This window comes from Ammospiza caudacuta, chromosome 3, assembly GCF_027887145.1.
Source record: "Ammospiza caudacuta isolate bAmmCau1 chromosome 3, bAmmCau1.pri, whole genome shotgun sequence".
NCBI lineage: Eukaryota > Metazoa > Chordata > Aves > Passeriformes > Passerellidae > Ammospiza > Ammospiza caudacuta.
The window spans coordinates 87,321,478-87,465,656 of NC_080595.1; the positions used below are offsets into that span (position 1 = coordinate 87,321,478).

Here is a 144,179-nt window from a genome sequence, read left to right on the forward strand (position 1 = left end):
ATTCACTTTAGAAGCCTCAGGAGTCAAACTGAGGGTGGATAGAAGGCTTGGGGATTGTAGTTTTGACAATATTTATGCAGAGCAGGAGTTTGGTAGTGTATAGGCAGTTAACATCTAGATGGCTAGCTTAGATGGAGCCCTAAGAAAATATACTTAATAAAATATAACCTGTTGGAATATTAAATTGCCATCCTAAACCTTTCAGTGGGAATTTTAATTTAGTTCTATTGAAGTCATGGGAGCTATTATATCCTTGTATAATTCAATGTAAACAAATCAGAATAGACCCTTGCCTCAGAGTCTGTATGCAGAAAGACAACAAACTCTTCATCTACCTCATATCTCAGCTAATGCTAATGTACTTTGAGTCTATGTTTATATTAGTAAATTTAAAAGGAGTATTCCTGAGCATTGGAATTCAATTGTTTATGACATTAACTTCTCCTTACTGTGTCTTAGGGCAGTTCAAGCTATCCCATTCTCAGAGTTATGGTAGAGTTATCTCATAAAATGAATTAATGCAGTTTCTGCTAATGTCCACTGTCTTTTCAAAAGGAAGACAGCTACATAAACCATATTATTCAATAATTTGCTGGTTGTTCCTTGACAGCTGGTCTCCATGCCAGACATAACAGGCATGTCTGGGTACATCTAAGATAGTAGAAAAAAATGCAGCAAAAGATTCCTGACTTGAATTGGTGTGTACTCAAAACATGGGCTGCTCCTTCCTTACACAATGGTGACCAACACTGGCATGGAAATTGCAGGTGTGAGGAAGGGGAGTCTCCGTCCATGTGTTGAGCTGAAATTCTCTTTCAGTTCTGCAGTTGTATCTACCTTTTTCCAAAGAGATTATTTTGGGTGAAGGAATACTTGCAATGTAATCTTGGGAACAGAACACCAGGCTCTATTCTGCCTGCCTCGTTTTCCATCTTCTCTGTCTCCAATTGGTGACCTCAATGTGTCAATATTTGGAATGACTAACATGTAAATACAGCCATACCAAGTTATGTCATGCAAAGGGACATTCTTTCTCACTGTGGAACTGATTGTTCAATTTCTTTTTCCCCCTGAGTCTTAAGGTGACTGGAAACAAACCATGAAGCCAGGAGGAGGAAGCCTGGAAACCTGACAAAGCAGTCTTGCTCAGTCTTGCCTCTGCGTCTCTTTCTTCATCGTGTGGTGTGTATTTTTTTAAATGTTTTTGTACCTTCACTGTAACAGCACAGGCTGAGATTTTTGTACTTAGGGACATGTGTCATTCATGTATTGGTTTTGAAGACAAATCGATTAAAATGATGAGTTACTCGTGGAGCCCGGCAGTACGGAGCTCCGGGACGTGAATCAGTGCCTCTGTGGGCCGGGCCGCCCTCACGGCTGCGGGGCGCGGGGCGCTCAGCGCCGCCTGGCGGCGGGTGGCGGCAGCGCCGGGCGCGCGCGGGACGGCGGCCGCCGGGGGTCGCTGTTCCGGCTGCGCGCGGCCCCGGAGAGGCGCCCGCGGGGGTAGGGGAGCGCGCCCGGCACGGAGGGAGCTCCGCGTCCGCGGCTGCCGAGGGCAGGTTCATCCACACGGAGAGTAAACACCCGGAGTTCCGCCGGATCGGGTTTCAGCCTCCCCCTGCCGCGCCCCGAGGGGCTACGCGAGGAGGGCGGCAGTCTGTGTGTGCTTTAAGGAAGGGCGCTCGTTGGAGGGGGTCGGCGCTCTCCGCAGCCTGCCCCGCGCTTCCAGTGCCCTTCGCTGACGCTGTCACCTCTGCCGGGGGCAGCTGAGGGAGCGGACAGGGCACTGCCTTCGTCGTCGTCCTTCTCTTCCTCCTCCTGCTCTCCCGGCCCCGCTGGGAGCGCTTCCAGGCAGCGGCGCGCCGGGAACCCAGGAAGCCGCCTCGCTACCCGGGTCCGCCCGTGCCAAGAATCGGCGAAAGAGGCGGCACGCCCGCGCCCTCCCTCTCCCCAGACCCACTCCAGCCGCCTCTCCGCGGGCTTCCCGGCCGGCGGGAGCAGAAATAGCCTTCCCCTTCCCCGGCAGCTCGCCCCGCCGCCCCAACACCTCCTCTTCCCCGCCGCAGCCGGGCCCGGAGTTCCCGGTAAACAGGCGGCTTCCCCGCCCGCCCCCCGCGGGGCTGCGGCCGCGGGCCGGGGACCCGCCTGACGAGAGCTGCGCCAGGGACATCAATATTTCAGTGGCTCCTCAGCGCGGTTCTAATTAAAGGCTCGGGCGATGCGCGCCCCCCCCGTCCCCATCTTCCCGCCGCCCCCTCCCACTCCAAACACACACACTTGGGACCGTCTCCTTACGTCGGAGAGCAGAGAAGGAGTGACTGAGACCAGCCCGGGAGAACCGAGCAGGGGGAGGGACGGGGGGGACCGGGGCGGGAGGGGAGAGAGGGCGGGAAGGGGGGGCTTGTGCAAGCAGCGACGCTCCCGAGGTTGCCAAGTGGACTTTTATTGTTTTCCACCCACTTCCAAGTCGATACTATCTGCCGTCTCATGTCCATCCTATAGCCTATATAAGCGGCTGCGCTGGGGCTAGCGGCGATGGAGTAGTTTGTGGATACGGCGGGAGCGCAGGGACGGGAGGGGGGCGGGCGGGCCAGCCGCGGAATACTCGGACTCCCTGCCGTTCGCTGGCTGCTGCCGTCCGGGGAGCGGCTCCCGGGGGAAGACACCTCGGCGTCTGGGACAGAGACACAGGTAAAGCGGCCAGCGAGCGCCAGCAGCCTTCTTCCCCTCTTGCTTCCCTCCCCACGCCCCCATCCCTCCCGCCCCGCCGGGCCGAAGCGCTGCGTGCGGCGGGACCGGTGACAGCCGGACCCCGCCAGGGCTGGCAGGGCAGAGCCGCCGCACGGACCGGCCGTGTGTGAGGGGCGCTCAGTTGTCCTAAGGCGAGCGGCTCTGGGCATGATGCTGGCCGCTACTCCTGCAGGGTAGGGGAGCGGGGAAAGAGAAAATGGGGAGACTGGCAGTGCTGTCCCCTGCCCCGGCCGGCTGCCCCCCAGCCGCGCACCTCCCGTCCCGCCGCTCCTGCCCGCAGTCCGGCCGCGGAGGCCCGCAGCGAGAGTGGGGACAGCTGTCGCGGGTGTCCGGCGGAAACTTCGGGGAAAGTTGTCGCCCCTCGCCCGTGCTCCTCCGCTCCGCGGCGGGGCGGGGAGAGGCGGGGTGGAACGCCCGTCCCGAAGGGGATCGGCTCCGCCGGGGCACCCCCAGCCTGGCCCCGCTCCGGGGCTGCGCCCCCCGCCCGCCCGCGGGGCCCGGCGCCGGCTGCGGGGAGGCCGAGCCGCGCTGCCCGCGGCGGTGGGGGCTCTGCCCGCGGGCCGGGCGCTGAGGGGCGCGGGGGCAGCGGCCGAGCCCCGCGGACCCCCCGCCCCGACCCGCCCCGCCAGCCCCCGCAGCCCCGAGCGGTCTGTGCCCCGCCTTGTGTAACCTGCCAAGCGGCCGCCGCTCTTTCCTTCGCTAGTGTTTCCGATTTCACCCCTACGAGTCTCCCCACTTTCGACCCACCCCAATTTTCTCTTCCAGTGAAACAGGAGACCTCGCATAGCAGCGGATCCTTCCTCTTCATCCCCTCATGCACTCTTCAGGTCGGACTGCAATGAGTGGACTGAGGTCTTCTGGGCTGCTGGGGCTTGTACTCTTAATGCTCTCAGCAGGATACTGCAAAGAAAAAACAGACTCCACAGATTTGAAGGACAAGCAAAGTCTCTTAAATCTCATCATGGAGATCATTCAGGAACTGAAAAGGTACCACCTGGAGAAGGACAGTGGGATGCAGTACTTCTCCAAGCATGACTATAACTTGGATCGAAGGGAAGTGGCCGACTATGGAGGGTACCAGGATGAGCAGAGAGTTGGTAAGTCACAATCCATTTTTTTCCCTAAGGTGCATCGGTGAATGAGATAGTGCATCAGGTTACTAATTTTGTATTAAGTATTCACCACTTGAAATACGTGCAGATTCCATTTGGTATCAGAAACAGACACAGATGGCAAATTTGGAATAGAAAACCTCCATTCACATCTCAGAGCCTTTTACTCTCTGGATAATGAACTCAACTGAAAGTCCAACTTCCTGTGGCTTTGAACAAAACCTAATAATATGGGAAAAGACTTAAATGGGGTGAGATCAAAGAAACAAGGGATGAAAACGCTTTTTTCCTGGAAGGTTACCACTTATTATCATGTGCTTGGTTTAAGTGTTTCTTGGAAATGACCCTGGCAAGAATTCTCCTGCACGACTGTAGTATATCCTTAAAGACCTTACACATAGAAGTCTTCCCCACAGCTCAGCTTCACTGAACTGAGTTGTTCACCCTGCTTGTTAGTTCCTTTTGTACTCCAGAGGTAGCACCTTTGAAATACCAGGGAACTGAGACAGTGCTCCTCTGTCACTGTGCAGGCTGTGACCAGTTTGGGACACTCCTGCAGCCATCCTTCTGCTCGTTTGATTGGCTCTTATCTAACCTGCTTAGTTTGGTGATGTACTTCTGTGCACGCAGTTGAAACATGATTTAGTTCCTCCTGCTGCCATGTTTAGTGTTCCCTGTCACTCCCAAGCATCTGCAGTGTTACTGCTGCTCATCTGATCCCTCCAACTGAAAGTGACTTTCTGAATATTTTCCAGCAAATATCTACTCAAGTTTTCCCAAGCTGGCTTTCATTTTGATAGTATGCTGCTTATTTTGTCTTTATTGATCTTTTAAAGCTTCATTGTACCTTTTTGCCATTCTCATTCATAATTTGCATTTATTGGTGGCTGTCATGAAGATGTTGTTTCTCTATTGGGATGATTAATGAATGCACAGAGGAAGAGAGTTCTGTTCTCCATAAGGTCAACACAGGAGAGAAAATTTTGTTTTACAAATGTTGAAGAGTCAAAGAGACCAGATTAAGCAGGGAACTGTGATGTGCACAACTCTAAATCTCATCTTGGAACATGGGCATAGTTTTGGTCACCCTGTGGGTGCAAAACATCTGGCTTGTGTAGAACACTTATCTACAAAATTAATAATTATGCTTCAGAGCGGATTAGTTGGTAGTGTTGTTACTGATTTCGAAGCAGGATTTTTCATTCTGTTATTGTGATGGAGTTTTTCCCAGCAACTCTGAAAAGGAACTACTAGTTAGAGTCTTTCATTTCAGTTTTGGCATCACTTTCCTAGTGAGCTTGTCCCATGGGAAGTTTCTGAGTGAAGCATGTGTGTTTTTAATGCTCTTCATGACATAATTAGGTCAAATAGGATAAGGTCAATTTTACTTACACCGACTAAAGTTAGAAGTAAACGAAGAATGACTTTCGAGAAGTGTCTAAATTCACAAGTGAATCAGATCTGGATGGAAATGCTCTCTGCTTTATATCTGATAAGAGGTGCCAGGGGAATGAAAAAGGCTGCTCAGGCATTCATGGTCAAGTAAATAAAGCACCATATAGTGTATCATACACAATCAGCACTAAGCCATCAGCACAGAGTTTGTAACAGAAAGCAATCAAAGATAGCTGTAAATCAGGAAGTCACAAGCAGGGGTTAGGGCTAAAATGGATTTCAGTAAACTAGTTTCATTTTGCCATCTGCTGAACACAAAACACAAGGCGGTAAACCACAAACATAGGGAGCCAGAAGAGAGCAATTTGCTTGGAATAATTTCCTGTGAATTTTATTTACTGCTGGGGGAGGGAGGGAAGATTCCTGTAAGTAGATCAATCCAGTTTCATGATTACAGTAGAGCAGTGCTTCTACAGACATACCTGGGACAGAGTAGTGGTTACATTTGTATAAGAGAATTAGAAGACACAACCCCAGACTGGAATATATCGTTGAGTCTTCAACACTCGTGTAATATGAAAGAATTTAAATCTAGGTAAACTTCACAATGAAGTTCATAGAGAACTAAAATCTGACTCTTAGTTAATAACCATCGTCATTAATGATTTCTCACCTATCAGACATTGTTTCATCAGTACTGTGTTTCACAAAGCATTTTACAAGGTCTCCCTATGTGAAGTGACTGCTTGCAATTTGGCCTACTGTATGCAAAGGACTTCTGCCCTCCATGCACCTGTCAAGACATACTGCTGATGTTGCTGGACAGAGTATTCCTTGTCTTCACACTATGCTTGGCAAGCATAGGTCCAGTGCAGCAGCAGAGTAACACTATTCTTTTTTCTGTCCCACAGAAATAGTTCCCAGAGATCTGAGGATGAAAGACAAGTTCTTGAAGCATTTAACAGGTATGTTTCAAGTTTGCATTGGTATCCCTATTTCACATACATACCATAAGCTACACTGCTCTACTTTGAGCTGTGCTGATTGATAACTTATTTTTTCTTTATCTTTCAGGTCCACTCTACTTTAGTCCAAAATGTAGCAAACACTTTCATCGGCTTTATCACAATACAAGAGATTGTACCATCCCAGCATGTAAGTAACAAAAGCAGGCACTTCCCTAAAATGAGAGGAAACTCTAAAATTTATCAGTTCTATCAAGTATCAGTAGTGATACAATGTCAGAATGCATTCCCTGCAAAGAAAAATTTGGACTGCTCTAAAATGTACGGAGTATTCTTTACAGCATTGCTAGAACAGCATCAGCATTGCAGAGAGGAAAATGGAAATAAAACTTTCTCATTGCAAATACACTGTGTAGAATGGCTGTGAACACTGCATCCTTAGGTACTGATATATTTGCCTCCTGGGTTCCAAACCATGTGTTTGCTTTTCCTCTCACAAATATCTCATATTTAATTTTTCGTGCTGTAAATTCAAGACAAGATCACAAATCCAGGTGGGGTTATTTTACTTTTCATTGATTATATATGTAAAACACATTTTATAGACATTTTCTATTTTGACTGTTAAGCTACCAGTCTCCCAGTGATGTTGACAATGAATCTTTGCAACACTTGTCTTCAGTGAATTATAAAAGTATAACTTGTTAGCTTAGGAAAAAAAAAATAGTGCTGATGGACACAAGTAAGCAAAAGCCGCTTATGATGCCTCATCACTGTTGGCAGCACAGAGAATTAAATAAAAATCAAACACTGACATTTATCAGTCAGTAGATGTGACTCCAGATTCATACTGAGGTGGACCTGTTGAGTAAGCAGATGCTATTTTAGTACAGCCTTTTCAGAATGGAAGCACACTTTATTTTACTTGTCTGAGGTCAACCAGTTGGGTCAGTAGCAGAGCTGGGAATAGAAACAAGAGTTACAGATTCCAAGTTTCTAGTATTAATAAATATTTCAGCCCAGTGCATTTTAAAGGCATATTTGGTAAGAATTGTGCACATTTTCTCTATTTGTAAGGCTGCAGATCAGGAATTCCTTGGAAACACAAGGATTTCTAGATGACAGGTAACCAGATCACCCTCTGTTTACATGGGTGGAGATGTGAGTTGTTCATAACTTCTCTGTTCTGAACAAGCAATGGTCATTACCTTTTTCATAAGGATCTCAACACAAATGTCATTTGGCTCAGCACTAATGAGTACTCCAAGCTGTGAAGCTAAAAACTAGTTGGCCTTAAAGGCTCTAAATTAGGCTTTTCCTCCTGACAGGTGACATACCCACCAACATAATGTCTGGATAATGGAGGATCATTTGTATGAGTGGAAATTATACCATAACTATGCTGTGAGTTGGGATTGTTAACATTTCATCTCCAGATGAAACATTAGATGTAGTTACCCATTACTGAAATAAAGCCTAAAAGAAGTGAACATCACCTACTGGGCTGGACTGACTAGCATATCTTTAAAGTAACTTTCTTCTAGGAAAATGAGACAAACAGCCTGCCTTAATTCTTCATGCACAGAACAATGTAACTTTTTGATAATATCCTGACTTCAGATTATACTGTTCCTTGTGTATAGAGATCTGAAGGCCAAACAGCAAAGAAGCAAAAAGTGTCTCTGATGCTGCAGTGTGGTGGTAGCTAGTACAAAACTTTGTGTTGGCATACTTTCTAGTACTTTGTACAGTGTAGTAGCATTGGTACCTGAAATATAATTTACTTTTCTGTCTGTCCATAACCAACTTTCAGAATATTTTCTTTCAGTTTTTTATGGAAATTAAAAAAAAAAAACCTTTTGAGTAATTTCTTTAGTTTTGCATTGGTTCCGTGTCTTACTATGAATGCATGAAAAAGGTGAAGATACCTAAAATATGAATGACTAACAATAGGACTTCAGTGCAAAAACATTTTTACTAGTTTTAAGATGAAACTTCATGTTCCTCTGAATGTGCATCATATGGTCATCTACTTGGGCTGGACTTAAGATTTGCATGAATAGAAGATGTTATTTGTCTAATTTAAGTGTTCCCAGGAAGAGAATCTGTTGGAGAGTGGCATTACTTAATATTAAGTTGACAGACTTGCTCATTGAAGGCTGGATTTAAAGGTGGATGAGCACTATTTATTCTTTCTCTAATATGGAAATACTAGAGTCACATGTTTAGATCCTGCATGGAAGCACAGGCACAGATGTATAAATTTTAATACATACATACATACACTTGGAGAGCCTCCAAGCACTTTCATGCTGTTTGTTTACAGATAGAACATGTGCAGAAGTCAGTTGCATAGGTGGACGTGCCATTAGACATGGCTTTTAGTTATTACCCAGTTTTTATACATTCCTCTTTTAAGTCAAAAGAGTTGATTTTTATTCTGTTGCAAACGAAGGTATTCATTGAACTTTGCAATGACACTAATTTGCACACTGAAAGCGATTTTGATTTTTAAAGGCAAATTTGATTACTTTGGTAATCTAGTAATGCTTTTTTGTTCATACAGACTATAAAAGATGTGCCAGGCTTCTTACTCGACTGGCAGTAAGCCCTATGTGCATGGAAGGATAAAGGTAAGCTTTTTCTTAGCAGAAATGACATTCCACTGCATAGCAAAGCAGCAGATGTTGTATTTCATACATGAAAATTCATGGGAGTATAATAACAACTGTCCTTTAGATAAGGTATTCCCCTCCCAGAGGACTTGAAGTAACTGGCTTAATCTGGCAAATTTTGGCATTAAGGAAAGGGTACCCCCTACTGGAAGTCATTACATAAATGTCCATGTGCATTATCTGTGAATTATTTATAGCAGCATACAGTTAGCAGATAGTGAATTTGTTGTTGCAGAACAAAACACAGCAGCTGTGGCTTATTTTTCAAGAGTTTACTCAGTACACAACTGCCTGTATCGACAGCAGCAGCCACCCTTTTATGTGTGCAGCTGTAGATCTGTGCTGTACTCAGTAGTATGAGTTAATATATACATAGCTGTACACATCAAAGCTTCATGAATGCAGATAGGTCACAGGTGCTTTTACAGTAATTCAGTTAAAATGTACTGCTAGTAGCATTGATAAACTATCTTCAAGCTATTTGGATTTTTTGGGATTTCCTTGTGTACACCTCTCATGTCTAGAGGTTAATTCCCTCCTTCTTTGCCTAGATGGGCCTATATTTCCCAAAAATACTTGGGAAGTTTCATCATGCACCAATATAAAAACAAAAGCCAGTCAACCAAACCAAAAATTACTCCCAAACTATGTGCAGAGAACTGTAACATAAGAATACAGAAGGACTAATTTACATTCTGTTTTCAACCTTTACCTGAGACAAAATGTGATCTTGGACAAAGGGATAAATAATAGCCATGTGGATTTGTCAGTAACAAATGCTGTCAAACCAAGATGCTTTTAACTCTGTGACAAAATACACATCTTGTGGAAGGAATCTGTGAGAAAAGTAATAAATATTAAGCATTTTATTTTCTTTTAAGCATTGACACTGTTTTGCACTTCCCTCTCACAATCAAGCTGGGGAAATATGATCAAGATAAATGTAAAAAGGAATGGGAAAAATACATAAGTTGTTTGTGCTTCACTGTCAAAACTGGAAAAATGTACTGACCAATGTCACACAGCTTCATTATGGGTTTGATATTATTCAGTATTTTCATTAATAACTTGGGCAGTAGAATACTGTATTAATGTATTTCAGTACTATAGGACAAGCAACCATGATACAGTTCAACCTTGAAATTAAAAATAATCTTGGAAAATAAGCCAAATAGTCTAAAACCAGGATGACAGATAAAGAGCAGAATTATGAAGTCCTGTAGGATTATTCAGCCGCAGAAATACATGGAATTTGGTGAATAGTTAGACAGTGCTGTTGAAAACAGAGGTGGTTGTGGACTGCAAACTAAGCGAGACAGCAGTGTTACACTTGAAGAATGTCAAACTATACTGGAATGTATAAGTAGAATCATAGTTTATGAAACTCCTGACACAATTACTGTTACTGGAATATTATATTTAATTTAAGGCACCACACTTGAAGACATACAGGTTCTTCTTGTATGAGTCCGAAGAAGAGCAACATGGATGACCAAAGGATTAGAAAACTCAGTATACAAGAACAGTTACAGGAATTAGGATTATTTAATCTAAAGAAAACATGATTGCAGGAAAACCTGATGGAGCTATTCAATCTCATGAAGGGTTTCTACAAGTCATTCTCTCTATCCAGTCTGGATAAATGAGACTTAATTTGTTTAACTTTGCAAATAGGTGAATAATATTATTACCAATACTAATAAGCAGATACATCAGAGTGTGAAATTCTTTTCTCCCTTTCTTTAGAAAATTTTATCTCTATCTTAACAACCTGCCATGTAAACATGTAATTGTAATATGAAGGAATAGCAACTAAAGTAGTTCACATCTCAAACTGGAAGTCTATTTAAAAATATCCTTTTCTCAAACAACCTTTGCACAACATATTTCAATGTCAGCAACTGTCCACTTCTTTTATTCACACAGACACAAATCAGTGGTGGTAGACTCCTTAAGCAGCCTCACTTAGCAGAAAGGAAGACTATCCTCTACCACATACATCTGGAGATGCACAGGTGTCCATAGGATTGAGCCTCTTTTCTCCTCAAGGCTTCTCCACTGCACCAGTTAAATTTGTGTTAAACAAATTACATTTCCTGTTTTGTTCAGTATCTGATTTTGGTTTCATTGCAGGTTTATAAGTGTGCTGAGCTATAGTTGGACTATTACTTTGACAAACTAGTAGTTTTGTGGGATTTTTCAGATCTGTGGACATCTATCTATGTTTAGAGATCAATTTGAAGAGAAGAAAAAATACAAATTTATTTTTATTTGTAGTGCATTTTGGACTGGCACAGCTTTAAAGCACACAAGACATTGAAACCCAGAGCTCAGATCAAACAAGAAAATAACATGTGAAAACAACATGTGAAAACAGGAGTTAGACATGTTACTGTCACAACACATTCCTATGTGGCACATGTGTGTTTACGGTGTGACATGTCTTGTGGAGCCTTAACTTTTTCTCATGTGTCCTATACATATGTAACTGAGCTCCATCTTCTCTTTTTTTAGAGTGTATATTCCCTTTCTGCCTGTCCTACAGACATGAGCAATGCAGGGACCCAGTAACAGCCCTTCAACTTGTTGAGATTGCATGAGTGAAGCCAGAGCAAAAGATTTGTATTACCACATCTCCCAGTTGTCCTTTTTTTTTTTTCCAGTCAGCCTCCCAGGCTGTATTCCCTGGCTGCCACCAGCACCATCACTAATTAATTTTATTCTGTAACCCCTTCTCATGGTCAACACAGCTATGCTAGAGTCCTGTCCTTGATGCTTCTTTTTTTTTTGTTCTGTTCTTCAGCCTCTTTCTTGTGCCAGCTTCCTAATAGTTCCCTTGTCCCATGCTTGCTTTGTTCCACTCCATGCAGATACATCCCACAACTGTTAAGTTGTCCATATCTGCAGTAGGTTAGAGATGCCAGGAACACAATTCTCAAAGTCTTCACCTAAATAAAGTTCACAGTTCAGATCATGAGAAGTTCTGGTGACAGTCGGTGATGAATCTGAAAACTCCTTTGACAGCATTTGTCAAAGCCACTTGGCCACAGTCATACAGATTTTATTACTTCTGTTTGAAAACATCAGGTGCTACTGTTGGTGCTCCATCCCTTTTCCATAACCTGTCCTGTACATGTTTGCTAGAGACCAATACTGATCTCATAACTTACTTTGAAAACTTCTTGCACTGTGAGGAGGAGTTCAGGGTCTATGGACTGCATTATCACATCTTATTACATGCTTCTGTTTTGAATATTTCTTCTAATTTCTGTATTGACAAATATTAATGTGGTTTTAAGAACTTATAAAGCATCTACAGTTATTTCAAATAAACAAAGTAAAGCTAATGACCCACTTTAACACTAATAAATAGAAGACTGGTGCAAGTAGTTGGAGTCTCAGGCTATGCAGAGAAAATGAGGTTTATACATTATAAAAAGTGTGTTAAAGAAATCTACCAGTTGCTTGTTCCTTTAAGATGAAGATGCAAATAATTAATATTTGAACATACAGGTCAAATACCTGTTGCAAAATTCATAACAAGCTTAAAACTGAAATTTCTTTTGGAACTCCAAAAAATCTCTGTAAACCCCTCAAGATGTATTGACCATACTAGTAATATATGAAACAAATGCTGAAAATACAAGATAAAGCTGGAAACTTAAAATACTCCACTAAATATTACATTCCTATACACCATATTATATATCCATTTTTTCAAATTATTCTTAAACCAAGATATTTGGGCGCTTGAATTTTGCTTCAAATATGTTGTAACAATGGAAACAACAGCCCTCAATTACATTCTCCTTTAGACTGCTGCTTTCTCAGAGTAACATTGAGTATATTGAAATGTCAGACACTTGAATTCCATAAAAGTGAAGGTGAAATTTATATGAGAGGATTGTGTATTATTCAGTGAAAGCCTGTTTTTTTTCTAGAAAGTATACCTTGGTCTGTTTTATACAGCTGCTCAGGGCATGTCCAATCACCTCTTCATGATGCCAGGAATTGGTTCCCAAGTTAACTAATTTAAGACTTTTCTCAGAACTACTGCTTTGAGTTAAAAAGGCAGCCAGTGTGCATGGTTACTAGTGTGGCATCATCCAGGTTTATTAAATGGTAGCTCACAGTTTTCCTTCCTGTGAGATGTCTGTGGCTAGCACCAGATGGAACATTTAGAGCTTCATAATCTTCAGTGCATGGATCTCTGTGATCACATTACAGCAGAATTCCACCTGGGTGTGCACACTTAGGAAAAGAATTTTTTTATATATAAGTATGAGGAGGTTCTGCTACAAAATCCTACTGGCACAGTATTTTAAAGTTTATATTGATATTTAAACCACTAAATTCTTCTCATATAGATTAGCTTTTTCTTACAGAGTTTATCATCATGCACAGGTAATAACCAGAATCAAATCTGGAAAGCTGCAATATGCCTTTATAATAGCTTTCATATGTGCTTTTAAAAATTAGCACAATTGGCTGGGGAGTTGTATAGCTACCTATGTTTCCAACAGAGGCAGTAGTCAGATTGCACTCAGGATCTCCACTAAGGCTATCCATCATCCTTCAGCTAAGTTCCAGCCTAATATCTCTAGACTGATGCATATAACAGACTATATGAAATTTAAAAAAAAAAAAAGAAGTAGAACAAATTTATCAATGCTAAAAACCTGTGGTTTCTGAAAACACCAGGGGTTTAGAAAACTGTGATTAGCTGATACAAAACTGTCAAATTCCCCTACAAAAGCAAGTGGAGGTGAGATGACAAATGAGCATCCTAACCACTGTTTTTCACCCCCAGTGAGCTGCATATTCCCATTAGTAATGAAAAAAGTTTTTATTACATTTATTACAGTGTTTAACTTGTAGATTGTACTACACACTGATCAAACCAAAAGCATGTTAATTTCTTCTAAACATCACTTTTTAACATCATAGCTTAAATAGGGTAAAGTAGGAGCATACATACAGAAAATAAGCTAGATGAAAATGAAAGACAATGAAAATTTACATCAGTTTCCCCCTCTAAGGAAGGATATTAAAAAAAAAAATAGAAGTAATTGTCCTATCTGCAAAGCCAGAAAAAAATCCTAGATTACATTAAGATTTTCTGTAACATTATTACATTTCCTAAATAGCTTTTAAAAATTGCAAAACTAAATGTTTAAATAGTACTAACAAGTATTTCTGTATGCACCAATAGCTTGATTTTCAATGGATTATGTCAAGTCCAACTGACTTCGCATACAAATGATTCCATTACAAATTATACTTAAGCAGTAGAAAATGTAGAGAAGCTCAGAGTATCAGAGAATTCACACTGATCATTGGGAGGACAGTTACCTATGTTCAGACAGACAATATGAAAGTTTTAACTGTGAAAAATATCATCAGCAGAATTCTAGTATCAGATTATCACTGGTTTTTACCTCCGCCACAGATTTTTGATGGCTGTAAAACACCAAAGCTTCATCTGGGTCTGTTTGCATGTAAGAGTCTTTCAGCTGTGTAGTTCCTGCTGACTGAAAAAACACTGTACATTATTTATTTCTAAATAAGAACAACAACAGGCATAGAAACATTTGAAACTGGGTGGACAGACTTGCAACATTCAGTGCTCACCTGTCTAGAAGAGGATAGACTTCTAGATATGTCTATGTGTAGGTACACTACATTTTCTTACAAGCTTTAGAGGTGTGGGGGCATAAGGTTGTGAAAATCTTCACTGCTCAGCTTCTGAATCAACATTTCTAGAATATAGACAAAATACATAAGGAGTGTGGAAACCTGTAATTTTGTATTGGTGACTGTGATATCAGTGTCAAAGGCATGACAGTGATCTCATTCCAAGACACTCTTCTAGAAGACTTCAGGCAGCAAATTGAACCACTGCAGCTCCTGCTTAGTTTGTGGTGGCTCAGTGTTGGCATGTTCCAGGGGGTATAGTCATACAAGCAACTCTTAAAAAGTTACTTCTATTTGTTTCTTGTTTATATGAGTCCAAGTTTCTTCACAAAAGGGCCCAATGAAATATCAAATCCTTTAGATCCTTCAAACTGGGCACACCATGAACAGCTCCTGACACCAAGGCATTTAGAAAGCACTTTGCAATCTGTTAATGCTATTCCTGAGGTTTATTCACTTCTTGACTTCACAGATGCAGTCATTGGAACAGATTAACTATGAGTACATTTTTAATAGGTAGAAGGGAATTTCCCCAGTGTCTATCAAAAATGAACCATCAGAGAAAATGATGCTTTCCAGAATTTCAGCCTTGATTAACAAAGCATTAATGTTACAGTTCAGTCAGGCTGGTATGAACTGAGGTAAATCTAAAATTCACTACTGAACTTTCCAAAGTTATTAGTGAATTCTCCAGTTTTATTTGCTACTTTCACGATGATAAACACATTGTCAAGCACATGTATGTGAGTATAAAAATAATGAAAGTCAATTTCTTCTTTCTTTTAATCCACCAGATCTTACTACCACGACAAGGAACACCAAGAACCAAGAGAAGTGCCTTGGAAACCAACAGGGAAACAGAACTTACTACCTTTTAGTGAATTCCATTGTGAACAAGAGATTTATTTTTGCAGATTGACAGACTACTTCCCATAATTCTTTTAACATGCATTTTGTATGTCATCGACAGTTTGCAGATTGACATTCTTTACAGTAGCATAACTGCCAGTAGTACTTAATGCTCCATACTTAAAAACACACTACAATTGATGTGTAATGCTGCCAAAAATTATGTAAACACAAATATTTCACCAAGAAAATTCATGTTCCGTTGCTTAATTCTACAGTTTTAAGGAATGTTTGTTTGTATATCTAGAACGACTAAAGATCTGCTCCACAGTAGTTGTGGTCACTCGATATCCTTCATGCTTATGCAATTTTTAAAAAGTTTGGTTAAAACAGACTTGCATTGGGGTCACATTGTACCCTGGAGTACAAACTGCATGACAAACAGGAATGTTATTCCAAGTAGACATACTTTTTGGGACAGTGGAGCATGGATTTTGTACACAAACACGAGCTGCCATTAATTTACTTTATATAATAAATGTATAAAACATTCCAGTGAACGTGCAATATGTAAATACTGTAAATAACAAGCATAAGTAATAAAGTGTTTGGTATTAAGTTGTTCTCAGTTTGCTCTCTGATCACTGAATCCAGGTAAACAAATTGCCTTCTGGCAGCTACTATCATTTATCCACACTTCCATCTCTTTCCACGGAGTTCCAGTGTAAGAAGGAAAGGTGTACTCACTTCAGAGTTCAGTAACCTGGACACCTTGGATTTATGAGGATGGATAGATCTGTGTGTTTCAAACCCACAGAATGCCCAGACTACCAAGGCTGCTACAATTCTCTACAGCATTATAAAATGGAATATTTTTTAAGACTAACAGATGCTCTGAGGTTTTTGTTTGGGTTTTGGCTTTGGTTTGGGGAGGGGCTCTCTGTTTGTTTTTTAATAATGTGCAGTCTGTTCATGATACTGCAAGACAATCTAATCAGAAGATATCCAGGAAATCCTAGTCTTGTAGAATTTCTAAGGAGTAAGTGTTACGCCAAAAACTTCAGCATACATTTCCCTTTCTTCCTTAAATCAGATATTAAATCCAGTTGTCACAGTAAAATGACTCAAACAGGAAGAAAAAATTTATGTGCAACCTATAAATCCATGTATTGGGTTTGCATGGCCAGGTTTTGGTAGTGGAGGGGCTACAGGGGTGGCTTCTGGGACCATCTACCAGAAGCTTCTCCATGTCCAGCAGAACCAATGCCAGACAGCTCCAGGATGGATGTGCTGGGCCAATCAGAAATGGTGACATCTATGGGATAACACAGCTGAGAAGGGAAAAGTCACTGCACAGTTGTAACTGCAGCCAGAGAAGAGCAGGGTGAGAACATGAGAGGAGCAGCCCTGCAGACAGCAAGCAGGCTCAGTGCAGAAGGAGGGGCAGGAGGTGCTCCAGGCTCCAGAGCTGAGATTCCCCTGCAGCCCCTGGGGCAGCCCATGGTGAGGCAGCTGTGCCCCTGCAGCCCATGGGGATGCACAGGGATGCAGAGATCCACCCACAGCCCATGCAGGAGACCCACACTGGAGCAGGGGGTGCCTGAGAGGAGGCTGTGACCCCGTGGGAGGCCCGTGCTGGAGCAGGGTCCTGGCAGGGACCTGCAGGGCTGTGGAGAGAGGAGCCCACCCTGGAGCAGGTTTGCTGGTGGCACTTGTGACCCTGTGGGGGACCCAGGCTGGAGCAGCCTGTGCCTGAGGGACTGCTCCCTGTGCAAGTGATCCACCCTGCAGCAGTTTGGGGGGAATTGGTGCCTGTGGGATGGACTCACACTGGAGAAGCTCATAGAGAACTATTTCCAGTGGGGAGAACCCCATGTCAGAGTAGGGGAAGGACTCCTCTCCCTGAGCAGCAGCAACAACCTGGGATTGACTGACCATAACCCCCATTCCCATCTCCCTGCACAGCTGGGGGAGGAGGAAGAGGTGGAAGGAGGAGTGGGGGAAAGGTATTTTTAAGGTCTTATTTTACTTCTCATCACCCTGCTCTGAATTTGTTAGTAATAATTTCAGTTAAAATCCCCAGCATGAGTCTGTGTTGCCCATGACACTATTTGGTGAGTGACCTCTCCCAGTTCTTATTTCAACCCATGAACCTTTCATCTTATTTTCTGTCCCCTGTCCAGTTGGAGAGGGGAGCAAGGGAGAGGCTCTGGTGGGTGCCTGGCATCCAGCCAGGGCCAACCTACTACAAACAAACCACTTTTATCTTAATCCTGGCATTTAAAGTTTCCATTCTATCCTCAGTTTGAATCACAAAATGTAAAACCAAAACCAAACATGACCCTCCCCAGCCTGAGAACAATAGGAGCTGAGAGTCTAGAAACTGCTTTCAGTGATGACTACATGGTAAGTTCCATGTCTCAGTGGATGCAATACATGCCTGCAGAAAACATGGCTGTTGAAGAAATCAACTTCTATGGGATTCACTAAAGCTGCTCATCTGCAGTAAACGTGGGTGGAACTCTGAGCTTTGCTGTGGGTTCCACTGACAAGACCACAGACTAATACTTAACATGGGAGTTTAAAATATTGAAGCTTGCTTTTTCTAGGAGGATACCCAAAATCTGGCTAAAGAAAACCCTACAAGAAAATCTCCTTATAAAAGGGAAATAACAACTTATTAATTATTTCATCAATTCATATAAATAAATTAACCCCCTAGAAGTTCGCTCTATATTTAGCAGAAATCATCATGCTCTGACAGAAAACACACCTATACTAGACTACTTTTTTTTAGTCTTAACTTTAGCACTTTTTTTTAGTCTTAACTTTACCACTTATAACAAGCTGTGGGGGCAGGGAGGGAGAAACAGGAGTCAGTTCTGTATTTTTTCATTCAAAATTACATTTTTCATGAGTGGTATTTTGGATGTGTGAGCGCTTAGTCATCTGCATGATACATGATTTGTGTCTTAATCCTGTTTTCACTGTTTCTTCTTGAACCCAAATAATGGTTCTGTGCAACTGTCCTTCCTGAAGGGAATCCCTGTTCTGTATTCTGGGCTTTTACAAATTTACATAAAATACCATTGTCCACCTTCCCCTCTTCCATAAAAAAAACCTACTAATTGTAAAAGAAATCAACCAGCTTTTTCTTCCTCGTAGAGGTGGTGAATTATTAAGTCACTAGATTGCTTGCTGAAAGTCTGTCTCAAGACTGAAACTTTTAAAATGTGAATTGAATTTAACACGAGTTTCAACTAAGTATCACTTTTCAGGAAGATTTCTAAGCCCAGTGAAGGTAAACAACCATATCCTCTTATTTCCTTTGTTACCCCAGCAGCTCAAAGATAAAGATTTAAGACCTTTCAATCTCAGCTTTAATATACAGGAAACTATGGGCTGAATTCCTATGTAGCCATGAATGGGAAAGCACAAACCATCATGTTCTCAATCTTATGAGTTATTTTACCTCCACTGGAATATTTGAAATGATCATTCTGGCAGGGAATAACACCGGGTTATGTCTAAATACTCCCACCTTTGAGGTTAGTGCATCAAACCACATTTAGGATGTTTTGTTCCTAACTGCCCATCATTTTCACCTATTTACTTTGTCAAAACATTAATAAACAAATAAAAAGTATTTTTCCAGAGGCAGTACTTAATTGGATCTGAAATAGTGTATAACTCTTTGCCCCTGAAAAGTGAAACAGCTATTAGCTTCCAATTCCTAGCTTATTTTTAGAAGTCAAAACTGATGATAATACAATAATGTGCAAAGATTCTGATTTCTGTATTTAAGTATTCCTTCTACCATCTGCCTTTTCTAAGCAAGTTCTGAAGTTTTATGTCTGATTGAAATTTTAGCACAAAACAGAAATCTCGTTAACACAAACACATCTATTCTACAGAAAAAATCCCAAGAAACTTAATCCCCATTTTGAAGTCTGCAACAAACAGAGTGGCACCAGCCACCAACCTCCCCAAGAATAACACAATCTTCTGTTGAAATCCATCTCTCTCCCAAAAGGCTGAGCAGGTGACAAGTACATAGACTACAAGTTTGGAAGGCAGCAAGAGACAAAAACAAGGCCAAATAAGAAAACAAATTTTATAGATCCAGTTTTACAGATAATGTGGTAATGCTAGTTCATACCAATGCTGAGAATATTCAAAACAGGAAAATCATCATGGTATCATTTATATTACTGATCTCAGTACATTTACATGTCTAAGGCAGACAGGAAGGGTGATACTCAGAAAAACAGGTATAGACTTTTACAAAGCATTCAAATTTTGTCCAAGAGCAGAACTGTCTACTTTACTGGCCTTCTGCTGACTTAGAATTTTATTACAGATGGATTGTCTTTACACTGAACTATACTCTCAAAGAACACTTTTGACAGGCTGTACATCCTCCTGAGTAAATCTGGAAATACTGTCTGACCCTCACGTAGGAACTGGGATTACAGCAAATTTCTCATCCACTGTATTGCATGGACTTGACTATTTTACTACTGTGAGATAGAGTATGTGATTTCACATTTCAGCTTTAAAGCAGGTATGTTTTCTCCTCAAAGTAAATGCTGTGTTACTTGTGCTTGTGTCAGACTAAAGGAAGACATAGCCAGTTCTATCAGGCAGCAGACCTTTTAGTCTAGCAGGCTCCATGTGAAACAGCTTCCATCCAAAGGCTGCCTAATGATACTGGGATGACACACCTAAGTTACACATCAATTATTATCTCACAGACTACCATTGAAAGTTGACTGAAATCAACTCACTGAGGACAAGATCTCAGTTCAGTTAGCATTACATATAAAGAAGCAAGGTGTTACTTTTGCAGTGCTTATGAGAAAGCACTTGAAGAGTTTACAGAAAAATTTATACTGAATTATATACTTTATAACTACATTGATGTGTGACAAAATGGTTGATCATGTAATCAGATTAAAACCTTTCTATATTTTTTCATTAGATGACAGAACAGCTAAAATACAAAATTAAACTGAGTACTGAATGTAGAGGCATAATTTTACAATTTAAATACATCAATCAAGTAAACTTTACATATTTCAGAAGAAGCTAATTATTTTCTTTTAGAAATTATATGATGAAGCATTAACGATACTTCTCCAAAAATGCTTTACAGCATCTAAGACATTGCTCGTAAACAGTTTCAAAGTCCTTTTCACTCCCCTAGAAAAGAAAAGAGGAAAAAGACTTTAAGAAAAACAATAGTGGCTGAAGAGCAAATACAAATTGCAGACTGGTTTTTCTGCTGTCAGTAATGGCAAACAAGAGACATTAGGAAAAAATAAAAACTGTGCAAATACTTGGTGATAGCTTTGGCATATTTCTCTCTAATTTGAGCTCAGATATTTCTACAGACGAACTCTGTGACTTTGTATTCAACAGTTCTGCATGACTTTCCTTCAAGTACTTCTTCCACTCACTCTTGAGTCTTTTAAGTCTTTTCCTTTTTTAGGTTCACACTAACCACTCATGTTGAATTTCACAGTTTAATGAAGCACTGTGTGGAAACAAAATGCCCAAAACAAACCCCTTTTTGTTTTGAACCTGCTTCCCACTAATACCATTTGCTTACCACTATACCTTATTCTCTACTTCCTGGGTCATGGATAGCAATTTCTTATTCAGCCTTCCCCATGATATCAAGATTTTATAGAACCCTCCTGCATCTTCATCCACTTCTGTTTCCTAAACTGAAGAATGTTAGTCGAATTGTTTGCTTTTGGCTGGCATTATCCAGCTCTTTTGACCACCTGTGTCAATGGCTATGTCTCTAACTTTCCTGATCATATCCTCTTTGTAACAAGGCTGATCAAACAGGGATTCACCCAACACTGAAAATATAGGTGCAGGTGCACTGCATTATTTTAATTTAAATAAATGTTATAAGCATAGTAACATTTTCCTTTCCTATCCCAGTAATACATGGTTTCCTTAAGTCACAAAAAAACCCCACTTTACACTTTTAGTGTAACATCAGATAATATATCATATGCCAACTGGGGATCTGGGAAGATTATACTGCACACACACAATTTTTAATCAAGCCACCCAAAGAATTTCTTACACTTACATAGTATGGATCTTCAATGATAAGCTGTTTCTGTGGATCGTAAGTTCCAAGTAGCTCAATTTTGGCCTTGCAGTCCTTAACTTGGTTGCTTTTCCTGTTCAAATCTCTGTAGAAGAGAAAATAAAATTTTTCCTTGAATTTTCCTTCAGAATTTTGGCATCAATGTTCATGACCATTTCTAGACAACACAGGAAAACGATGTCTCTGGACTCCATCATTCCTGCGGACTTTATGCTGCTCCTTGTTCTTGTTTTTCTTGTTATGTGGGGTCTTTTTTAATTGAGTATGGAAGACATAAACTGAATTCAGAGCATAAATAAGCAGTCAAGCACTTTATCCATAGCTTAAAAAAAAAACTTTTTAACAGTTTTAACTTTTTAAGTTCATCAAGTTCATTCTCAAATCAATGATTAGTACTTTCAACACTCACCTTTAGCTTGTACTGAACAAAAAAAAATGGAAATTATCCAGGTATTTTTCCAGAAGTATGAGTAAGACTCTCCTGTCTGCTCAAAGCCACTGTTTTAGACTGCTATGCTCTAGCTCTTGTGAAATCCTACCACATCCCGTTAGCAGAAAATGGTAAATCAGGGAGCTACACCTGTTTTCCTTTTGATATCCTGTAGCATTTTACCAACTGTCACATCCTCTTCCTTCTACATTGCTTCACGTTGATAAAGCATTCTAGTTTTGAGATGGCATTTTCTCTTTTTGCTTAAAAATGGCCATTTCTTATCCCAAAAATGATCTGTTTGTTATCCATACTTAAAATGGACCTCTCATCATCTTCAGATTAAAGGCAGCTCAGTACTATCATCTTCACAACGAACTCCCAAAACATACTAAATTATTTCAATATTACACATCTCCATACCAAATCATCATTTTACTTACTCACCATAACAAAAGGCAAAGAAATCCCTTGTGAATACTTAGTCATAACCATATCAGCTTTAAGAAATTAAAATTATTAATTCTGATTAAGAAATTAATTTCAGATAGTTTAGAAATAGCAGTGAGACCACAGTACTGGTTTTGCTTGAAGAAAAATCAGACATCCTCTATCAACCTATTGCTTGAATTTACAGATTTTTCAATAAATTTTCTAGCCTTCTATTATTAAAAAAATGTCAGACCATCTTCTTAAAGGTTTTTGGCATACCACTTAATGAAGAGGACAGGGTCAGATGGCTCTGGTACTAAAGAAAAGACACGTCCCAAATATTCCTTTTCTGACAGGCATTCCATCAACACCTGGAATCAGCTTGCCCTCCTAGAGCTACAAATAAGCATTCCTAGGCAAAACAGTTGAACTCAGTGCAACCTAAAGGCAAAACTTTAGCACAGCAGAAGCAATATCCCTGTTATAGTTCTGATATTTCTTCTGCTCTAAAGATCATATCATATAAATTGTTAATTCAAATTTCTGTTTAAGAATTCAAGTGAAAATAGAAGGAAGCCTTGTCACGTCATTGCCTGAGACACTGCAATCAAGCCAAGTGTTACATACCCTTCATTCATGAAGGCTGTGAAAGAGAGCTTATTCAAGACATTCCAGAAAATTCAACAAAATCACACTTATTTCAATTAAGTGGTGCTGCTCTAGAAGACTTTATGTGCTACTAATAGGGTCTTTATTTAGATTTTGTTGTTGGTTCTGGTGGTTTGGTTTGGGACTTTTTAAAATAACTTGACAATAGCCTTTACAAGCACGTTGACACTTGTAGTTTATTAAATTCAGCTCCTTAACTCTCATTATACATGTAATTGAGTAGAAATTTTGCTAGTGATATCCTAAATTTTACACTAGGCAGCTACTTTACCAGATCTTCTTAAGGACACTCAGCTAGAGCACAGCTAACAATAAAACAAGATTTCCCCAAGCTAACAACCTTGCTAATTTCAGAGTTCCCTCTCTTTTTCTACATAAAAAAGTAAAAAAAAAAAAGCCCACATCATATTTAATCCTTCCAAGTTCCCAGTTTGTCTTTTAATTGCCATGCAATTAGAAAAACTGATCACTTCAATCAAGACAGTAAGTACGTCCTCATTCTTAATTACACAGGCATCAGCTGTATATAGCACAAAGTAACTAAATTTCCATTTCCTTCATCCTTGAGTGGCACGTATCACACAAATAAACCATTGAGTTCTGGCTCAATAAACTTATTAGAAGTGAAGAATCCATCCATTAGGACATCATTCACATACATGTAAAAAAAAAAACCCAAACAAAGAAACCCCAACATAAGCTAAGCAGTAAAATGTGACATCTGTGTTCAAAGTGACTTATGAGACATCACTACAAGTAATCCATATGAATTCATTCCATTTCTTCATACATTACCTTAGATTGCTCTCATCCATACAAAGTATATGATCAAAGGTCTGGAAATCCTCTTTAGTAATCTAGAAGTAAAAATAGGTGCTTTAGCCTACAAACTGCATTTGATTAATGAAAGGGGAGAAAAAAGTGTTTTCAAATTCTGTAGCTATGATTTATTTAAAAAAGACACAGGTGGAAAGTATAGAACTGCGCCTTTATGCAATTTTACAATAACTTAAACATTTTAAATATATTTTACCATGATTATGTATCCATTTCTGCAAACCTTCCACAAAAACACAAACCCAAGTCAGTTATTTAACCAACCTTTTCTTTTTCCTTTTACATTTCATGCATCAACTTAGAATATTATTAAAAACAACATTTCTAGTACTTTTCAACTACTAAAACTAAAGCAATTTCCAATTGTGGGAATCATGCAATAATATGGTTAAAAATAAAACAGAAAAATTACTTTCTTGATAGGAGAACAAAAATGTAGGTAACCTGGAATCAGTTGCAATACTTCCAATCTAGAAATCTGCCACTGCACAAGAACATATACCAAGTGAAACTTAAAGCTGAAGTACGACGGCATTAGTTACAATCTCTTAAAAGCAAATGCGTCCACAGTATTTTAGACCATGTAAATTCACAAAATTTGTAGTATGAGGTGAAAAATCTGGGATCTATTGTACCTTTTACCATCACGTTATCTGTTCTTTTTCTTTCTTGTAATTTATTGACTCCTAAACATAAGTATCAATTAGGTTCAGAGATCTGAGTTCAATTCATGTAGGCAAACACAGCAGATAAACCACTGACTTAAATACTAATGCCATCTTCTTGTTATAAGGATGGCTGGAGATGTTTGCCAGTTTTCATTTTATTTCAGTTTACATTTAAGCCTTACTTTAGGGTAAAATCTTCCCAGACCATGGCCCCAGTGCTGGCATAAGATATCTGAACCAGGTGTCCATAATGAGGATGAAAAAATGTAATAAAATTTTTAATATTAGAGTTCACTTTAAGACTGTTTTTCATATATAGTCCTGTGTGAAGCATCACAACCAAGAAACTTGGGAAGGTTGTTCAGAACAGGTTTTCTGGCAGGCATCCCTACAAAGAAGGGCTAGAGAAGTGAGTAAGCAAGGAAACAGCCAAAAGGCAAAACACAGTATCCCATAAGTCAGAGTTTTAACTTGTAAAAAATATTTATGTATTAAAAAAAAAAAGTTTAGATGGAAAAACAGCTACTTCTTTTTTTTGTGCAAACAGCAAATAGATACTGATTAAGCTCCCATAACAGGGAGCAAGAAAAGACAGAAGTTATCATCAGAATAAAGCCATAAATGAAACAACACACACAAAGAGAACTGAAGATGAAAGGTCAGGAATGAACATGAAAAGAAAGGGTTAATGATGAAAACTAATGCAGACTTGTTTATTTTCACTGTAAAAATATTTGCTGTATTCATGCAGTGCCTCTGACCTATGAAAATATTTTTGCAGTGGAAATAGCTCTGTTTTCCTGGCAAATCTAATCAGGATTTCTACAGGCTGCTTCTCATTGCTCTACATAGCTGAACACCTGCCCCTGTGAAAATAAGAGGGCACTGATTTCTTTGTTGTATGGACAAATGGAAAAGTAAACTAGGAACACTTGACAGTGTGGCAGTTATTACCCTATGACCAGCACTAATAACGTTGCAAATGCAGCCGTAAAACCAAGGTTACATTTGGCTCGTGCTTTTAAGCCATAACACAGAGTCAGTTAAAAAAAAATAAAAAAGCTTTAATTGGGCAAACTCCAGTGAACTGAAGGCACTCCTCAAAACTACTAAAACTAGTACTTTGGGGGATGAAATTGAGAATGTAAAAATTTAGATACATTTTGAGAAGTGTAGTGGAGAGTTCAAATAGTCAACTTTGTATGAAACTACGCAGATAGCAATAACTTTACATTTAAAAAATGCATATAACATTTATTAAATTATTAGTGAAACATTTAACTTTATTTACAGAAGGGAAATCTCATTTTCTGTCTGAAACCCATAGAGAGGTAGTAATCCTCAAATTTACCCAGTTGCGAAACAGTATTTAATACAACCTTCTTCTAATCTCAATTTCATATTTAAGGCAAATGCATGGTATGAGTCATACCAAAACCAATTTTTGCCTCAGCATGAATAAAAGTGAACATTATTACAAACTTTCTGGTTTGTGCATGAAGAATAAGAGCTTAGAGAATGTCATACAGCAACCTGCCATTAGCTAAAATGATAACTTTATTTTATATATAAATATATAATTTGTTTTTATATTTCACTTTTAACTTAGAATATCACTGTACATGATGGTAAGACACGACCAATTTAATATTCTCTTTTACATAAAACATTCTTGTAGTACTGAATTTAAAAAAAAGCTACAATCCATGATCATAAATATGCAAAAATTACATGAGAGAAGGTGCCTTTCACTGGGTGGGTAACAATTTTCCAGAGGACTGAAGACTATTATTGTACAGTACTTTGAAGGCAACAGAAGATAAATCCCTACTCTCTATTTCTGCAGCTTCTGTTATTAAATCTTCCTTAATCAGTTCTGAAACAAGTGTCACACAAAATTCTATCCTAAAGTTTGTCTCTAAAAGTGAAGCAAATACACTTCCACTTGTACTAACCTGACCACTCTGAAAAGTCCTGTTCTACACTGTCAAGTACCTCTTTTTTCAGAAGTACCACAAGACCATATCAGGTCTGAGAATCAGCAGAGACCATCTGACAGAAGTTTAGGAAAACAAAAAACAAATTTGGAGCTATGTTGTTAACATCAGTGCAAAATAAAGTTATCTGCAGTTGCGGGATTTGAAGATTTTCTTTACAACAGAAACTATGTGTACTGGAATGATTTAGACAGGATGATTTTCATCCTCTTAAGTCTTTCATTCTATTGCCTCATTTTTTAATTTTCTCTCCCTGTATATGTAACATTTTAAGATCTTCTGACTGAAAAATCTCTTCGTTTGCCACAACGTATAAGCAAATGTCTTCATTAAAATGTTTTCATTCCTTCTCTGCCAAAGGAAGATCTAAAGATTTGCTTCAAGACAGAGGATCAACTCGTTTTGGGTCCTTTGTTTTAATTTACCTCCTCATAAACCACTCTAGGAATACCTAGAAGAACAGTTCTCAAGTTTTCAAGGTATCTTCTAGAAAGACAAATATGTCACACTACTGTTATGACTGAAACACTGACTGAATAATTTCAGTACCATTTAGCTTGTACACTGACAAATAAGATGTTTGTAAGAACTGATGAAGAGTAAATCCGGATGTTGTAACAGGATAAGATCACAGCAGATTTTTGCAGTGATTATTCTAATAGTAAATTATTGAAATGGTGCTGTGCTTAATTCTGTTTTATATAAACAGAGATTAACATCAGGAGAGGTCAGCAGAGGGCAATTGGCTAATTGAGAGAATTTATTTTTGGAAGTCAAAAATCTAAACATGTAGTCTTTGAAAAGTGAAAAAAGTAAATATGACCTCAGTGGGGTCCAGAAAAATTCTGAAGGGAACAGAAAAGTAAGATAATAACAAGACTACTTGATCTTTTTGTCAATACAAAAACTAGTGGCGTAAACTCAAACTAAGTAAAGGTCAAGCCCTAAAGGAATTTCTCATATCCAGAGAGTAGTTAACTGAAGTAAATTATGTGCATTTATATGAGTGTCTGAATGATTTAAATAGATGCAGACACATTTACTTCCAATCTCTCTGGAATTCAGTATGGAAATAAATACATGTTCTTTTGTTAATGAAAACAGATACAAGTTCAGGTAAAACTTAGAGGATTTCACTAAATGGCAATCCTACCTTTGACTTAAGAATGCTTCAAGGGTATGTTTTCCTCTGAAGTTACCACCAACTGGGCAACTAGTCTTGGGTTTGAGTGCTTTCATTCTAATTTAGCACTTCAGATATTTTTAAAAGATCTACATGCAAGTGCAGAAGCTTTTTGTGATGAATGAAGAGGTATTCTACTTCTTTTTGGACCTGCTAAATAAATATACAACTCCTTGCTGAAGGATGCATCACAGATTACTACAGTAAGTCCAGTTTTAAAAACCATTTTAAAATGCTCAGAATACTAAACATTTGGAGGCAGGAGTTTTCTACAATGCAGAAACTGGTTCAATGCTTTCCAGTTATACTTCCAATGAACCTTAATAACAAAAAACTAATTAAGTTCAACTAGAAGAGTTAAGTCGCTCTGGAGTCCTTTAAAAAACTGCACGGAGTATTTATTTATTTATTACTTGATGCTTAACCATGCACTGCTCAAATGACTTCTATGATTGCAATGGTTAGGGCACAGGTATGAATAAGGAAGAAAATATACTCTCTTCTACCTGTCGTGCTTTATGTGCTGTCTCAATGCCATGATTTCTTAGACAGCTTAAAGCCCTTGAATCTGGGAAGCGCCCCACGTTCCAGTTTGAAACAGCAGCACTGTCTGTCCTCCACTGTAAGAATAGAACAAATACATAGACAGATTTAAAGAAAATTAAGGTACAGTACCTGCCTGGCAATATGACTCATGGGAATGCCATGCTTCTTCATGCAATTCTGTCCTCGATAGTCAGGAGGGCTTCCTATTTCATAGGTAGATGTCGCTGCACTGTCTATCCTCCACTACAGAAAAACAAATTCATATTTTTATGTTTCTTTCCTTACTGCTTATATTCTGACTGGCTATGAGACAGTTATTTCTTGGAACAGAAAGCAATAGCTTACCTTATTTTCAAGCTTCTCATCAGTCACAAGTTTTCTGAAAACTGCTTCAGCTATTGGAGAGCGGCAGATGTTTCCTATGGAAACAAGAGATTCAAGTGAATTTTCAGACTATTGAAAAAAAAACCAGTCATTGTGTGGATTTTTCCGCCCAGATCAGATTAAAGATTTTTATTTACTCAGAATGCAATTTATGTATATGAGAACCCCGAGCCCTGCACCTGGGTTGGGGCAATCTCCAGTATCAGTACAGACTGTGGCAGGATGGAATTGAGAGGAGCACAGTAGAGGACTTGGGGACACCGGTGGGTGACAAGCTGGATATGAGCCAGCAGAGTGCACCTGCAGCCCAGAAAGCCAATCATATCCTTGGCTGTACCACAAGCAGCATGGCCAGCAGGTCAAAGGAGGGGATTCTGTCGCTCTACTCAGCTCTCATGAGACCCCACCTGGACTGATACATCCAGTTCTGGGGCACCCAGCACTAGAAAGACATGGAGCTCTTGGAGTGGGAGCCAAAGGAGGGCCACAAAGATGATCTGAGGGCTGAGCACCTCTGAGTGAGAACTGAGGATGTGCAGTCTGAAGAAAAGGACTGGGGAGATCAGATCTTACTGCAACCTTTCTATATATAAAGGGGGCTGTAGGGATAGAACAAGGGACAATGGTTTAAAAAGAAATTGAGAACAAGAATAAACAAGAATTTTTTTTTTTTTTTTTACAGTGAGGGTGGTGAGACATTGGAACAGGCTGCCTAAAGAAACTGTGTGCTCCATCCCTGGAAACGTTCAAGACCAGGCTGCATGGGGCTTTGAACAACCTGGTCTACTGGAAGGCATCTCTGCTGCAAGACACTGCAACCAGATGAGATGACCTAGCTGATGGTCCCCTACCACTCAAATCATTCTAGCATTCTGTACTATCCACTGGTCTCTTGAACAAGTCCAAAACACAGCCACCACCATTGTAAAAATGTAGTGAAATGGCTGAACAACCTGTAGTAAAAACACTCTTGTTAACTGAATTCAAGTCACTACAGCTCAAACTGAGCCCTCATGAAGAGCAGCATCCAGAAACCAAGTCTAACCTCCAAAAATTAAATTCAAGTACACAAGCTCTAAAAACATCACGGGAAAAAGAAATTCTGAACTTTTTTTGCCCAAAATACAGAGGATTAGGAATAAAATCTAATATATGGCAAAGCTTAAATGCTGTCAACCAGCCAACCAAATACATATACAATCTTCTCTTCCAATGAACTCCAACTGCCCTAGCCACTTGATCTGACCTTCTTTTCAAAAAGAAGTTATTTCAACAATGAATTACAGTTCCATTAAAAACTAAAAATAATGGATCTGCAGTACATTTGTTCTGAAACTGTAACTACAACTGTAGCGATCTAGGGCAGAGCTCTTAAAAATGCATGCAGAAATTCATATTTGAAAAGAATTAAGTGTCTCAACAAAAAGAAAAAGCCTTTTCAACTATTACTTTAGTTCTTTCTACCTTTTCATCCTCAGAAATTTTCAGTAACTAGATGGGATACTCATAATATTTGATTTGTCATGCAGATTGCAGTAACTCACACACACAAATCTTCTGTTCCCATCAGACATAATGTGTAACTTTGCTCATCTCTGATTTTTGAGCAGATTAAGTATAAAATACCAGAAATGGCAAAACCCATCTCTGTACCCTTAAATTAATCACTCTCCTACTACTGATTAAATTGTTTCCAAATCTCAAACTATAAAAAGAAAAAAAAAAACACCAATGAACAAAGCTAAATTTCCACCAGCAAAAAGAAATTTTTACATGAGGCACTTAATCTCATTTGTAAACAAAACACCAAGGTAGATACTTCACTGCTAGAAAGAAGCTGCTATGACCTGGGCATTCAGTAACTGCTGTCACACATCAACTAAAAAAAAATCACAAAGAGGGAAGTGAAGATCTGAAGCAACACAAATGGACTATCAAAGATTCAAAGATTTAGAGAACATCAAATCAACTAAATGGCAAAAGGAACAGGCTAACCACTGAAAAACTGACCTTGCCAAAACATTAAGTGAGTTCTGATGTCATCAGATCTTCTTCCAGGAGAAGACATACTAATTCCATTGTTTGAATTAGTTTATTTCACACACAGAAATGAAATCAGTCTTGGAAGAAAAATAAAGCAGGAAAATTTTGGGGCTCCCTATGTGGTTAAGTGAGAAAATAAGTTTGTACTATTAATTAAGTAAATGCTTAAAATATGGTAATAAAGTAAAAAATAATCTCAGTTTTTGAGTGAGTTAAAACAGTACAATTTCAAAACATGGTAACATACAGCACAAGGCAGAAAATAACCTTCATATCAATGAACTCAATTCTTTGATATTGCAAGCCTGTACAGCATCACTCCCCTTACAAACACATCAAGCTCCATTTTAAAAAGCATCATCTATCTTAAAAGGCTATTCCAGATACTAATTTCCTGTGGTAGCATAAGACCTTCCAGTTTCAACTTAGTATTTATTCCTGGAAGTCTCTGCTCATCTGATCTTGGTTAACATGAGTCTGTCTTTCCTTCAACAGATACAGAACCCTTGCCAAGCTGTGCTAAACTAAACAAACCAAGCTCTCAATCTCTTCATGAAATTAACTGACCTTATCTAATCACTCCAGTTAAGTCAAATCTGCACTTCTAATTTAAATTTACTTCTCTTGAATACTGACAAACAAAACGACAGATTACAGTACAGGAAAAGTTTGTTCACATTTGTTTTTTAAATTAAAAAAAAGTCTGTAATAGGTACATAGTGTTTTTGAAAACAACCTGAGAACTTCTACAGTCACCTTTGACTCATTGACGAGTATCAAATTTATGATTACAGCCTCCTACTCCGAATTTGTCCATTCCCTCTCTTTCTTTGTAACTTCAAATAGGTGACCTTTAAGCCTTTTCTCCAAACTATTACATTCTGCTCCCATTACACCAGCTGTGGGGGCCATCCATTTCTTTCGGAACAAAATTTTTTCTCTATATAATGATCCCACACAATTGGGCATGAATGGTAACCTTCATTACCACACTTAACATATCAGTAAAAAACAATGATTAATATTCTGGGACCTAGTAATTCATTAACTAGCTCCCAAAATGTCAAAATGGTACTTTTGAAATAAATCCCTCATGGCTTTTTCCATTTGTTTAGCCTTCTGCTCACATGGACTGAACTTGTTCCAAATTTTCACTCTTCTACAGCTTGATCACTTCTTAAAATAAATGCCATAAATATAATCTTTAATGATATCATATAAAATGCCATAATGAACACTACCATGATCACCCTTGATTAAACATATTAACTACCACTTCTAGCGGTACCTAGAAACTTCAGCTGGATCATTTTTGAAACCAACACTTAACCCAGTTTGTGACTTAAAAATTCACATCTTCCCTGATGACACACTCCAGATATTAGCAGAGGTATTAACACTGTTAGGGAACTTCAAGCAGCATTTAAATCTATTTTTGGTAACTACAGACAGAATCACAGAACTGACTTAAAAGAAGCTCTTTTCCCCACATACTCTGCAATATTATTTTAATCTAAACAAATTTACCCATGCTACTCCTTGCAACTGTTATCACTCATCTCAAGGCTGATGTAAAGCTCTATCTTATCCCACTAACATATGCAAACTTAATTCTTGTTTTCCAGTCACTTTCCTCACTAATTTCTATCTATTTCAGATGCAGCTGTACATCCCACATTGGTCTTTCCAGGCTGTGCATCCTCACAGATATACAGTATTTCCTAAGTTACGGACTGACATTCTCCATTAGGAGAACGGAGAAATTTCACAAAAAAAATCATAGGGCAATTAAATTCCTCCTTGGACTTGAACCATTCTTCTCCTTAAATGTTACCTACACATTATCTTCACTACCTATCCTCCTCTAGTGTTCCCTTGCTTATTGTATTTCCAACTGATCTGATCATGCTGGCTTTATGCAGAAGGCAGCAGTATTCAAGTTCTCAAAATCTCCCCCTTCTCCCTTCATTTTTTTGCATATCAAGTTCTCTGAGCTGTAGTGACATTTTCAATCATAGAAAACTTGTGCCCAAGGTAGCTAGAGTCCACCTACTGAAATTAATCCCACAAACATCTCCAAATACAATGATTCAAGGACAAGAGATTTCAATCACAAAATCAGTACTGGAACCATCTGTCAATCACTTTTAAGAAGTCATGTTTTCACATTCTTTTCTAAGCACAAGGCTTCCAGAGACAGTGACCTAAGCCAACACCTAATTTTTTCAGTTCTTACTCCTGTCTCTGCACTAATCTTTGATCCACTCCCAGGCAGAAATGGAAGCTCTGCTTCTACTGGCAGGAGAGAGAACTTGAATCCATTTAATGCTCAGTTCCATTGCCCATCTCTGAGCATGTTGATCCAATCACTTCGTTTCTAATGTGGTTTTGTACCTTAATTATTCCTTATTCAGCTCCCTACTTGTTTCAGAGCTTCCCCAAATGCAAACAAATGGTTTTCTCTTGTTCCTTCCTTTTGCTGTCTGCTGTTAGTAACAAAAGTTTTATTACTTTTCATCCTCTCACATGCAAAAACCTGATTTTTGTTCTACTTATGTTTCCATGAATGGTCACTTAACCAAAGTGACTGGAAGAATGCTTCCCATCATTTGCACCACTCATCAGGTCCCCTTCACAAGTGTTTAAAACTGACTGGTCACTTTATCCTGTCAGAACTTCATCACAAGTCCTAGTTCTTTCCATCTTGTCACACTCAGCATTCAATTACTTTTGTGAGGAACCATTCAAGGCACAGATTTCAGTTCAGATTCCCTGGTTTCTGCATTCATGTGCATGTATGTGTGTGTGTCTCTAAAAACTTTCCTTGCAGAGAGAATATTTATCCTGAATTATTCAACTGCTGCTTTTCTAATAAAGCTGAAGAGTCATCAGGAAAACACAAGTTTTCAACACATAAGCACCGAGTTATAACAATCAGACTCCTAACACATTTTAAGCATACACCCTGTTTTTCAATTCCAGGACTACTTTTACAACCGTGCTTTCAACTTTTTAACACTTCTGCATCATTAGGAAACACAGATTGAATAAGACACTGTATTCTTACAGCTGTATTACAAATACCACATAGAAGAAAGGTCATTTTCCTTACATTTGTCTAACATTCTCTTGGTTTAAAAAGACATTTCTTTTTGTCAACCTGCAAAGAATCTTCATTACAGCAACTGTTTTTCATGACTTCTTCAATGTCTTACCCAACCTAATGCTTTTCCATTCTGCAGCTATAAACAGCATTTTGTCCCACGCAACCTAGTACTTGGCTGTATCTAAAGGCATACAATGAATTGTGACACCTGAACCAGGAAACTCAAATCTCTCTGTGACTGTCATCTAACGTCCTCATAGCCACTAAGTTAGCTGCCATTTCAAAAATGATTTGATGCAGTCTAGATGCCCAGGGACAACAGTCACACTCAGTGATTCACAACAAGCATTAATCATCTGAAGATGTAACCAAACCCACTTTTACTCAACAGTACACCCATCTTACAACTGCTCCTCCATGTCTGGAGGAGACCAGAAAGCCAGTGCCTGGTCTAAGATGCCCACTCAGCTTGTTGTGCTATTGTGGAGAAATCATCAGAGAGAAAGAGGCAGACTTATATAACACAGCATCAAATTAAGCCCATTTCTGGAGCTCAGCTATCAATTACATGAGCTATGTAAGTGTAAAATGAGCAAACTGCATCTTGATTCACCTCCACTTTTAATTCTTTCTTTGCTTAAATGAAAAAAATATCTTCTGGTACCTTTTCATATGCTGTAATTACATATGTTGCTGGGTATTTCAATTATTTCTCAGTGATGAGGAACCCTTATCATTAATGTAGTTATGCACATTAACTAGATTGTATTTTGTTGTGTAATGATATCTGCTTATTTCATTACAAACAAAGAATACATATTTATATAATAGGTTTCTTTCAAAACATCGTAGAACGAAAATGTAGTTTTTCATGAAGAAGTATCCTTTCTGGAATCCACTCTCACTAGATGTGGCAAACTTTAAAACTAATGGACTGCATTAACCAACACTACAGTTAAATGCAGTTCTAGAAATCTGTTTAGTACTCTTTTCAGCAATAATCTCAGCTATTATTCCTAGTAAAATTTAAGAGGAAAAAGTATCACCCTTGAAAAATAACAAAAAAAAATTAAGCAATCTTAAAGCAGGAACAAGAAACAAGTTGCCTACAAAATTTAACTGAGAAGAGTGTATCTCACTGGGAAAAAAAAAAGTGCTTATCATGTCAATTAGCCTTTCACACTGCATATCACTAAGGTTTTTTTTCATAACCCAGTAACACAGAAGAGGAAATGTCAAAGCTATTTACAACATTTGATTAAGACAATCCATCCTATTAACGTTGGTACTGATTGGTACTTGTGCACCCTTTCCTCAGGCCTAATAATTAATTAATAATAACTATTATGTTACACTAAAAAGAGCTCCTGAATTGGAACCTTGTTACAGTGCAAATCACCACTGTGGGTTTACACAGCCACATGTATGAACTGTTTCACAAAATCATAGATTAGTATAGTTTGGAAAAGACCCTGAAGATCACATGTGACTGTTAACCCAGCACTGCCAAGTCACCCAATAACTCATGTCCTTAAGCACCATGTCTATGTGTCCCTTAAATACCCATGCAGCCTCAACTATTGCCCTGGGCAGCCCCTTCCAATGCCTGACAACCCCGTTGTGATGAGATTTTTCCTAATACCCAATTTAAACCTTCCCTGGTACAACTTAGGGCCATTTCCTCTCCTCTTGTCTTTGTTAACTTATTTCAGGTATTGTAGAGAGTGGTAAGGTCTCTCCTAAACCTGCTTCTCTCAAGACTACCAATCCCAACTCCCATAGCTGCCCTTCAAGACTTGTGCTCCAGACCCTTCACCAGCTTTGCTGCTCTCCTCTGGACACGCTCCAGCATTTCAATGTCCTTCTTGACTGAAGGGCTCAGAACCGGACACAGCACTTGAGGTGCAGCCTCACCAATGCCGAGTACAGGGGCATGATCCCTGCCCTGCTCCTGCTGCCCACACTGTTGCTGATTTGGGCCAGGATGCCATTGGCCTTCCTGGCCACCTGGGCACACTCTGGCTCATGTTCAGCTGCTGTGAACGAGCACCCCCAGCTCCTTTTCCACGGGGCAGCTCTCCAGACACTCTGCCCCCAGCCCACAGCACTGCAGGGTGATCCAGGGGCAGGACCAGCACTCAGTCTGGTTGAACCTCGTATTGTTGGATTTGACCCAGCCTGTAAAGCTCACTCTGCAGAGCCTTTCTACTCTCCAGCAGATCAACACTCCCACCCAACCTGGTGTTGTGTGTGAACTGACTACAGCAGCCCTCAGTCCCCTTGTCCAGAGTACTGATTAAGATATTAAACAGGACTGATCCCAACACTGAGCCCTGGGGAACTCATGACCAGCTGTCAGCTGGGTGTAAATCCATTCACCACTTCTTTGGGCCCACACTGCCAGTTTTTTACGCAGGAAACAGTGCACCCATCCAAGCCCTAAGTAGCCAGTTTTTCCAGGAGAATGCTGAAATGGTGTTAAAGGTTATAGTCAAGTCCAGGTAGACAACCTGCCTCTTTTTCTCATCCACAAGGCAGGTCACCTGGTCATAGAAGATCAGGTCATTCAAGCCTTTCCTAAGCCCATCCTGGTTGGGCCTGATGTCCTGGTTGTCCTGTGCCACATGATGGCACTCATGATCATCTGCTCTGTCACCTTCCCTGGCACCAACATCAGGCTGGCAGGCCTGCAGTTCCCCAGGTCATTCTCTCAAACCTTCTTGTAGATGAGTATCACATTTGCCAACCTCCACTCTACCACAACCTCCCCAGCTGAGCAGGACTGATGGTAAATGATTGAAAGTGGCTCAGTGAGCACTTCCAGCAGCTCCCTCAGTGCAGGAAACATGGCTGGAAAGCAGCCTGGCAGAAAAGAAAGGCCTGGAGGTGCTGGCTGACACCCAGCTGACAGCAGTGTGCCCATGGGGCCAAGCAGGCCAATGCATCCTAGCCGGTATCAGCAATAGTGTGGCCAGCAGGGCCAGAGATTGACCAGTGACTGTCCCCCTGTACTCAGTACACACCTCAAACCTTACCTTCAGCTCTGGCCCCTCACTACAGTGGGTCCAGAGAAGGGCACCAAGGCTGGTGAAGGGTCTGGAACACAAGTCCTGTGAGAAGCAGCTGAGGGAGCTGGGGGTGTTTAGGCTGCAGGAAAGGAGGCTCAGGGAGACCTTACTGCCCTCTGTAATACCTGAAGGGAGACTGGAGACAGATAGGAGTTGGTCTGTTCCCAGGCCACCCGTAATAAAGAAGAGGAAACAGACTCAAGCCGCAGCAGGGGAGGTTCAGGTTGGACAGCAGGAGGAAATTTCTCACTGAAAGGGGGGTAAAGAATTGAAAGGAGTTGCCCAGCAGGGTGAGGGAGTCCCTGAAGTGCTCAAGAACCAACTGATGTGGCACTTAGTGCTGTGGTTTATTTGACAGATTGGGGTTTGGTCAAAGGTTGGACTTCATGACCTTGGAAGTCTTTTCCAAGCTTAGTTAATCTGTGATTCTATTCTGTGAATCTGTGATACCACTCCCCATCCCTGTTTCCAGCTCAGGGAGCTGGTACACAGAGACTAACTGGGCTGAGTGTTCAAGACTGAGGCAAAGAAGGCATTAAACACCTCAGCCCTTTCCTCATCCTCTGTCGCTGTTTCCTCCTGCATCTAACAAAGATGGAGATTCTACTTAGCCCTCCTTTTGCTGCTGATGTATTTATAGAAACATTTTCTTTTGTCTTTTATGGCAGTAAACACTTTAAGTTCTAGCTGGGTTTTGGACCTTCTAATTTTTCTCCCTGCATAACTTCACAACATGCTTTAGTCCTCCTGAGTTGCCTGTCCGTTCTTCCAAAGCTCTGTGCTTCCCTCAGTTCCAGCCAGACTCCCTGTTTAGCCAGACCAGTCTGCTTCCCCACTGGCTCACCCTTCAGCACACAGGGATGGTGATTACCACTGTCCTTAGAACATCATGTTTGGGAAGGAGGATTCCTATTAATTAAGATTTTTTTATACAAAAACATCTGTATAGACCACTAGCTTCTAAACACACACCAACTGATAATCCCTTACTAAAGGATGTTTTCTCTGGATTATTATTAGGGGTTCATTTTACTCAAAGTTAAACATCAGAACATATTTCAGAAAACTAAACTCTTACTTTGCTATTCAACTAATCTGCACATCTCCTATTACAACAACAAACAAAGCAGATAGCGGAAAAGCCCAAACATTAACTAATGGTTTTGCAACAAACCTGGCAAACGGCCAGGGGTTCACAGCACAGAGGTAAGATTATATGGGCTAGGAAATATCATGTTAACAGCCCTCTTGGAGCAGAGCAGAGAGCCATCCAGCTTGGGATGCCCGGAAGAAAGCAGAAGTTTAGAGAAGGCATGTACAAAACGGGGAATGGCTCTGTAATCTGTGTAGTCAGGTTAGCTATTTGCTGGTTGTGAATGTCTTGTTTACGAGTAATTAATTGTCCTAAACTCCAGAAAAGCATTCAGGTGATTTCTGATCCCATCTACACTTCTGTTTCCTGGGACTTTGCATGATAAGATTTACAACTTAACCATACAAAATATCAGTAAAAGGAAGTTTCCTATTTCTTCATTTTGGTAGCCTTTCAAAAAAGTCTTATTCTTTTCACTCATTCTCATACAAGATCAAGAATTTCACTGTTAGATCATAACAGATCAGCCTCCACCAAGTTCTTTTTTTTACTTTAAGTCCTCCTACCCTTCTTTCCCTCTTTTTACAGCAGCTCTTACATGAACTTCAGTGGTTCTTGTTGTGGTTTTCTCTCCCTTTCCCCCATCAGGTGCTTGCAGGAGCAGGCCTAGGGGCAGGTTCCCCGTTCCCATGCCGCTGTTCCCGAAGCCAAGTGCTGCAGAACCCATCTCAGGAAGCAGTTCAAAGCCACCTCTCCGTGCTGCCCCAAGCAGCAGCCTTAGGTCAGAGCTGGTTTACGCTTATTTAGGTGTTGTGCTTTCCCACACACAAGCTTCGCGTCTGTCAACACTGCATTTCACTTCAAGACTTCCTACTGACCTGCCAGAATCACAGAACTATCAGGGTTGGAAAGGACCTGTGGGCATTATCTGGTCCAGTGCCCCTGTCGAGGCAGGGTGGCCTAGAGCACCTTACACAGGAACCCGTCCAGGGGCGCTTGGAACGTCTCCAGAGAGGGGGACTCCACGAGCCCCGGGCAACCTGTTCCGGTGCTCCGCCGCCCTCAGCGCTCAGCCCTTCCTCGTGGTTCCTATCACAGAAAGGGCGCGGGTGTATTCCGCCTTCTCTCTCCCTTCCCTCCCGGCGACTACTCCGGCCCTCCCGACACTGCAAACCCGCGGAGCCGTCCGACGGCGGGGGCCGCACTTCCCCGGGCCGCGGCCCTCGCCCCACCGCGCTCCCTCCCCACGCCGCGGGTGCCCCGGGCCGAGGGGCGGCGGGCGCGGAGCGGGAGCGGCCGTCCCTGCCCCGCTCACCCAGGCACACGAACAGCACCGACTTCGACTCGCCCGCCGCCATCTTCGCTCAGAGGACCTCGCGGCTGTCGCGCCGCCCGCGCCTCGCTTTACGGCACCGGCAGTTATAGGCGGCTGCGGGACTTGCCTGTTTTGAGGGGAAAAAAAGGAGGCAAGTATGGAACGTGCCCGGGACACCGGGAAGGGAGGGACGGGACGGGACCAAGCAGTGCCGGTGCCGCCGAGAAGCCGCTGCCGGGACGGGGAGCGGGCACTCCGCAATCGCCCCTGCCCCGCCCGCCTCACCTGCGGCAGGTGCGCGGCTCGGCGGGGCCGCCTTGGCGCCGCCCAGTGAGGCTGCGGCGGCAGCGGCGGCAGGAGGAGAGGGAGCGGAGGAGCCCCGGCCCGGGCAGGAGTGAGTATCCCGCGGGGGCAGGAGCGAGGATCCCGCGGGCCCGGTGGGCTCCTCAGGAGGGCAGGAGTGATGAGGATCCCGGGGGGCTCCTCAGCGGAGCGGCCGCGGCGGGCACGGGGCCGCCCCCGCAGCCGCGGGCGGAGCGAACGCGCTCGGACAGCGCGGGCAGGGCTGCGCTGCAACATCGCGGCCCCTTCTCGCCCGGGGTCGCAGCATGTGCTGCGTCCTCCGCCTAAAACTCTAAGAAGCGTCGAATGCGGCTGTCGCCTCGGCAGGCGTCTGGTGAAATTGAGCGCAGGGGCGCTTCGCTTTCCAGGGCAGCTCGAGTGTCTGGTTTTAGTTTAATTAGTTTTATTCCGTATCTATGTATAATATAGATAGGTTATATATACCTACTATGTATTGTAAGATATATGTGCACATATATTTTATTCATATTCTTTTACTATGTATTTTTAAAAAATTTTGTACGTATTTATTTTTATTTTTTCTGCTGGGCTATCTTGTACGCTTGATCTGTGTACCTGGCTGGGTTTTGTAACACCAGCAGACGCAGCCCCACCACGGCAGGGTGTGGCCAGGACTGGATTCCTCTGCTGCTTTTTAAAGACTTGCTTGGCTGGTTTTCTGGTCAAAATGCAGCAGTTTGGATGTTAAATAAAAAATGCCAGAATCTTAATTTTGTGCCAGATCTGTGATTTGCAAATGGACGCTGAAGAGCTTGTATAACGACTGCTGTGGAATGGAGCAAACTGCACATTTCCTTTTATGCAGCTTGAAATGCTGTCCTGCATACATCGCTTCTTTTGTAAATACAACTGACCACGATTTTAAAATGATGTAGTTATTTGACTTTGCAGTGGAAGTGATTGGTAATCAGCAACGTGGTTTATGTCCCCGGTGCCTGCAGCATCGTGCTGTTGTCAGGCCAGCTCTCAGGTCAGGGTGTGAGGTGGTGGAGCCAGGAGGGGCCAGGGCTCTGCTTTCCTGTCAGACATGGCCTTGGCAAAGGAGGGCAGGATGAGTCAGTTGTGGCATTCTCACATGTGGCTCTGCTATATTATATAAGTGAGCAGTGCAGAATGCCTTCAGTCCTGCTTTCTGTCCCATGCAGTCCCTTGTGGTGTCGACATTGCAAGTGGATTCCCCCTCTCCAATCCCGTTCCTGTGTTTGTGGGTGTGGGAGGGTGAGGCTCTGTGTAGAAGGGAGTGCTTTGAAAGGCCATCCTGGAATTCCTATAAAACCCCGTGTTTGAGGCTGTGTATGTCACGTGTAGGCACATGCCTAGCTGTAATTTTGAGACAAAGTCTTTCATGTTTCCCTGTCTTTGGGAGGGAACTGGGGAGGATCCTTAAGGGTTATTCCACAGTCTTAATTGAAGGGATTGTCAAGCATTGGAACAGGCTGTCCAAGGAGGTGGTGGAGTCACCATCCCTGAAGGTGTTCAAGGAGAAACTGGACGTGACACGGCTGTGGTCTAGCTGACAAAGTGGTGGTTGGTCTGAGGTTGGACTTGATGGTCTCAGAGGTGTTTTCCAACCTAAATGATTCTGTCATTTTCAGCCCTCAGCAATGGAAGAGAGACGCAGTTTTGCCTTCTTCAGCTAATGGCAACTTCATACCTTTGAAATGGACTGTGACACAATTCACTGTTGTCCATTGTGTCATGGTTTCTCTCCATTAAGAATTTCTCTTTCTGGTGTAATAAGCTCTCCATATTTTGGGGGCTTTTGAAACAGTTATTGCATTGTTGTAAAAGATCCTCTAATGCAGGGCTGTTATGAAGGATAACCTGTATGACTTAGTGGAGAGGAAATGCTTTTGTGAACAAGATAATTTAAGAACTTAGAAAGAACTAGGGTTCTTCCATTTAGTGATTAATAAATAGCAAGCACCTTCACTTCTTAAAGGTTTATTCCTTTTAGCTTGAAGAAATGTTTCTTGTGTGATTAATTGTAGGAATTAATTAGTTGTGGGAATTGGTGACTTCTTAGATTGGATTCATGCACACAGTGAATTGGGACATCTATGAAGTGTGGAAATGAGAGAATCAGAATGATGGTGATAGTTTTCTTGACAGAAAAGTTAAGTATTCGTTGGGAAATAAGCAAAGTCTATATTTTATTTAGGTAGTTAATATTTTTTCATGGTAGCATAGAAGGTTATTGTGTACTGTACATCTGGGTTTCATCTTACTTTTTATTCTCTCTGTACTTCTGGCCTTGTGAGAAGATAAACTAGATGCTTTTTAGGATTTCTGTATAAAAATAGCCTTGTTTTAGTTAAAGCTTTCATGTGCAAGGGGTAATAATGTTAATCTGCTTGGGTTGCCTTGAAGTTTATTCTTTATTATTAAAATACAGTTAACAAGTCAAAATTAAGATTCCCTTTGGGATATTCCCCTTACCCCACTGTCTGAATTTCACATATCGTACCAACTCCTGTGTGAAGATAACATGGGACAGGTAGAACTGAATTTGGAGCTCTGACTTAGCTTCAGTTGTGCTTCTTATCTTACTTGTTGGGTAGGACCTCTTTGGTGCCAATTGTTTACACATCCAACGTATTATAATAAGTGTACACGAAAGACTTGCTAGAAGGGTTTCGAGTGGACAGCATCCTGGGGCATGGGTGTAGGATGGATGGGTGTGGTGGCTTGTTTTGAGCCAAAGCCTGCAATTCTTATAGTACAAATTCTTGCTAGAGTTCACAGGTGAGCCTCAGACAACCCCCAGCACAACTCTTCTTTTTGTGCATGATTTAGAGCACATGTCTGTCATCTCTGTATTCTTGAAAATGATGTTTTATGATTCCTTTTGCACAATGGAGTGATTTCTTCCTCTTGCCACTTGTGTTTGTCCTTTCTTATAGTGCAAAGGCTACAACTTGGTTGTAGAACTGTGAGCTTGGGATTTTAGTATTCTTGCAATTGCTGAAAGTTATAAGAATTTTTGAAGACTTTTAGCCACAGGTATTCCACTACTCTGCCTCCTGTGCATCTGATGTCTAATGTGCATTTTGGAACAAATCCTCTGTGCCTCTAGCAGGTATCAACTGTCTTCACATGCCACAGTTCCTTAGAAATAAGGAACATCACCTAGCTAAAACATCTCACATCTTCAAGGGAAACACATTTTTGTTTAAAGTATATTTTTCAGCTTTGTCACTCACATTTTACCTTCATGTGTTCCAGCTTTCATCAGAATAGGAGATGAGGAAATTCTGCATCTCTAATTAGAATTTTCTCAAAGCTGACTTCTGTATGAAAACAGTTCAGAACCCAACTCATGAAATGCTTTTGATAATGCAGGAGACTGTGTTACAGGGCTTTTTTTCCTTGAATTTTCTAAAGGAAATAGTTAATTCAACGTGGGACTACGGTCTGATACCACATAAAGTTACAAAGTGATCAACTTAATGTTTGAATTAGTTCTTCCCTCTCAGTGGAGTAAAGTTATAAAAGTTATGCTACGATGAAATGGGGCATGGTTTTTTATGTGTTGTAGTATTATTTTACCATTAACAAAATGAATATTTCATGTGAAAAATATTGAGTTCTCATTATCTAGAAGTGCATACATAATTGGTTGCAAGATTTGAAAAGGCAACTTGTAAACACTAGAGCTGACCAAAAATCTTTTATGCATTTGGACACCATACATGACAATAGTCACACTGATACAGCTAACAAGGAGTATTAATTTTATCACATTTCATACCGTATAATTTGTATCAGATAGCCTATGCAAAGCCTAAACTTATTTTAGATGCATTATTTTATATAATTATGGCATTTCAAATAAGTTTTGCTTTGCTTTCCAAAAAGTCATCAGCTAACATCTCAATTTATATCTCTGTAAGCCTGAATTTACAAAATACCTGTGCTTAGAGGACAACAGCCTAAAAACTTGACCATGAAGTTTAATTACTCCTTTAAAAAAGTAATAGCAGAAAGCCTTAAAGCTACATTCAGTGTTTATCCTCAGCAAGTGACATGGAGCTGAGCAGTGCCATTGATACAGCAGAAGGATGGGATGCCATCGACAGGGACCTCGACAAGCTGGAGAAGTGCTGCCATGAGAACCTCATGAAGTTCAGCAAGTCCAAGTACAGGGTGCTGCGCCTGGGTCAGGGCAATCCCAGATACAAATAGAGACTGGGAGAGGAACTCATTGAGGGCAGCACTGCTGAGAAGGACTTGGAGGTTCTGGCAGACAAATGCTGGACATGAGTTGGCAATGTTGGACATGAGTTGGCAATGTGGCAATGTGCCTCTGCAGTTCAGAAAACCCAACTGCACCCTGGGCTACATCCAAAGTAGCTTGAGCAGCAGGGCAAGGGACAGGATTCTTCCCCTCCACTCTGCTCTCGTGAGACCCCACCTGGAGTGCTGCTTCCAGCTTTGGAGTTCTTAGCACAAGGCAAATGTGGACCTGTTGGAGAAAATTCAGAGGAAGGCAACAGAGATGATCAAAGTGATGAAGTCTCTCTCCTATAGAGACAGGCTGAGAAAGCTGGGTTTGTTCAGCATGGAGAAGAGACAACTCCAGGGAGAGAGGTGATGCCTAAAAGGTGACTTTTTACACAGACAGATAGTGACAGAACAAGGGGTAGCAATTTTAAAGTAAAAGAGGGAATAATCAGATTGGATGTCAGGAATGCATTCTTTTCTGTGAGGGTGGTGAGGCACTGGGAACAGGTTGCCCAGAGGAGCTGTGGATGCCTCGTCTGTGGAAGTGCTCATGGCCACATTGGGTGGGACTTTGAGCAGCCTGGTCTAGCAGAAAGTATCCCTGCCCATTCCAGGGGGCTGGAACTGCATGATCTTTCAGGTCCCTTCCAACAGAAACCATTCAGTGATTCTCTGTGAAGAATTACTCATCTTGGAGTACTAGCTAATGGTAGACATAATGCACATCCAAGTTGGGGTGAGGCAGCTTGCCTCTCCAGGTTTAGAGTTACAACAGAAGTGTTTTAATTTCCGTAACTTATTATATTTTTAAAACCCCTAAGAAAACACACACACACAAAACCCCCAAAACTCAAACCTACAGACTTGTAGAGATGAGAACAAGGGAAGAAATCTTCTCATCTATCTCCATTACTTCATTTCTATCAATGAAAGGCCTCCTGTGTTTGAAATGGTTCTTTTCCCAGTAAAGACTTATGATTCTTTGTAATTTGGGTTTATTTCAGAGTGTGTATTTGCATGCCAAAGTCCAAACATAGATGCCTGTGTTACTTCTAATTGTCTTAGCTGTCTTGCAGTAACCATACAGATGTAATGCAAGTTTACGTAAAGGTTTTTGGAAGTATTAATGGCACTTGTTATTCCTCCCTCCACACAAATTGCTGTGGTTTTAATGTATAAATATATGTAATTGTGGAAATGTAATTGTGGAAACATAATTGTGGAAACATAAACACAAATATTATTATAATTTCTAATTATAATGTTCTCCATCAAAAAGTTCTTCAAAATACTGTAAATATGTCAGCTTTCTATATTAATACAAATGTCTGTGAGATTCTCCTCTGAAATATAGACTTGTTGGGCTGTTTTCCTCTTAGAGAAGGAGCTGTCTTCTGTTATGTGTCATTCCTTTTGCATATTTGAGTTCTTGGAGGCTGAATTTGGTTGTAACTTCAGTATGCTCATGAGGTTTTTCCTGGGCACAGGCTGTCGTCAGCAGCTAACTTTAGCAGGTTATTGCAGGTAAAACAAGGAAAAACAAGCTGGTTTTAACATGGGTAAGAGTGGGTTTGGTTTTTTTTTCATTTTCAGCTTTATTTTTAAGCACTTTTTTTACTTCCTCTCACCAGAGTGTTTGGACAGAATATATTTCCATCTGTCTTAGGTAAACCTTAAAATAGTTCCAACTCCTTGACTTCTGTATGCTGTCAGCTGCAGGTTCTGCAGACTTTCTGTTCTGTTCTGCCTCTCTCACCAGTACCAGCGCCAGCTTAATGCAATGCCACCCAGTAAACAACTTGTAATCCAGGGTGGGGAAGGAGGAAAGTGTAGTCACGGTATAAAAACCATTAGGGTTGTGAAAGCACACATTATAGAGTCTTCTAGTGCAGCTCAGCTGCCACTCTGCAGCCATGTGGTGCTTGCTGTGGTACTTGCACCCTGCCATAACTCGTACTGCTATCACTGACAGATCTCTGATTTCTCACACCAGTGTTGGTGATGAGCAGTGAAGCATGGAAGCTGGTAAAGCTTCAGGAATCCAAGTGATAAAGATCATGGCAGAAATACATGAGCATAGTACAAAACTTCACTGTAGAGAGACCCTGTTTTCTGCTTTTCAGCTCTACTTCCATTGCCTTACACTCCTGTCTCCCTTGCAGTTCTCAAGGTGTGTATGTCAGAATTGTACAACCTTGCCCATTGTGTCAATAATGCTTTCCCATTCCCTGCTACTGCTTTCATAGTCTCCTTGCCATAAGCAGGATGTCCAAAGTGTACATGCCGAGCCTTTCCTTGTTCGTGGTCCTTGGAATCTGGAGGAAACAGTATCTGCTTGTTGCTGTTGGTTCAAACCAGGAGTAAGGAGCTCAGGCTCTGAAAATAGTAGTCTGCTGGATTTCAACTAAAGAGGGTTGTTATTGCCCTTATTTTTTAAAATTCTTTTCCTGTAGGTTCCTTTTCAACTTATTCTGCTATTTCCTTGAACTCCACAGATCTTTTCTTGACATTTCATTAACCTGCATTCTTTGCTTTCAATCACTGGCATCAAGTGTTGGAGATTATAAATGGAGACTCACAGAGACATGTTTAGCATAGGCTGCTGCTTGTCATTCACACCTCTGTATTGCATCACATTCTCTGGGGCTGGGCAAAATGCCTACAATGCACATCTGGCATGCTGTTCGAGGAATTCCAAGTACCAGATGAATCCCAAGGCTGGAGCTAGCTACCACAGTATCATGTTGTTACACATTTGTGGAACCAAAATTGCATTAATCTCTTTGATTGTAGTGCCAAATTGAAATTTCTTGTTTAGGCCCTTTTCCCATGCAGCACAGTCTTGTTTTTCAGGTTTCTCCTTCCCATTAAAATGATGTTCTTTAACTTTTCTTGACTATGCGAATTTTCATGTTTATGAATGTACATAATTTGCAATGTTCTCTGTTCATATAAGCCTTTTAGCATTGATGTTCCTGATGTAACCATGGGTATTTGCAAATCAGCTATGCCTTAATGTATTCTTGTACTGTTCCTGTACGTTTTAGTGAAGTGAAAGCAAGGACTGAATAGGGCTCCTAGAGGTATTTGTCATTGTTTTCCTTCTTTTTGTAGCTAAAAAACCCCACAAAACCACTTTTCACCAAATACTTCAAAGCTCAAACATACATGGGCAACATATGTGTGAAATGTGCATGTGAGTCTTTGTCTCCCCTTTGTCATCTGTTCTTTGAAACTGTACTTTTGATGTTTGGGTTCTCGTAATGTCACTAGGAGTTATTTTATCTGTTCATATTCAGCATAATATTGATTGTATCAGAATTAGTTATAGCTTTTAAGTAAAAAGGCTTTATTTATTCTTTAATGCACCTTGCTCAGATAATTTCACCAAATGTTCAGCCAGCAAATTATTACTGTTAGTCAGAATGTAAATTAGAGGCTGACGCACTTGCCTCATCAGCTTACAAATTAAGCAGTTAATCAATTTTGGTGTGATATTCCCCCATGGGATTTGTGTTGCTGACTCACATATGCTCAATATCTTCTCCTTTCAACAACAAGCAGGAGTGCAAATGAAGCTTGCTCCCAGCTGAGTGTTCTCTGGTCACGGCATTCCAAATCCATCAGTCAGTGTATCCTCCTGGTAGATATTATTGTCTTATTGCTCCTGGTTGCCTCTTTCCTGAGCAGTGCTTGAATACAAACCAGACAATTAGATATGCATACTTAAAAGCCAGTAGTGAAGGCAGTGCTACAGGGTTATTACGTATGTTATTGATGGGGTAAACAGAACACGGAAATTCTGCTTATGTCTGAATATTTCATACAGTATTTTTGTTAAAAAGCAGATGTGTCTGTATGATTTTTTCAATAGATTTGTGATATTAAATGAATTTCTAAGGAACTAATTTTGCAAACTAAATCCTAAGGCAAGCTTGAGGGAGAAGAGGATAATTTGATAGATGAACAGAAGCTGAAATAATTTTTGAGGTCACAGAAATCCTACTTACAGTTTGGTCTGTTTACTGAGTAATTTAAATAAATAGAAGCAAGAATTTACTCCTCTGCCTTCACTCTAATATTTCTTTTTATTTCTATTGTATTTTGGGACAGATGCCACCATTGCACCACAGTGCAAACCTGTATGTCCTTTTTTTTAAAAGTGAATAGTTTTGAATTATCTGACAAAGTTGTGCTATTTTTGATTTACTAGGTTTTTTTTTACTAAAAAACAATCATTTTCTTTGCCTTTGGACAAAGTTTTATGAAATTGATTGATCTAAAATTAAACAGTAAGGGTCAGGCCTCAGCCATACTAGGTATGCACTATATATTGAACCATTAAACTGCCTTTTTAGTGTTGATTGTTGACTCTGTCCTTATATAATCCTGAACTCTGTTGACAAAATCCTGAGTGTGGCATAGCCCAAGAGGGAAAGGCAAGCTTCCCCCTTTCCTCAGTGATAAAAATACTGTATATCTTCTGCTGTGGTTCTAGCATTCACCAAAATGGGAGTCCAGCCAGGCCTTATCAGGGATCATATTATACATAATTGAGGTCAGGGTGTGGATTTGTTTGGTTTGTTTTTTTTTTTTAAACAAGTCATCAGTTCCTCAAGGCTCCTGTAGGCATCCTGCCAGTTCCTTGCTATTTAGACAACGTTATGGAAGTAAATAAAGGAGCTCAAAGAGAGCCACTGGGGAAAGAATCATATGGTTACAACTTTGAGTAACTGTGTTGCTTTGCAGCAAGAAAGTGTTTATAATCAGATGGCTTATTCATCCTTCCCGTTGTTAAAACCTCTCTGTGCCTTTTTTGCTTGCCAATTAATGTCACTTTAATTTTCATACTTACTACTGTCTACTGTAAGATTAAAATCTTACTTGCAGCCATTCTCTACAAGGTGGAGCTTTGAGCTCTTCAGTTAGTAGCATGTTCGACCTCTTTCTTTTTTGTACTTCTCTTGTGCTTTAGAAATACCACCCATTTCTTAGCTTCTGAAAGTGCACAAGTCTAGCCACAGGCAAAGTAATTGGCTGTTGTCAAATCCACCTGCTGTGTCTTAGTTCAGAAAAATAATCCTGCATTACTTTAGTCTGTGCAGGAAGGGAAAAAGCAAGAGATAATGGAGGAGTGAATTCCTGTAACTACCTAAAGAATGCAGAAGAAAAGCTACCCAAGGAATGCAGAAGAAATAATGATGCAGGAAGCAAATGATACAGGGAGAAAGTTAAGTTTCTGATGTTGGTTTGAGGATGAGAAGTTAAGTTTTTCTTCCAGTTTCTCCATTCCCTGGTCATAAAGGTACCCCACACCATGCAGGACAAAAAATAAAAAACCACCCAAAACCCACTTTTGACTAGAGCAGGTTGCTCAGAGCAACCAGCTATGTGTTGAGAGGTGAAGGAACAGTGAGGTAGTAGCAGTATTACTTTTGCTGACTCCTGAAGTTCAGCTTCAAATTGTCTTCAGTTAAATAGTAGCTCCTATGTGCACAGTGGCATGCACACAGTGTTTTCTGGTAGCCATCAAATCTTTCTGCAGCAATTTTGAATCTGAAGTCTGAAAATGCTTACAGAAACTGTATTGTGATTTTATATTTTTTCCTCACTGTATTATTCCTGTTAGCAGAATTTCAGGTCCGAAAACACCTCATTTTCTCAATGAATTTAGCTAAGGGATTTCTCTTCTAATGAATGAAATATGTGTATGAAATATGAGCTGCTTTTTTTTTTTTTCTAGTAGTAGGAAGAATAAATGGAGATGCTTTTGTAAATTCTGAGATTAGCCAAAGAGAAGCAAAGGGGAGGAAGGAATGCATGGGTAAACAAGGAAGAAGAGTATGAGAAGAGCACACAAGTTTATTTTATTTCTCTAATCTAGAAGCTGGATAATGCTTTGCTCAGTATTTTTTTAACTCCCCAGTGTTTTCATCTCCCTGGTGTTTTTTATCTCCAGTGTACAGGTCTTATTTTCATTGCCTTGATCATTTTCCTAGAAGTCCTGCATGGTCAGGCACATAACTGTCCATTTTACCACAGTCTAATCTCACTGAACCATGTGAAAAATTAAGTACCATGAAATGTGTGTTTTGGGTAGACTGGGTAGGTGACCCTTCCCAAACTCGAGACCTCTAGGCTTGCAAAGTATCTTAAGTGAAAACCTACATGTAGAAATGTTCAGCTGATTTTGCAAAAGGACATGCACTGCATATTACAATGTTAATTATTAGTTACAAATTGTAATATGCTGGGTTTATTCTTTGTGCCTTCTTGAGCAGAACAGTGTTGCAATATGCTTTTTGGGACTGCCTCAATTTATCTCCGTGCAAAAACAGAAATCTTATTTTTCTCTTACAACACGCTGGTCATATTTGCCCTCTGACCTTGAAAATGCAGTGTGAAGTACAAAAACAGAAGTAAAGGAGACATTTGCTTCACCCCCCAGTTTGTTAATCTACCAAAAGCAATTGTGAGTTCATGTTTTATTTGAGCTACACTGGCCTCTCCTCTTGCCATGCAGCCAGATTCCAGCCTGGGGAAGCCTTCCAACCACAGAAGAAGTTCATGTTCAAAACTCTTGAAGCGATTCGACAATTTTAATACTGTAACAGTCAGAGAAAATTAACATGCCAAGAACTTTTCAGAATATCCTGAGCCCTTAGAGCTCCACCTTCTCCTTTCACACTCAGAGCCTTAACTATGATCTTAAATTTCTGTAAAGAGAAGGGATTATTAGGAGATAGAATTAATATTTCTACTCTGCTAACTGCAGTGTGGTTTAGAGTCTGTCGCATTCTATACATTTCCTTCTGTTCCCAGAGAGGCTGGTATTTCTGCACAGCCTTCTGATGACTGATGTCACTTCAAACTCTCCAAGGTTCTACCTGCTGCCTCTTCACCAAAGCAAAATGTTTCTTCAAGCTGCTTCAGGGGACACTAATCCAGACATTCAGCTTTCAAAATCTCTTTTTCTTGGAATCTTCCAACTTGCTTGGAGAACATACCAGAGGAAGATTCTTCTCTTTGAAAAATGGAGGTGTATCATATTCTAGCCATGGGAGCCTGGAACCTGGCTGACTTGCTGCTATGTGCTTCACTTGGTCTGAGCTGAATTGCTCTCTAAGCTTTATTGATGTAACTTTAAAATGTATTTAGTCCTCACCTTCTTGGTTTTAGGTGGGAATGTTGTCCAGAGTGAAGAGGTGAATGAATGTTCAGGGAGTGCCAATTAAAAAAATAATTCACTTTTGACTGAATGTTGTTTCTCTATGCACAGTGGTTTTTATGTGTTTGTGAATTTAGGAAGAGTATTAGAATTTTATGGGAGTGCTGTCACTAATTTTTTCAGAGATGTGACGTGAGACTAGATGCATCTTTGGTCTGGCAATATATTTATGTGTTAGTTGGACAGTTTGGTTCTACTATGCTTGAAAATAGTGTTGTTATGTTCAGACAGGAAAACAAGAATAATTTAGGTAACTCTGAGGGATTTTAGTAGATGTAACAATCAAGACTAACTCCTATCTCTTTAACTGCACTAAGGCTTCTTTTTGCAGATCTACAGGTGAAACATTACTATTTCTACATAAAATGGTATTTATCATGTTGCAGAATACTAATAATTTATAGTACTTGATTCTGTCAAGTAGATATCCTAAACTGACCATATTTCTTTTATTTCTTTCAGTGAACAACCCTATACCTTCCAACCTGAAATCAGAAGCTAAAAAGGCAGCTAAAATACTAAGAGAATTTACAGAAATAACTTCCAGAAATGGACCAGATAAAATCATACCACGTGAGTAAAGAAAATGCTTTGATTCAGCTAAAACCTTCAGCACTCCCTGTGTTGCAGTCATGCTGCCTTTGCCAATTCCCTCTGTTTCCACTGACCACAACTTAGAGATGAATGAAAATTTCAGATGCTATAACTTCTTTGAATCTATTTTGGAAGTGAAGGGTTTCAGTTTGCTATATTCTTGGCAGCTGTTACTTACTGGGAGAGATCTTTTGAATGTTTGCTGCTACAAGGTACCTGCAATGGAAGGCTTCCCCCAGGATGGGCAGACTGACGTATGCTCAACCCTATAAATGTATGTTCTTAAGAGAGAACCTGGCTTAGTAGCTCTAGCTCTTGAGTATCTGTGTTGATTAGAATTAGCTAGATGAAAATAAGTTGAAGCAAAGAAATCAGGCTGAATTTTCTTTTGATACTGGTTCAGCACTCTTATTTGCTGCTGTCCTCTTCATTTTTGCAGTTGTTACTCTGTGTTTCTCCTAGTGTCTTCCTCTATCTGGTATTACTGGTTGTGGTTTTAAATCCTTAACTGTTATGTTCTGGAAGGTCTGCAATAAGATTTGCAGGATGATGACACATCAGTATTTGCCACTGTCTAACAATACAAGCTTGTTAGGCTGCTCTATGTTGCTGTGATTTAAATTTGGACTCCTCCAAAAATTTGTGGAGACATGGTTGTCAAGTTATTCACTGCCTGTTTTCTGTTTATCTTGCCAAGGGTACTCCACACAAAGTGTGTGGCACTAAACAAACTAATTCTATACAAGCTAATCAGGACTGGTGGAGCAGTTTGGCAGTGTATAGATTGTCACAGGCTAATGTGACCTGCAGCTGGGTTTCCAGTTCACTGTGGTGGAGGTGTCATAATTAGTTCAACTTCTTTTGCAGTTTTCTTTCGGCTTTTGCTTCAATTATTTGACTTTTGTGTTCATATTTGTTAAATATTGAGTTTTGTTTTCCCCTTCTCTTAGAACTTCTCTTTCAAGGTCTTGAATAAATGATTTTGCTGTTTCAGCTCACGTAATAGCCAAAGCCAAAGGCCTTGCAGTTTTGTCTGTTATCAAAGCTGGATTTTTGGTGACTGCTCGAGGTGGAAGTGGAATTGTATTAGCTCGTCTTCCTAATGGAAGTAAGTGGGTATTTTCCTTTTGTACTTCATAAGAAGTTAATAAAAAAAGATAAAAATATATTTTTTCATTATTCTTTTTATAGCATAAAACAGGAGATGTATGATGAGTCAGGCAAGTAGGTGACAGGTGATAGTGTTTGGTGTGAATGCTGTTTTCAAGTCTTTGTTCCTTTGTTTGAACAATTGCAAATCTCTCTGTATCTTTGTGGAAAATAATTAAATATAAAAGTACATAGTATAAAATTGATTACAAAAATTGATTATATCTGATTATGAAGTATATGATAAATAATTTTTAACAAGGAATTGTTTAGATTGTGAGTGTTTGTATTTCTTAAATCCTTTCCTGTAGCATTATAGTTATGATTCTATTGTTGTGGTTTTGAACATAGTTTTAAATAGAGAATTTGTTAGCATATTTAACTGTAATAATGAAGTGAGTATTTCTTGTAATATATGGTTAAAATTCTGTAAATGGATCTTGTTTTACACAACAGCCTGGTCTGCTCCCTCTGCAATAGGAATTGCTGGTCTTGGAGGTGGATTTGAAATTGGAATTGAGGTATGGTTTTGCATTTGAAGTACTTGTTGGTAACTTTTTTTGCAAGAAATTAAAATACATTCACGAAGATCTAAATGTTAGTGAGGTAGTAGAATCTACTTTCAAGTCTAAAAATAGTATTATGAAATCCATTTATGCAAGACAAACAAAAGAGGAGTTTTAATCCTATCAGTCAAATTGTTAGAAGACATTTAGATTAAAAAAAAATGACATGACACTAATTTCCTTATTTCTCACTTCTAGCAGACTGAATTTTTCACTCACAGAGAGTTTCCTGTCAGTGTTCCCATATAAGACAATTGAAGTTAATTGAAAAAGCATCCTATACTTTATAGTGTGTTAAATGCTTTACTAAAGGGCACAGGGACTCCTTCTGGCAAGCAGCAGTGTAAAAAACTGGAGTAAAATGGACTCCACTTAATGTTACTGTATTTCACATATTTCCCACTCACACTTGTGGTTACTGACGTGACCCTTCAGTTTGAAAGCACCAAATCCGGTGATACCTCTCCTGAAGGAATATTACAGAAAAGGAGCCAGTTCCAGCCAACAGAAATACTTAAGTAAAGGACTCCCATCATATTCAGAGAAACCCTGGTGAGCTGAGCCCCAACAGCATTCTGCCTCTCCTTCCCATTTCTTCTTCCTCACAGCTCCTTCGCTCTTGTATGTTTTCATCTTTTCTCTGCTCCCCACGCTAGCCTCCAGACTCATCCTTCTCTTTGTTTAGCTTTTGTTCTGCTGATTCCCAAAGAAAATCAGAGTAACAATATGCTGCCAACAAGGTCTCTTGCAATAGGCATTCTGCTCTTCAGAAGAATCCATGTATGGATGATCTGGGTGATCCATGGCAGCCCCCAGTACATCCACAGCTAACCAGCTATCCCTGTCCTGGCAGCCAGTCAGCCAGCACTCACATACTGCAATAGATCAATATTTTATTCTCTCCTCATTGTTCACTGTGTGATCTCAGGCATTATTGCATGCACTTCTTAAAGGATGATGTGAATACAAAATCATTAATTTCTATAAGGAATTTTCATTGGTTTTCATGACTACAGGATCTGAATGCATTAAAAAGTGTTCAGTTTGAGCCCCAGAGTTTGTTTCATTGTGGGCTTTGTTTGTTTTTTCTTTCCTTTTAAGCCTCTTCATGTGTTTTGATTATTCTATGAAATTTTTCTGTTAATCATCCCCACCTAATAATTTAGATAATGTAGACATTTCCTATTGATACTGAATCAAATAATTCCAATACAGAAGCTATTTGTGAGAGGAGTTTTTTCTCTGAGTAATACTGTGCCCTTCATTTGAAATTTTAGTCAGCTTACAAAATGCTGTTTCCTCACTGACATTATTATAACACAATCTTTTTTATTTCTTCTAGAAAATATGTTACTCATGAGTGACTTAGGAGCCTACAGTCCCATTTCAGCATCCTTCTAGCCCTATATAAAGTTAGTTGTTTTAGAAACTAGGTGAAATTTATTCCTGCAGGAGTGATTATATTTCATTATATAGTTGTAGTGATACTTATGGATGTTTTTAGAAAACAAGACAGAGATCACACTTCAGAAGTCACAGTGACTTGGCACTTCAAATTAAGGACCAGCTTTAAATTTTATAAATGTTTTCCTTGAAGGCTTTCTCACTATGGATTAGCTTATCTTTAACAATGGATTCATCCTCGTAAAGGGTAAGAGGAGGAAGCAGTATCCTGACAGATGTTCTCCCTCCATCCCTGGATGATCCACAAACTGCCTCTGTAGCCATCTTTTGTTTGGGATGGGGTGGAGGGCTAATAACAAAGACCTCTCTTATGCTGTATGTAATACTTCTAGGCCAGCCTTGTTTTGCAAATAATCTGGTATTTCCTCTTGTATTCCCTGCTGTCACTGTTTGGAATTTGGGGTAAGTTGAAAGTTTTTTTCTTGAACTTGGCTTTCAGTCAAGTCTATCAGATGAAAGATTAGGTGCAGTAGTTCTTGGGTATATTGCAACCTCTTCAATTATTAGGTTTAATAGGTTCTTGAAGCAACTGACTACATCTCATATTCAAGTTTTAAAAAGTTAATTACTAATTCATATACACACACAGAGATATATAAAACTCCTGTCATGAAAAAAAAGTTTTATCAATTACACCTGTATCCTTTTTGCTTTTTATTCCTTGGACAGGAATTTTTGTTTAGTAAGTTCTGTCTTGCTTTTATTAGTTTAATTATTGAAAGATCAAAATTATTCACATCTGAAAATGTGCCTTCATAATTGCATAAGCCATGGAAAATAAGAAAATGTCAATTAGGAATTTAGAATTAATGTAGAGTTTCTCTTATAGCTTTTGTTTCTCACATATTGAACATACCACCGTTTTGAAAAAATCAATCAAATTTGATTTAAAAAGTAGTTGAAAGGATTTTTCATTCAAAATACCTTGCAGAAAAAGAATCAACTGTGTCATGGAAGCTGTTTGAAAATAATCCTTTACAAGAAAGGAAAATCATCTCCTGTGCTGTTCTTTCTTCTTAAAAAGTGTAGTACTTTTACTTGATATTTTATAGGTCTCAGACTTAGTGATAATACTGAATCATGAAAGAGCAGTAGAAGCTTTTGCCAAAGGAGGAAATCTTACACTTGGAGGAAATCTTACCGTGGCAATTGGACCTCTGGGGAGGTGGGTAATATGTTTTCCTAATAGCCATATATGGAAGATAATTTTTAAAAGCTACATTGATGTGGAATTTTTTTAATATGTTATAGAACAGCCTGGGCAACATGTGTGCTGACTGGGCCATATTGTACTTGCCAATAATTTTTTTTTTTTTTTCTGCTTTCCTGATTAAGTAATTTTTTGGTGGAAGAAAAGTGTTCTGAGGTTTGTTCTCCTTTTGCAGGAGACTGTTTGGCTAGGCTCAATGAAGAGCACAGGTGCTGCTGTGCCTGATAGAACTATAATTTTTAATAACATATGGGTCTGTGCTTTCTGTCACCACACATCTGCCCAATAGTAAACAAAAATTACACCAAATAATTGCTTTTAAATCTTTAAGGGGTTAAGCCTGTTTACTTTGAAGTATGAGGTGAAATAATCACTGAATAATTTTACTTGGAAATGAGTCTTGTAAGACTGCTACTCCAACCTCCTGCCCAAACCAAGGTCTGTTACAATTTCAGATCAGGTTGCTCAATCCTTTTTTCCAGTTGAAAATCTCCAATGAGAGAGACTGCTTGGTTCTCTGGGCAACCTGCTCTACTGTTCAGCTCTCCTGCCTTTCATCCAGTCAAAGTATATCTTCATTCTGTTTATGTCAATAGTATTTTATTCTTCCTCCATATTCTGCTTTTAAGAGCCTGGCTTCATACTCTTGATTATCTCTCCCTAGATATTGGAAGCTTGCTATTAGGTTTGCCCCAAGTCTTCTCCAGGCTAACCAAGCCCAGCTACCTCAGACACTGCTATGGAATATGTGTCTCTTTATGGCCACTCTTTTTATGATTACAAAGTTTTACTGCTGGTTTTTAGTCTTTTCTAACAAAATAAAAGGATGATACTTATTGCACAGAAGAGAGAGAGAGAGATCTGTGTATCAGGGAAGGGCAGTGAATATCATCTACCCTACAAAGCTATTGCACTGTCCTGCAGCATCTCTGTGTCCAAGCTGGGACATATGTGTCAGGGTGGGAAGACAAGCAAACACGTGAAGAACTGTATCCTCACATTAGAAGAGCAGTGGTAAATGGTTTATGTTGAAGTCTGAAGCCAAATTTCTTTATAATTTCTCAGGAGACTCTTTTAGGACCTCTCCTGCTTGGTGTTTTTATCAGTGACCTAGAGGAGCAGTTGCAAAATATCCTCTTTAATTTTGTAGATGACTCCAAACCAGGGTTTGCAGCCAAGACACTTCAGGGTAGAGCCACTGTTCAGAGCAATGGTCCCAGAGAGTGTAAAGATCCAGCATGAAACCCCATGAAATTAAATGAGGACAAGTGCAAAGTTCTGCACCCCTATCAGGCTGAGCAGCTTCCCTGCAGAGGAGGTGCTGGGATCCTGGTGGGCAGTGGGGCTAAGCCAGCAGTTGATTCCTGACAGAAAAGGCAGTGAACAGTGTAGGGGCTTGCATCAACAGGACTGTAAGCAGTAGATATGGGAAATAATTGTTCCCCTTTACTCGACATTTTGTAGACTGTGCCTGAAATATTGTGTTGAGTTTTAGCCCTGCAGAAAGTTGTTTATAAACCTGAGTGTGTGCAGTGAACCACCACCTAAATGGCCAGGTAAATGCAGCATGTGAATGATGAGCTGGGGGAGCTCAGCTTATTGAACCTGGATGAGAGAAGACCTTCTGAGGCTGCATTCCCAACAGGGCATCACCAAGAAGACAGACCCCAGTTCTTTACAGGGGTGCATGGCAAGGCAATGAGAGGTAGTAGTCATTTATTGAAACAAAGAAGGTTCTGACTGGATATGAGAAAAAGAAATTTGACATGAATAAAATTGAGTGCTGATACAGGTTGCTCAGAGTGTCTTTGGAATTTATATCCTTAGAATTCTTTAAAAACTGGCTGGACAAAGTCCAGAGCAACCTTCTTTCAATTTGATGTTGTATCCATTTTGAGATGACTGTCTTTAAACCTAAAATATTATGTGATCCTGTGAAGGACAAATACTGTAATCTTCCAAATCTGTCGAGGCTCAGTAAGGCCTTACTTGAAGTGTTTGTGCTGACCATAAGGTCTAGGAAGATCTGGAAATATTGAATAGAGTTTCAGTCACCAGTCCAAACATAATCAGATAATTTTAAAATGTGATTAAAGTGTGGCTTAATAGTTTTCAGAGGAAGCTGTTAAGATCCAGTTATTAAAATTATTACAGAGATGCCTCTGCCCAAATAAGATGCAAGTGAGACCATATGCTGAAGTCAATAGTATGGATTTTATTTAACAGTAAATGTGAGTGGGGGGAGAGAGAGGGGAAAATAGAAAAAGAGGAAGAGGGGAGAGAAAAAGTGACAGAAAGACAGATTGAGTAGAAAATGTCACTTCTCTGTGGATCTCAACAGTGTCTTGCTGATCTCTTCTTCTGGTCTTCTCAGTGGTGAGGGCTCCATGAAGCTTAGAGTTCAGTGGACACCTGTTCCATGGATATGTTCAGGCTGGTTGGGAGCACACAGGTACCTCCCCTGGTTGGGAAGTTTGACTGTGTCTCTTGCCACAGGCTCTGATCTGTTGCATCCCTTTGCATCACGTTCAGTCCTTTGGTGTAAAGCCTCAGGAATCAGTCTGAGGGTGCTTTTGGGATCTTTGATGGTTTGTGATCCCTTCTGAGAGATGGCAGCTGCCTCCCTCTCTTGTCAGTGCATTGAGTCTGTTATGCCCATCAGACTTTCCCCAGGGAAGGGGTTGGGAGTTGTGTAAGGGAGAACAATTACCATGATAAATGGTGCCATCCCACCTTGCAGGATTTGCCTCATCAGCCTGGCTTGCAGCCTCCCCCTCTATCTTGTGTGAATCTCACTGCACACCTAAACTCACCTCTCCTCAATGGATGTAAACCTGGCCTCAGCAAATCACCCTGGAGCCTCCTTGATTGTTTTGAGTCATAAACCATGAACATTCCAGTCTCTCAGAGACCTAATGGGGAGCATTCATGAGGCAGTTTTGCTGTGCTTCTGTCTGAAAATAGGGTAAAAATAAAACGAAGGCTTGAAAGAAAAAGACAATTGCTGTTCATGCTAGAAAAGTGTATTGAAGAATATCAACCAAAACCTTTTCTTTCCAGAAACTTAGAAGGGGATGTTGCCCTGAGAAGCTCTGCTGCTGTCTATACGTACTGCAAATCTCGAGGGCTGTTCGCAGGCGTATCTCTGGAAGGAACCTGTTTAATTGAAAGGAAAGAAACAAATCGCAAGTAAGCTCTCTTAATATCTAAGGTTCAGTGAAAGCAGAGTGACAGAATTAACTAGGACACATTCACTTGGGAAAAAGTGGTTTTTGTGAAAACATACTACGTTAGTTAAGAATTTCTTGAGGGACAAGGGTTTCTTCAATTTAGACATCTTGCAATTGATATTGAGATGATGCTAAATGTTTAGGGATCATTTATCTGTGGCAAGTTGACCTTAGTTAGCTAGCCACCACATGCCAGCCCAGTTGCTTTGTCATTCCCCCTCCTCAAAAGAATGAGAGGAGATAAAGCATGATGATGAACTCATAAGTTGAGATAAAGGCAGTGAGATCACTTACCAATTGCTATTTCAGTCAAAAAAACTCCAACTACATCAAGGGGAAATTAGTTTATTTTTTTTCAGTAAATAAGAGAATGGGATAATGAGAAATTAGAACAAATCTAGAAAGCAACACCTTTCCCCCACACACTTTCCATCTTACTGGGCTCCACTTCAATCACAGTTTCTCTACCTCCTCCTCCCAAGTGGTGCAGGAAAATGGGGGCTGTGGTCAGTTTTCAAAATTTACAGCTTTGAAATAGTTCTGTCATTTCTCAGCATGTGATCAATAGGAAAAATCCAGGGCTAGGGATGGACAGTAGGGAGCATTTGCACAAAATGAATTTATCTAGAAGTTGAAATGTAATAATAATCAAATACCTGCAATCTTTACTTTTTTTTTGTGTCAGGTTTTATGGGCAGGACATTCGTGCTAGTGCCATCCTACTTGGTGACGTGCCTTTCCCTGCTCAGGCAGATGATCTTTATGAAACTCTAGCATCCTTCACTGAAGTGTATGAAAATGAAGAGCAAAAAAATAATCCAGGAAAATCTGTAAGGGAACAAAGAAGGGTTTGTGTGCTTCTTTTTCACATCGGCTTTCCCTGTTCCTAAGCTGTTCCTAGTCAGTGTCAATGCTGATCTTCATGTGTAATTTTTAACTTCTCTGTTGGATGACTGAAGGCGTAGCACATGTCAGTTACTGCATGTGGAACATTTGTTCAAGTATTTCCCTGCTAGGCTCTTGAGGACAAGAATGTTGCAGGGTTTGCTTTGCGTCTTCCAGAATAACAAAGCGTATCCTTGTTTTGTAATTGTGCATTATCAAATCTGTGGTGATGATTAGGAATGTTTGATCAAGTATTTTTAGTCAAGTTAATTGCAAATTGGATACTCTTAGTTTTTCTGCTTTTTCTGTCTTCTATTCAAACAACCACCTTTATAATGTAATACTGAGACTGTAGAAGATATTTTCTTACAGATGTTGATGTTACTGATAGACAGGCATTTACTTTCAGCTTTGTTAAACCCATGGTGATTTACTTCAGTGTCATGTGTGTATCACTAGTGTTTAGTATGCTTTTTGAGTTCTTACAAGTTCAGTGGAGAAAGAGTAATTTTAATTTTTTTTTCAGTGTAACTAGATGTACTTCTAGGCTCTGAAATCACGATCTCTGTCCAGATATGATGCTATTTTTTAAAAAAAATTGTGTACTTTAGGTAAATGAACGACCTGCTAGACCATCAACCAGACCAGAGCCACCTAAACCCACTGTTAGACCCACACCACCAGGTGAAAACTTTTGATAATGGCTAATAAATTATCTTCATAAAATTAGAGCATTAAAGCTAATTAATACTGTGCAGTTATTATAGCAGCTGCCTCTATAAAAATGTTTTTTAAATACTCTTCCTTGGAGGAACACTGAAAGCATATTGATGTAGTGCCATGACTGATAAAGACTAAAAGATTTGGTTTTTTTGTTTTATATTAACAAACCTTTTCTCTCTGACAGATTTGCTATAGAAACAGTATTTTTATAGTTGCAGAATCATGTAGTGATTCCAAGGAAATATTCATAGATACAGGATACATAGGAGTCTCACAGTACAATGAAACTTCTTAATAAAAATAACAGTTCTAGAAACTGCTGGTCTAAGTTCTAGAAACTTCTTTTTTCCGGAAACTGTAGTTTCTCTTTAGGTTGTCATTATCTTTTAATCATTAGAGTAGAGCAGAAGAGGCAGAATTTTGGCTCTTTAACAGTTTGTCTTAACAAAGTGCTTTTATTCAAAGTGAAGCTTTACTCTGCCCCTTCTCTTGTTAATGTAATTCTCCAGTTAAGGATGGGAGGCAAAGTCTGTATTTCTTTCTTCTGCCCTGGTTCCTAGTTTACTGCAATCATTTAATAACTATTGAACTCTATCAGAAGAGCAGTATACAAAATATAACAATATATATTAGCATGCCATATAAGTCACTACTTTATTTTCTCTTTCAGCTAAAAAGAACACAAACAAACTTTACCCTGAACTTCCCAATGATTATGCATCTGGGGGTAAGTACTAAGCTTACACTTATTTTACTAATACAGTGTAGAATCTGAGAAGTCCTAAAAGTACTTTGAAGCATATGCAAAAATATCTGGCCACCGATATTTTTCTTTCTTGTCCATTCAGGTCTTGAATGGACAAGAAAGAGATTCAGGTCTTGTATGATCTCCTGAAAATATTTCATAAACATTAATCTTATTCCCTGGCTTTACATTTTAACAATGATGTTCTTTTTCTGAGCAGCCCAAGTTCTTTTGGTTTATTCTATAAGCTTGAAAAATGAACTTGGAGTAGTAAAATTGTTTTATGTTACCACCTAATTGAAATGAAAAAGGAAGCTGATATAACAAGCTTCTGTCCAAGTCCTTATGCAACTATAATTGCTGTTTTAATTTTAAAAGTGCTTCCACAGATGATACCTGATTATGCTGGCATAAACACCAATTTACATGGCTTCTTCAGGCTTTTGTACTGAAATAACTCTGTTACCCTAAAGATATTACTATTGATGCTCTTATGTTTAAAGCACTTTCAGCTCTTAACAGAAGAATCTCACTGTGAAGTATTTGCATTCCATATTATATATATATATAATATGAATATGTACTTATATTTTCATGTATTGCATCCTCACTTGAAAATAAAATTAAGCAAAATACCTCTTTTTTACTTCTGTGAGTAGAGCTAAAATTGAGTTTGATAATAGATCACAAATGAAAAGTCTATTTCAGGCAAAGTGTAATTAGAGCTTTTCACTAAAAATTAAGATAAATTATGTGCCTTTGTCTTTACATTCTTTTTCATATCTTCTCTTCATACATGTTCTTGATATGTGTGTCTGTTGAAGGGGCCAACATAGCAGTATCTTAAGATGAGCTGTCAATGTGACTTCTGCAGATTAGGGACTTCCTGAAAATCAAGATTTGTTATTGTGTTATAGGACTTCTACAAGGAAAAGAAGGATGACTCTAGTGGTCTGTACACAATAGCTGTTATCCAAGAGAGAAGAACTGGTCTTCTGGCCGTTAAAACTAAGCTTTCCCAGTCTTACTAAAGCCCTGGCCAACTGAGAACAGGTTTCTAAAGGTTGTACCCATTTGCTATATTGAAGGGAGTATTCTTCTATTCAGGTGCAAGCAACAAGGTAAAAATATTCCAGAGCCATCTGTTGAATGGCTTTCAAGATTCTTTGAAGTCAAGATATAGACTCAGTCTGCTACTGGAGATTTCTAGCAGTTTCTGGAAATATACAAGTTTTTCTTTAGGAATACAGGGGGTGGGGGGAGTAGGATCTTGTTTAAATGATGTAATAGTGTATTTGGCTTTCTGTTGCAGATTACATTTCCACAGGTAACACAAATGCTTTCTGAATCCATAGAAATACTCTATGCTTCTAAAAGCTAAAGCTTTTTTCCTTCTCACAGAGGGCAATTAAGGTTGAATTCAAGAATCACAGTCCCTTTCACAGAGTGTATTAATGCTGGGGGATGAAAAAGAAAGAGCCATAAGGCCATATCTCCTGTCAATGATCTGTTTCTGCCTATTTATAGTCCAAATTATTTCAACAGAGCTGTCTAGCAGCTATAGCTGCATGCATGCATGTCAATCTTTATTGCAGGAGTAGTTGCTGTGGCAGATGTTCTTCTACAGTAAAAGACATATTAAAATTTTTTTGTGTCATTCTAGTTTTAAAAATAAATATAGATAGGCAATAGAAGAGTGAATTAATCTTATTTTTAGGAAGCTATGTGTTAGGTATAATGGCTGGGGTGGAGGTAGATTTTGATGTTCAGCAACAAGCTTAACTGGGTTGCAAGTAATAAGGACTTGCCTTTGGTTGGGGAAGGGGCAACTTGGCATTGTGTTACCAGCATTTGGTTTTGCAGCAGTTATACAAGTAGTAGAAAGGTTGAAACATTAACTCTTCTCATTAGGTGAAAGAAGAGCTAGACTTGTGGATGAAACATTTTTAATTATTTTCTGTGTACTTGAATTATAGAGATAAGTAATGTAATATAACCTTTTTCAAATGCAAGAAAATGATAAATGAAAAACATTATTTTCCTAACTGATAACATGATACTTGAACTCAGTTGCAAGAAGATTGTTTTCATGTAATTGAATAATGCTTAAGGTAATGCATTTCGTTTTGTAAAATGAGCTTCAGTAGTGTTTTAAATGTTTCCAGAAACTTGGGAATACCACGCATTTTATTTAGATGCAGTTAAAAATTGCACAGACCTTTTACAATTCTGGGAAATAAAACCCCAAAACAACCACAACAAAAAAACACAACAAACTAGCAGCTGCAACAGTTATTGGGATTCAGTGAACTATGAATTTTATACACTGGTAGACATTTTTCTGAAGATTCACTAAATAAAGAAATTTGATTTGCTTATGAGCATGAAAGTTCATGCCTTCTCCTTTACTAGAATTAGGCATTTGCATTTCATTTTTCTACTTGTCCCCTCTTTATTGTAAAGTCTACTAAAAGGGCTTACTGGCCCTTCCAAGATTTATTACTACAACATAGCTTTCTTTTTCTGGGTGGATGATTCTTTGGACTTCTTTACCACATCTGTAATACAAACAACCCATAATTCTTTACTGACTGCTTGGACATTGTAGACTCAGGAGCTTACTTCATTAGAACCATTTTTTAGATACATTAGGTTCATAGTTTGTCACACTGGAATATCTAATCCTAGATATTAAATTTTCTTTAGTGTTTTGATTTGTAGTTTTTTCTCCTTGGGATTCTGCCATAGAGCAGCAAGTAACCAAAAATATAGCTAAATGATTACTTCCTGCATACCCTCCTAACAGTGTGCTGAATAGTATACAATTCTGAAAATGTTACAGTGATGTGGTTTCCCAGCTGAACTGGTAGCAGCAGGAGCAGTGATCTGCTAGTAAAAGTTGGGCCTGGGTTGAGGTGAATGTTGTTGAGAACTGAATAAATAACAGGCAGTTTGTTCAAATCAGAAGTCAGATAATTTTTGCTTTTTCTTCAGCTCAGTTTATCAGAAAAGGACTGTTTCACATGTTTGGTAAAGAATAACTTGAAATTGCCAAGGTGCTGAAACAATCACTTGAGACAAGAGTGGGGATGAAAATGGAAGAAATTTCTTCCTTCCAAGCAGTGTGCTTTCATTATTCTTCATAATTATCAAATCTCACTATGGGTTTAAATTCTTACAATACTGTAAGACAAAATACTCATAGTGAACACAAAAGCAGTTCTTTTGATAACAATATAAGTATTTTTTGAAAATTTGGAGAAAGTAATGATGCTGTGTGCATTTTTTAAGGGTTCATGTGATGTGCTCAGGAAACCCATAGGAACTTGTGGATGTGAATCCTGAATATTTCAGGGGTTTTTTTTAGATTGCTTTCAGAAACACTGTCTTTCTTACTTTCCAGAATTACTAAAGTAAATATTTTAAAATTTTATCTTGAGAAAAATATTTGCCTTCTTCTTTGGATTTTTGAATGCAGTAAATTATCTGCAGCCATTGAACTTTTTAACTATTGTGCATAAAATCAACACACTCCAACCTGATTACCGTAAAACTAAAAAAGACCCCCAAAATATGAATTTTGACTCGTTTTTTTTCAGCAGAAACCTTTCACTTTGAAAATAAAATAAAATATTAACAGATTGTTATTGTCCCAATAGGCATATATTTATATTCTTGCATATGAAAGAAGTGCTATGTGAAACCTACTGATGAGGATATGGAGGCAGATGAGAAAATTGTCACTGTTTTTAAGAAGCTAAAAAAAACCTTCTTCCTTCAATGATGATTTGAGTGATTTGTCAACCTCATTATTAAAAATTCATGTCTTCCTACATGAATTTGTCTGCAGCTTTTAGACAAAATTTGTTGTGGCTTTCTTTGCTATATTAAAGAGCCCTTACTATGCAGAGGAGCTTTTATTTTTGTTCCCTTCTTGTTCTCTTTGAGACACTTGTGCTGTAATCAAATCACTTTTTGGTCTTCCTTCATCTTTCTTTTGATTGCCAAACAGATTGATGAGCTCTTTGTCAAAAGTCATTTTCTCTTTCTTCTCAAATTTTAAGTAATAACACAAATACCAAATTCTGAGCTGTGAGCTCACTGGCATCAATAAGATTTGGGCTCCTAAAAGCTCTAATGAATTTGCACTAAACTCCAGTCCTTAAATTTTCTATTATTTATTTATTTATTTATACCTTCTTGAGTGTTCCTTATCTATGTTTAAAACAATTGAGGCAATATCAACCCTTTTTGATCAGGTGGTACCATGAGGTGGCAAATGCAGTTTGTGTTAACTGAATACATCAGAGCTGCTGCTTTTCATGGTTACAGTTCTCCAGGAATCAGGCCTGGCCCACTTCTCTGTAATTTCAGAGATGATCTCAGTGCTTCTTTTGGTAATCTATGAACACCAGATGGTTCAGTAGATCTGTGAAAATCTGCTTCCCAAGAGAATTCCAAGACAGATTTTCATGCCTCCTGAAGTGTATTTTGTCAAGGAAAATTGAGGGATCTGTATGTGAATTTGCCTTTGTTAGTACATTATGGATTTTTTGTGGCCAGTTACAAATGTTTTAACTAAGCCAAGAGAATGATATGGACTAAGAATTCATAGACCTCTTCTGAGGTAAAAAGCTTTAATATTTTTTTTTTTTGCTTGTGATTTCACCTCCTGTTTCACTTATTTTACCTTCATTCCTGTTCTGCAGTTCAGTTTACATCTAACTTGCTATCTTGTTATTTTGAAAGGTATTACTCTCTAGGATAATATTGATCAAACTTGGAAAAGAAAATATAAGTTGGAACATGGACACCATGCTAGCAGTCTCTGCATTAATTAGTACCTCTACTTATGTGTGGTGCTGAGCTTTTTTAACACAGTATAATGAAAAAATGGAATTTTTACATAGAACTGCTGAAAGAGAGCATCACTCATGTTCTTGCAACTTTAAAATAGGCTTGCTTTGGTAAATATGTATTGAAGCAATCACTTTATTTTTTATATATGTATTTCTCAACTTAGGTTGAGAAAAACCAGTACTATTTTGGAACAATTCAGATTTAACTGGAAATCTAACATGCAACTATTTGTATTCACTGTGCAGTTCCATGTTTAGATATGCCCACTGACCAAAAAATCTGACAGCTGTGCTACAAGAGAAATGTAAGTGTGCCCAAATCTCCTCTTGATGAGTGACTTTTGACTTGGGCATTTTTATTTCAATTAAGACTAAGCACAATAGCAGGAAAGTAAAAATATTTAATGAGTTTTCATACAAACAAAATCAGCTATCTCTGTGGTCTCAGACTAACTTTTTCTCAGTGTAATGCATGAATTTTTGCTTTTGCTTTGTTGTTAGAAAGCAAAGTCAAGCCTGCCTTTCTAGGATATTGTCCATATTTCATTATGTGCTTCTTTCTGTCTGTTTTGGATCAGGATGATTCAAAATGGTTTCATCGTTCTGAAATTTCCTTTGCCAACTTGAACTGTAGTAAAATTTAATCAAAAACTTTTAACATTTAATTAAGATTATCAAATAGGTTTTTTTTGTATCTGATATCTGCATAGACCTGGAATGGAGAAGGAGTCCAGAACCTCTTCTTTTTAAGGATGGAGCAAAACTCTGTGGTTCACAGTGATGGGAAAAATGCATTTTGCTTTTGAACTGGAAATTAAATCATCCATGAAAACACAATAAAATCAGATGTGTACATACTCTTTAGGTGTTGTGGATATGTGCTGTGTATCTGAAACTGAAAAAAACCTCACTTTTTATTCTTCAGTTTATGAATTACTCTTTTTCCAAGAAAGGAAGAGATTTGCTGAAGGATCAAGTAGAACTATAGTAAGGAAGAACCCTCATTAAGCTGTGCAGTAATCTGTTCGTTCAATAGTATAATTTGATGAGAAACTCTTAGCAGATTATAAACTACAAAATCAATAAGCTCAGTGTGACAAATAGCTATTTGTTTTAGAAAAATTTTGCAAAGTGAGGCATATAATGTTTCTGCCATAATCCTTCATAACATTGTCTACTAATTTGGTAAACTAAAGTATGGGTGCTTTTGTTTTGTTTTAAGAGTTTTAGCTGAGCTTGGTCTATTTTTGTGTTTTTCATGGCAAGACTTTGTGACATGTTTATATTTAGTTACTAAAAAAATAAAACATCCATCTGGTGGTCTCCCACAGTATTAATTTTCTTGCTATTATGAGCTCTTTCTTAATACTAACGAAACCCAGGAAATCCCAGGAAATTATTTTTGAGACTATTTTTATCCCTGATTCCCTTTTACTAGGATTGTAGTATTACTATCATGACTGTGATAAGTCAGATAATCAAGCTGCTTATGGCTTATATTGTGGCAAGCTGAGAGGAAAATATGCAGCATGCAGGCCTTCACTGGTCATACTGAAACAAATAACTTGATGTATATAATCTGCTAACTCAAAATACAACAAGGCACAGAGAGATTGAGGTCAGACATGCTAGAATGAAATTGGGGTCTTTCTGATGTATGTGTGCATGCATGAGCAGAGTGCTGTTGTTTGTGCTAAGTATGAACCAGCTACTCCGGCATGGGTAACAATATTTTTTCATGGCATTTTTTAATTGTTTGGAATACAAATTGTGAAATAAGAGCTAAAGCACAGAAAAAATTCAGTGCAATCTATGCATATTTTTTTAAGTGTAAAGCACCGCTAAGGGGATAATTCTGATTCACAAAATTAAAACATGAAATTGTTCACAGGAGCATATAAATGTTAAATAGTATAGATTGAAATATTTTCTGAAGGCATTTGTAACACATACAGATGAATGCTTTAGCATCTGGAATACATGCTTTAAGTGTTGTTTCAAAGCTGTGTACTTCTTTAGATAGTATTTTCTTCTGTGTTGTTCAAGCAGTAAGACTAAAGCAAGCTTAAATTGCTTTCCTGTCTATTATCCAGAAAAACCTTTGGGAGTATGGGAGCTTCTGCTTAATTTATAGTTCTTGAAGCCAACCAGAAGTTTTGACTAGCTCAAGGAAATGATAGATATTCAGGATTTCTCTCCAGTGTGAGGTGAAATGCCACTGTGCTCTACTGACTTGAGACAAAGTCTAACACTATTATAAGAAATGCAGGTCTTTGGGCTGATGCTTTACAGATCCATCCTTATAGGAGGGACAAGAACATCTACTTTATACTAAATGCTAAGGAAAGACTTTCTTTTCTATGGTAAATTATTGTTTTTCACCCTGATGGAACACCCACTTGAAATGTATTTTCCCATGAGCAGTAAAATCAGGGTTCCCCAGACTGTGATATATTCTCAGTCATGGAGGAACCTGGAGTCCTGCATCTACTCTGGCTGTGCTGGTTCGGTGTTTCATCATGCAGGTCAGCCAGCTGGATATTTCTGATTGAACCAAGAAGGTCATTCACCTTTTGTAGAAACACTGTCAATCCCTGAATAAAGAATAGGAGGCCAAGGAAAAAAAAAAACAAATAAACCAGACACGAATGTAAGCTGAACTAGTACAGCAAATAACTGTTCTAGAAATTATGTAATAATGCTTTTCACGTCTACAAAAAGACAAGGTTTCAAGAAACTTCTTACCTTTTCATGGAGAGGTCTGGCAAGGTTTCCATTGAGACTTCTCTGGTTATATTTAATTTGGTTTGTCTTTCTCATGAATGATTTTTTTTGCCATATTAGGTAACCTTCAAATATTATTTTTCTGGTTGTTTTTTTCATGAAGAAGCTTAGCTAGAAGTGACCTCTACTCTTGTGGAAAGGAAGTGTTAGTTTTTTCATACACAGTGAGACTTGCACCCCTCTTCCCCCTTTTCTCTCAGTGTTGCATCTTTGTGTTTTTAGCAGCTCCTTTGCTATGTAGCAAGGAAGGTGTCAAAAGACGATTAAAAATAGGAAAATAGAAAATTCCTCTGTAAGGAAAAATATAATGGGAAAGCTTTCTCTGGTCTACAATTTCAAGTATTGGTCTCTGCCAAAAGATTTAGACTGTGTCTTCTTTACTCCTGACATTTCTGCCTTTTGTCAGCAACTACAGAAGGATGAGACAGAATCTGAGTTGAGACAGCAGAGTAAGTTTGGAGATACTGTTAAAGGGAAAAATCTGCCTTCACATATATTGTACATTGGACAAATTTGAGCCAGTGGTTGAATCCCATTTGCAAGCCTGAATTCCCTCATGCTTGAACCAAGGGATGTGATTACTGTTAGTTCTTTTTAAAAAGCGTCTATATAGCCAATATTTTACTTGACTTAAAAGCATATGTATGAAGAATACTGTTAATACCACACTTGAATTTGAACTGAAAATTATGGTACTGTTTGCTTTTTCATTTCAAGAACTTTATCATAATTGACTAGGCTGATGTATTGAGTATTCTGCAAAGTTTGGTTGTGCTTCACTGGCAAGTGTAATATCAGCACTCCATGGCTGATATTGGCTGATCTAATGACTGTCCAAGATGCTTCATCCATGTGATGGTGAATGTTGCAGGTTGCAGAGTTTGCACTGATCAGATTAGGCTCTAGTTTATGGTTCTGTGTCATTTCTAGCTCTTGCTGAAGCTGTTCTGTAATGAATGGGGCAATCTACCTTTTGCCTACCAGTTTAAACTGTGGTCAAATCATTACGGGATTGTGCTATGGGATACTGTCAGTGGAAGTACAATTGCTTGAGTCACCATTTGGCACAGGAAGGGAACATTGATTGAATACCTTTTGAAATTATAAGTTGATGAAGCCTGTGGTGTAAATAGAATTAATAATAGCTGTACTGCTGCTGAAGGAACATAAAAAACAATGAGAATTAGTAATTGTGGAAAGAAGAAATCCTATCATCAATTTCAACAGCCCCTATGTCCCTTAGTGCAGCTAAAGTTAACAAGAGTTTTCTATATATTGCAGGTGTTCATATAAAATATAAATGTTATCATGAAAGTGCTAGACTTTGTATTAAAACAAGAGATACTCACTTGTTCCCTTTCACAATGACTTGACACTCCTTGTTTTCATCCATATTTTTTCTTATCAAGATTAATTATTTTTTTCTTATGCATTCTACTTCTATAGCAAAATTTCTTTCCTGTCTGATTCCCTTGCAATGAAGTAGTAACATCTTTAATTTGTTTTATTCTGCAAAGCTCATTTTCATTTTGCCTTGAAAACAGGCTTTCTATTCTTGGCCCACTTTGTTTTCAACCAGTTTTAAACACTGATGATACAGATTGTGAACAGACCTTCAAATGAGGCCTTGTGCAGTATTATTATTTAGTATATTTACATATAACATAGTTTCTGTCTCATATAATTTTGTCATTTTAACCATTTTTCTAGCCAGTGCAGAGAAGAATCTCTCCATGCAAAGCAAAAAAAAAAAAAAAAAAAAAAAAAAAAAAAAAAAAAAGCCAAAAAAAAAAGTCAATCAGTATTTCACAAAGTATAACCCTAAGAAACTTGCAGAAACTGTATAGAATAAATTTACTACTTTTTGGTTTTTTTCTAGAAGCTGTAGATTTTTTCCCAGACCTTTGTAAAAGCTAAGACTTCTATGACTTCAAGTGAACCAGGTTATGTGCCAATAATACCCTTGGCAGAAATTTTGAAGCTGACCAAAATGCAGACACTGTATTGAGATTGAGATGCTAACTTGGTATGTGTAGAGGAAACATGGAGAAGCTTGTCAACATGGGAGTCCCAGATCATTCCTAAATCATCAGTCTGACCTGAATAAAACAGCTCAGTTCTGGTGACTGTACTTTGCTTTTCAGAATATGAAGGCTGTGCTTAGGATTGCATCTCAGCTTTTGCAGTATGATTTCAGCACAGGCATTATTTGCATTAATGTCATGTTGAGCATGATAAAGCCCTTGACATTGATATGGTTTATTTGACCTTTTCACTTTGAATGAAAATCTAATTGTTTTTTGAAATGTCAGAAAAATACAAAAAGTAATCAGCAAAAGTACTGCTATGGAATTGACTCTTGCAAGCAGGAGGTAGGGGTTTTTTATATCCTAAATATCAAATACATCCACAGATGCTTAACAAAAAAGGCACTTCTTTAATGCAAAAGCTGAGTTTGCTGAAACAAAGATAGAAAGCATTCCATCAGCAGATGAAGATGATGAGCCAGCATGTTCCCCAGTAGACCAGAAACTCAAAACCAGCGAAATACGTTTCATACTGAATGAGCTAAATTTGCACAGTGACTTAAACTTTAAATATAGTCAGGTCTGTTTCAATCACCAGTTTTGTTTGCTAGACCTGACACTGTTCAGTAACAACTCAAGTTGGCAATATGGAATCTGCTTTGAAATGATCAATTTCTAGCTTATATAGAAGAGGTCAAAAATACCTAAGTCTTCTCCTGGGTTTTGTGAGTCTCTTACAACAGTGTGTGTATAATATCTTCATTCTGTGCATAAAGATTTGCAGTTGATGATGAACTTTTTATCTGTTGAGGCTTTACTGCAAAATTGTTTAACTGGGCACAAATAGGCATTTGTGGGGCATTTAAAGAGTGGTTTTACCCCAGTGACAGTGAAACTCACTTCACGCAAAAAAAACACCCTCATTTTCTTAGTCACGAAGAACTGATTATTTGCAGGCTTCAATATTGAATTTAAATACTTGAGTGTCTTACAAGCTTTTATTCAGAAAGTAGAGAGAGAGAAAGACAGGTGATTTCGTTTACTTGCACAAAACAAGCCAGAATTATTGGCAAAGAAACAGCTAAGCGAGATATTATTTGTTCTGAGAGTGATTTGCTGAATATCATGTCTCCTGACTTTTGATCAGATGAGCCTTATTGGAGATTATTTTGATCAATGGTGGCATATGACATACTTCAAGTATCTGTACAGAATATATCTGATTATAGCAGATTCGTACCTGTAGATGTAAAATGTCAAATCTACTGTGCATATTTAGGCCTTCCCAAACATCTGTTCAGTGAGATCTGAGGTTGTTGTTTTGTGTATGCAGAGGGTTTTTTGAGGTGAGTCTGCATTTAAAAAACAAAATTAAAAAGGCCATTAAGGAAATTAGTAGTTTAATGTGAATAGGACATTTGAGATTTCATTTTTAAGGCTTGGTTGAACAAACACTTGATTTGTTATTTGTCCGGAAACAACTAAAATTAAATTTGTAAGTAAGTATACATCTGTTCTGCTCTAAAAGCTGAAATAAACCCCTTTTTTTCTTAAGCTAAAAGCTGAGAGGTGAGAGCTAAGAATATGGAAAATGAGCACATATGGTAGAGAAAGGAGCTCATCTGTGTACTGGTGTGATTCAAGAACTGAAATTATTTTCATGACTTTTTAGTATTTAGGATACAGTTAGGCTACTATTTTTCTTTCTAAATAGGAGTTGCTTGAAGATTTTTTCTGAGTAGCAATTAGAATGCATAATATTTTGTTGCCACATAGGAGTTGAAAAGTTAATTTCTACAGGGTCGCAGTGTATAATACATGACAATGTGGTTCTTCTTTAGTCCATTTTTCCCAGTCCTCTCTGATGTTTTGTCATGTTACAATAGAAGAAAGCCATAAAATCTTTTAATTTACTGACCTCTTATTCTCTGTGTAGTAATTCATATAGCACTTTCTTTCATCTTTTCTCTGACTTTCCTTACTTCATTTCCTTCATAAGTTTTTAAACAGATCATTTGCCACTTTGCCAAGATTCTGCTCTTTAAGGCCTATTTAGGCCTTCAGACATAGTGAAAGGTAAAGCTTCCAAATGAACATTGCCCAATAAGGCCCAATAAGTGAATTTCAGCATTGTGATATGTCTTATTTCTGCTTATCATGACATTGTAACTTAGCTAATGCAGTGATTTGACTTAACTTTTGTTCATCCTATCTGTGAACGTGAATTCAACATCACCTCTGTGGCTCTGAGCTGCAACTTTGAGACAAAACTGACATTACTTAAATTTGTTGGAAACCCCTTACACATGTAAAGCCTTGCAATTTAGACATCATCAGAACATGGACTATTATTTGCATTAAACTTTTTCAAACATAAAATATTAAAAAGTATACGTATTCAGTGAACTATACTTAATGATATCTTAGTCTCCAAGATGCCAATTTTCGAAAAGTTATATGGAATGAGTTACTGCTTTTGTCATGTAGTCATCATTGTATGTGGTCATAAAGGGACATTTTGAGGTAGTGTTGTTTAAATATTTCATTACTTTGGAATTTTTCTTTCTTTTTTTACATTCCAGGAAGTAAATGACCCAGTCCTTTTTCATAAAAGTATTCCATAATATATGCAAGAGGTTTTTAAATTTGAGAAGATATTCAATATGGTAGTCACACCCATTGCAAACTATGTGGTTTTTTATTTAAATAACAGAATACTATTTTTAGTTGCAGTTTTCATCATTTTGATTGCTTTCTAAAGTCATGAGTGGAAAAATTAGTTGTAAAAGAGATTAATTTTTTAAATGTTCATGTAGTAATGAATGTACAATTCTGTACTTTTTAATCTTTATTTCTTTACATATGAGAGTATCGTTTTCAGAATTATTCTGTGAAAAGTTGACTGTTATAACATTAATGAAATTGTTTCCATTGCTTTGTTTATAAGGAGAGAAGTTCAGTTGCATGCATGTATTCTTTAGATACTGACACAACTTTGCTTTCCGATTATCAACAGATGTAGATTGGTTTTAGAATATCCACAAAGTATCTTCTGTTTTTTCTATGTTATAACTCATAGTGTTATCAGATTTATGATGATCAAGACTACTATAATTCACATATTTTGCATTTAAAACTAGTATTCTTTCCTGTTTTAAAATTTTCAAAAGCAATTACAAAATGTCATAGTGAGATAAGGTGTGCTATCCTTAGCATTAAAGGACTGAAAAGCTTTCAGCAGACAGATATGTTAGAATAATTAGTGGTTTCCTTTAAAACCCAGCACTAAGCCTTACATCTTTCTGCCACACCTGCTTCTCACTTCCCTTCCAATGTTTCTTTGACTGTCCCTGATGCAATTCACCTAAGACATCAAATCTCTTTTTTAGCTGCTCTTCTAAATAATAGTTCAGAAATAGACTTCAAATATAAAGAAAACCAAGGGGTAAGTTTAGATAGAGTAAAAGGTAGATATTCCCCAGTATGACTGATCATATACAGCCAAGATGTTGGATTTTTCTCATTCTTGAAAAAGGTACCGTGTCACTGAGGCTTTGGTATTTTCAGGTTCATAACCTCTTTGGTGAAAAGAGCAATGCAGAATTAACATTGTATCAGACAATGCACTGTCCAGTTTCTCTCTCTGTATCACTGGTCTGGTACATAATTAATGCTTTGACTTCAACCTGATTAATGCTGAACTTAAGTATTTTCTAAATTAATATCAACAGGCCAGTTTTAGGCTTGGTTCCTTAGTCTCTTTGAAACAGCTGCACCATTTACTTCATGTGCTAGTATTTCTTATGGCCAGGGAACAGATCAAGGCACTAATCACAAAGACATATTTATCTTCCCTCTTAAATTTGCATCCCTCTAGTCTTCTGTTTGGTAGCTGCTTTTTTTTTTTTTTTTTTTTTTTTGGTTTTTTGATTTTTTTCCTTTTTGTAACGTTAAAGTAGATTCCATTATTGTACAAATAGACTTCTCTACTTTGATAATCCACTACTATTAAAGCAGTTTATGGAACCAATGACTTTTTGTTCAATTGGTGATTGTCAAACTAGTGAGTATTACCTGTATTCAGTACTGTATTATGTTGAGTTCCAATTTGGCTCTGGGTTTAGAGTTCTGAGATTTGGAATACATCCATTAATTTTCAAAATACCTCTCTAGATATATTTAAGTTTCTTTAAATTATGTACACATTCCCCTGATTTCTTGATCTTTGTTATTTGTTTCTGTAACTTCATTAAGATTCTTCTCAATGGATTTGACCCTTTAGCTCTGTGTTGTCTAGCTTTATCACATATTTTACTCTTAGCTCAGTCTTCAGCTACAAGAGTGGCTCTGCTACATCACTAATACTTCTCCTGTTCTTGCACTTCACCTTTCTGTGGCTTCCAGTTCCTGCAGTGTTCTCTGCTCTCCTTTCCCTTCCATTTTTCATTTGCTGATTTCTTCATTCATGGTTATCTCCTCATTAGAAAAAACCATTCAACAGTCTCATGTGCGGATTCATCACAAATTTTTTTTTAATTACAATTTTCACATTCATATGAAAACCCATGTTCTCCAAAAAGTAAGTTCTCTGTTCCTTCTGTTCCTTCACCATTCCATTTAAACAATTCTTTGTTTATTGGTAATGTGAAAGGTCAGTTACTACAGGCCTTTTACCTAATGATGATATTCTGTTTATTCATTTGCACGAGTAGGTTAATCTGAATAGATGTGGAGAAGTTAAATGATTGAATGAGTGGAGTAAGGAGTCTCAGATGTGGTAACTATCTTATTTTTAGTGTAACAGTCTGAAGGTGTGAAAAAATGGGTTTTGACTATAAAAGCATAAATCAAGCATATAATTGTCAAGAAAGGTTTCAACCAAAGGACAATGTTGAACAAAAAGAAAAAAAAAAACAAAACAGTATGCCAATACTGAATTATTTGGAGCTAGACATTAAGAAAGTTATCTTAGCAGCCAGGGGGATACACTGTGAAATAACCTCCCCAGATGACTAATGGGGTAAAAAGAGAAGTGGCAAAAAACCCAGTTTATTGTCTGGCCACATACCAGACTCTGACCTAGTCTCAGAGAATGTGCTTCATTCAGTTATGAGCTGCTGGTCTCACCTGTATGGAGGCCTTGCATTACTAGACCATGCTTCAGGTCCTAACCAGTGTCTGTTGCCTTTTACCTGTTCATACTGTTTATCTTTCAGGAGGACACTGATGCAGATAAGATGGTTTTACTCAGTTCACATCTTATCTAAACTTGAGAGCTCTCCCCGATGCAGAAAATTCTCATTGTTTTATCTCCCCTCTCTCTCTCTCTCTCTGTCCCAGGTATCTATCTGATCTAGTTGCTTCTTTCTAACCCTCCAGCCCACAATATCTCTTTGCAGCATTATCATCTCATGCTTCATCTTGTGAAGTCCAAAGCTGATCATACTGCTGTTATCTAATCTTTTTTCTTGTTTTGAACTTCTTCAGTAGTATGCTTCACCTTCTTTTAAAGAGTTTCTCTTGCTCCCTGTTCAAGCCATTGGTTCTATCTATGCTGATAAATTAGTCTTTGCTAATTTATGCCAATGTGATTTGGCACTGGAACCTGGACTCTCATTTGGGGACATCAAGTTCAATAACATGGAAAGGAGCCATTAACTGACATAAATGTAACTCTTACTTCCAAGTCTCTGCTGACCTGTGTACAACCACATATTAGTAATTGCATTCCATCATTCTGTATGTAACCTGTTATATTAATATTCATCTTCTGTTTTCTTTGGTAATACTTGAGATCCTTGAATTCTATTGCTGGGCTATGTCTGTAATCACCTTTACATTTATATTTTGGGTGTCTCACTGAAAAGTCTTCCATATTCAGCCCTCTATTTTTCTGCTAAGTTTTCCCAGCTAGCTGTTCTTTGTTGCTTTTAATTTACTAGATAATATTTTCTTCAAATAATTTCTATTTCTCCTTTACTCAGATATTCTTTTGTTAACTAATTGCGAATTCTAGATAAAAATTGCCAAATAGAATCTTAAACTTCATCTTGGCAACCGCTGCAGAGCTCATGTGTTCTTCAACTTGAATTTCTTTAGAAGTTCTTACTTTCACTATAGGAGCAATGAGACCTATAGATGTTCTCTGGGTACCACTTTAAAGATCAGCCTTTTCTTTCTGTCTCTGCTTTTGTCTATGTTTTCGTCCTATTATGATTCAATTGTTGCAACATCCTTTCCTCTGACCTTTGCAAATTCAATATTTCTTTGCTCTCATCTAGATTCAGTTCTTGCTTCAAAGGTAATTTCCTGCCCTATCATTTTGTCCATCTTTTACATTCCCCCACTGGCTCTCATGTTAAGTATGTCTTTGAGCTCAGACAGAACCTCTGACAGATCTAGCTTTCATCTCAATCTTGTTAGTATCACAGATTTAACTTAGTGGTTCACCTACCTACTTCAAAATTGAACTTTAAGCATTTCTCTTCCTGCCTTTAGTCATCATCAGGGCCCAATGCTGCTGCATTTCTCAAGTCAGAAATTTCGATCTTTAGTTTCTCCTTCTCATTTATCCTGCAAAGAGCCAGTGTTACCTTTTAGTTTTTATCTAGCTCTGTCAGTTGAGGAACACAGCAAATGCTGACATACCTGTACGATAATACTCTTGTAATTTACTGCCTCATCTCATTTCTCATATTGCTCATCCACCAATAAGTCTTTCTCTTCAGCCCTTTATTTTACTAAACTCTGATCTAAGAGTTGTTCTGTCAGTCCTAGGCTAAACTGATTTGTTTGTGTGCCAGCGCAGCTCCTTACAACACGCTGATCCATATGTTGACAAGTAGGCCTTACCAGGAGGTCACATTCTCAGAGAAATGGGAGTCCCTATTAGGTGTGCTCCGTAATAGGGCACTCCCCTAGCTGGATACAGGCTAGCCAGTGTGTGTTGAGAAGTCTGCTCTGTCTGGCCTGACCATCAGATGATGCTGACAGTGTGAGTTCCATTAGTATCCAGCTGGGTTTTGATTACAGCTGGTCCGGTCCAAACTCCCTACAATTACAAATTTTCGTGCTGCTTTTATACTTTCAGGTAACTTTATTTCAAAAGTCTCTTTGAAGTTTTTCACCAAATTGCAGAATGGATGAGATTGAAAAAGGCCTCTAGATATCATCTAGTCCAACCCCCTTGCTCAAGCAGGATTGGGTTCATATCTTTTGAATACCTCCAAAGATGAAAACTCTAGGAAATCTGTTCAGTCACCCTTAGGGTAAAAAAGTGTTTCCTGATGTTCAGTCAGCACTTCCTGTGTTTCAGTACATGCCCATTGCCTGTGTCACTGGGCATCACTGGCAAGAGCCTGACTCCACCCTGTTTTTACTGTCCCTTCAGATATCTATAGACACTGATAAGCCTTTTCTTCCCTGGGCTCTCTCAGCCCTTCTGCATAGGAGAGATGCCCCAATGGCAGCTTCCATGTGGCCCTTTGCTGGATTGTCTCCTGCATGCCTATGTTTCTCTTGTACTGAGAATCTCAGAACTGGACTGCACTGCAGGTGTGGCCATGCCAGTGCTGAGTAAAGGAGATCACCTCCCCTGATCTGTTGTCAGTACTTTGCCTAATGCAGCTTATGATATAGTTTGCTTTCTTTGCATAGGCTCATCTATAGCTGTTGAATTAAGCTAATGGTTGTATTCCACTCTTAACGTGTTTGGTTGGGGCTTGATGATAGTCTTACTTTTTAACATCCTTCAGGCATGTAACCAATAAATGTATACAGACAGTATTTACACTCACAGTGGTATCTTAGCAGGTGATGGTGTTTAGACCATTTTCTAAGGTTGACATTAAAATTTCCTGTTAAGTCTTCATTGTTAATGGCACCAACTACTGTTTTTTACTCAGATTTCCAGATTTACTGGGCCCAGTAATTGACATAGTTCTTTATCCTACTTTGAATTCTTTCCTAACTCTGATTATAAACTCAGTACTAACCCTTTCCAAGAAAAAGCCCATAATGAGTAAAGAACTAATATTTGTCTGTTCACTGTTAGTAATATCTCTCATATTAAACCTATAAGAAATACCTGATCCTCTGAACAGTGTACTAGTATACTAAACCTTTCTGATACTTGATATGTTTGTTTTCAAAAGCACAGATTTTTGCATCTGCCCAATCTGTTAGTTGTTTTCCATCATTAGGTCTGTTTGTTGGTTTTATCTTACTTCTGCACAAACAGGGTCCATGTGGTTGCTTAGTTTTCTCGGCCTCCATTTAAGCAATAAGAATTCTATTACAGCTTGGACAGCTGATCCCAGCTGGGTAAAGGGATATCCCACAGGGTCATACTCAGTATATAAACCTGGGGGAAAGCTGCCTAGGGGGCCACTGCTTGGGAACAGGCTGAGCATAATTTGGTTAGTGGTGAGCAATTGCCATTTTTTGCATTGCCTGCTTATCTTGGGTTTTATTTCTCTCTCTTCTTGTTATTTTCCTTTTCCTTACATTTTAATTTAAAAATATTGTTTTATTTAGATTATTTTAATGTTCTTATCCCAACCCATGAGTCCATGAGTTTTCTTACTTTTAGCCCTCCATTTCTCTTTCACATCCCACTAAGGGGGCAGAGAGTGAAATTACTGACAAATTACACTCAAATTACTGACAATTAGCAAAATTTGCAAAGTGGGTGCTTAGCAATCTCATCACTAACCTCAAGTACATGAAACTTGTTTTGGTTTTATTGCTGTGTCCATGGCCAAAAGCAGCACATCTTCTGCAAGATATTCAGCATCAGGCTGATGGCTGGGGGATATATGCATCTATGCCAGTAAAATTAAATTTGGGGCCCACAGCTGAACTGTGTTCCAACTTAGAGCTGGGTTTTGAAAGTATCATAAGCTTAAGCCAAAATTATTACAAATGCCTTCTTCTCCAAAATCCAGTCTTGTAAACAGCCTATGGCTTTACTAATATTTTATAAGCTCACATTAGAATGTGAAACTAGTAGCTGCTATAGCTACTAGTAAATTAAACAGTGTGAAGGCACGAGGCCAAGCACTGTAACTCATTTACTTATGTGGTTGTGTTGTTAGAAACTGCCTTGACATTATTCTCACCTTGCACTTTCCCAAATAATTCCAAGATGTAGTTTAGTTCTTATTCCACTATAGGAACCAGGAGGCAGTTTGCATGTGGCTGATCTCTCTGGTCAGTGTTTATGGTATGTATGTGGCCAGTCTGTGCCAGCTGGCCTTGTAGTCAAAAACTGGCACTCTTAACTGAGTCACAGAAGAGTAGGCAATGTATCTGTTCTACAGCAACTTCATAGAAAATGCTTTTATTACGCGGTAAATGCGCCATAATTAAAAATAGTTTTGTTGCTCTTTCATTCACTCTGGGACTGTAATGTAGCACACCCAAGAGGCCATAAATTCACTCTACTTTAAACCCCACTAAGTCTTTTATCTGTAGCAGGGGTCCTTCACAAAATCTGCAAATCATTATGGTATGTAAAGATAAATGAACTGGAAAGATATTGTGGTCATAGAAGTTTGTCATCAAACACGTGCCATACCTGTGTATGCTGGAGTATTGAATATATATGCTGGCTACTAATTTGCCTTCAACCAAAATTTCTATATTTTCTGTTTTGACCACTGTGTTTGTGGAAGTGTGTATTCAAACAGCAATAACAAATAAGGATTTTCCACAATGTAGTTTGTTTTTCTTGTAGTATGCATACTCATGAATCTCAATGATCTTAGTATCATATGCTGTATGTAGCACTGTAGCACCATCTTGTGTGAGCTGCAAATGTCGTTTATGTCTGTGCTTTCAGGGATCTTCATGTGGAATATAAGAATTTTATTTAAAACCCTTCTGTGTAAAACTGAAATTGGGAAATGAGAACACAGAATAGATCCTCCTTACAATCTATGTGGTGGATTTTGTAACAGTGCATTCATGTAAGGTGCCTTATTATTAGGATGATCCATATAAATATGAGATGCTGAACTCTTGAGGCAAGAAATATGCATTCTGTCTGCATTGTGCTACAAAACTACAGAACTGAAATCTTTATGAGAAACAAAATGAAACAAAACTATAGTATGATAAAAGGCTGCTAGGGAAAATTAAGTAGGAATGGCTATGAAAGAGCTGATAGGAATAAAGCTGAAAAATGCATTTAAATGATTGCAGGTAGCTAATGGGGCAAGGACATAGAACTGGGTGTTCATATTCAGCTGTAGTGCTTTGAGTTTTCTCTATGTTTGGAAAGATGCACATGTATAGGGACAAGAGAAACACATAAAACAGTTTTGTTCCTATGACAGAGCAAACAATAATTGGAGGCATGGTTGTAGTGCATTGAATGCACTCCTACCCTTCGATATCTCACATATAGATGTTTTTCCACCTTTTCAAGCTCAATTTGTGTCGTGTTTCCTTTCATTTTTCCTCCTGCTTTTACAGAGCCAATTTCAGAATACTCAGCAGTTTGTATAAGAGGAATTATAGTCTTAGTGCAGATTCAGTCATGGAGGTGATAAATATTAGTTACTTACCATTGCTGTGAGTCCAGCATGTCATAGTGGTCTTGACAGCTCTTTTTCTTTTTGAGAATAAGATCTCACCTCACTTTTAGCACTTTCAGTCTTTTCTTTTGCTCTGTCAAACATCTACTTTTTCCATATATATTTTGGGCAGTTTTAAATATATAGTATCTCCAATTCTCTTTGAATGATTATTCATTTACATGATAAAAACACATAGATTTAAGAACTCAAAGCATAGGAAATTTTTGTCTTCATTGTAGCATATAAATGCACTTAACCCATGTGTACTACCTGAATGTGGCACAGGGGTAAAACACACCCCTTCTTCCTTTTTATATGGAACTGAGTCATAACTGTTTTCATGCCACAGCACCTAAAGAGTCCTGGGCTACAGTATTTTCTGACTATTCTTCAGTTAGTGTTAGGAGTAAAAAGTTGATGTTCTACTTCATACTTTTTCTATGATTTCCTCAATCAAAATATCTAGCTTCAAACTAAACTGTGCATGAGAGCACATCATATCATCCCAACTGCATCAAATGCTTGAATTCTCGGAGGAAAATTGTGTAATTGCTGAATATTTGGTCTGTCAGGGTTTCAGTGGTGACAGTAAAAGATATGTTTAGAAAAGCTGCAATATGCCTTTTTGGTAGGAGTAACTGGTGGAGATATGGACCTGATAAATTTGGTTTTATTTTCACAGTAAAAGAAACAGTGTTGTATGACTTTCAGTCATGACTGTAGATATCAGGAGAGAGATACTGTGTGATCAAGAAAGATGGCACTTGACTTCTCTGCAATCAAATCTCTCCCAGCTCATGGCTAAATAATTTTCTATTAGTCTTTGGTGATTGCTAAAAATGCAGATCATGAAGAGAAAGCACTCACCTGTAGAATGAACATATATATTGACAGCTGTGGGGGGAAAAAACCCTGTGCTCTTTGTGCATTTGTGGTCCATTGTTCTTCTCTGTCCTCTTTGGCTACAGTTTGTGTTTGTGAGCCTTAGGGAAAAAAATTTTTCCTCTTCCTTTTGAAATGATAAAAACAACCAGAAGAAAAAAAAAAAATCTGTGGGTATCAGTTGCTGAAGACAGACTGCAAAAAAACAACCAAAAAAAGTTGTATGAATGCTTCTCTCACCACACTTTCTAGCTCTCTGCTGGCAGTGTATAAACTAGTGAGAGGTTGGGTTTCCCCTTTTGCAACAGTTTTGACAGCAAGAAGGTGCAGCTAATTCTAAAAGCCTTTAATCTGGCATGCTTGATCATGTATGCAGCCATCACGTCCATATGAGCAATACACCCTAAAATCTCTCTATCTGACTGTGTAAACATTGCTTCCTCTTAACTAATCTTCCATTTTACCTTCCATTTTTCACTTTTAGATTCACTCGTGAGAGATTTAAGTGTTTTCTAAATCAACATTAATCTAAAGCAACTACCTCCTATATCTCAGACAGTTAAAGGAATCGAGCAAAAACATTTATTGTTAAATTGAAGATACTCAGATTTAAAGTTCAGTGGTACTAAACATTGGCTAAATGATAAATATTGGCTGAAATTTTCTACAGGAATGGACAATAGTATGCAAGATTTTGATAGTTTTTAAATTAGTTTAGAAGCCTTATGGCATGATTCCAACCCCAGCTGAGAACTGAAAGAGTTATGTAAGAGACTGGTGCAAGGAGAATAAAAGCCATTTGTATATGTGGTCATAAATACCCCATACAAACCAAGTCACTTCCAGTACATCAAACATAATCAGTTCTTTCCACTGGCACATTTACTGGGTTCTGTTTAACATCTGAGATACACCAAAATCCCAACACCAAAATCCCAGACACTGCAAAACCTATGGAACAAGAAGGGAAGTGCTATGGATATTTTGTATTTTGCCATCCTATATCCTGAGTTTTGATTAAAAAATCAAATTTTCTCCTTTGAGTTTTGCCGTTTCCATGAAGAAGCTGTCACAGAGAACACAAACAAAAACTCAAACCTGGGCAGTGGCTCTGATAGCAGCCATTCAGGAAACATTTGTGCTTTCCTCAACACACCACCTTTGTTCCCACTTTCTCTGACCATATGAGGCATACAGAAAACTGGCTGATCTTTACTTTGTATAGAGCATTATTTTATTAAATAGACTGTGCTGATAGGCTGGAATCCAAATTTCACTTACCTAAGATTATAGTGGAAACAGAGGGGATTTTTCATCAGTGGTTTATATGTCCATAGAGATTATTTTAGTATTTTTGTCATCCTTTTCTATTATCATCTAAGAATATTCTATTTAAGAACTTAGTGTGTGTGTTGACACTAAGAATTTACTTTTAGTAATTTCCTTTTTATTTAATTTCTTTTATTTCAGATAACTCTGGGAGTGATCCAGTTGAAGTGACAGCACTTTATTCATTTGAAGGACAACAGCCAGGTGACTTGACTTTCAAAGCTGGAGACAGAATCACAGTGACAACTAAAACAAATTCCCAGTTTGATTGGTGGGAAGGAACAATAGGAGGAAAAACTGGCATCTTTCCAGCCAATTATGTTGCCATAAGTAACAACTAAATTTGTACAGAATAAAATGTTGAGGCAGTAATATATTTACACTGAAAAATATATTTTAACTTTTCATATTTTATTAAAATGAGATTTTAGATCAATACTAGTCTAACAAGAAAAGATTAAATGCTTTATATGAGCATAACTTTCCCTTACATTTATTTCTTAAGTAAACAGTAGGTGATAGTCAATTTATGAGAATTTTGTTTTTGAGCAAGTTGCCCCAAAAAGTAATCCAATTTGTGTATAATTTCAATTCTGTCTTGCTATATGGATTATTTTCTACCTGAGGGAAAAATTGGAAACAGTTTAGAATTAGATATGCTGAAAAAAAGTTTATTTCTATTAAATTGTAATTTATGGTCTCTTTCCTTAATAAATGCTCTTAAAATTGCTTCAAAATATGTCTGAGTTCTTTACTTATTAAATACAGGTGTTTTTCCACAGGTATGGCAGTTAAAAGTGACTTACTACTTGGTTTTAAAAATCACTCTAGATATTGCAGTTTTTTAGTAACTACTTAAGGTCTGGTCTCTAGTTTTTCTTATTGTTAGGCACACAAAGACCTTTTTGAAAACAACTCTGTGACAGTTAAGCAGTTCAGCTTCTTTGATAGCTTGTCTTCTATTGTGCTTTGGAGAATTTGAGCACTTCTGAAAGTTTGTTTGGTAAAATGCATGAATAGTCCCTCAGAAAACACAGAGGCTTGTCCTTGATTCCTGTAGGAACTTGTTCCACAGATCTCTCTCTCTCCACAAGATAGAGAAATTTCTTGTTCACAGGTGAGCCTAAATTCTTCCTGCTTCTTCCAATTAAAAACTTTTTGAATGTTTAATCTTTAAGAAAAGAGCAACATAAAGTAAACTACAGAGTAAATAGAGTATATGTATAATATAGGGAAGATATTTCTGTAGGATAGATGTGATAGCAATGCATAGCACTACACTATGTATCTCATACTATGAGAGTATGATTCTCAGATTTGAAATTTGTTTTGACTATATTTGTAAATCAACTTCATTTTAAGATACAGATGCTGCCTTTAAAGTTGATGTAACAAATCAGAGCAGAGGTGAGAATGTGACTTTAAGGTTTTTAGAACCAACTTAGTTCCCTTCCCAATGTTGAATCTGCTGGATTTGCCTTTATTTGGAGTTAATGCCAAGATGATTATTATGCTCCATTGGTCTCCATTGGGCTTGAAAATGTCCTTGTTTCTTCTATGAGGACCAGAAATTTAGTATGTGTGTCCTTTCCAGCAACCAAGTTATAGTTGCTCTGTTATGATCCACTAAACTATCAGGTAATCTTTACCTTTAAGTTATCAGAATGGTAAGGCTAAGCCTAGTGTAGATGAAGACTTTACATTATTTATTTTTACTCACTGGCAAAAGTTTTTGGATTTCTTTCAGACTGGACCAAAATATATTTTGATAAACTCAAAATGACACTGAAGAGACTGAAACCATAATCAAATGTTTTTACAACCTTTCAGTGAAAATATTTTATATGCTTTGCCTCATAATTTAGAAAAATCTGTCTTCAAATAGATACCACCACCGAACAGATCCATACTGCTTGCGTATATTTTTCAGTACATATTTTCCAGCTAGTGAGAAAGAGTTACACAGACCCATATAGCTGCAGTGAAAATATATACTGCCAATATATGCTCTTAGAGGGACTGATGTAGCATCTGCCAATTTCAGGTGAGAAAGCAGGTTCTGTGCTTACCTATCTTTGACAGACTGTATCTATTGCTTCTTAAGCCAGAAAACACCAAATAAGCCACCATCAGGACTCAGTGAACAGGATTTATAATAGTGTGATAGTCCCAGAAGCTAGATATTGTCACATATTCACAAAGAATAACTCCTGCATTTGTGATATCCTGTTGCTGCACTTCAGTTATACAGTGTAAGCTGAAGCATCCACTAGCAGAATTTTGCTGTAATACTTCATCAGTCATTTCCAGAATGCTGGCTGCTTTTTCAGCCAGTGTACTTGCCTTTATGTAGAGTTGTTAAAGCTTCTTAACTCATCTCAAGTGTCTTCTTTCATGAAACTGTCAGAATTTATGAACTTGCACAGCACAATCTTTCTATTGTTTATGTAAATTCAGTTCCTTGGATTGCCTTAGCTAAGTTTGGGGGAAAATGAGGATTGTCTAATCTCAGTGTTCATGATAGTCTGTAGACTCTGCAGGATATCACTGATTAATTACTAAATCCAAGCTGCATTTTGAAGGGGAAATATTAAATGGAAAAGATATCTTATGACTGGAATGTGTCTTACTTCATTTAAATGTAATGTAGGAAAGAGAAGATTCAGCAAATTAGCCTAATGCAAGCAAAGTCATTGGTTGTCAAAAACAGACCTTGAATCACTACAGAACTCTACTGCCTGATTCCAAATGTCATTGATACAGGCTGGATCAGTTCACATCAGTGGGATTAGGCTAATTCCAAAAGTGCTTTTTCAGTAAAAACACTCTACACTAAAAGGCAGTCTGCACATTTCTGTAAACTAAGAGCTCTGTAAGGATCAGTGATTGTATCTCAGTTTCTCTGCAGTAGGTCTGGGAACAAAAACCTAGAGATACAGAGTCATCCATGAGACACATGACCTGGTAAGAGAGGTTTTCCATGAAAATCCATGTCTGTGTTCCTTAGCTACAGGATGCCTGACCAGATCCAGAAGAAAGGTAATGAAGAAGATGGTGCCTCTGGCACAATGTATTTAATGAGTTATGAGGTGCCTGGTACCCAGCTGTTAGTGGGAGTTGGGAGGATAGATGTCTGCAGCACCAAATCAGTGGGAATCTGTAATGGAAGAGAAAAACTCAGGTATGGAGCCATGGGATTCCCTCAAGGGGATACTTAATAAAAGGTACAGATTACAGGGGAAGTACTTCTGCTGTTTGTTGAGCAGGTTCAATAAGCAATTTTATAAGCAGTTACCTTCAAGATTTAAAACAACTATTTTTATTGTTGAAACAGTTAATCAGACAGTAGTAATTTCTATACCTACAGTACAGGTACTTTCCATATTTATTTTATGATTAAATTTATATATAGCAGCTCAATTTCCTGCCAGTCCTCATGGGCTTTAGTTTGAGCAAGGAGATTCCTGAAGGGTCATAGTTAGGACTGTACTCTGCATTCAACACAAAAACTGTGTGCAACTATTGTCAAAAGATCTTTCTTCCACATCCATTTTAATTAATGCATCTGCTTTAATTAACTATCTAAAATAATATTTATGGCTTCAGAGATTTAAAAAATTGTTTTGAAAGTCTTTTTCAGTTTACTGAGAACTAGCTAAACAGCAAATCCCAAAGGGTTGTAATGAGTGGCATGGGGTATGGTTGGAGGCGTGTCACTAATGGTGTCCCCTAAGCTTCAACACTGAGCTCAGAATTTTTTGATTTGCCTAAACTTACTTGTTACTAACTTGGATGAAGGGGCAGATGCATCCTCAGCAAAATCACTGACAACACAAATCTGTGAGGTGTGGGTGGTACGCCAGAGGGCTGTGCAGCCCTTCAGAAGGACCTTGATGGGTTGGCGAGATGAGCAGAGAAGAACTGTGAAATTCAGCAAAGGCAAGTGCACTGTCCTTTACCTGGAGAAGAACAACAACATGCACCAGCACAGGCTGGGGTCTGATCTGCTGGGAAGCAGCTCTGTGGAAAGGACCTGGGGGTCCTGGTGGCCAACAAGCTGCTCAGAACCAGCAGTGTGTCCTTGTGGCCAAAGAGGCCAAAGGTATCCTGGGGTGCACTGGGAAGAGCATTGCCAGCAGGTCACAGGAGGTGATTCTGTCCTTCTGCTCAGCCCTGGTGAGGCACATCTGGAGTGCTGTGCCCAGTTCTGGGCTCCTCAGGACAAGAGAGATGTGGAGCACCTGGAGTGGGTCCCATGGAGGGCTACAAAGATGATTAAGGGACTGGAACGTCTTTTATGAGGAAAGGCTGAGGGAGCTGGGCCTGTTCAGCCTCCAGAAGAGGTGACTGAGATGGGACCTCATCAATATCTGTTGGTATCTGAAGGGAGGGTGTCAGAGAATGTTTCCAGGCTCTGGTCAGTGGTGCCCAGCAATAGGACAAGAGGCAGAAACTGATGCACAGGAAGTTCCACCTGAACATGAGAAAGAACTTCTTTACTGTGTGGGTGACTGAGCACTGGATCAGACTGCCCAGAGAGGCTGTGAAATCCTGTGTAATATGTTCTAGGATGACCCTGCTTGAGTAGGGAACTTGGACCAGATCACAGAATCAGTTTAGTTGGAAGGGACTTACAAAGATCATCGTGTACCACTCCTGTGCCTGCACAGCGCCATCCCCAAGAGTGCCCAAGAGCAGTGTCCAAACTCTGTTCAAGCTTCTCGAGCTCTGTCAGGCTTGGTGCTGTGAACACTTCCGTGGGGAGCCTGTTCCAGTGCCCAAACACCCTCTGGGTGAAGAATAGTTTTCTAATATTCAACTTTAACTTCCTCTGACACAACTTCAGGCCATTCCCTTGGGTCCTGTCACTGGTCACCACAGAAAGAGATCAGGGTCTGCCCCTCCTCCTCCCCTCATGAGGAAGTCATAGACTCCAATGAGGTCTCCCCTCAGTCTGCTGTTTTCCAGACTGAAGAGAGGATCCACTGTGGTTCCTTCCTACCTGACCCAGTCTGTGATTCTGTGATCCCTAACATACCTTTGGCAGCTTACATAATTTTATCCCTTTATATTTGTTTGTGATACTTTAAATATGTGGCCATAGACAGTGTTCAGATTCTATTCTTTATGATACATTAAAAAAATCTTTTCCTTTAGTAGTACTTTAGCTTTAACTCATGATTTTAAAAGTTACTTTGGTAATAGGTATAACTGGAAAACTTTTCACCTCCATTTGTTACTTTTTTCTCTTGGATGCCATTGCAGACCTAAAAATATTTCTGTTATGTGCAGGTGTAAAGTTCCATCATGGCTAATATCTCCAGGTCTTCAGCAACAAGTAAACATGTAATCCCAATCTCCCTTCTCATATCAGACCAAACACTCCTGTTTACTGAACCTTTCACAAAAACTTCTTAGGCTGGTCTTTCTTGATTAAGTGTTCTGTTTCACTCTTTCTGTATGCACACACACACCCACATGTCGCAGACATTTCTCACCTTTCTAAATTGTATAAAAATAAAAGAAAAATGCTGATGTGGAATGAACAGGAAATTCCTTCACCTATAAAATATAGAATACTAATAATTCACTAAAACAATCCTACAGTATAAGAAAATTGCAAGAAACAATGCAAAGAGAATTCAAGTCCATGCAGCTGAGTTTCAGGAACAGTCCATCAGCTGAAGTTGTTTCTTTTGGACATCTGAGAGTCCTTTTTGGTCCTGAAACAGCATAACACAATTTTAAACAATTTGAAACAATTTGAACAATTTTTAGAATGTCCTTTTCTGGCCCTTCAGTGCTTCAGCACTTCAGAGCTGCTGCCCGCCTATTTTCAATCTTTTTTATTTAATTTTTTTTTTTTTTTTTTTTTTTTTTTTTTTTTTTTTTGATCGAAAAGCAAAAGAGTAGCAAAAGAGCAGAGCAATGCCAGAGAAGGAAAGGCCCTGGGGGCCCTGGCCCATACTGGACCAGGAACCCCAAAACTGGCTCACACAGGGGGACCCGGACCAGTAGGACAAACCAGAACCCCTAGAAGCATCAAGAGGCCTCGCAGCGGGCCCGGCCCAGGAATTTCCTGAGCCCAGCATCCCAGGCCAAACCCATAAGGAAGGCTCTGCATTCCTGCTGCAGGCCTGAACCTTTCTGCCAGCACAATGGCAGCACGGGCAGTGAGACGCTTCCTTTCCCCTAAACCACTGAGGCATGCCAGCAGCAGGGAAATAGAAGCTGCCCCGAGAATCTTCATCTCGGGTCTGGGAATGTTTGTTTCCCACAGCATCGCGGCACCACCCCCACTGGGCTGGGGACCAAAGGCAAAACTTTCGGGAGCCCCCCTCCCCCTCGCCGCTAGGGCACAAGAGAGGCGGCGGCCTCCATGGGACAATCCCCGAAAAACCACCCCCCAAACCGCCGAGCTTGAAAGCCGGCAGCCGGACTGCCACAACAGTGAGCTGGCAGGCAGCCCCAGCTCCACGGAAGGAGAGACCCCCCGCCGGAGCGACTGCTGGGACGTCCGGTGGAAGCATCGGGGAGGGAGCCGGAACCGGGGGGGGAACCGCGCTGAGCGTGGGATCCGCCGCGAGCTACTCCGAGGGTCCCGCGGGCTCAACTCCGTTTTCTGCTGCTGACTCTGGGGTCTGCTGTGGAGGCGGCGGGGACACGCGGGAACACGCTGGTGCTGCGTCCTTGGGCTCTGAAAACGGCGGCGGGCACGGCACGGGCACCAGCGGAGCTGGGAGGAGCGGCGAAGCGTCGCCATTGCTTAGCAACAGGTCAATCGGCGGAAGTGCTGTCTCTTCGGCCTTCTCCGACGCAGGCTCTTGCGGGGGCAGGGAGGCCGGTGCAACCGCGGGCGGGACCTCCTGGAGAGGCGGAGACGGGATCTCCTGGAGTGACGGCTCTAGCAGGGCCGTGGAGGAAACCTCGGAGACCGGTGCCACCCCCGTTTCTGAAGGCGGAGTCTGAGAGGCCGGCGCTGACTTGAGCGGCCGCTCCCATCCCCCCGGAGAGAGAGAAGGGGGGGAAGGAGAACACTCCATCTGAGCATGCTCCGGAGCAAGAGTAAAAAAAACTTCTTCGCGCCGCGAAGTTTCGCCCCCCCCCCCGCCGCGAAGCAGGGGGGGAAAAAAACCCAAAGTCATCCCCCACCGGGTCTTCTGCCAAGGGCGGTGGAAACGGAACCTGGCCATAACAGTTAGAAATCCATTGAAAACAAGCTGCTCTGCGTTTCAGGACAGGGAAAAGCTTTATAAATGCTGGGTAGATAGAAGGCAACACACGTCCCTTACTGAAGACGCGCTGGATAATCGAGTCCATGCACTCCCAGACAAAAGCATCTAAAGCATATAAGACATCAGCAAAGAACCCAAAAAGCTTTGCCCATCGAAAGAATTCATAGATATCTGTTTTTGACAAAAAGAAACCGTCTTCCCTGCACCAATGTTTCCAGAGGGCTATTATTTTCTCCTCTGAAGGGGAGAATTGAATCTCTTCTGGCAAGGCATGGGTCTGCCATACAAACAGCCACAAGCTACGAAGGGCTGGTTCATCAGGGATAGAAAAGTGAACAGTACCTTTTGAAAGAGTCCAGCTTGCTCTGGCCAGCTCCACAAGTCTGCTGCTCTTTTCCATCATCTTTCCTGATGGTTTTCCAGAAGAAAGATTCTCTTTGTGGTCAGCCTTGGCTGTGAACTCTGTCCAAATCAGGATCTTCGGTTCTTCAGCTCCTGGCTTGAATCCACTTTCTGAGGTCACGTCAAAGCAACCCTCAAATGCTACACATACAGGATTTTTACCCAGTGCAGCAATTTTGCTCCTCTGGTCTTATCAGATTAATTTTTGCTCTGACACGAGGGGTCACCAGATATTACCGCGACCTGAGTGGGCCGCTGCTGGTGAGAGAGAGACGGTGAATCTTGTATCTTGATCAGAAGGCTGAATTTATTAATATATGATATAATACATTATAATTATACTAAAAAGAATATAGAGAGAGGTTTGCAGAGCTGCTAGCTAAGCTAAGAATAGATAGAAAAGAATCCACAACAAAGTTGTGTCCAGGGACTCAGTCCCCTGGCTTGCACTGATGATTGGCCCTTAATTATAAACATAGAAAATGAGCCAATCAAGGTGAATCCTATTGCATTCCACAGCAGCTGATAATAATTGTTTACCTTCTCTTCGGGGGCCTCTGGCTCCCGAAGACACAGAAATATGAAAGAAAAGGATTTCTGTGGAGAAATGTCTGCGACACCCACACACACACTCAGTGGTTATTTTGGAACTATGTCAAATTTTGAAGCCAGATTTTTACAGATGAAATAAAATTTTAGAGACTTAAATCCTTTCTGCATACATTTCTGTCAATTCTATCCTATGCCTGGGATCATAAAGAAGACCAAAAGATTGTTTATGTTTGCAATTTATCTTTAAAGAATTGTCTGATATGAAGGGAGCTAAATGTCACCTCTTCATGTTGATTTGTTGAGGGTACTTAGATGCAGACAACTTTTGAATGTTACACTTTTCTTCTGTATTCCCTAAAAACATTGACACAGCATCCTACCTTTAAGCATCCATTTCTGAAATACTTGGCCAGAACATTTTGAAATCAAATTAGTTTTCATTGGGGATCTAAATTTATCCAACACTTCAGTCTAAAAGTTCATGGGAAACCATTTGACTTTTTAATTGGTTCTTGTGCTTAATTGAATTAGAAATACTACAAAGAAAACCTCTTGGGCTTTTCCCATGCCATAACTAATGTAAGAAAAATAAATAAAAAGAAATGGTAAGCTTCATTCTTTGGAAAAGAGTTTTAGTTAATTTCATCTAATATTAAGTGCAAATAGTTACTTAAATGTCAGGAGTGTATAAACTAATGTGTGGTAATCCTTGTGCTAGATTGATATCCCATATTCTATATCTGCTTTCCATTCTGTAATTCTTTACCTGCATCTGGTTTTTGACAGTAAAAATAAAAACTCTGGTAATTTCAGACTGCAGAGGAATTCTGCTGTCTGCATTGCTAAGATGAGCCTTTGCATCTGCCTTTATAAAGCCTATAGGTAGCACCACTTTGGAATTCTCTCCAGCGGTTCTTGAGCCTTTTACCTGAGAAGGTTCACATTCCATTTGACATTCTGAAAGAGGCAAATACTCCTAACATGCTCATATGTCTATTTCTAGCCTTTGGCTTTAGAATTTGTTATGTACAGGGGGGTCTCTGACAAGCACAGAGAGCAGCCTGGGCAGGGCCTGGGGAGCCCAATGCTACATGGAAGATCTGCCTCGCTGGAGACTGAGGAGCTGCTTTGCTTGGCCAGCCTGAGGGCTCTGTCTGCAGTGGTGACATGAGCAGGAAGGGTTTTCTGGCTATATGAAGTGTTTCCTTGGACTACTTGAATGCAATTTATTCCATTCACAAAAGCAATAATCAAAGTCATTTTATGGTTTAAGACGTTTTGAAGCAACGAGTTTCTTCTCCTTCCTTCCTTTCCACCTGTGTGTCCTTCTCCAGTCTTGTGCTATTCCTGTGCTATGTGTGGCCAATTAGTATCTGACCTGCTCAATGCCTGAGGACTGTGTTTGACAGTGCCCAAGGCAATTAAACCTAACCTTACTGTGGCCTCCCTCTAAGCATCTGAGTAATGCTAGCCACAGTACCACACAGCTGGTTTGGGAGGAAAAAAACCAGGGGGCTAGTTACCTGGTTTTAGCAGCCTGAATTCTCACATCATTACTTTAAATGAAAATTGTTGTTCTGTCAAACCAGATATATGGTCTCACAAAAAACATCTGAGTTTCTGAACATTCTGTTTTCACAACATTGCAGTGCCTTTTCTGCTTTCAGACATTTTAATTTTATTTTCCAAATGCAAATGCTAATCAAATCATTTTCTCCAAGAGTTTTAAATCTTTTTAGATTCTAATTTCATGCCAACTAAATGTGAGTTTATGCCTCACAATAAATTTAGATGATGCTCTTGATGGAAATAAGTGAAGCACCTGGATGCAAAAGTATTGTCACAGATTGACAGTTCCAGCTGATAGGGAGACATTTTTGATTACTAAAGTATCAAGTCACTTAAATAGGTGCCATTCTGTAATATTTTATCAACTGCAGAAATTTGGGTAAAAATTAACTACTGAGTCTAATTTGTCTCAAACATTCTGTGGCTCTCATTTTTTGTAGAAACTAGATCTGGCTGTTACCTTCTAAAACTGGTCTCAGGCTATTACTTGCTCTCAGCCCTGTATTCCCTATAGTGTGTCTTGTATTTTAATTTTCCCAATTTCCTTCTGTCATATCTGATGTCAAAATTAAGGCCACAGTTAAGCCAGAAATTCAAAACATCAATCTCTTATTGTAATTGGTTTCGTGTCAGCCATCAGATTCTTACCAATGTGAACAAGGACAAGCTGTTTTAAGATTTTTGATGTGTTTGATGTGTTTTGGATCACTCCTTCTGCATATCTGATTTCATGCTTTTCAGACTAACCCTTTATTTCCTTCTGGGAATGCTGAAAATACTTGGGCCTGTTCCAGCTGATTTTACATCAGTGGGATTCTTTTGGTAGCTTGAGGTATACTAAATGTTAAATGGTGCTACATTTACTTAAAATCTGCATTACCCTCCTGGCTTTACTAGGAGCCATACTGCTGATCAAATTACAGTGTAAAACAGAGATCATTGATGTATTTATAAGCCTCTGAAAACAATCCAATCAGTGTTTTCTCTGTGGCCATCACACCCCCATGCAATGTGTTCTGTTTCTGTAGGTTTCCAGTGGTTCACATTCTTTCCAGAAAGGGTACTTGCTTTGCATCAAACCATGTTAAGGGGTTTTTGCTATGTAACATCTAGGTGTTTTTCTGGTCAGTTACTTTTGTTCTTTAAAAAGCCATTTCACATATTTAAAGCCTGTTACAACCTCTGAAGCAGCCCTGAGCTTGGCATTTTCCTGTTCAGAGTGGCAGCATCTTTTCCTATAGATCCCTTAGAGTGTGGTCGCAATTATGGCAGCCAAAGGAAACAATGTTTCATTTGCAAGATTTCAAGATTTCTAGTCACAGTTGCTCTTTTGATTGCATTTAAAAAAAAATTTACTTTATAAAAAGTAAAATTCTACAACTAACTTCTTGTTTTGCCTTCTTCAGGTTTGGAAGATTACCTTAGCTTAAAATGGTATATTTCATGACAAGAAGAATTTCCTCTTGTAGCAGGGCTTTACCTTCTGATGGACAGAGGTACCCTTCTATAGTGTGGCATTCATTGCACACTATAAATGCTATAAAACAAAAGTGGAATGATAAATTCTAAAAAAAAAAAGAGGAATCATAGAATCATAGAATGACTTGGCTTGGAAGGGACCTTAAAAATCGTCTAGTTCCAAACCCTTGCCATAGGCAGGGATACCATCCACTAGACCAGGTTGCTCAAAGCTCCATCCAACCTGTCTTTGAACACTTTCAGGGATGGGGAAGCCAAACTCCTCTGGACAACCTATTCCAGTGCCTCACCACCCTCACAGTGAAGAATTTATTGCTAATACCTAATTTAAACCTACTCTCCTTCAGCTTAAGGCCATTCCCCTATTTTATATCATTGCATGCCCTTGTAAAAAGCTCCTTTGCAGTTCTCTTGCAGGCTCCCTTGAGGTGCTCTGAGATCTCCCTGGAGCCTTCTCCAGGCTGAACAACCCCTACTCTGTCAAAGCCTGTCTTTCTAGAACAGAGAGATTCTCCAGCCCTGATCATTTCATTGTCCCTCCTTTGGACTCACTCCAGCAGTCCATGTCTTTCATATGTTGGGGCACCAGAGCTGGGCACAGACTCCAGGTGGGATCTCACAAGAGCAGGGTAAGGGGGTAGAGCCACCTCTCAAAAATTGGTGGCCTTGCTTCTTTTGGTGCACCTCAGGATGCCTTTGTCTCCCTGGGTTGCAAGTGATGTTGCTTGGTCACGTTGAGCTTTTTATCCAACACCCCCAAATCCTCTTCCCCACAGCTTCCCAAGCCATTCTTTGCCCAGCCTGTACTTGTATGGAGAGAGTCCCTGTAAGATCTATGTATTAGATAAGTGGGTTCTTATGGAGAGAGTCCCTGTAAGATCTGTGTGGGTCCTAGTTACTCCAAATGAGCTACAGCTGCGAAGTCCTTAGTTGGGCAGCAGCTGTAGCTCGTGAATGTAACTGGAATAAAAAGGGGTGGGTCAAGAGCCCGGGAGGAGCCCCTGTGGTGGCTATGAAGAACTGTGCCACAGAGAAGAACAGCTTGGTAGAAAACCAGTGAGAAGGTATGAACTTAAAGAATATAAGGTAACAACAGTATGGGACTTGAGAAATATAATAATATGATTACAACATACTTGTGCTTGGAATTTCCCTGATCCAGGTGTAGGATCTTGCACTTGGCCTTGAAGCAGAAGAAAAGCATATTCAGCACCAACCAACACATCATGCAAAGAGCAATTTTCTTTTTGAACATACACCTAGTTTGTGCCATTGGCTTCCAGGTATCTATTCATAAATGTTTAGGAGTCCTCCCAGGCTGGATGTCTGTTCTTCCAAAGCATCAGTTGAAAAAGGCACGTTGTATCAAGTGCCTTCTAGAGTGCTTTCTGCAGTCTGCAGCACAGAAGATTAACTTGTTTCATGAGACTGCCATCCTAATGTCATTTTGTAGTGAATCCCTCAGGATGAACTCTGTTCATAAATCCTTTATACTTGCATTTTAAAAATAAGTATGATTTTTTTTTCTCCATGACCTGCTAAATTAAGGAAGGAGACACAATTTCATATCCTATTAACCAATGTTTGCAAACTGGAATGTGAACTGAAGCTATGGATCACTGCTACTGGGAATGAGGAATGAAAAATTTAACAAAGGGAAAGATATAATTAACAGCAATATAAGTTCATATCTACTTTGTTAATAGGAATTAATATGGGATATTAATCTTATTTGATAATTTTGGTATGCTCAAGCTATCTGCTTATTTCATCATTGCCTTTTTAGGTACTAAGACAAATGCTGGGTAAAAATAAGTATCTATCTAACTTTGTATTCAGAGAACTGGATTAATTTAACACCCTTCAAGTTATTCTTCTTTGATCAGTTTTGAAATATCCTTGGCAATAAAAGAGCTGGAAAGAGAATTTCCTGAACTGAAGAAAATACACATCTCATGAAAAGTTGTTACTTATTAGACCTGTTCAAATCTATATTGTGAAATGGGTTATCTTAATTTAGTAATGTTACTTGTTGATGATATCTAAAAAGAGTGTACAGTCCAAACCTAAGAAACTCGTGTAACCTGGCATATCTTTATTTACATGTTATAATATTTAAAAAATTATATACTCCTCCTGAGGATGATGTTAAAATAAAAAGACCAATTCTTTTACATTTTAAAAATGGCAGTTTTATTAAACATTAACAACTGGGCTCTGAAATCCAAATGAACAAATTGTCTAACATGTAACTCAGCAGTTCCCCATTAATAGATCCTGGCTGGCAGTATGAAACTGGGACATTATTGATTACAGTTCCAATGAGATGTACTAGCTTTAATAAAGCCTACAAGGAACATGTGCAGGCAAGCCAGATTCAAAACTGAAACATTATCTAAACAGAGTTGATTTCAAATGTTTCAAATGTAAATAAACCACCGGGTGGTCCTTGAGACTGTCAGCAGTCATTATTTTCTGTAGTGTAAACAGGGCTGTCAGCTGGGATTTGTGTCACAGAGATAAAAAAGTCATTCTTCCCTTGCAAATCCCAGGCTGCTTTTAAAGCAAGTCAGGCACCTCCAAGATAGATGGAGAGTTCCTTTCTGGATTTTAGTGAAAGTATCTTATAAGCTGCCTTGAAAACCAGAATAGGTGTCTGAACTGTGTGGTCTGTGAGGTAAGTAAAGGTTAATGGAGTCAGCAGAGTAATAAGCCTTGAATTTCTGAAATGTCTAAATAAATGCATGATTTCCATCAATTCTGCGTGGGGTTTTTTTTTTGTTCAAAATTTTCTGCAGGTAGCAAAAGCTAAACCAAAAATCCCAGATGTTAATATATGACAAACATGAAACCTTGGATGAAAAAATCATTGTATGTTAGAGGCTACTGCTTCAATTGAACATAGAATCATGATCAGTTTAAGTGATTGAAAGTATTAGTTGATCACCAGGATTTGTATAATAGCTTTAAGTCAACTAATCTGATGCAGATATTTCAGAAGAGTGGTACTGCACTGTCTGCCCCTCCTTAGTTCAATGGCAGCTGAGCAATTAAAACATCTTAACAAATCTGGTCTGGCATATCTTAGCACAAAATTAATCATGTAATGCTATCTTCTGTATCAACAGTCACACCTTTATCTGATAGCACTGACATCCACAGGAGCGTTGCCATTGGCTCAAATGGAAAGGTGATTTTGGACAGTGCTACACATCAGAATTTATTTCCAAAATCGTTGAGGATTTTTCCAACTGATTTCCTGGAAGACAGTAAAATTTCTGGGTCCTTATCAAGACTGTTTTTACACATTCTTTGAGACCCTTTTTTACAGTTGTTTACATGGTGCAATAAGTAGAATCAACAGAAAGCATGAACAATGTGGTTAACCTCTCCTGATGCCTCGGCTTCTCAATATGTATTACATCCCTTAGTAATTTTTGGAAGAGGAAAGAAAAGAGAATTCTTCCTCAGGAGTGTTACTTGAAACCTAAAAATCTAGGGAAACAATGCATGATAAATGAAAGCTTTTGAAAGCAACCAGGGTTCCATGGTGAATGTGAATTCTCACCCTTTTCTAGCAAAGAATATCATCACATTTCAATATGAATTAATGAACTGAATCCCATGGGTTCTTCCAAATGACTTGGCAAGATAAAGTCAGATGTATTTTACAAAAAAAAAAAAAATCTTCATCTAAGAGTCTATGACCAGTCATGCAAAAGACAGAGAGACATGCAGTGAATGGTTTAAAAAAATCAAGAAATATTTATTCCTCTCTCCTACCTAAATCTTTATTCTCTGTTTGTATGTCCTGCAAAGTCTGCCTGTAGTGTTGTCTGTGTGATTTTCACATTGCCTGGCTACAGTTTCCCTTTCTCCTTTCTTTCAGTGCACTCCCCATGTCCCCTCAAGCAGCACCAAGCATTCCCTTTAGCCTTCCCCAGGGCATTTTGTACAGTCCTCTTGAGCCTCGTGTTCTTGTTTTGGGGAAACACCTGTATAGCATGGCTGGCATCCTCCCTTTAAAACAAATACTCGTACTTAACTCTGTAAAGTTGTCTATAGTTGTCTTTATCTTTTTCTCACTACAAAACCTTTCAATTTGCTTAACTGTGTAAAATACTATGAGCATCCCACTACTTTCTACTGCTAAGAGGAATTTGATGACCAACTCCCTCTGAGATCAATGAATTATATAAATAAATATAAAAATATTTATATTTTTATATTTTACATATAAATTTTAAATATAAAAACATTTATACTATAAAAATATTACGGGAATATTAAATATTTTTCTTTTGGGTCAGAATTACCTTTATTTGAAATGATGGTATATTTTAAACAGTTTTTTAATTCAGCAGGTGAGGCCAGCAGATGAGCTAGATGTGTCTTCATCCCACACATGCTTCAGGAGGTGCAAAACTTTCCCCACATGACATTTTACTGAGCAGCACCCCGGACAACCAGCTCTCACATACCATGTGCAGACCCACATAAATGAAATGATGACAGCAAGGGACTGTCCTTGCATAATACTGAGAAGTGTATGGAGGCCCAGTTTTGGGGTGCTGAAAGGGGAATGTTCTTCTTGGTATGTGGTATCCTCTGCTTCCTTAAATCACAGCTGTGGATTTTGTTTTTGCCACAAGTAATTTTTTCAACAGAATGGAATTTTCCACAAAACACTCCCTTCCACAAGAATTGCCCATTTTTAAAAGCCTTTGAAATAGGAAATGTTTAGATTGACAACATTTTTTTTCAAGTATTTTTCAGGTGTTCCAGCCCCCTGAGACTTTTCTTCTACTTTTCCTCATAGTTTTTCACCCTGCAGTGTATCTATAATTTTAATACATATTTCCCTTAGGTTTGTGTTTGTGCATTTCATGGCCTTTCACAGAAAACAAACTTATTTCAAGCTATTGAAATAAAAAGGGATAGAAACCCCTGAAGAATAACTGTGGATCAGAGATACTGTAAGCTGTAAATGGGTGCTCTATAATCACAGTACTTCCCTTTTTTCTTCACCTGGCATTTTTTTTCCTAACACTAACAATACATCAGCCTAGTAATAATCTGTAGTAAAGAAAATGCACTGACATGTCAGATTTGAATGTTAAAGGAAAACACATGGAAGCCACCTGGAACTGTGGCTGCAGAGAAAGAAGATTCTTTCAAATCCTGTTCTTCAGTATCTTTTTATAAATACTTGTTGCAGTTTTTTAGATTAATGCCCAAAGGCTTTACTGTATCAGCCAGTAATAAAGTGGAGGGACTGGGTAAGCTAGGGGTAGATTCTGTGTAGAGGTTCAGTGAGTGCCTCTCCATGTGTGTGCATCCATATGTGGGCTTTGGTGAAGAAGTAATGCCAGAGTGAACATCTTTGATTGGATTATGTTGTGTCTTGCCCTTTCCATCATCATTATATTATTAGCTGGTGTTTATTTTCATAACTGTGCTTTTACTACAGCTGTAAAAAAAAAAAAAAAAAGCCTCCTTTGAAGTTGAGAATTACATTGTGCTGGGAATATTACTTAAAAATTGGCTAAATACAGCAATGGAGGGAGGGGGCTGAGCCTGGGAATTTTAAGTCTGAGTGGAGCAAAAGCCATAGAAGTTCTGAAGCCCTGGTCTTGTGACCTTTAATAACACAGCTTTGCTACTCTTCCACTCCACAAACATCACTGCTGATTTACTTGCATGAATAGGATTTAAAGGATCAAAACTATAACTTGACACTGGTGGACTTACAGACACAGTTTGGTTTAGTCTACTGTAAGATCTAATTTTGCTCTGATTCAGAAGAGAAAAATTAGAAGAGCAAACTCCCTACATAGTCACTGGAGAGAGGTAAGTGCTTCCAGTGTCAGTAAAATGGCTAAAGCAGACAGCACAGATAACATGCTTCTGAAATACAACCGTGCCATGTGGTTCTTGGAAAGCGAGACAGGGACTTGGGTGCATGTTAGGATTAGCCAAAGAAAGATAAACTTATGGTGGAGTTCTTGCTACTTTCATTTGGAATGTTAATAGCTCAAATTAAACAGTGTAGAGTACTCCAAATACCAGAGCAATGAAAAAGTTTACAGCAATGATATCAACATTTGGAGGGTCCATATTTTTTCAAGGTCTGTTCACTTCCCATGACTTTTAACATATTTGTACATCGCCAAATATAACTCAGAGTACAGATATGATGTAGGCCTGATTTAACTTAGGTGCCTGGGTATAATTCCTTCACCAGATTTACCCCATAAGACCAAAACCAAACCAAATAATGTTGCTTTCTCTTGTAAAAGTATATTTTGTTCCGTAACAAACTTCCAGGTTTGTGTACTCAGAAGGAGGCCAAGGATTGAAACAGCAGAGAAAAATTTTCCCTATGAGTAAGAATAAAGTGATTTTCTAAAGTCAATGCAGAAATATAAGTAAACCCTACTAAAATTATGCCTTCTCTAAGCAGAGGTAAGTTTGTTCTCAAAGTCTGAAAACCTTGTCTTTTATGCTCCCGAATTCTAATGTTCTATGCAGCTTTCACATTACAGATGTCAGATGGAATCAAGGACTATCTCATTAAAAAGGAAGATGAAGTTTAGATCTCACATTTTTGCAAACAGAAGTTATCAAGGATGAGACTGCCAGGCTGGAAAAATGGCAACACAACAGACAGAGAGAAAAGAAGCTGGCATTTGTATCCATCCAGCACCCCAGTCTGCCACTTGCTGGATGCAATTTCTTGGCTGAGCCAAGAAATTGGCTCAAGACCTTGCCACTTACTTTTCCCCATGTGCAAGGTGAGGAACCCTGTGCTCACAACACTGCAAGGACTAAAAAATGGAAGGAATTCCACATGGGCATGCTTGAGAGAAGGAAACCTATTTCTAAGCTGCTCCTGCTAGATTCTCTGTGATGGTATCTTGGCAGCCTGCTCAGCTTACTGCTTATGAGCAGTGGGATTGGGCTGGTGCCTCTCTTGAAGGGACAGCACGGTGAGAAGCTGAGCTCCCTGTGGTCTTCATGGTGTTAAAGAAAGTCAAAGGAAATCATTTGTAATATCAGTATGTGCCCACACAAAAATTGAAGCTGTATCCTAAAGACTTGCTGTCCTGGGCATCTACCACTCCAAAAGCAAACCTTTGGCCCCTTTATATTTTCACAATTATATGTATGTTATCAAAAAACAGTCAGAACATGGGAAAGGGGAAAAAAAAAAAGCTTAAAAATAAGCATCCTTGCTGTGGGAACATGGTGGGGGAAGAGTGGTAAAGACAGCAGCTCTCCCTCACATCAGAGCAGAGCTCTGTGCAAGGTTCTGTTGCCTTTGTGCCATTTATTTTCTGTTGCCTAAGCACCTGCCTGGCTTACACTAAAGCAAACAGGCAGCAAATGGGTCTCTCTTAGAGGCATTAAAGATGGCCACACTTTGTGCTTGCTAGGTCCAAAGCCAACAGGAGACCAGGCCAAGCAAATGCACTTTTCTTGTTTGGCAAGTTTGGGTGCTGCCTGTTTGCTGATGAGAACACACAGATATCCTCTCCTATCTAATTTGAAACATCTGTGGAAAGAAGTGTCACATGAATGGTAAATGCAGAATCGAAGGTTCTTGTTGCCAACAGAAAAAAAAAAGGCAAGGGAAAGAAAAGGCAATAAAAAAAGGTCTCATTTTTGCTGCTTTTCCATTGCTGTCCTTTAGTAAACACTAAAATGAAAACAACCCAAAAAGGAACCAATATTAAAATACCTTATATGCTAAAGAGGTTTGATCCAATTGCTCTGGAAATCAATAGGAATTAACTTTAGAGAGCTTTATAGTAAATGCCTAGGGCCATTCTTCTTTTAAGAATTAGCTGCCTCATTGAATGTATTTGAAGAGTTTGGGATAAAGTAAAGGGTGTTTGAATTACAGAGCTACTGGCTAATGTGTCAACAGCCATAGGGTCACAGCAGCCACAGCCCCAAGAAAATCACAGATTAAAAGAAACCATTGATATCAGCAAAAACATCAGTGGGCTCTGTACTAGCTCAAGGGTATCTGTGTTTACCATCCTTTTATGTTTGGGGGTTTTTTTGCTAAAACTTTGTATGTTCCAAATGAAATTAATGTCCTTGGGGCAGTATGAGAAGCTGAGCAAGGTTTCTTCCTAAGTGTCTGTGAGACAGGAAAGACGTAGTGCCCAGACAGTTTCTCATGCACATAGAGCAGGAAGAGTTCAAGCCCAAGTTTTGTCAGACACAGAGAAAGGGATCAGTCACTCTTGGAAGAAGATCTTGTGATTCCAGATAAATAAAGAGGGTTAATAATATCTGACAAGTTAACATGGTCCCATCAGTCTGCTTCAGTGGCACTGCCAGATAACACTGGAAGAGAAAATGAGAAAATGTGTGAGAAAATGAGAGGTTAGACAAGTTAATGGAACACATGACCTTGTGAGGAAGCTGTAGAATAAAGGGTGAAAAAATGTTTATATCAGAAGACTGGTACCACCAATTAATTAATTGAAATATTTTGTGGTTCATGCGTCAGCCTCATTTTATTTTGGGAGTCAGCTTTAGCAACTTTGGAGGAAGATGGCAGAAGAACTGAATAATCCATTTGTTCCCATAAACTAAGGATTAATGGAATAGATGTCTGTTGTTCTTTTGAGTTCCAAATTATATTAAACATCCTTTTATTTCTCCTTATGCTCTTCCCACAAAGCCAAAAGCCGAGAATTGGCACAGCAGAAATATTGGCAAGGCCCCCCACACAAGGGTTACACCAAAACCTGTGGTGTTCTGTGAAGCCAGAAATTTGGTTAAAACTTGAAAGCCTTCTCAAGAAAAATGCTGTCACAGCTGTTTGTAATTTTTGACAGCAGAACTTTCCCTCCTGTGGATTGTGAAGAGCCACCCCGAGTGCTGGGCAGGGTGAGTCTGCAGCAGGAATGGCAGCACTGAGCAGCAATGGATCATGCAGAACTCAGTGGAGCAGTTCTTCTTTTGGCCTCTGCACACCTATCCCGAATGGATGTGATCTCTGAAATGCACCAGGAGCAAGTAAAAACACTTATTTATTTTCATTCGCTGTCCTGGAATGTTTGTTTTCCCTCTTGCTTTTGGGCATCAACTCAGCAGAATCAAAGAAAAATACATTTTTTAGCTCAATACAAAATCCAGCATACAGGCAAGAAAGGGACAGAGCTGGTCATTGATACTTTTGTTCTTAGATATTTGTGTGCACATCACTACTGTGATACAGGGGCTGTACCAAGCTACCCAGATTTTTTTTGCGAAGAAGCACAGAGTATCTTGACATCTCAGGTGATTCTATAACTACAGAAATTCAACACAAGTAATTTATTTACATGACCTGGCAGTCCTTTCTGCAAGTCCATGTAATGTTCAAATGCTAACATTAGTATGAGTTCCACAGATTTTAATCTGCTTCTACATTTTTATGTTTATCTGATCATTAAGTGAGCATCTGTACTTCATATTATAGAACAAAATTTACTGAGGAAATAATATACAGTAGGGAGAATATCCATGAAATAAGTACATTTTGAACATAGTTTGGCTGACATTCAAAAATGCAGAGCCCTGATGGCTCAGTCCATTTCAGTGGGATTCTTGCTCTCAGATGGGCTAAACTTTGTCAGTGGCAGCAACCAAGCAATCACTAGCTTGGCTTCTGATAGATGGAGGTTCTGCTCAGCCAGTTGGGTTAATAAACTGTTTTGAAAGCAATTTTAATCCACTTTCACAGTGAAAATAAATATAATCATTGAAACTGAAAGCTTGAATTAGAAAATAATCCAACACAGAGAGAGGTAACTAAAGCAATTTATTTTGCTGCCACTAAAATCAAAAGAGCTGAGCTGATGGTAGAAAAACCTAGAGTAAATGTTACTTGATAGGGGCAGTGGCAATCTAAAATTCGCAGTCTGATGCCCTACAGGTGAAAGATCTATAGATATATACAATTTTTATTGAGAAATATATATAAGAAGTTAAAGTCACATTGGGCTTCAATAAAAGTTTACACTTAATGGGGAATTAGATTTCTTGGCTCAATCAGGGGCCAAAGTAAATAGATAAATTCCCCCCCACACACAGTTTTTAGTTTTGTAGTTTTTAATTGCTAATTAATATAGTTTAAGAATAATAAAATTTAAAATAATAGAAATGTTAAAATATATTAATTACAATTATAAATAATGCAAGAGATGAAATATCAATATTCAAAACAAGGAATTAGTTATTTCCTCATTTCTCCTCTTAGTTTTTAAAATAGCAATCTCCACAGCCTTTAAAAAGGAATGACAAAGATGACTTAGGAGAGTGTACAAGGAGTAAAAGTAAGGAAATTGCTAGGAAAAAATGACCTTAAACCAGATTTTCAGAATGACAGGCTGATAAAGTTAAGGGACCAGATGGCCAAGAATAATGAAGATAGAACAAAAAAGTCCTCAGCCTTTGTTTTAAGCACTTCTAGACATTTCCCTTGACACTATGTTGACCTAAAGAAAATACTGACTTCCCTCATTCCTAATTTCTGTAATGGGGGGTTTTATAGAACAACAATGTCAGTTTGATCCTACACAGTTGGTAATCATTGCAAGGAGAGAAGGTAACTTACCAGATTACTTTTCATAGCTTTTTTGCAGATCTAGGAACTACTAGGTTCACTGCTGAAAGATTTGGGGTGAAATTGTGGCCAATGGGAATTTTGCCATCAACTTCAAAAGATTCAAATTTCATCCTAGATCTATCTTATTTGTTTAGCAAGAAAGTGCTTATTTTTCTAAATTTTTTTTTTTTGTCCACAAACTGTCAGCATTGCATGAAACAAACCATCTTGATTTCCAGAGTGCTTTTCAAAAGCCGGATGATTGCCAAAATTGCAAATCCAATTTGTTCACAGACTGACCAGTGTGTGATCATTCCAATTATATTTGGCACATGTCAAGTGGAAGAATCAAACCTCCCTCTTTTTGGATCACTTATAAACACTTCAAAAAATAAACTCCCAATATAATTAGCTGCTGAAATGCTTGGCGAGCTGCCCTTAAAAAAAATCCCCGTCAGGAAACACACCCCCTTGATTCTTCCCGGGCACGTTCCTCAATCAGAGACTCACATCTTGTCCCCTGCACTGGCACTGATTAGTGTAATCCTCCTGACTGCCTGTGGGTACCCCCAAAAAGTGGTTTTCCCACAAGTGAGGTCCAGGAGCTGTGTTCCATGAGAGCTGGACGATGTGGCAACACTGCCCCCAGCCCAGCTCCCGTTGAGCACCAGCTGCTGCTAAGCCCATGAGCAAGCTGAAAGTGTGCAGCAGAGCTCACTGGCGCCCTTAGCCTGCAAAAACTCTGCTAATGATACGTGGTGAGGGGCTTTTCGCAATGCATCAGTGAAAATGCATTATCCTGTCAAGCTGCCTGAAACCCTGTGTAGGAGCTACCTTTTCCAGAATGAATCTGCCTTAAATCTTAAAAACAGTGTGCATAATCCTGCCAAAATGCAAAGGAAGAGCCAGTTACCTGGATTTGCTGCTATCTTGAAACACAAGAGCTTTTCCTCTTATTTCTTTACACTTTGGTGTTTGTTTTTTTTTTTTTTTTCACTTCCTTTCCAATGATTGTCATGAGAATCACTTCAAAACAGTCACAAACTGAGAAAGAGAAAAATTCAGTGCTGAAGAAGGAAAGTAGAACAGCAGGTAAATGTATAATGGAACTCAAGCTCATTCAGCAAAACTACATTTTTAAACACAGTTTGTCAAGACAGAAAACATGCATTTGGACTTTCCAAAGTCATATACTTTACCCTCAGAACCCTGGGGACCTCCCAGTGCCTAATCCTTATAGGATGTTACTTCTGAAAGCACTTCTACCTCTGCTCCCTGCTGTCTTTAGCAACTTTTGTGAGTACCCATTTTGTGTGGGAAGACTTATCAACTAAAATAATAATTCAGCCCCATCTCACAACAACCTCTGCAAAAGAAAAAGCACTTTTGCACTCCATGGATACCCGCTTGAAGCAACACCTCATTTTTTCCTGATGAAGAATTTCCTGATGATTGAATTTCCTGATGATTGCTTTCCATTTTCCCCATTTTCTCCATCCCAGTTCAGTTCTCATGTAGGCCATGACCAGAGGCGTGCTTTAGACAAGCCCGAATGGTTTGGCTCTGGTTCATCCCCCTTACCCAGGAATAGCTTAGCACAAAATTGCCAGATAAGCCTTGCAGAACCCATATTTGGTAAGTATTGTTGCATTTCTTCCACATCTCTTCTTATGTTTTTCTTCAAAATTGTTCAGAAATCACGAACACTGACAAATGGATCCGTAGATGCCTGACTTATGTTTTTCTTTCATTAAATATAGCTCGGAAGTTTATTATTCTCTAGTCAAAAGCTACCACAGTCAATGTGATGGGTGTATTTATAATGGTTCCTACCAGACTTCTACCTCTGTGTGCCAGTTCTCTCAGTGTTGTGGGATCATCTGATGCCTCTGGATGAACTGTGGTGAACTATTTAAGACTGTCTACAATTTTGTAGTCAGTAATACTCATATCCATAGGTCAGTTCTTACTGTTTTCTACCATAACTTCCCATTGCAAGATGATGAGCCACTTCATTTTAAGAGTAAAATTTATGTTCACATACACAATCTCATGAAGTTGTGTGAGATGGCTGCCAAAAGACTGCAATTTTGGGAGAAAAATAGTTGTACTTGGAAGGATACGTAAACCCTAACATAAATATCATGAAAGTAGTGTTCAAACAGGTAGACTTGATACCTAGTAAGATACTGGATCTTCCTTACCCTTTTTTTAGTTAAGGAAAACAATTACTTCTAAGAGAACAGATAAAAACCTTACTATTAACATTTTCCAGATTATTTTGTTTTGTGCTGTGTTTCTGCTTTATAAGGCACTGCAGCAATCCCCCCTTTAATGTGTGGTGTTGGAGCTTTCTGTCCCTTCTTTATAAATGTATTTCTGGATGTCTGTAAATCAGCCACTCAGGATGGTTCCAGACAGATACTTGGCTTCCAGACTCTAAGTGCAGAGAAGAATGGTTTTCTTTTCTTCCTGTACTGACAAAAGTAGATGTGATAGTGTGTAAGCCACACCACTGGAATGCAGTAAGTAAACAAATATTTAAAGAATATTTTAGCAGCCTCAGCCGGTTTATTTACCTAGCTCTAACTCAAATGACCTCTGTTTAAAGCATAGTTCAGGCAGACAACTGCACCCCAAGTACTTGCATCCTGCCCCCTCAACAAGAATAAGGAATGTGAACATAAGTGTCCCAGCATCTGGGAATGGGCAGGAACAAAGGACACAAAGAAGCACCAAAGCATCAGGAGTGCATTTGTAGTCTTGTATCACATGCCTGAATCCCAGATATTTCTGATGAGGCTTTGCTTACGGCTCCTGAGACACAGCTTACACTGCTCCCAGAACACGAGACTATAGGCAAGCAGATCCCAACCTCCCCATAGCAGATGGAAAGCTATGGTAATGCTCCACTGCTATTCCATTCTTTATAACTGGAAGGAAATGCAGGCCACCCAATATTACATAAATTCCCCACAGTCCCCTCCTTTTAGAGGGCTACGGCTCCAACACTACATTTCATGCCATGAAATACTTTTATTGCTGTTCCTCTGCTGCTGGGGAGTATCTTTCCTCCCAGCCCCTCCTGGGCTCAGTGCTATGAATACCACCTCCAGCACAGCAAGCTGAGGCAGGCAGCAGCCACGGTTGGCATTTGTCTTGGAAAATGTTTAGTTATGTGAACATCAGCTTTCGCAATCTGTTTCATAGCCTGAATAAAGGTTACGAGTTTTCAGGCTGGTATGCACCACATTCAACATAAGATTGTAGCCTTTTATTTAATCTGAAGAGAGTCAAGTTACAAGGAACATAACAAATCTTTAAAATACTGCATACATTTGAATTTCCCCCCCTTTCTCCCCATTTAATGTTCCTTTCCAGCAGAAATGAGAACTCTGGTTTTTTGAGAGGTAGTGAAGAAAAACAAATATTTATGTATCTGTTGTTCCTCCGGGGCCACATGAAATTGATTGCTCCAATCAGCAGAAGAAGGAAAACACTCTCTGCTATCAATGACTGAGTTAGTCAGGAGTCTCAATGGAAAACTTTTTTGTAGAAGAGCAAAAACATTCCACAGCTGTCCCCTCCTCCAAGGAAGCTTCAGCACTGAACCAAAGTTCTCCAGCTTTGCTTGTACTTGTGTCTGAGGCACCCAAGACCCCTCCATGGCCTCACAAGGAAATTACATATCTAGAGAATAGTTTCAGTGGTCTCACAGCACCTCAAGACATTAGGTTCTTAACTCAGTTGATACCCTAAAATTAAGAACAATTAGTTGAGACCACAGTTTAATGTAAGTAAATGTGTGAAAAAGACTGAAAAGTCTCTTTAGTGCAGGCATGGGTTTGTGTCAGAAGTGCATAGCTCACCCTGAAAACATGCTACTTTAGTTTGGTTGATATTTTTTTTGCCTTCTGAGAAACTCTTTAAAATACAAGAAAAGTTTTTAATTTTCTTATATATCTTAGTTTCTCTTTCTCTCAATTTTTGCACAGATCCTGTTTAGGGCTGCATCATGGAAAAGAAAGAATTGGTCATTTAAACAGGTGTCCAGCCTCTATGGGATGCACAGGTTGCACTGAGTTTAACAAATGGCCATGAAGTCATTGTAGCTAACACTGTTGATAAAAAGGGTTACAAATATGCTTTTCCTCAAAAAAAAAAAAAAAATTTAAAAAATGCATAGGGGTGTCTTAGATTAAGGTTTGTTTTTAATGACTTTAATTATTTTATTCTCTAGCCACAAGCCAATGTCTTCGGCTTTAGTAGAGATGGTGCACAATGGATTCCACCAGACAAGACTATCAGATGGATCTAAACAGCAAAAAATTTTTTCAGAAGATCAGCACAAGGCAAGAAGCAGTTTTTACCCCACTGTACCACATCCTGCAGAGCTTTACTGACCACCACCACAGTGTGGCAGCCTCTGAGAGCAAGTTTCTCACTTGGGCTTCTGCTGCTGCTAAAAATGTAAGTTATTTATGAGGAGAAGGTCATGTACCCACATTTCAGGCTGTAAAGCAAGCCAGAAAACTCTCACAGTTTCATGTAAGTGTGCCAGAAGCTAAAGAAGTCGCATACATAGGAGAAATCACATTTCATTGTGCCTGAGAAGGACCAGAAGTTGGTGGCTGTATCTGAAAATATTTGCATTCACTGTCTTTAAGATAAAACAGTAAATATCTTATTATCATTTGGGTTTTTTGGTTGGTTGATTAGAGACTGGAGACATGAGAAGGACAAAACATGTAGGAAAATATGTTGTATTTTGAGATGCAAAATGATGCCTGTTAAGTGCTGCAACAGCACTCTGCAGCCATCACAGTAAGTGTCCCTTGCCAACAGAGCTAAGGGGAAGATGGAGAGTTCACTGGTCCTGTGTAAATGTACTGCTGTGTTTCACCCAGGCATCAAGTGGAGAATGGTGCCAGCAGGACACAACTAACCAAGCTGCATTCAACAGGGTGAACACATCCTCACTAATATACATAAAGATCTGTCCCGTTCTCGGCTGTTTTTGATGGCCTGGAAAGGCTCGGGATGGCCTTGGACAGCCCGTGCTCCAAAGGTCGAAAAGAGTCTTCAGGTTTTTTCTCGGTCTTCAGTGTTTATTAGTTTTTATCTACAAGATTTTCTCTCGGCCCGACAGAGGTCTGCACAGCAGCCAGCCATGAGCACACTGAGAGCCCCCGGGGCGGTCACTTATCTTTATACCCAAAACTACGTATAAGATATTTACCTATTTTCCCCAATACCTTTCACCCTTATTGACAAGTGCACTTTTAGTAAGAACCAATCCCAAAGTGCCACCACCACCACAGAAGATGGAGGCCAAGAAGAAGAAGAAGAAGGACAGGACACGCCCCAATTCCTCCATCTTACTTCTCTAGACCCCCCTGTACCGAAATTCTAAACCCTGTGTTTCACACTAATTAACTTATCCCTTCACCATTCATCCCCGTGAGATCCTCCCATCCTCATACAGGTGTCGTCTCCTGTGCAGGATCAAAGTCCAGCCACCAGACACTTCTGGCAACATTCCAGGACCTCCGAGCCCCCCAAGGGTTATCTCGGTGTCTCTGCATATCAGGACAGATGTGCTGAGATCCCACAAAGATCAGGTTAGCACTGGGAGAATATTTTTCATAAAGTTTGAGCTTTGAACCCTGTTCCCCTTTAAAAACTGAACTTCAAAATTCAGAATTCCACTTGCTTTATAAACAATAGAAAAACTTCATCTTAAGCTTTCTTTTCCACAAATGTCTTTCTCTTTATTCCACTATGACTAATGATCTCTGTCCTCTTCTAAATCCTTTACCACTCTACTCCTTTTTTTCAAATAGTCTCCTTCATTAAAAAATTAAATTAAACTCAGAGCTGTTGTTCTGTTCTCAGCCTTTCTGAGTCTGCTCTTGACCTTCCTTAACTTCACGTTTGCTTCTTCTACCTCAGACACAAAGAAGGGTTATTTATCCCATATGCTAAGTTTTTTTAACCTGTGCAGACACACAGCCAGGATCTTTATTTCATTTTTTTAATAGTACCTATAAGCTGAACCTCTTAAAATATAGGGGAAAAAAGAGAGAAATATTTTCACAGAATAGCAGAATGGAAAATATCTTGAACGCTTATCTGGTCCCATCTTTCATGAAAAAGAAAGCCTAGATCTTAGTTCCTATAACACCTTAAGATTAAAAAATAGTGAAAATAATGGGAATAGTCTCATAAATAGAACTGCCATTGAGAAGGCAAAGTGATATTTGATGTTCAAATCTGTCATTTAGAGGCCTTCTGTTAATGATGATCAAAGATCTGCTTGCATAGCACACTAAATGAACCATCAGTCGCCATCTCTTCTTGAAGGAACGTTTGTCTTGTGTTTCTAAACTACTTGTTTCACACAGCACAAAATCCTCTGAGCAGGTTGCTGTACTGGGGCTTGATGTCCTGTACTTGGCACTGCCTGTGCTTCCATGTGTGCTCAGCCAGAAGTCCCTAATGCTACTTTTTCTATTGCTGATCATCAGTACTCTTGAAGAGGACAGAAAATAAAAGTGTATATGTTTAAAACTTTATCAGTATAATTTCTTTCTTTGGGACCTGTAATTTTTCACTGTGTTTTACTGTGATAATCACCTCTTTAAGACATTTGTTTCTACTGATTTTGTTTTTCTAGTAATTTCCTAATCTCTCTTCATTCTGCTTTTCACATTGAACTCTAACTATTTTGCCACTATTTTAGAAATTAGGAATTATTTCTACATGCATAATTAATAACTTGGTTTAGTGGCTGACCTCTAAAATATAGGTTAATGAAAGTTTATGGCTGGCCTAATAAAATTACCAATTTTGAGATGGAAATATTTTCTTTTTTTTTAAAGAGCATTTTTGATCAAACCAGGCATTAATCCAACTCACGGCAATTCAATTTGTTTCAAACTAGGTTTTATCACAGTGGCATTTTTTCAGTGGGAATCAAATTTTAATTCATCAGAATGCATCAACCTGGTATTCTAGGTGACATCTTACTGGAGCAACAATTTAAGAACAAGATGTGTCTTCCTGAGGGTGCAGATTTGTGCTTGCTGCCATCAGAGATGGTTTTCCTGAGACCAGCATCTGGAGCTGAGAGAGCAGCCAGGGGCCAGACTGACAACTTGTTCTTTTTCTGTTGGGACAACAGAAGTAGAACCTTCTGCCACAGGGCATTTCCCATCTGATTTGAGGGTGAAAGATTTGCCTGGGACTCAGATGGGCTGAAAAACGTTAAAAGCTTAGGTCACTCACTTCCATGCTCTGAGAATCACCTTAATGGTTAGTAGCACATTACAGAACCTAGGAGGGAATAAAGAATCTGTGCAAGAGAGACTAGAGATCAAGTATTTTTCATGGAAAATGTCAGTGGTGTTATGGTTCAGGTTCCCTGGGTCAAACAGAGGTTTGTGCTTGTAATAAGCTTCCCTGTATTTTATCTGTTCCTGCTGATATGGTGGCAAAAATCAAACAGAAAAGACATCTTTGTGACTGTTGACTTGTTATGAAGAGTACAAATTATGGGCAGGATTTTCAAAAACATTCTCTGTGAGTCTCCCCATGACTTTGGAGGTAAAAAAATGCTTCCATCCCTGCCCCCCATTGACTTCAGTGAAGCTGCTTAAAAATCCTTTACTATTTTCAGCTGTCATTATTCCATGGATCTGAAGGTAAACTTATCTTTAATTGTCTTACTAGACTGACACCATTCTAACCGCGTTTTGAATCAACAATTTTCTCATCTTTTCCACATACAAAATGATTCTGTTTTCTCTTTAGCTTCTCCATAAATCTTAAGATACTGTCAAAATGCAATGTGATTTATATTCATTGTGTTTCATGTATGTCTCCCAAAGGTGCCAAAACAATAAGCCCTGGATAATAGATAAGTTATTGCTGATAACTCAACCAAGAAATATATGACAACTGTGATAGCATGGTTTGTTCTTAGCAATTATTTGTATTCTCTGAGAGATGGAAACTATTGCAGAGCCTGGGAGCACAAAGCCTCTAATCCAGCTGTTAGGAATGGAAGATGGATTCACTAAACTGCTGGGCCACAGAGATTGCTTATCTCTTTGTGATTACACTGGGGCAAAGGCAATTATTTCTTTGAGCCTGGGCACAGGTTTCTCTCTGAAGGAATCACAGACTGAGAGAATTTAATTTCTCCAGGGAGAAACATAATTTATCCTATTCATAAGCAAATAAGTAGGTTAGTAATTAATATGAGAAAAGCCTATACGAAACAGATGGCAGAAAGGTGAAGAGCTGGAACCTCAAGTGACCACCAAACAGCAGGACAAGGGCGCTGCTGTCTGCAGCCTCATGCCCTTCCCTCCATCCAAGGTCAATCAGGGAAAAGCTGCTTCACTCAGGAAGGTGCAGGAGCCACAAATGTGTGGAACATGGGCTGGTGTGTCACTCTCTCAGTGAGGCTGTCAGTGGAGCAGGAGGACAACAAAGGGGTGACAACACATGGACCTGTGGTGTAAGCACTGCTCAGGGCTGGGCAGCACTGCCAGGTCTGCCTGGCGTGCACTCAAACCAGGGTATCCCTGTGAAGAACATGTCACAAAATCCAAAACACAACAGGGTTATTTCATTAGCAGTATGATTGTAACAGCACAAATGGCTTCCTTGTCAGAAGCATGTGCAGTAAATGCTTTCCAGCAGAGTAACCACAGATCCAAAACCCTCAAGGAATGAAAGGCACTGGGATCCCTCCCAGCAGCGTAGTGTTACAGATAATATTAAAAAAAAAAATCCCAGTTTAAAAATAAAGCAAATAAACAAGTAAGCATGTCACACTCCACCGCTCCTCAGTATACAATCTCCTACTCAGAAATGAACTTTCAGCAGAGCTGACTGAGGTTGCCACACCAGAAATGCAGGTCGAAGTTCAGCACCATTTTTTTGGAGACCAAGGTACCAGCTTACACGTCATCTCAGCTGAGCTCCTTTGACAGCCAGAGGAAAGGCCATCCACAACACATCCAAGTCACATTCTGGAGGAGGCTCTTCCACAGCTGAGATAGCTGAGAACCACTGGAATACTCTGGCATTCCTCAATAAATTGAGAAGGGGAATAGCCAGAACAAGTCTTATGCTCTTATATAGAGCCTGCTCTGGGACCTTAGACTGCAAGGTCCTATTGTGCCCTTCTCTCTATTTAACTAGCAGACTTCCTAGCTAGAACAGCCTTGGTACAGTCACCAGGGTTTGCAGGTTCTGGCAACACAATTACAGTGACAGTGTGAAGTCCCCTGACTCCACTATGGCTCCTGCTGCTGTTCAGTCCACCAAGCAAGGACTTGTTTGCCTTTAAAGCCCTGCTGGCTTCTGAACAAGTGATCCTGAGTTTGAGTGAATCCTGTCATGAGAACTAAACCTCCAGAGTATTATTTGTGCAGAACAGTGTGACTCCTTTGGTAGCTGTCCATTTTTGTATTCATTTCTGTAATCCCAAACAGGTTCGGTGGAAGAAAGTGAGGAATTTTTAGTAGAGTTGCTTTAGTTTGGAGCATACTGTGCCCTGTTCCTGCTGTCCCCCTCAGCAGCCTGTTTCAGGAAGGCTCTGACAGCCCCCAGAACCTGTGTACCCATGCCCTGATGCTCCTGCACTCCCATGCCAAGCACAGATGGCACCCTGTTCCTCCATGTCAGCAGTTGCTTCCCACATGGCTAATGCCTAGAAATACCAACAGCAGGAACTTGAAAAGTAAATTGAATTAAATGCAGCTTTCCTGACTCTCAAAAGTGGCATTGAAAGAATAGGAATGCTGCTTATGAAGTAACTGATGTTTATTTACTTACAGTTGTTAAACAGGAAAAAAAATCATCAGGAATCTTGTTTCTTAACCAATATTACTGTAACAGTTCATAACTTAGATACTTTAAAATATGACCAAGAACACACTGCCTGCACCCCCCTGTATTTACTATGTATTGAGTAAAAAAATCTCCCCCTGGTCATGGGGCCTTGTGGAGGGGTGAGCACAAAATCAGATGAAAACCTGCAATATTTAAGGAGCTCAGAATGTTTCACTGAAAATAGAAAGTTGTGCCTCAGCATGGCTAGAGCAGACATATTTATCTATTTCCACAGGTCATGATTGTTGCAGTTCTCAGTCACTGTGAATATGGAAATGTCTGTCTGCAGAGTTCAGCAATGACCACTGCAGCTGGAAGTGATGGTTTAGGGCTCAGACTCCCAGCTGCAGTCTGAAGGAGACACATGATGTCGTTCCCAGGCAATGCAATTCTCGAAGGCAGTCCCTAGATGTCACTGAACACCACGGCTGGTTTAAATATAAACCAAGACATTTTACAGCAGGCAAGTGGTCATGCTAGAGACATAATGTATTTCGGCTAGCTAGAAAATTATGGCTTTCAAAAATATCTTTATACATTCAGTCCTCCAGTTTCAGTGGTGAAATTACTCCATACTGAAAAGTAGGAAACTTGGAGCATAATGAACTGCTCAGGCAGCAGTGCTGGGTTTGCTCCTGAGCTCCATCAGACCTGCCAGGTGGTTGGTGTCCCATTGGGAGGTGACTTAGGGCCCATCCAGCAGCTTCTCCACTAACAGGGAACATTCCTGTTCCTTTAGTCCTTCTGAAAATTCCTCTGTTTTTCTTTCTTGTATGAAATTACTTTTCTATGGAACCTTGCCTACCTCATGCCCTTCTCTACTTTCTCAAAGGCACTTGGTGCTGTAAGAGTCCCTAGGGCTGGGCACAGGGTACAGCAGCAGCCAGGACCACCAGCCCAGCAGCTGTGCTCATTTTAAATCTAGTCTGAGCTTTGTCTAAGTTTCTTGGGGTGGTGATGGTGGATCTGGTCTGTTCTCACCTTCTGAAACCAGTCCAGGTGAGATGAACACAGCCTCTCCAGTGCCATGATATCACCATGATAACACAGCATTCCCTGTGGAGACTGGCTGGGACAGCTGGGGTTGCTTGCCTGGAGAAGGGAAGGCTCCAGGGAGACCTTGGAGCACCCACCAGTACCTAAAGAAGGCCTACAAGAGAGCAGAGCACTGCCCCTCACAGCCAGAACTTTAGCTAAGACACTGCCTTTGCCAGACAGAGGGCCTGTGGGGAAGGTTTTCAAAGGTAGATGTGACAGGTCATCATTTTGATCATCTGCCTTTATAGAGCAATATTATAAACTGTGCTATATAAAAACTAGTATCACCTACACATTGGTGTCTAGTGTTTCCTTGGACTCCCTAAACAGCCATAAAAGGAGTGATCTTTTTTTTGCATGGACTGTGTTAGACAACTTGCTTTTTCCTTATAAAAATGAAAAATACTTGCAAACTTTTAAAACCCTCCCAAATGGAAAAAAGATTCAATATAAAAACGAAAGTGAGAACAAACTACGTTTAAAGTAGGAAAGAAAAGCAACAACAACAACAAAGGTCTCACAGGATTTGTGCTTATGGAAGAGAGGCTGTAAACCAGAAACATGCTCCACCAGTAAATCCAGGTAGGTGTTGTTGTCACTGCTACACCAGCTCTGCCTTCTCTGCCAGACAAACACCTGCATCTAAAGATTTATTTTAAAGGTTAGGAAATCTGGGAATTTTCTGCAGAATCCATTAAATCATACCTGAACTCTTACTGTCTTGACTAATTCAGTGATCTGTTCAGTCAATGGGAATGGCACAAGTTTGGCTCCCTTTTAATTTGTCCTCCTTATCCCTCACTGGTAATTTAGCTATTGCTTGCTCATTTATTTATTTATTTATTTATTTATCGTTGCTTGTGCTTATTTAGCATTCTTGAAACTTTTACTTCTTTTCTGACAAGTTTAAGTCCAGGTACACAAAATTACACCAATTTAATATAGTTCTTGTATTATTTATGTATCAAATGGAAATAAAACAATACAGTAGATGTCTGGGAAGAAGCAGGCATGAGGTGAACCATAGGAAATCAAAGCTACTCACTTCCATAGGTGTGGATTTACTGTAACATCAATAGTGCAAGAGTATACACAAAGCATAACTCTGGGCTGTAGCTCTTGTGCCATCATTACCTTTGGACACTGTAATTAATAATAGTAGTAATTTATTTTTGCTGTAATAGAACTAAGAACTCAACCACAAAAGTGGACCCAGCTGCTCTAAGTGCTCTATAAACAGAGGATAAAATGCCAGTTTCACCCAACAACCTTTGAAGGCTTCAAGGTGTCAGCCCCACAGCTGCATGTTCTGCTGACAGGTCGCTCATTTGTCACTAGGGCAACACTCAGGAGGTGTCTAAAGAACAACACGGGAAAGTTTGAGGTATTTCTAGGAATCCTGGTGGGTTCTGCTGGCATCACAGGAGAAAGAAAGTGTTTAAAATACAAAGAGCAGATAATTAAGACTGGTTGAGTGAGGAAGGCTATGGAAACATCTCACTAATGCATTAGAGATGACAACGTTGCAGTTACTGAGAAATAGCAGGAACCTGAATGAAAAACTTGTCTGGCTGGATGGACAGAAGAGATCTACCTTAACAAATGCAGACTCACAAGAATTCAGGGACAAGCTCAGTATGAATATATGGATCCAAAGTAATCAAAGAAAACCGGTGTTAGGGGCCTGATGGATAGGGAAGCTGAGTTCCCAATCACTGAGGGAGAAGATGGTGGAATTCACATGCAGGGGAGGGTGTGGGTTGGGCTGCACTGATTTCAACATCTGTGTATTCCCAGGAGACATGAAAAGACCTGAGTTCTGAGTTTGGGCAGGCATGAAAGGCTCCAGAGCAGAGAAGTGAAATTCTCAATCTCCAACACACTTACGTGCGTCCAACAAACAACACACACATTTATGTAATGAGGGAGATTACTGGACATTGTTTGTGTGTACACAGTTAAAAATGGGATTATGGGAGAAGCCTGAGATGCACTCACCAACTGGAGAACGGTTTGAGAAGATCACCAGGTATTTGCAGTTGTCACTCTGGCAACAGGGAGTCACAGACACCTGAACACAGCTGGAGGGTTTCTTCTCCTCCCCAGAACTCCTGTCTTCTACTTACTAAAAAACCCTGTGTTTATTTGGAAACACTGAACAAGTTCACATCTTGCTCCTTCATTTTGTCTTATATTGTTATCTCCTGCACATAATTCAGGATGAAATGTTTCAAGTACTTTGTCCCAAAAGTTTTCCTGGTAGTACATTAAAAAAATTGTATTTCATATCTTAAATTGGCAGTACAATGAAAAAATAGAAAGCAATGCAGCAGAGTTGTGGCATTAAAAACCATACATAATATACTAATAAAAATGTATGCAGTCAGTTATTGTATAGTTATTTAATGAAAGGAAGTATAAAAGACAAGAAATCTACAAAATTAAGGGCTATTTTAATAGGATATTATTAGAGCAGAAAACCTTGTCTCACTTAGGCAACTTTATGGTTTTTTTAGTACCTACAAATAAGAATAATCACATGAGCACAGCTATGAAGTCAGCTACTTTTCATTATCTTGAACACCAATATAAAATTATCATAGTCTACATAATGTAAGTGAAAATTATAAGGTAAATGAGCACAAAATGGGAGAAATTATAGCTCTTACCCATACAGCAAACAGACTGTTTTTCTGGCTGCTTGCTCACAGAAAGCCCTGTGTCACTTCTGCCTCTGACTTTCGGAGTTCCTATGGCATCTCATTTCCCATCACGCTAACAAAGGCAACGATGGCAGAGGGTGCTTGCAGTGGTTGCCCATACAAGCCAAAGCACTGCTCATGTTTCCTTATTTCAGCACAAACACTATTCCCTACCTTACCTCAAAGTAAACACTTCACTTAAGCATGCTCAGAGTGAGGTGAAATACCACATACCTTGTGCCGTGGTGTGTATGAAAACCCATCAAGGACGAGGAGGTACTGCTGGACATGAGTAGTATTTCAGGGAGGAATTTTGACATTTCAGCTGAATAAAGGAAGAAGCACAACCCTGTATTGTTACACATTTTGGCTTTGCCTCCATTCTGCCCTTCACCAACAGATTCAATGAGTGTTTTTCACAAAGTAATTTCCAAATTTCTGTGGCTTTGGGAATAAAAGCTACCTGTGAACTAAGCATCCAACCCTGGGGACCTGTACCATCCAAAAAGTATTCGTGTAAATCCTGAAGAGAAATTTCAGGTCCTTAACTGAGGCAGAAATAAAAAGCTCTGCAAATGGGGAAATGTGCAGCAGTCCAGAAAAAGCAGAACAGGGTGTTCAGCAGTTCACAGGCTGAAACACTGGTGTCTTGCTATTGCAGGAGAAGCAAACAAAAGAATCCAATGTACATTAAGGCCCCATCTAGAATTTTGACTGTTGCACTTGGAGATATGCTTCCATGGAGATGGTTGAGAGAAAACCAATGAGAATGATGAAAATTATGGAAAATTCTGCCCTGTGAAAAATAGACTACTTGAGATAAGAAGATGCAAAAAGTTATTGTAAAGAAGAAGTGTCATCATTAGGTCAAAGGAGGTGATTCTGTCCCTCTACTCTGCTCTTGTGAGACCCCACATGTAACACTGCATCAGCTCTGGGGTCCCCAACACAGAAGATGTTGTGGGGATAATGTGGACCTGTTAGAGAAAGACCAGAGGAGGTTCTCAAAGTTGATCACAGGGCTGGAGCACCTCTCCTGTGCAGACAGGTTGAGACACTTGGGGTTGTTCAGCCTGGAAAAGAGAAGACTCTGGGAAGACCTTAAAGCACCTTCCAGTATCAAAGGGTACTGGAGAGAGGGTACAAGAGAGCTGGAGAGGGACTTTTCACAAAGGCATGCAATTAATGACTTCAATGTGAATGAAGGCAGGTTTAAACTAGATATTGGAGAGAATTTTTTGCTGTGAGGGTGGCAAGCCACTTGAATAGGTTGCCCAGAGCAGTTCTGGATGCCCCATCCCTAGATGTGCACCAGGCCAGGTTGGATGGGGCTTTGAGCAACCTGGTCTGCTGGAAGGTGTCCCTGCCCATGGCAGAGGGGTTACAGCTGGATGGTCTTTAAGGACCTTCCAACACAAACCATTATATGAGTGTAGGACTCCATAATGTGCTGAAGAGGTAGCAAGAAAAAAATTAAACTTACCATTAGGAATTTCTTTTCTTAATCATCACAGTAGTGAAGGACTGATTGTGTGGAGGTTTGTGAAGCCTGCATGATTAGAAGTAGCTTGACAGAAATATCCATAGAGAGAGGTGGAGAGACTAGACGATCTCCTCCAGTCCTTTGCAAGCCTAGTAATTATGATTCTGCAATTTAATGATGGCAAATAAGTTTAAATTTAAAATGTTTTCACATTTCACTACAAATCTCATAATAACTTGACATCACCTCTATATTTAAAGAGAAAAATATTTCAATCCAAAGGAAATTGATCTTAACTATAGTTTGCTTCTATCTATAGATAGAAGCTGCTTTTCTTTTCAATTTTACATCCATATTACTAAGGCCTTACTAAATCCTCACTTTAAAACACTGCACAAAAACTAGAGTGCTATATATATTCCATAATTCCAAAAAATTATCAAAACCCAACCAAGCCCCCACACCTTATCTCTTACAACTGTTACCTTTCCTCTTTTTCACCACGTGGCCCTGCCAGTGCTGCAGCTTCACTGCACATGAGGCACGGCACCTAAGGCTAGACTGCAAATCCTCAAATCTGAAGTGCCTTTCTGTAGGCAAAGTCAGCCACGCCACTGTGAGACTGCAGATGGTCTGGGATCAAAGACACAGCAGTGTAGTGCCTTTACACCTGATTGCTACACTGACAGATTAGATTTGTCTTTCAGTCCCAAATTCACCAGGCAAAAGGTAACATCATCATAAAAGTTTCATTAAGCAGCTTTATTTTTTCCATATAACAAACTTCAATGGAAAAGAGAGTTTGGGGGGAAAATGTATAATATAAGAAAAGAAATACAGCTCCAAATAAAAGGATACTATGGAGGACTGGGGCATTCCTTTGCAGATGTATTAAATGCCTGCAGCTGAAAACCACTGCACAGCCTTGAAAATCAGGCCACTGTTATTTAACCAAGATGAGCCACTTTCCACATATCATTCATCAGCATGAATCTGTAATAAACTTACCAAAGAGAAACTAGGTGCAGAGTTTGGCCTCAAATATTTCTTTTGCAGCAATTTCTTCTGCTTTTTGTGGAGAGGCTACTTCTCCCTTTGTGATATTAATGTTGACAGGAATCTGTGAGTCCCTAATTCCTAATGAGATTGAAGATGGCACAGATTAATTCGAAAGGAATTGCCTTGGAGCATTGCCAAGAATGACTGAATTTTCCTTTTTGGCTTTGGGGAGCTGCTAACACCTTTTAGTTTCCCATTAGCACATTTCATGGGGTGAGGCATCCTAAGAATTGCTCAGTTCCCATCAAAATCTCCAGAGGAAAACAGCTCAAGTCTTTATGACCTTTTAGGTAGAACATCACACTGATCACGTGCAATCCCCTGAAATCATGTGATGGAAGACTGATTGCAGCAAATAATTAGATGACAAAGAATTTACAAGTTGCTCAGAACCTGCAAACCTTTTTATTCCATACTGTGCTTCAGCTAGAATGCCTATATGACATATATAGTGCCCTACAGATTTTATTTTTTTACTTCTTCTTTTTAACTTGTGCCAGGCAGACAATTCCCACCGACTTACCCTTGATCAGTAACATGTAAAAGAAATACCGGCTTAAAAACTTTGCCTTTTTTTTTTTAAGGGGTATATTTTTTTGCTTTGCAAGCAAATGGAATAGATTGTTCTTCCCCATAATTATTGGTATCTTTGTTCCATACCATTTCATGCCTGTCAAGCAGTAGAGAGTCTGCCTTGCAAACAGTAAAAGGAAAGAAGAAAACCAAACTAAGACAAAAAACAAGGTTAGAAGAAAATAAAATACAGGCAATATTTTTCCAAAGTGTCCTCTAAAAATGAGTACTAGCTAGTGAATATAGGGCCATACAATAACCTAAATTCTGTCTTTCTCATCAGAACTGGCTTCAAGGAAAAAATGATCTTCCATTTAGATGTTTCATATTTCTACAGTTTCAAATAAGACAGATATTTAAATATGGAAACAAAGGAGTTTTTACGTTTACACACCAGAATTTTATTGCCGGAATGTATACGAAATTCAGACAGTACCCATCTAAGGTGCTTAACTATTGAAATGACACCAAGAGTGGCATTTAGACTTCTAATCTCCCTCTCCTAAAAATATATGTGTGATGCAAAATCTGCAAAATCAACTAAATTTCAAGTGTAACAAAGGTGGAAAATCCTGTGGCCTTGGGGCCTGATTTCAATCCATGATTTCGTCTTGCAAGGCATGTGAGTACAGGATTTTTTTTTCATGTTATTATTGGAAAAACACTTGTGGTTACTGCTTGTTTAAAAAATGTCTTTGGTAAGCCTAGTCAGCAAGAACTAGTTTCCCCACCCTGAATATATACTACTCAAGACATGTCTGGTTTTAGTATTCAGAAGTCCCAACTCCAAAAATTGTAACAGGGAGCTTTCCTGTCACCCAGAAAGTATCTGTAAAATATCTGGTCAGTAGATACTTGAGAAGAGTTAGAAACCTAGACTCAAGGGAGGAGTTAGAGACACATCTTGTTGCAGAACTTCTTGAGATATTTTTCATCCTGCACCAGCCACTGCAAGAGCTTTCCACAGTGAAATCATCATGTCTTGTTTACATTTAAAGCTGGCACTTTGGAGGCAAATTTTCTTTAACACATATCAAACAGGAAGTATATGCTGCATACTATATACCCTGAGCATAGTAATTACATTTTATGTCATTTAATGTTCCTGCCGAGCTCTACTCCTCTACTGTAATTATATACTACTCCAAGAATTTTGACCAAGGAGGAATTGTGCTCATTCACCTGATTTTATATTTTGCAGCCAGTAGGTTATGTGTTGTGCAGAGGGATTTCTGATAATCCAGACATGATCTGGTGATACTGGATTGCTTTTGGCCTAACTGCATTTAGCAAATCTGATGTTCAGTCGGTAGCTTTTTCCTAACCATTGTTCTGACATGTGCAATACATTTTCTGCCATGCAATTCATGTATCCAATATGAGATAAGAAATAAGTTTTATATAAGTTCTGATCTGGTGGAAGTTTCTACTACTCAGTCAGTCAGGTAAGCTTGGGTTCTGTCCAAAAGTTTTCTTTTTTGATTTCTCTCAGCCCCAAAGTTTCAAGTCAAGCCATCCATCAAAAATAACATATTCAATTTACTGGTGGACTTTTATTAATCAGGAAGTCATGGAAGTTTGTTTGTTTGCTTTCTGGGTTTTAATAAGTGTTGGGTTGGTTTTTTTTCCCTCAATAACCCTATGACTTCTATAGCTAAGGTTAAAGAAAGCTATTATATATCAGAAAACTAAGATAAAATTACAAGAGTTGTTACCTCTTTAACTGTATGTACAAATGGGGAGATAGGCCCATTGATATTGACTTCACAATCCTTCTACAACCATAGACCAACTTGTCACCATACCTTATTTCCAAGTGAGCTATTTAGTATGATCAATCACCAGTAAAAGCCATACTTATTATGGAGGTAATTTTTAGCCCATCCTTGTATTCCTGGGAGTGAACAGAAGAAAAAGTAGCTCAGAATTTTTTTTTACTCCTATGGTTTTTCACCCACAGAACACAGTCTGACATTTTTGTATGGGTTTCTGGGTCTGAGTTAGCCAGCTATGAACATGTCAGTCTAAATTTTTCATTTTAGACTGTCCTGTTCTCCCTGCACAGTTCACACTTACACTAAAATTCTGAACCTTAAATATACTTCACACTTTTTGTGTGCAGAACTTATTAAAAGTTCTTTAAAAAGATTTTGTAAATTTTATTGATACTCTTTCACATAGGCAGGAATTTATTTGAATAGGAATCATATTTTATAGGTGACTACTAAACCTAAAATTAATGCTGAAAGATAGTAAAATATACTGTCACTTCCATATGGATTGCTTCCAATGCAGATGTTCCTATGTGAATTATTTTCTTTAAGACAACTCCTGGATCCATCAGAAACTGCTCCTTGGTTTTGATGAGTTTTATGGGGAGGGGGGGCCTATCTTACATCCAGAGGAGGGAGGAATGTGCTGGGTCTGGGGGAGTGGAAGAGATCCCTCTTCCCTGATAGTACTGGGCTACCAAGACTTCAGACCTGCATAGTCTTGTAATCACTTAAAAGGAATTCACATGCTGTTATCATGGTGGCCAGCTTCAAGTCATCTGCCAGGCTCACAAAAAGAGATTCATGCTTTCATGATAATAAAACTCTCTCATTGCTAAAAATTTGATGACCTCAAAGGTAAAAAAGGGAGTATAACATATACCACCTTTAACCACAGCTAAAAACAAGGTATGGAAGAACTCAGCTCAAGGTCATTGCTCCTTTACCTACCAGCACATCTAAACAAACTGTACTTTTCACCTCTAGATTTACCTACTTCAGACTGTGACTTCCACTTAACATGAACATTCCTGATCCTTGCAGGGAAGAGGCAAAGTGGGGTGGCTTCCTCTCCTCCAACAGACAGTAATGGAGGAGATAATTTCTTTTGCACAAGGGAAGCAATGGCTTCCCAAGTATTTGAACATTTATTATGTCCAGAACAAACGAATGGTGAAGGTCATCTAGGAGGTGGATGAGCCTAGTTCTGCAATGTTCTTCCTGAGAAGGCATGACAAGACATGCATAAAGAATTCCAAGTTGAGGAGTGACATAATTAAATTCTCTGTTTCATTCTTTTCTAATAGAGCCAAATAAGCACTTGTGTCTTTGCAACCAAAGCTAATGTCTCAGGGTGATGCCTCAGGAGAGCAAGCCACGACAGCTCCAAAACTTAATTTTCTGAGCAGCAGCTTATTTAGCAACCATCACTATGCATGTACAATTGTGAATACTTCTTCCCATGTGAATTCCTTTGCATTTAACAACATTGAGGTTAATCTGGGATTTTGCCATTTGATATTCTTAACTCCTTCAGTAGCATTCTGCATTCAATTGTAATTTTGAACCCAGTGGATAATTTCTTATCCACTGCAAAACTTCACCTTTCTAACAATGCTGTTATTCTAGGATGATTATGAACATATTGAACAGTACAAAATCCACTGGTTTTCAGACATTTCTCCAGACAGTTGCAACAAGCATTTCTTCTTATCTTTAGTCCAAAACCTGATCCTTCTTCTAGAACAGTAAGAACCTGTTATGTCAAAGAGTCAATTAAGACAAATATCATCAAAATATTTTAAAAGTTAAGGATCGGTTCATCCCTTATTCCAAGTGTATTTAAGTTTTCAAAATGTGATTTCAATATGCCAGAGAACAGAAAAAAGAGGGATGGGAGCTAGGGCCAAGGGAGAGAAATGCTTCAGTGGTTTATACCTTTGCTTGCCACTGGTATTCCTTGTTAGGAGTACCTTGTCTCATAGTGACCTCTTAAAACCTTTTATCCTTGCTCCCTTCACTACTGTGCTAGAAACCTCTAACTTCATGCCAAGCTCCTAGCCCAACAACACCCAACACCTGAATTCCCTCAAACCACAGCTTCCCAGGCATTGCTCACATCTGTCCTTCCCAGGCCCTGCCTCCCACCTGCCCTAGATGTCCTGCCTGGCAGAGTTTCTCTACCTTTTGCTCCCCAAAGACTCTCCCACTGCAGAATTTTTTCCTCCCACCTAAAGTAAGACAGGTAACTGCTTGAAAGATGGTCAAGATCACTTTGTGCTGAAAAGGAAAGCACCACAGCCCTTGGGCACTGGCAGCCCCTCCAGGTGCAGTCAACGACAGTGAGCTGCAGTCCTCCCCCTGCACCCTCCACTTGAGTGCAGCTGACCTTGGGTGAGTCTGAATTGTTCTCAGTGCCTCCCCTGGCAGCTGAACGTTGCTCTGGAGAACATTTACTCTTTGGTGCTGCTGTAGTTGCAGCAGTTACAGTGCACATGTCTTGAGACACGTTATCACAGCAGTGTCAATGAGAAGCTGGGAAAACCATTGAAACCATGAGCAACTTTTCCATTTACAGTAAGAGCCTTAATTTTAGTACTTTTAGTCTTTTATTTTTACTAACTTACAGCAAATAAATGATTCTGCTTTGTAAATATTCAGGTTTAATATTTATGATCATAAACCTCTATAATTATTCCTTGTAAAAACGTGATTTTTCTTCCAAGATCCAGTTTCAGATGAAGTAATTGGCAAATTAACAGTAATTGGCAAAATTCACCAATTTGCAATTTTGAAAAATAAAGGCCTTGTCTTCTCCTCTTTTCTTACTGCAGATCAATACAGAATTTATCTACTTATATTTCCCTAAACACTCCTTGATTGTACTTTTTTTTAGATTTTAGGGCCAAACCATAATGATGCCCCTGCATACCATGGACCATTTTTTTCCAGCACTAACAGTTTTGGTCAGCCCATGGCAATATTTCCCACTTGGTAAGATCTGATTCAAAATGTCCCACAGAAGATAAGTGAGGGGTTGCATAAAGGATTTTAAATTGTATTTGAAAAACCTAATATTACTACTACCAAAGAGAGGATATTGACAAAAATATCACCCAAACTACATGTTGATTTTATAGTCTTGTGATTGGCATCAGTGACTAAATTTTTAATTTCTATAAAGAATATAAGAAGATTAGGTCTGTTTTAAATTTGAATAGCCAAACGATAAAACTCCCTCAAACACTCTAAAGCTTAATCTGAAAAGATCAAGAAATGTTTATGCAAGCCCATGTGTTTTAGCAAGGCTTTCACAGCTTAGACACTCCCTGTGCAAGTATGTCCATTAATATTAAGCTTTTAGGATGTGCAGATTACACCTTAATTACGGAGTTTGAAAGTAGAAATTTGAAATGTGATTTTAAGGATCTCCTAAGTGCAAAGTGGCATTTAGACGCTCTCAGTTAGCTCAATAGCATTCTTCACTGACTAGGCATGAAGGTGCTCTGACCCATTTCTGCTGGTTCCCAGTTTTGGTGTCCATAGATGCCTCTGCTCAGTTTTTATCTTACTGTAGAAAAGCCTCTTTGCAACACTACTTCTGTAATTCCCCAGACTTGGTTTTGTCCTTTCTCAAATATCTTCATAAAAACACTGTTAAGAAAAAACAATTGCCCTCTGATGGCTAAGTTCAGTATAAAGTCTGAACTGAAACCATATTTTTGTAACTACATTTTTAAAAATGAGACTCATCTGTTCATAGTGGTACTGCTGATAGAACTTTCACTATTGCAGTGAAAAGGCTGCAGTGGTAGAAAAGGCTGTTATGGGATAATACATATAAAATATTCTCCAAATAAATAAAAGATTAACTTCTCTGTGTGGGACTCTGTAGAATACAGATAAATGAAGTAATAAGAATGAACTGAACCTGAAGCACACTCCAGCTTGACTGATATAGAAAAAACACTACAGATCAAAAGAAAGGGGAATCAATAGGATTAGTTTCAAGAACACTGCAGCATGTTTCTGATAATCCTCTCAAATAAACTATTATTTTTTCAACCCTTTTCAACCAGACTTTGCCTCCCATTTTGTGCCATTAGCCATGCTGATCCAGTGCTGCTTGCCTTACTTGCAGGAGTACTCTACACGTCCCTTTTAAATGATGGCCAAATGGATTATCTGAACAATTTCCTATGGAAGGCAGTAAGTAACCACTGAGAGCTGAGGTAATATAATTTCAATGAATCAGTTCCATCTGAAATGTCAGATAATGGTCAAACTAGATAATGGAAATGGAATCCAGCCATACCCCTTTGTGAAATGGCAGTTTAATGTGAAATAAAAGCCATTCATCCTTTCTACTCCTTAAATCACATTAGCTGAAACAAAGCAGAAATTGTCAATGCTGAAATTGGGGTGAAGGAGTAGATTTGGGGAAGCAGGTAGGTGACAGCAGTTGGGTGGTGTGATATCTTATCCCTGACGGGAATATGGATTGGTTCTCTCACTGATGTAGAGTATGGGGACTGTTCAGCAGTCTGGAAAGTACTGGTGCCCATATTTATTTTGTAGTTTAGTCGTTTTAACCATGGCCAATGAATAAAAGTTTAAACCTCTGGCCTCCCTTTTTTGCGTGGAGTGGAGGGCAAATTAGCAGGGTCAAATCCACATCTCTGACCTCCAGAGGGAGTTCCTAAGTGTCTGGTTATGGAGTGAAAAACAGAGCTGAAGATGCTTTTTTCTCTTTTCAGTGAGGAGCACAAATTCCACAGGAGAGAGGAGCGAGCTAGCAGAAGTTTCCCTAACCTAGGGCTGTGGTTAGGACACAGTTTGGGAAGTTTTGGGTGCTGATATGAGCCATTTCAGAGGCTGGAAAACATTAATGGTCCCCTCTTTGAGGGAAGCACCCAGGTCATAAACTGCAACTGAAAGTGAGGTTATGACAGAAAAATTTGTGAGCCACCAAATGATAATAATAAGAGGACACATCACCTCTCCTCTTCATCCAAGTATCTGCCTAGGTGCCTAACTCTCTTGGTGTGGGGCCTGCCAAAGAAATTATATAGGAGAATACCTGCACTGGGAGATGGTCCAAAGATAGATGCAGAGCTGCAGAGATGGGACAGTTCAGGGCATTTGCAGAGCTGAAGAGTAATGAGTCCTCTGGAGGCTGCAGGGTCATCTTGGGTGTCTCAGGAATAGGGGGTTTTGAGTAGAAGGGAAGGATGAGAAAGAAAGGAAGGAAGATTTGTGATTCACCTCTTGCAATTTGGGTATCTGAAAGCTGCCTAAGTGCTAGTTTGGCTCCCAACCCAAGTTCTGCTCTGAATAGCAATCATGTCTGAAAGCTTAACACTGTAGAGCAGGACCTGGGATGACAAGAAATGAGGTCTGTGGAGTCTGGAAGTCAGACCAGCATTTCAGGGCAGAAGACAGTGTTAAGGGTACAGTGACGAAGGCTTTGATGGTACTCAGATCAGCAGGCACAAAGAATATGGGAGAGGCAGCACTGTTGAGGCTGTGGTTTTCAAGCTGAGAATTAATTTTGGCAGCAAAGACAACTAGGAAGAAACACACTTTTCAAATTTTCAATGAGATTGGCAAAACAGGAACAATATTTTGTGAAGTTTTTGCTCTGGTAGGGAAGAGGAGATAGAAATGGCTTGTAACTGTAGTAACATTATTGTTACCTGCTACAATCTGTCCACTGTTAACACAGATGTTTGGAGAGAACATAGATGGCAAATCCAGACATCATTTTGCAAGAGCCATTAAAAACCTAGTCAGGTAAAACAATGAAGAATTAATTTGATTAGATTTAAAAAGTAAGGTGATGACTAATGTTAAAATGGATATGCATGCAGACACCTCCTGGGTGGAAGGGAAAGGTTCTGCCTTGCAAGCTGATCTTGCCTTGAAAACAACAGGATGACTCAGATAATTCCCTAGCTAATGAGACAAAGTGGTCAAGGGAGCAGTGAGGGGCTCTGTGATTAGGATAAACTCAGACCTATCAGGATAACCTTCTGCCCTCAACATATTTTTAAGCACAGAAGCCCTACTTTGACAACTCACTGCATGATTACCAACTTTGCAATGAGTTCACTTGCATCTTAGAGCCCATTGATTGGGCTGGTATCCACACAGCCACCAGTGCGCCATCAGCTTCTGGAGCCCAAGGGGTGCATTCAGTGCCATCAAGGGTGACTCGAAGTGCCTCTGGTACACCATTTTATGGGTCACATGTAAACAAGTGCAGGAAAGATTAAACTGATCAGTCACTAACCAGGAGTAGGCCTTTGATGATTCCTTAGGTTTCTTCCAAAATTCAGTGCATAGGATTCTGTGATTCCTTTAGAGTTATGCTAAAAATTCATACATGGGCTAGCTTAGAAAAGTAAACCAGGCATTTCAATATGCACCAAATGAAATTTCTCTCTTTATAGCTCCTTGGGGAAGATTTCAGTGGGATAGAGGAAGTTTCTGCTGCAGGAGTCACTGGTGGCTGGAAGGTTCCTACAGAGCATGCAAAATCCCAGACAGTCCCTTTTTGTTTAAAAAGGTTAATGCTGTGTCAGATCCTCCAGCTTGAGTCAAACAGGTGCATGATTAGAATCGGTCTTGAAATCAGGATTTTTTAAAAAAATGGCTGTAGATGAATGGAAACAGAACTTTACATGAGAGCTTTTTGAACTCTACTCCCTAACACTTGGGTATTCTTAGAAAACTAATTGCCATTTGCTCAGAAAGCAGGAAGTTCAGAAAATGAGAAGCACTAATCACAAGAAATTGATTTTAATGCATCTAAAAATAAAAGGCACTGTACTTCTTCCAGATACAGCTGCAGAGAAACTGATTCATTGCAGTTAATATAAAATTGAAATTCTGAATTAATTCCTGAGGGAAAATGTAGCTAAGGAGCTAAGGCAGGATCACCACCTCTCTACTTCAGTACTCCAAGGTGATGGCATTCCTGTAGCATTAATGTTCTGCAACAAGCTGTGCTGTGTTTTGTTGATGGATTTTGTGTACATATGTATTCCTCCAACTGAGAGGAACTTAGCTATTCAAGCTGCCCTCAGTTTATTACACTTTTCCTTTGTGACAAAGGAGAGGTGTTAAGTCCACTGCCTCCATGTCAAGTGTCATGACATACAATTACATAACTAATTTTGAGCAAAAGGTTCTTAGAAACCTCTTTACTGATGAAACAATGAAAGTTCTTATTGATATCAGCATTGTGTGATTTTCTTCTCTCTCTGAAATCTTCCATACCAGCATGTTAATTCTCATTACTCACTCAGAACAGTTAGAAACACCTTGTACAAAAAATACACAAAAATTCTCAAGATGTCAGGTTAATCACTGAAAAATTAATGGATTATAGATTTAAGATAATCTGAGTAAATTCTTGCAATATGACACAGCTATATGATTAATTCTTTTATCCCCTCTCTTGGGGGGATATTTATTTACCAACATTTGGAATATAAAATATTAAATAGATTTATAGGAAAATCTAGGTTAGAGTGGACCTCTGGAGGTCACCTGGACCCATCCTCTGCCCAAGCAAGTCAACTCCAAAATTAAATCAGGTTGCTCAGGGTCTTGTGCAGTTGAGTTTTGGAAGCTTATGGAAACCATTCCCTTTGCTTCTCCCAGCACCTTCAGGAGAATCTTTGAAGCCTTGAAGCCCAGTTTGAGAAAATTTGAAAATCTGAAGTTATTCAAAAAGAATGGAGTATTGCCACTGCAGGTAATATAATGAAACTCATCACTTTGGATTCTATCAGCAAACAATTAAATCTGAAAATATAACTCAGTTCAGCCAACATGGATTCACAGAAGACAAATCCAGTGAAAAGGTCTTATCCTATATTTGGTACAGCAGTTTGTTACAGAGAAAACAACTAATTTTTGCAATTAATTTTCTTCTACAGAACAGTATTTTTACACATTTTTTACTTCAGCATATTATTTTAAGCAAAATTTTTGCATTACAGAACATACATCATACAAACAAAAGACATTTTTTCTGCAATGGAAGATCCCAGAAAATTAACTGTTGATGAAGAGGTGTCCAATAGTCAGACAGTTGTTAACAGGTTACCAGTTCTTCATTTAAAGTTGTTCACATGACTGAGATGTCATAAAACCACTGCTGGTGTGTTTGCAAACAAAAAAAAAAAAAAAAAAAAAAAAGGCAAGATAGTAAATACTATGAATATATTTCTGGTGTATAGGAATTGAAACTATAGAGTATTACAAGTTCCACAAAATGCATTTTTAATTCAGTTAGGTGCAAAGTAATACAAGAATATGTACAGTTTGGAAGACTAGTTCAGAAAGTATTGTTTCAGAGAATGTTCGGATTGTCATCTCAGACATGAGATGATTAAGGCAAGATACAATCTTATCTCATTCACAATAAAGCCTCTCAACACCTGAGCATTGTGATCAGGACTGCAGAAATCTGTGGGGGCTACCTTTCCTTTTCTTATTTGTTTCTTATTTAATTTCCTTTTCCTCAGAGGCTATGAGAATGGAAATATGCTTTCTTATTCATAGAGCTTTCTCAATTTTTCTCTCTCTATATATATAAATATTTGTGTTTATTTATATATTCAATGAGTCATAATAAACTCTCACATTGAATAGTCTGTTCTGGGTTTAAGCTGCATGAAAACAAAGGCTAAAAGGTTGTCTCACCTTACACACGTTACTTCCCTATCCCTGCAGGAAGGTGGGACATTTCCTCAACATTACAATTTTGGATTCAGCACAATTTTTGTGCCCTCCACAGAGTATTCCCCTTGTGTGCATCAGGGTGAAGACTATTCTGACTGTAGCATTTTGACACCCTCTACTGTCAAAGAGTAGTGGCTCATTCCTCAAACCCCACTGCCAAATAGAATACAGATTTGACATTGTAGAAAAGACCTTTTTAAACAACAACAACAAACACCCCCCCCAAAAAAACCCCCAAAATTACCAAACCCCAAAATAAAAAAAAAAAAAAAAACAAAAAACAAACCAGCTACCAACGTATCCAGACATCAAACACAGCCTGTGCTTGCTAGAGACCAAAGTGTCTCCCTCTGTCCTTTCTTTCCGTAAGAGACAACCAGGATGCTGAAATCACGGTACTCCTCATAACCCCTCCTTCTCCCCCATTCCTCTCAAATCACCTCCTGTGCTTTGGAAGGCCCTGGCACTAAAGCAGGGCCCTCTTGCACCCACTGGCCTCCCTGCAGAAAGGCAAAGCCCCGGTGCTGTAGCAAAGTAAAGAGAGGTAAAGTCTGATAGAGAGAGATTTGATAATAATTCACCTGAAACAACCCCCATGTGTTTCCTGAGAAGCATCCATCCTTTTTGCCCCTATAGAGTGGACAGTTTTAACTTTTCTTTTACTTCAAGAGTCAGATCCCAAATATTTATTAACTGAAAGCCAAATACAAATCAAACCTTTTAGCCCAGGAGTCAAAGCAAAACCGAGAGCTTGCCACTGCTGCAACGATAGAAAAAGCAATCCCAAAGTCTTCAAAACAGCTCTGAACGCTCTGAGGGTCTGTTCATTCCACAATCTTGATACATGCTGGAGTTATATTTGTCCCTTGTGTCCTACCTGAGATAGCCCCATAAAACTAACCAGGGATTTATGCTGGATTAGAACCAAGATCCCTTCTCTGCTTTACTGAGCATTGGAATTGGGCAGAGGAGAATACCTGCAAATCTGTGCATGCTAGGCAAATGCAGAAGTTATATGAGAGGTAATAATTCAGCAGGATTGCATTTACTGAGAGAGATTAGAAGCCTTAGGATTTCTTTTCTGAATTGACTGCAGTGTAATTTTCATGCCCCCAAAGGAAATAAAATTAAAATAAAAATCTCTCCTTTCTCCTAGTAAATACTTCCTAATTGAACATTTTCTATTACCAAGGTGAAAGAAACTCTGAAAAAAGGAGAATGGAAACTTTCAGAATCCAGTCTTGGGGAACTAAAGCCAATGCTGATGTTTAATTTTGCATCATTTTCAAACCAGTCCAATTAAAGACCAAATCCTGTGCCCTCATGTGTGTGCTAAATGTCCATATAGAAACACTGGGTTTGGCTATTTTAAGTCCTATTGTGTCCTAAAAAAAAAAAAAAAAAAAATATATATATATATATATATGTGTGTGTGTGTGTGTGTGTGTGTGTGTGTGTATGTGTGTGTATGTATGAAAGTAAAATAAATGAAACCTTGAATGCTTTTAGATGGGCACTGCAAAATGGACATAGCAAAGAGTAGCGAATTCCACAAAATTGGAATTCACCTGATTTTTGGAAGTGCTTCAGCTCTCATACATCTGATAGTTTGTGGTTTTTCCACACATAAATCTGGTAACAAGTACCTTGAGGGTTGGCTTCAACTTCCTAATATGTTAAACTCCAAACCATATAACGGCAATGCATGAATGTAAGAGTTACTGCAGGTGAAGTTCTGATATCAGTGAAGTCCTGCTCACTTTAGAAACCTTGAGAAAAGTAGATCAAATTTCAATACAAAAAGTCTTTTATTCATTATTTTGATTGTTAAAAATTGTTATTTGTTATGTGCATGAAGCACCTTCAGCTATTTCCATTGTTTTTCATAACATGCTTCTTCAGCATCCAAGTATATTATAGTAAATTGTATTCTGAGCTGAGTTCTTGTAAGCACAGTTCCATGATTTTTCTATTAAATCCTGCTCTCTTTCCCCTTGGCTTCACCCTGCTCACTGTTGCTACAAAAGGAAGATCAGATCTGAAAATGTGTTTAAATGGGATTTGGATAATTCTCTGCCAAAAGTTTGGCTGTGCTATGCTGATGATTATTTCATACTTTGACCCCTTCATCCAGAGCCATTATTCATATTTAGGGAAACATTTCAAGCCAAGCAGCTGTTCATGTTTGCTGTGTAGGAAAAGGAAGACCTTCCCTTTCTTTAACCAGTGGACTGGTTATTTTTTTACTATGGAGAGTAGTCTGAGAAAACACAGGTATATTTTTTTACCTTCAATTTTATACAAAACAAGTTTAATGTCCTATCCACAAATCAGCTTTGATTTATTCTAAGCATGCATAGAATGAGATGAATGTCTTCCACCTCAGTACCACAAGTTTAAATAAGCCATAAATCACTTTTTGTTACAGTTTGGATACACAATAGGTCAAACTTTCTTAATGTTTGTGTCCGTCTGTCATAAAAGCACTAAAATATCTTGAACCTTTATACCCACTCCCTCCATCCAAAAATCTATATTTACTCAATAACCTTTTGTTCTTCTATTAGTTGTTCACCCTTGTGAGAGAAAACATATGCAACATTTATTTTTAGCTTTGCCTTTGACAGTTCATAGTTTAATTCTCAAATGTTTAAATCAAGTCATGATGCCCATACAAAACCTTAAGCAGTGCCATGGTCAATCTACTGGAGTTTTGGAGCTTAGCAATGAAAGTATAATTTGAATTTTTATAGTATTTGTTAAAGTAATATTGATGCTTTTGTCCATTGAAATACAAATATATTCTTTCCAGAGTTTTGTTGCCTTATAATTTTTAGGAGATTTACTGAGTTAGGGAGCTGTGAAATAAAAATAAGTGCCTGAGGCTACTACTGTTTACTTTGTCAACAAACTACTTTAACTGCATACAACTTCACCTCCAAAATAGTCCTGATTAATTGCTAGAGTTTGTGAGGTTTTTTGGTGTTTTTTTTTTTATACAAAAAATATTTTCTTTTGTACACTATCAATGTAATTAATACAAAAATTTACTGCTTTGCTCTAAGGCTATACCCATCATGTACCCCTAAACCACAAAACCTGTTTTTGACCTCAGCTGCATTTCTGTTAGATGAAGAATTGTGAACTTGGCCCTTAAGGCAGGATTTTAGGATAAAGTAGTCATGAGACAGCACAACAATTCTGGCAATGTCTCTCTTTTGATAAAAAATCATAGTTGTTTTGATAAAAACAAAAATCTGGATTTATTTAATAAACAGCATGTAACACACCAGCTCCCAATACACTTTAGGAATTTGAGGTTGGGAAGTCTCTGCCAGTTTAACATGTGGGAGATAGAAGGAGGAAACTACATTGTTGATAGGTAATAAACTTCCCCTTATTTCTTCTTCTGGAAGAAAGCTGTGGTTAATTACCTCAAATCTATGGATGGTCCAAGTAACTTGAAAACAAGTCCTAAGGTCTATGCCTATGGAGATGGTGAACTTCCTTTCTTCTGATTGAGAAAAGTTCCACTGTAGGAATTTGAAACAGGAGATTTTGTCTGGTGAGTGCTGCACATTTTTTTAAAAATCAAAATGCCATTCTTTATCTTGTTGGTAAGCTGTCATTTTGAAGTCATGCCCCTCTCCTCCCCCCTCCTCCCATTCTGGGACTTCTTATACCATGATGCTTTCAGATCTTGCCTTCTGTCACTGTCAACATCACAATCCAGTCTTACAGTTTTACAAGAAACTGAAATAAGTAGAATTCGATATTAATATAGTTCTAGTTTAAGGAAACCAGGTAACTCTTTATTGTGAATATTAATTTTATATTTTAAAAAAGCAGCAGAATACACTTTTTTTACCCTTTGTCAAAATAGATTATTTTATAAGATATTTTTCTGTATTAAAACTTATTCCACAGTCTGTTTTAAAGTTGTGCTTGATTCTCTCTGAAGAACTCTGATTCTCTCTGAGAGGACAGGCCACCATGCACACAGAGACATCTCATCCAGGATCAAGTCTATCTTTAATATGAAGATTTCTCTAACATATATTACTAGAATTAAAGAACAAATAAATAATTTACACACACAGTACATGTATGCAAAAGAGATTAGGCTTTTTTTTCAATTAATGCAATCTATTTCTTAGTATCTGTCACATATTCCTAAGTAGGATTTTAAAAAGTAGCAAAATCATTTACTCTATTACGTCATTTCATTACACTGAATTATAAAACATCCTCTGCAAGTTTTGGAATGCCAACTAACATTGCATAATACCTTAATTACTTTCCAGAGAACATGGTACATTTCAATTCAATAAACAAAAATCATTTTGGCCTCATGCAAGGTCACAAAAGACCTAAAAATTGATTTCAGGATAACTCAGACAGATTTATTGAATCTGGCCCTCAGGAATATATCTGTCATAGCAGGCAATAACAGGACCATGGTGTTGCTTGTGTAAAACGAGCGTGGGTAAAACAATCTTTTCTCAGAGGTACAGCTAATATTCACCATGTTTCTGGTGCCACTTCAAATGTACCAGCTGCTTCCCAAAACCAGAAAGGAGTAACTCCTGTTGCTGGACACCTTCTTGCTGAAGTCCACTGAAATAGGGCAGAGCCAAGGGCAGGAAAGGGGAAGAGAGAAAGCCTAACTGAGAAACAGAGCTGAGCAAACCTGGATCTTACGGGTTCAAGCTGTCTTCCAGGAAGGAGAAGCATGCTTTCACATGTACTGCAAGGAATTACCCAAGAAGAGCTCAGAGTTGCTTATGTGAGATCCAAGGGCATAAATTAACCTGTGAATGATTTCTCATCAGTCCTAAAATCCATAAAACCTGTTGAGATCTCTAGTAGGATCTCTGTCCTTGGAAATAATCAGTATTTGACTACATGTGGCCCTGAGTGGCATGATCTAATATCAAAGGTGGATCTGACCTTGAGTACTGCAAGGATTGGACCAGATGATCTGAAGTGATACCTTTGCATCTTAAATTATTGTGTGATTCTGTAAAAGAGGAAAGATGGCTTTATTTATTCAGCTGATCTCATCACAAGGTCACCAGGCCCCTGTTCAGTGCCCGGACCCCTCCATTCCCTGTTGCAGCCTGCAAAGGTGGGTGCACTCTGCTCACCCCCCTGGGCAGCACGATGGCACAGGGATGCAGAGATGCCAGCAGCATTCCAGCTTGCGGGGCTTGCTGGTGAGGAAGCGATGCAGGAGAGTGGGGGAAAGCCATTCAGCTGAGATTCATTGCAGGCATCGCCCCAGGGACAGCTTTCCTCTGCTCTGAGCCGACAAAGCACAGACTGAACAGCTTCGCTGCTCTCGGCTCAGTCAGGGACTGGATCAGGAATTAAGACTCCACGGCTTTAAACCAGCGACCTGGGTTCCACCAGAAAGCTTCTCCGAGGGCCCCGCCAGTGTCAGCACAGCGGTGTCCCTGTGCTCTCAGTGCGGCTCCCTCATCCCGCGGCCTGGGCATGCCGGAGTTCCGAGGGGCAGGGCCCGCCCCGGGCACGGAGCGGCGGCCGGGGCTCAAGGGGGGCACACGGGGACCTCAGGGGCACCACAGCAGCGGGGAGAGGGGAATCATGCCACCGGGACAGAGAGCAAAGGGGAATCATGCCACCGGGACAGAGAGCAAAGGGGAATCATCCCACCGGGACAGAGAGCAAAGGCCAAGGGGAATCATCCCCCCGGGGCGGAGAGCAAATGCCATGGGGGAATCATCCCACCGGGGTAGAGAGCAAAGGGGAAGGAGAATCATCGGGGTGGAGAAGAAAGGCCAAGGGGAATCATCTTCCCTGGGAAGAGAGCAAAGGCTAAGGGGAATCATCCCACCGAGGCGGAGAGCAAAGGAAAAGGGAAATCATCCCACCGGGGCGGAGAGCAAAGGCCGAGGGGAATCATCTCCACGGGGCGGAGAGCAAAGAGGAAGGGGAATCGTCCCACCGGGGAAGAGAGCAAAGGCCGAGGGGAATTATCTTCTCGGGGCGGAGAGTAAAGGCTCCCATGTGCTGGATCCCCAGCTGCCGTGCCGAGGAGCAGCCTGGCTCTCAGACCCGCGGCAGAAGCTGCGGGACTCTGGACCTGGCTGCCGGTGCAATCCCTGCTGCTGCCTCTGCCCGTCCTGCCACAGCCGCGACACCTTCACATGAGCCTGGCTTGTAGCCGCCTTTAAATCGTCACACCAGCAGTGCTGTGGAGGGTGACTCTACCGAAAAGGAAACTGAGGCAGGTTACTGATAATACTGATCTACAAAGGGGAAATTAATGGCTGAATCTGATCTCTTTACAGGCAAGCCCTAGAATTACTTGGAAGCGCAGATGTGCAAAATAAAAATTATAAAGAGAGGGATTATAGGAAGAATACAAAGATTTCTTTTATTTCCACTCCAATCAAAAAGCATATCCATTTTTAACAATTTGTTGGACTTCAGGCTAAGTGATACATCTAGAAAATCAGCATATTGCTGATCCTGTGAGATACAGACAGTCTGAGTTCATCTTTGAATGTGTGCCCAGCTGCATGCATGACTTTGAGGTATAACGGAAAAAAGATTAGGCAATTTTCTTCAAACCAGTTTTCTCACCGGGAAAATATTCCTTTAGGTCATAAAGTACTTATTTACTCAGTCAATACTATGACAGTGAGATTTACAGCTATGTCATTAATAACACTGATTGACAAAGAACTTCCTCAAAACTCTTTCAACTCCAGACAAACATGATTTATCAACAAAAGCGTACAATTATAGATTTACAGCCAAACACATGCATTTGGAGCAGTAGTGGGTAGGGAAAGGGGGAGGAGTGCATGAAAAACAACACCTGATTTTTTTCCCCCTATGATCAGTGTTTGAGGCTGACTCATTTGTTTAAATAGTTGCTTATTTGTTTCATTGGTTGCTGAGGGTTCTTTTGATCTCTTAGAGGATGAATTGGAAAGGGACTCCTTTGGAGAACTTGCACAATTCTTTGCACTCAAATGGGCTTATGCTAAACACATTATCTTGTCTATAGTGAATGAGCAAGGTAATAGTTCTCCTTGGATTTGGTTAAGGACCATCTTAATAATTTTTCCTGTTGTCTGAATGCATCCACTCCACATCTATCTTGCAGAAATTGTGAGAGGGAAAAGGAGACCTTGGTGGAGATTAGTGCAGTTGCTTCAGTGTTCCTTTTATTGAAGCTATTTTGTATTTAATGAGTCTCTTCTGCTTGTGCCTCATAACAGCTGTAGGATTTTTTTATTTATTGGTACAAATTACACTTGGTAGTCTTTTTTAATAAAACAATTTTCCATTATAAAATGACCACATGTCCAAGGAGAAAGTTTTTTGGGTCCCAGTTAATTTAAGGAATTTATTCTCAGATAAAGAGGGCCTGAGAAATACATTTCTTCTCTCATTTCAAATACAAGATTTTTACATTTTTTAAACTTCATTATTCAGATTTAGTTTTTAATTTTGTATCATATTTAGGTGTCTTGTACACTGTACTTCTGTCACATAATTCTAACACAAATTATAAGTAAACATAGAATGCAATTTACATTTTTTGGCTATCTTTAATATTAGATTCTTTAGCAATTTTCTGCAGCTGCTGAATCTACTAGTTTCTTTTACTCAGCAGGCTCATGCTGAATCTTTAAGTATTTTCTCACTAGCCTAATTCCAGCAGATGAACATTAAAAATCCATTTCTTCTAAAGGCAGCACCTGGATTTTCCATATAGTCAATGCACAGAAGGAGTTACTTAGACCCCCAGTGGGAGTTCTTGTGTGCCTTTGTTTAGTGCCTCACATGAAGAAAAAGAAGATTTTTGAGAGGGGTAATATTTTAATGGGACCAACTGCAGCAGCATTCAGAAGCCCTGGCTCCTTTCTGATCACCTATACAAGGAGCTTGGCTTTTAACTTTGGAGGAGAATTACCTCATTAAAGAAGTACAGTTTAAATGCAATCTGAATTTAACAGCCAAGTCTTGGCTGGTGGCTGCCAAGTTAAAAACCTTGAAAACCTCTTCTGAGCACACACAGGAGCAAAAAGAAAGGCACTAAGGGCTTTTAAAAAAATCCCAAGGTTGTTCCAGCCTCATGATTTTGAGAGTCTGTCTCCTGCTGTTTGAACATCTGGATTTGACAATGATACAAAAACTGCTCAGACAGGTGATTGTGTCTGCCTGGGATCTTTTCCTTCAGCTTTGCTTCTAGTAAAGCCTACCTTGACTGCTGCAGGACCTCCAAGAAAGAGGAGCTTCTTCACACCCTGCAGAGCCCGTGCCACCATCCAAACAGGCAAAGACATCTACTGCAGCACTGGCAAGCAGCTGGGCCATGCTGATGGACATCTTGGATAGGGCAGGTAGAATGCTGTAGGAGCTGCAGCTCATCCCTGGCTCTGGAACAGCAGTGCAGGTGTCTGGGAGATGAGCTGCTCCAGGGCTGCAGCACCATCCCTACTCAGCACTGGGGGACAGGGGTGAGGTGCTCTCCTGAACCATGGAGACAGATGGAGTGGAGCCAGTCACAGGCATCTGGTTGACATGTGAAGCAGGGGGGTCAAGCAGGGAGCACAGACAGCAAGGAGGGGGACACAGAAGAAAGTCACTGCACTGCAGTGACAGAACTGGCCTTCGCTGGCACAAGGGAGGTTGTGCTCCCTCCCATAGGTGTGTGGTACAGTCAGAGTGGCACCTGCTCCATGTGGTGACTGTGTAGTGCATTCACGTTGAGGAACAATTACCAAAAAAACAATTTACCTTGAGGAACAGTTGTCTGTCTGCTTTGAAGCTCCCCAGATATGCTTTGTGATGGACCAGCCCCAAAGAGCCATGGAATAAGTAGTTAAGCTACACTGGGGTAGGGTGGAAAACAGAGGTGAGAAGGGGAACAAGCAATGTCCAGAGTGATGCACCTAAAGGTAGGGTAGAGATGAGGAGTGGGACACAGATCTTCTAATGGTGTTTAATGGTAATGGTCTCTGAAAAATAAAATAGAAGAATTAAGCTGAGCTGCACTGCCTCTGTCTCCTCCTGTCTTCTCTTTTCTGCTGTGCACAGGTTAAGGCACTGAGAATATTAACTGCACCACAGAGGTGACACTGAGCTAATTAACTGTACCAACACTGATACATGTAAGAAAACCAGGGTAAATAACTGCCCATAACTGCATGGGCTTAGGTGAGCTCCTATGGTGCTATTCTGCACAGAGACACTCACACCTGTTTATTTGAGTTAGAGTTTGTAAACATGAACATGCAGGTTTATCAGACTTGGCTGCTGACTGATGGGCTGGGAAAAGGCTGGTGTGACCAGGGCATTCCCAGGCAGGCACAGCCAGGGCACCTCACTCTCCTGGGCAAAGCTGCATGCTGCCAGCACCCACACTGAAGCCAGTGGCAATGCTGTGGGAGATCCACTAGATGTAGATACAGCGTTAGACTGCCACTGATACAGGAAAACTAGAATCTATCTTCTAGGGAAAATTACCTTTCAGTGCCATGAGAGGGGGCAGGTGCTTCTAGACAGAAACTATAAACCTTTTAAGGATTACACTGATCTTAGGTTTCATAATAACAAGAAGTGTGTTGGCTAAGGATCTTCTAATAATGTCTTATTTATTCAATCTGTTCTTCTGAAAAAGCCTCCTTTGCTCTGTTGCATTATGGCTAAGCATCACCAAACACCACATTATCCTCTTAAGACTGTCCTCATTTACCCTCCAAAGCCCCTGTCCCCTTTGCAGCAGGGTCCCTGAGATTTGTCAGCTCACCAGGGCAGCACGGGTGGCAGCTCATGCTGTGGGAAGCATTAATGTGCTCTCGAGGGATAGCAAAATATTGAGAAATAAATGGTAGGTAAATAATGCTTTGGTCCTAAGCTAATGAGACTCTTTTTTGGAAAGCAGATGAGGAATTCATCAAAAGAAGGCTAGTGTAAATTTCTAAATGTTTTAATCATCTAAATAGTGCATGAGAAACGCTGCCTGGTTATCCTCTGTCCTGGGCAATAGTGCAGAGCATCAGCTAATGTAAATCCATCACAACAAGGCACAGCAGTGCTGGACCATTCCTGGGGCTCACATGGTTGAGAAAAACTCCCTGCAGAACGAGCACCCTGATTGCAGTGGGACAGGTAAAAGGAATGGAAGGCTCTTGCCAAGGGTTTGTTAGAGACAGGTCCACTGTCTCTCTATCAGAAAGGTAGACATTGTTCATATTCTCCATTAATTTTCCAATGTGATACAAAGTTAGGATAGCAAGTTTACCCTGAAGCACTTTCCCAGTGTTGAAGAGTAGCAGAAAAAAAATTCTAGAGAGGAATAAGAAAAAATCATTAGCCAACTGATAATCATCTTATAGATAAGAGAGTAGCAAAGAGGGAAAGCTGCCTTCAGGCTAATGGTGCTTGCCAAGAATTGAGCACTCAGGAAGGCTCAAAATGAAGAAAATTGGTAATTTTCAAAGACAAATATCAGATGCAATCGACAACAACATATCAGTAAAACAAAAAAAAAAAAAAAAAAAAAAAAAGAAAGGCATTTTAAAATAATTAGATAAATAACAACTGAAAGACAACAATTTTGAATTTTTCCTTATCATGCCTACACCTGGTGCCAAGGGCAGTCCCATCCTGATCCTCAACACAGGCATCACAGTATCCCCACCAACAGCTCACAAGGCCAGGAGGCAGGTTTGAGCAGTGGCCATCGAATTATCCAGTTTGGATGTGTCTGGTGAATGGTTAACAGGCTTCCAGGTGGGGTTTTGGTATATGCTAGATAAAATTTTCCCAAATCCTTCTTGAGAAAGGTTTGGGAGAGGCCACAGGCGAGGCCCAGTTGC

The 144,179-nt window shown here is 39.4% G+C and overlaps 3 protein-coding genes across 5 annotated transcripts; 2 read left to right on the forward strand and 1 right to left on the reverse strand.

Annotated features, from left to right (window-relative positions):
* The first annotated feature begins 3,565 nt into the window (after positions 1–3,565).
* ALKAL2 (ALK and LTK ligand 2) lies at positions 3,566–16,007 on the forward strand. The gene is made up of 5 exons (XM_058802517.1): positions 3,566–3,848; positions 6,170–6,223; positions 6,333–6,413; positions 8,790–8,856; positions 15,387–16,007. The coding sequence occupies exons 1-4, from the start codon at positions 3,566–3,568 to the stop codon at positions 8,852–8,854; spliced, it is 483 nt and encodes a 160-aa protein (XP_058658500.1). The 3' UTR covers positions 8,855–8,856; positions 15,387–16,007.
* A 3,534-nt stretch (positions 16,008–19,541) lies between these two features.
* Positions 19,542–39,475, reverse strand: ACP1 (acid phosphatase 1). 2 transcript variants are annotated; one of them, XM_058801141.1, is made up of 6 exons: positions 39,343–39,475; positions 28,679–28,752; positions 28,463–28,576; positions 23,898–23,959; positions 21,551–21,656; positions 19,542–20,643 (listed from the first exon to the last, which is right to left on the reverse strand). In XM_058801141.1, exons 1-6 carry the CDS (start codon positions 39,383–39,385, stop codon positions 20,566–20,568), a joined length of 477 nt encoding a protein of 158 aa, XP_058657124.1. In that variant the 5' UTR covers positions 39,386–39,475; the 3' UTR covers positions 19,542–20,565. The 2 variants fall into 2 exon arrangements, with proteins under 2 accessions (XP_058657124.1, XP_058657126.1); XM_058801143.1 differs by lacking the exon at positions 28,463–28,576 and adding an exon at positions 28,294–28,407 and having other exon boundaries at positions 39,343–39,403.
* Positions 39,476–39,607: 132 nt separating this feature from the next.
* Positions 39,608–84,896, forward strand: SH3YL1 (SH3 and SYLF domain containing 1). 2 transcript variants are annotated; one of them, XM_058802113.1, is made up of 10 exons: positions 39,608–39,736; positions 51,620–51,730; positions 52,746–52,859; positions 53,357–53,421; positions 55,983–56,095; positions 59,201–59,329; positions 60,056–60,218; positions 60,867–60,939; positions 61,649–61,705; positions 84,326–84,896. In XM_058802113.1, coding segments are annotated over exons 1-10 (1,026 nt in total). In that variant the 5' UTR covers positions 39,608–39,735; the 3' UTR covers positions 84,526–84,896. The 2 variants fall into 2 exon arrangements, with proteins under 2 accessions (XP_058658096.1, XP_058658097.1); XM_058802114.1 differs by having other exon boundaries at positions 60,056–60,200.
* The last annotated feature ends 59,283 nt before the right edge of the window (positions 84,897–144,179 follow it).

What these genes read in the sequence shown, in the direction of transcription:
- ACP1 (XM_058801141.1), bottom strand. Translation starts at nt 39,385, where the DNA reads ATGGCGGCGGGCGAGTCGAAGTCGGTGCTGTTCGTGTGCCTGG. An exon ending in TGAGTCATATTGCCAGGCAG is followed by an intron (nt 23,960 to 28,462) that starts GTACTGTACCTT and finishes TTTTACTTCTAG; the next exon opens with ATTACTAAAGAGGATTTCCA. An exon ending in TCATTGAAGATCCATACTAT is followed by an intron (nt 20,644 to 21,550) that starts GTAAGTGTAAGA and finishes TTTCTTTTCTAG; the next exon opens with GGGAGTGAAAAGGACTTTGA.
- ALKAL2 (XM_058802517.1), top strand. Translation starts at nt 3,566, where the DNA reads ATGCACTCTTCAGGTCGGACTGCAATGAGTGGACTGAGGTCTTCTGGG. An exon ending in CCAGGATGAGCAGAGAGTTG is followed by an intron (nt 3,849 to 6,169) that starts GTAAGTCACAAT and finishes TCTGTCCCACAG; the next exon opens with AAATAGTTCCCAGAGATCTG. An exon ending in GTTCTTGAAGCATTTAACAG is followed by an intron (nt 6,224 to 6,332) that starts GTATGTTTCAAG and finishes TTTATCTTTCAG; the next exon opens with GTCCACTCTACTTTAGTCCA.
- SH3YL1 (XM_058802113.1), top strand. An exon ending in ACCAGATAAAATCATACCAC is followed by an intron (nt 51,731 to 52,745) that starts GTGAGTAAAGAA and finishes TTGCTGTTTCAG; the next exon opens with CTCACGTAATAGCCAAAGCC. An exon ending in AGGAAAGAAACAAATCGCAA is followed by an intron (nt 59,330 to 60,055) that starts GTAAGCTCTCTT and finishes TTTTTGTGTCAG; the next exon opens with GTTTTATGGGCAGGACATTC.